Source organism: Schistocerca nitens, chromosome 1 (assembly GCF_023898315.1).
Source record: "Schistocerca nitens isolate TAMUIC-IGC-003100 chromosome 1, iqSchNite1.1, whole genome shotgun sequence".
In the NCBI taxonomy this organism is placed as follows: Eukaryota; Metazoa; Arthropoda; class Insecta; order Orthoptera; family Acrididae; genus Schistocerca; species Schistocerca nitens.
This window is the reverse complement of record NC_064614.1, coordinates 267,156,241-267,300,419: the sequence shown is the minus strand read 5'-3', so window position 1 is coordinate 267,300,419 and position 144,179 is coordinate 267,156,241. Positions and strand designations below refer to the sequence as shown.

Below are 144,179 nucleotides of genomic sequence, written 5' to 3'. Positions count from 1 at the left end.
TAACAATGGTTCTCCTTCGTCCTCATAACGTGACAGAAAGTCTAATGCAGAGGCCATTCTTTGAGTTTTGTGGTGGTCGGTAAGAATTTTGGGCACCCATCGTGCACAGAACTTACGGTAACCCAATCTTGCTGTCACTATCTCGTACAAGAGAGTCTTAGAAATCTGTGGAAAACCAGTAGACAACTCCGACATTGAGAAACGTCGATTTTCACGAACTTTTGCATCAACTGTCTGAACGAGTTCGTCAGTCACCAATGATGGTCTACCACTCCTCTCTTCATCATGAACGTTTTCTCGTCCACTTTTAAATAAACGTACCCATTCACGGACAACTCCTTCACACATAACTCTCGGTCCGTACTCGGCACAAAGCTCACGATGAATAGCTGCTGCAGAATATCCTTTGGCTGTAAAAAACCTTATGACAGCACGCACTTCACATTTGGCGGGGTTTTCTATTGCAGCACACATTTCAAACTGCCACAAAAACTAAACTAGCGCAGGTACCACGTTCACTCGACCACGGCTTGATGCCGACTGACCTGTTGAGTGCGTGAACGCACAGATGGCGTCGCTACTCCCCATACAACCCGCACTGTGACCAATCGGAGGTTACTTTCTGAACCGCCCTCGTACAACTATTACAACTAATATCAGGGAATCCAACGCTAATAACTGGCGATAGGGGGAAATTGCGCTGTGGGCTGCAGCTGCTAAGGACTTGAAGGAACAAGAAAAAGGCGGGACAAGGTATGCAAGAATACAAAAGACGGTTTAAGAAACACTGGCATGAATTCCTTCGAATAAGAAGGACAATGAAATATGTGAGCCTGGGTAAGGGCGCTGTTGATGAAAGAAAAAATACTACATCCAGTTGTGGGCTATTGGAAAAGTTGTTTTGCTGCAACTCTGATGAGGTTACTGTGATGGCAGCAGAAAGTACTTCAGCCGGACGCAGTCAAGAAATTCGTAATCGACTCACAAATTCGTCTTGACATTCCATGCCCTGGAACGTAAGATAAGAACATTACCTGGCTGCATTCCAGTAAGTTATTTCTATGTTGTTGTGGTTTTCAGTCCGAGAATTGGTTATGTGCAGCAGCTCTCCACGCAATTCTATCCTGTGCATGTCTCATCTCCGAATAACTGCTGCAACCTACATCCTTCTGAACCTGCTTGCTGTATTCATCTCTTTTTCTCCCTCTACGATTTGTACCCCCTCAAAATTCCCTCCAGTACTAAACTGGTAATCCTTCGATGGCTCAAAATGTGCCCTACCAAGCGACACGTTCTTTTAGTCAGGTTGTCTCACAAATTTCTTGTCTCCCCAGTTCTATTCAGTACCTCCTCATTAGTTATGTGATCTACTTATATAATCTCAAAAGCTTCTACTCTCTTCTTTTCTAAACAGTTTCTCGTGTTTGTTTCACTTCCATACATGGCTACACTCCAGACGTATACCTTCAGAAAACGCTTAACACCTCCATCTATATTCGATGTTAACAAGTTTCTCTTCTTCAGAAACGCTTCTCTTGCCGTTGCCAATGACATTGCCAGCGTACATTTTATATCGTCTCTACTTCGGCCATCACCAATTATTTTTCTGCCTAAATATCAAAATTCATCTCCAACTCTAAGTTTCTCGTTTCTTACCATAATTACTTTCGCATCAACTTTTTAAATTCGACTACATTCTGTTATCCTTGTTTTGCTTCCGTTGTTGTTCGTCTTATCTCTCAAGATACTGCCCATTCCGTTCACGTCCTCTTCCAAGTCCTACGCTGTCTCTCACAGAATTAGAATGTCATCGGTAAACTGCTTGCTCAACGCACAGACTGAAGAACATCGGGGATAAGCTACACCCCTGTCTCATTCCCTCTGAAACACTACTTCCATTTCAATTCTTATAACTGCCCTCTGGTTTTTGGACAAATTGTAAATAGGCTTTCGGTCCCAATATTTTATCCTTGCTGCCTTCATAATTTCAAAGAGAGTACTCCAGTCAACATTAGGAAAAGCTTTCTATAGGTCGACAAACGCTGTAAACGTAGCTTTGCCTTTCCATAACCTATCTTCTAAGATACTTCGAAGGGTCAGTATTGCCTCGCGTGTTCCTACATTTCTTCGAAATCCAAACTAATCTTCCCCAATCTTCTACCAGTTCTTCCATTCTCCTGTAAAGAATTCGTGTTAATATTTTGCAACGATGACTTACTAAATTGATATTTCGGTAAATTTCACACCTGTCGACAACCTTTTTCCTTGGAATTGGAATTATTACATTTCTGTTGAAGTCTGAGGGTTTTTCGCCTGTTTCTACATCTTTCACACCAGATGAAAAAGTTTTGTCGTGGCTGTTTCTTTCAAGGTTCAAATGGTTCAAATGGCTCTGAGCACAATGGGACTTAACTTCTGAGGTCATCAGTCCCATAGAACTTAGAACTACTTAAACCAAACTAACCTAAGGACATCAGAAACACCCATGACCGAGGCAGGATTCGAACCTGCGACCGTACCGGTCTCGCGGCTCCAGACTGTAGCGCCTAGAACCGCTCGGCCACCCCGGCCGGCTCTTTCAAGGCTATCGATAGTTCTAACGTCATTTCATCTACTCCAGGAGCCTTGTTTCTACTTAAAGCTTTCAGTGTTCTGTCAAATTATTCTCGCAGTATCGCATCTCCTCCCTTCAAGTTAACCTCACTTGTACAGAAAGTACTCCTTCCACCTTTCCCTTCCTTGCTTGGAACTGGTTTTCCACTTGAGTTCTTGATGTTCATAGACCTGCTTCGTTTTTCTCACAAGACTCTTTTAATTCTGCCGAAATTTTGGTGACGTTACTATGACGACAGCACAAAGTGCTTCAACCATAGTCAGTTAGGAAATCCTTAATAGTCACAAATTTCGTTCGAGATGGTGATCAGTTATCATTTGACTGTCGTGTTGCAGGTGAGGGCGGCAGCGCGCCGCGGCCGGACCCGCGCTGGTTGTGCGAGAGACTGCGCTGCCCGCCGGTCGTCTCCCCCGTCTGCGGCGTCGACGACACCGGCGAGCTCCGCACCTTCCGGACCGCCTGCCACATGGAGCTCGCGCTCTGCCACGAGAAAAAGTGTAAGTACTCGCAGCCCGCGCCTCCGCACAGCAGCTCTCGACCGCCCCGGTCGGCATCGAAGTGTGCCACTAGCTCCCCACGCCCCTGTTGAGTCACTCAGTACTTGCTAGTTCGCTACATTTTAACGGTAATCTCAAACGGTACCCCTCTACAGCGTGTATCAAACAGAATCATCCGATTTGGCATGTCTATATTTCTGAAACCAATAAACACACGACGGGCGTTTGAAAAGTCCGTGCAAAAATAAAAACAACTTACGTGTTTGGGGTAAACCTTTTTTATTTTTCTACATAGTCTCGTTTTACATCTACATCTACGTGGATACTCTGCAAATCACATTTAAGTGCCTCGCATAGGGTTCATCGAACCACCTTCACAATTCTCTATTATTCCAAACTCGTATAGCTCGCGGAAAGAATGAAAACCTATATCTTTCCGTACGAGCTCTGACTTCCCTTATTTTATCTTGGTGATGGTTCCTCCCTATGTAGGTCGCTGCCAACAACATATTTTCGCATTCGGAGTAGAAAGTTGGTGATTGGAATTTCGTGAGAAGATTCCGTCGCAACGAAAAACGCCTTTCTTTTAATAATGTCCAGCCCAAATCCTGTATCTTTTCTGTGACACACTCTCCCGTATTTCGCGATGATACAAAACAGGTATTGAATAGGATTGGGGAGAAGAGAAGTTTGTGGCACAACTTGACTAGAAGAAGGGATCGGTTAGTAGGACATGTTTTAAGACATCAAGGGATCACAAATTTAGCATTGGAGGGCAGCGTGGAGGGTAAAAATCGTAGAGGGAGACCAAGAGATCAATACACTAAGCAGATTCAGAAGGATGTAGGTTGCAGTTGGTACTGGGAGATGAAGAAGCTTGCACAGGATAGAGTAGCATGGAGAGCTGCATCAAACCAGTCTCAGAACTGAACACCACAACAACTACAACAACAAAACGTGCTGCCCTTCTTTGAACTTTTTCGATGTACTCGGTCAGTCTTATCTGGTAAGGATCCCACACGGTGCAGCAGTTTTCTAAAAGAGAACGGACAAGCATAGTGTAGGCAGTCTCCTAACAAGGGAACCTCCCCATCGCACCCCCCTCAGATTTAGTTATAAGTTGGCACAGTGGATAGGCCTTGAAAAACTGAACACAGATCAATCGAGGAAACAGGAAAAAGTTGTGTGGAACTATGAAAAAAATGAGCAAAATATACAAACTGAGTAGTCCATGTGCAAGATATGCAACATGAAGGAAAACGTGAGCTCAGGAGCGCCGTGGTCCCGTGGTTAGCGTGAGGAGCTGCGGATCGACAGGTCCTTGGTTCAAGTCTTCCCTCGTGTGAAAAATTTACGTTCTTTATTTTCGCAAAGTTATGATCTGTCCGATCCTTCATTGACGTCTCTGATCACTGTAATAAGTTTAGTGTCTGTGTTTTGCGATCGCACCGCAAAACCGTGCGATTAGTAGACGAAAGGACGCGCCTCTCCAATGGGAACCGAAAACATTTGATCCCAAGGTCATAGGTCAACCGATTTCTCCACAGGAAAACACGTCTGATATATTCTATACGACACTGGTGACGGCATGTGCGTCACATGACAGAAATATGTTGTCGACCCACCTAACTTGTACACTTGGCGAATGGGTAAAAAAATTCTTGTACATTGCCCGGTTTAGGTTTTCTTGTGGATGTGATAATCACTCCCAAAAAAGTGATGAAGACATAAGAGTTTGTCACATAAGCTGCAACAAATGAATGCAACAGTTTCACAGTCGCACAGTTTTCCTTGTGCTCTGTCAAAACATATGTTTTTAACGTTTTCATACAACGTCCCCATACTACGGCGCAGTTATCTCGCATCGGACGGACAGATAACAATTGTCTGAAAATAAAAAATTAAAGCTTACACTCGTGGGAAGACTTGAACCAAGGACCTCTCGATCTGCAGCTCCTCACGCTAACCACGGGCCCACGACGCTCCTGCGTTCATATTGTCCTTTATGTTGCATATCTTGCTCATGGACTACTCAGTTTGTATATTTTGCTTATTTTTTTGATAGTTCCACGCAACTTCTTCCTGTTTTTTCGATTGATCTATGTTCAGTTTTTCAAGGCCTATCCACTGTGCCAACTTATAACTAAATCTGAGGGGATAATCAAAATATCCACGGGTGTACTGCCGGTCTACAGTGTCCAACGGGCACAATATTTCGGCGATCATACATGTCGCCATCATCAGGTGAACTGACGGACTGAGCTCCTGTGAACGTGCCGGCACGAAGATCCGTACACTATGGCTGCTCAGGTGGAACTGGGTTCGGTCGCGGCGGCGGCGGATTTAAATACCCTCCGCCCCCGGCGCGCTCACTCCGCCGTCCGCGCCCCGCGCCACGGTCGCGCGGTGGAACAGATTGCGACGGCGTCTGAGATGACGTCGGTGTGATGGCTCCGTCCGCCGTGGTCGTCACAACTATACATTTGCTCGATTTACTCTTGATTAACCCAATCGCTGGTTCCCAAGCCTTGCTAAGATTATAGCCACAGTCACGATTTATCTGAGGGGGGTGCGATGGGGAGGTTCCCTTGTTAGTAGGTCTGTTACATTTTCTAAATGTCCTGCCAATAAAACGCAGTCTTTGGTTAGCCCTCCCCACAACATTTTCTATGTGTTCCTTCCAATTTAAGTTGTTCTTAATTGCAATACCTAGGTATTTAGTTCAATTTACAGCTTTTAGATTAGACTGATTTATCGTGTAACCGAAGTTTAACGAGTTCCTTTAGCACTCATGTGAATGACCTCACACTTTTCGTTATTTAGGGTCAGCTGCCACTTTTCGCACCATTCCGATATTCCTTCTAAATCGTTTTGCAGTTTGTTTTGGTCTTCTGATGACTTTATTAGTCGATAAACGACAGCGTCATCTGCAAACAACCGAAGACGGCTGCTCAGATTGTCTCTAAAATCGTTAATATAGATAAGGAACAGCAAAGGGCCTATAACACTACCTTGGGGAACGCCAGAATCTCTTCTCTTTTACTCGATGACTTTCCGTCAGTTACCACGAACTGTGACCTCTCTGACAGGAAATCACAAATCCAGTCACATAACTGAGACGATATTCCATAAGCACGCAGTTTCACTACGAGCCGCTTGTGTGGTACAGTGTCAAAAGCCTTCCGGAAATCCAGAAATACGGAATCGATCTGAAATCCCTTGTCAATAGCACTCAACACTTCATGTGAATAAAGAGCTAGTTGTGTTTCACAGGAACGATGTTTTCTAAACCCATGTTGACTGTGTGTCAACAGACCGTTTTCTTTGACGTAATTCAATGTGTTCGAACACATACTTATACACTTCGTCCAACGCTGTTCAAATTTGTTGATCCCTTCCGAATAACTGGAATTGTCGGAGACTGCAAAATAGCTATTAGTTGCTGCAGTTACCTCCTCGTTTGAATAAAATCTTTGTCTCACCAGACATATCTTCAAATTGGGGAACAAATAGTAGTCCAAGGGAGCCAAGACTGGGGGATAGGGGGGATGTGAAACGAGCTGGAATCCTATTTACATTAATTTCGCGACCACAACTGCTGAGTTGTGTGCTGGTGCACTGTCGTAATGGAAAAGGACTTTTTTGCGGCCCAATCGCCAGCGTTTTTCTTGCAGCTCGGTTTTTAATAATATGCTCTTTGAATAATATGCACCTGTAATAGTTTTACCTTTTTCCAGATAGTCGATGAGGATTATCCCTTGCGAATCCAAAGAGACAGTCGCCATAACCTTTCCGACCAAAGGAATGACCTTCGCCTTTATTGGTGCAGATTCTCCCTTGGTAACCCATTGTTTAGACTGTTGTATGGTCTCAGGAGTATAGTAATGTATCCATGTTTCATCTACAGTGACGAAAAAGTCCTGCGGATTCTTCCTGAACAGCTACAAACCATCTTTGCAACACTTCACACGATTCCGTTTTTGGTCAAGCGTCAGCAATCGCGGAACCCATCTTGCGGATTGGTTTCTCATGTCCAAATGTTTATGCAAAATATTATGTACCCGTTCATTCGAGATGCATGCAGCACTAACAATCTCATGCCCCTTAACTCTTCTGTCATCCATCACCATATCATGGATTTTATCAATGATTTCTGGAGCCGAAACCTTCACAGGGCATCCAGAACGTTCAGCATCACTTGTGCCCATATAGCAACTCCGAAAATTTTTATACCACTTATAAACTATTCTAATCGAAGGTGCAGAGTCACTGTAATGTATATCAAGCTTCTCTTTAGTCTCCTGAGGCGTTCTGCCTTTCATAAAGTAATGTTAAATCACCACAAAAAATTCTTTTTCGTCCATTTTTTTGACAGTCATTCGACTTCCTTGATTCACAAGAATGCCAAACACAAAGAAATTGACCAATATGGCTGAAACTTGGTGTGCGTTCTTTCCAAAGATGCTACTAACTAAACATGACCGCGATCCACACAGGTGGCGTCATCTCTCGGACTTTGCACGGTCTTTTCAAACGCCCCTCGTATACATTGAATTTTGATTTTAATGATCGGGAAACTCAAAAAGTTTTTTTATACCTTTTCATATGTGTTCAATATGCCCCCTGGAGATGCACGGCCTATGTCAATGTGGTATTCAAATTGTCTTGAGTTACAGCTTCCACAGCTGCTGTTATGCTGTGTCTCAGTTCATTCATAGTTGTTGGTAACGGAGGCACATAAAGAGAATCTTTTATAAGCCCCCACAAGAAGTAAGCACATACAGTGAGGTCTGGTGACCCTGGAGACCTGTAATGTATAGCTGAATCATCTTGTCCAGTGCGACCGATCCATCGCTCAGTAATCCTTTGATTTAAAAATTCCCTCACTTCCAGATGCCAGTGTGGCGGTGCCCCATTCTGTTGGTAAATGAAGTCGTTGGAATTAGTATCCAATTGTAGGAAAAGAAAGTTCTCAAGCAGATCCAGATATGTGCTTCCTGTAAGAGTGTTCTCGGCAAAGGAAAATGGACCATACACCTTTTCCCGTGAAACTGCCCAAAACACATTAAACTTTGGAGAGTCCCTCTCATGTAGTACAACTCCATGTGGTTGTTCGTACCCCATATTCTCACATTATGATGGCTCATCTTTCCATTTAAATGGAATGTTGCATCGTCACTGAACACGAAGCGTGGAAGAAAACTTCCATCCTCCACCTTGCCAAGAACGAAATTACAGAACTCCACACGTTGTTGTTTGTCACCTTCACAAAGAGCTTGCAGTAGCTTAATTTTGTATGATTTCACGTGTAAACGTCGACGCAACACACGCCAGACTGACATCGGAGGCATGTTAAGCTGTCGAGCTGCACGGCGAATTGATTTTTGCGGACTCTGTGTCAGACACTTGGGGGTTTGCCTTTACACAAATAGCCTGTTTCTCGGAACTGTTAATGCCGTCATCTAATACTCTGTGCTGTAGTAGAATCCACACTATACCTAGTACGAAAGTTACGCTGAACAGTTATTATCACCCGCATTGCGCAAAACGTAGAACACAAAACGCTTTCTGTCTTCCCGACACCATTTTTACAAGAACTACTGCTACCGAGCGGGAACCATATAAAACTCGAAAGTTTTCTCTTGCCAACAGTACGTTATTCAAGCATATATAGCGAATAAAATAATAGTTATAATTTTTTTAATCGGATCAATGTACTCCTTCGACATGTTTGTCCCATTATCTTCCATCTAATATGCAACAAATAGAATTTGTTCTTTTTGCAGATGATACTACTATTGTAATCAATCGAAGCAAATGTACAGAGAGAGAAGAAATGGTAAACAAAGTTCTGAAAAGCATCATTGACTGCTGTTCTGCGATGGTCTCACCCTCAATTTTAAAAAGACCCAAATTATTGAGTTCTGTACATCTACATGTATTACACCAATAATAAGTGTAACACATGGAGAGGAAATAACACACTACTGACCATTAAAATTGCTACACCACGAATATGACGTGCTACAGACGCGAAATTTAACCGACAGGAAGAAGATGCTGTGATATGCAAATGATTTGCTTTTCAGAGCATTCACACAAGGTTGACGCCGGTGGCGACACCTCCAACCGGTTTCTCATACACAAACAGCAGTTGACCGGCGTTGCCTGGTGAAACGTTGTTGTGATGCCTCGTGTAAGGAGGAGAAATGCGTACCATCACGTTTTCGACTTTGATGTCGGATTGTAGCCTATCGCGATTGCGGTTTATCGTATCGCGACATTGCCGCTCGAGTTGGTCTAGATCCAATGACTGATAGCAGAATATGGAATCTGTGGGTTCAGGAGGGTAACACGGAACGCCGTGCTGGATCCCAACGGCCTCGTATCACTAGCAGTCGAGATGACAGGCATTTTATCCTCCTGGCTGTAACGGATCGTGCAGCCACGTCTCGATCCCTGAGTCAACAGATGGGGACGTTTGCAAGACAACAACCATCTGCACGAACAGTTCGACAACGTTTGCAGCAGCATGGACTATCAGCTCGGAGACCATGACTGCGGTTACCCTTGACGCTGCATCACAGACAGGAGCGCATGCCATTGTGTACTCAACGACGAACCTGGGTGCACGAATGGCAAAACCTCATTTTTTTCGGAGGGATCCAGGTTCTGTTTACAGCATCATGATGGTCGCATCCGTGTTTGTCGACATCGCGGTGAACGCACATTGGAAGCGTGTATTCGTCATCGCCATACTGGCGTATCACCCACGGTCATGGTATGGGGTGCCATTGGTTACACGTCTCGGTCACCTCTTGTTCGCATTGATGGCACTTTTAACAGTGGACGTTACACTTCAGATCTGTTACGACCCGTGGCTCTACCCTTCATTCGATCCTTGCGAAACCCTACATTTCAGCAGGATAATGAACGACTGCATGTTGCAGGTCTTGTACGGGCCTTTCTGGATACAGAAATTTTTGGACTGCTGCCCTGGTCAGCACGTTCTCCAGATCTCTCACCAATTTAAAACGTCTTTTCAATGGTGGCCGAGCAACTGGCTCGCCACAATATGCCAGTCACTACTCTTGATGAACTGTGGTATCGTGTTGAAGCTGCATGGGCAGCTGTACATGTTCACGCCATCCACGCTCTGTTTGACTCAATGCCCAGGCGTATCAAGGCCGTTATTACGGCCAGAGGTAGTTGTTCTGTGTATTGATTTCTCAGGATCTATGCATCCAAACTGCGTGAAAATGCAATCACATGTCAGTTCTAGTATAATATATTTGTCCAATGAATACCCGTTTATCATCTGCATTTCTTCTTGGTGTAGCAATTTTAATGGTCAGTAGTGTATATTCGATAGAAACTTCAATATTCTTAGGCGTCCACATTGATGAGAATTTAAATTGGAAATATCCCATTTTGGAACTCCTGAAACAACTTATTTCAACCACAGTTGCAGTAAAAAACATTGCAAATCTTGGGGGGGGGGGGGAGGGACTCATCAGTAAGCTGACATATTTTGCATATTTTCATTCAATAATGTTATATGGAATAATGTTCTGGGTATATCTCATCTTTAAGAAAGAAAATCTTCATTGGGCACATATGTGCTGTAAAAATAATATGTGGCACTCACCCACAATCATCCTGTAGACACCTGTTTAAGGAGTTGGGCATTCCAACTACTACTTCACAGTATATTTATTCCCTCATGAAGTTTGTTGTAAAAAATCCAGTACAATATCAGAAAGGAAAATAATATTCATTACTCCCCATTAAAGTTGTGTTTAGCACAAAAGGGGTGCAACGAATATTTTTGATCACTTACCCAGTTATATAAAATGTCTGACAGACAGCAAAGTAAAATTTGATAATAAACTGAGAAAGTTTCTCCTTCACAACTATTTCCACTCTGTAGAAGAATTTCTATTACTATAGTGTGTAAATGGTGGTGGGTAGGAATTGCTAACTCACGTCTGTATTTTCTTTTCCCTTTTTGTAAGAAAAGGCTCACAAATGTTCAGAATCTATCTGTGAGTACAAATTAATTGCGATGTGAATGTAAAATGACTCGTTCCACATCATTACGATCCATCGTGCAAAATGATCCATAGAACATGTAACTAACTAATTAACTATGATGAGGAGGGAATGATAGGCTATTACGACATTTCCCAGGGCTGTAACGAATGTCGGAGGCAAATCGACCACAGAATTCTATGGACGTAAAACTGGCCTACTTCGATATGCAAATCATTAGAATTTCACAGCAACTACACAAAATAGGTAGGACTAAAGTTAGCTACATTCTTTTTTTGTACAAAAGGTTATGCAGTAAGTTTCTCATAAAGAAATAGCATTTGAATGTTAGCTGTCTGTGAGAAGACAGTGACAGGATCGTGGTCCGTTGAAACTGCAGTTTACCGTTTGGCGATACTGCTCCTTGCGTTGGTCGGGATCCCACGACTTTCGTGAGAATATGAAATCGATTGGTTGACGAGTCATACTTTCCAATATGTAGACTCTCATTATACATTCACCCATTTACCTAGAGTCAGGAAATGGGCTTGGTCTCAGAAAGACAATTATTGACATATACAGCGTGACGACGCCTGGAGCACCACGGATTGCCAGTGCGAGGACCATAGTTACATCTTTTCTTGACGGGATAGCAGAAAGTAGCGTTGCCAGTGGTGCACCCAACGACAATACTGAACGTAAGAATGGCACTATGCTGTCTTCTCGAAACCGTCAGTGTTCTGTGTACATTATATACTTATCAGTGCGTGGACATTTCTACGACAAGTTGCAAGACATTATACAACAAGAAGACCTCTGGTTTACTTAGTCAGTAATTCGGACAGCTTGGGTCAGGCCTCCGTAGCGTTTTTAACAAGATAACAAAAGACAGCAGGCCGCTATGCTCTACTGAGAAACATCGACAAGGAGTCCTGTTACTAGGGCTAGCACGTTCTCCGGATCTCTCACTCACTGAAATTATCTGATCAGGAGTCGTGAAAAGGCTGACGCGCCATCCTTCTGTTGTATGAATTCGGGGTGTCTGTAATTCGTACGTGTCCGAAATAACAGATGCCATGCATTCATATAACTGATTCGCCCGAAATCAACATCGCAGAAAGGTACAAGCGTTTCATCAATAGAAACAGTACAGTCCGAAGAATAACGCTAAAGAATGTTCGCAATAAATCTGTTAAAAATGTCTTATACTGCGACAGTCGCACTTACTCTTCTTCTCGCTGTGCTGTTACCCGGGTTCTCAAGTAGAAGAACAAAAACGTCTTTTTGTAAAACTATGAAAAATAATACGTCCAGTTCCATCCACTGAGATTCGCTCCCAGATTTGGAGGGTCCTGTGCATACCAGCAAGTCTATAAAAGCTTCCAATTCAAGAACGTCAGTATCATGGACAAAATATATGTTCTTCTGAGACTACTTTTACTTAATCAATTTTGTTGTTTTATCGCTGTAGAATCTCATCTAAAATGTGAAGAGTAAAAAGGAAACCCCATACTTGGTCGAAGAACAAGACAGCAGGCATTAGTCCTAAGTCACAGATCAGGAACGTGCTACACTATGTTACGTTGTGTTGTTACGACATTAGTTGGTGGTTGTGTTTCTCTCCATGTGAAGCGCTGTTTCCCCTGCCATAAAAGCATGAATCACAGCGGTATGACTGTTTTTTACTCAGATCGTTTCACCTGTTTGTACGTCCTCCGTTCCACCATCATTCACTTCCTGTTTTGAATTCGTGTCTCGTAATCTGGATCAATGTCACTGTCGTCCAAAACTTCCTTGATAATTTCTTCGGAATTCTTTTCGAAGTTTAGTTCATTTACTCGTAAAACTGGTTTAGAATAACCACTCCGTTCAGAAAGTTTTGAATTGTGAGATCTTCCTGGTAGAGGTTCGATATTCTGCAAATTAATTACTAGATACTGTCAGTAATAACCATTCTATACTATACCAGAGTTATCGCAATAAACACGGAATGATTATAAACAAGCTTGCCGAATGATAATAACGTAATTAGTATCATACATCTGCTAGACGTAAAGGAGACTTGACTGTGTATTTACCGATGGTCAAATAGTGCGATCGCCATCTCACCCTCACAACTAGAAGCCTGCACTACAACAGAGAGGTACACCGAGGGAAAAGGCGAAACGACTCCGGAAAAGGAGGGGTAGTTCTACAGCCGACTCAGAGACACACGATACCAGTTAAGGGTTGGCGCAACCGTCTAGTGAGCAGTAGATACCAGCTTCCGATTCCGGTCCGGCATACATTTTCACTCGTCGCCGCTGATTCCGCATAAGTCTCGATGCACCTGACATCAATAGTTCCTTCCCTTTCCTTCCCTTCCCTTTCCTTTCTCCTCCTTCCACCTTCAGTTTACATAATACGTATCGTTTTGTGTCATCCAAACTAACTTCCACTCTATACGCAGCCAGGTGACAACACTGGATCACATATGGCAGCTATATACAGTAAATCACCTAGTTAATCAAGTATTTTTCGTATTATACTCTATATGCAAGTTACGTAATTCTCCGTTCTGTTGCAATTTCAATGGTCGGTATTGTACAGTGATCTGCTATCAAACAAAGCCTTACGAATAAGCACAAGATTTTGCTTGACGAGACACGGATTCTAGCCGACAATTCAATTTCCGGCTGCTGAATCATCAGAGACGCTGTGGAACATGGAATGTGTGTGTCAGATTTTAATAGAGATACGAACTTCAGTAATGCGTGGAAGAGGGCACTTGATACCCAGAGACTGCATAGAACTATATCCTATATTACACAATAAGATGAGAACACAATCACTGTGAAGGACGTGTCGTCGGTGGCCCAATTTATCTGTTGTCGCACTGTAAGCTACTGCTTCATTTACTTCTGTGTGATTCCATTACTTCTTTTATTGTCAGTTGCTCTCTTTACGAAGATGAAGGTGAACATTGTCGAAGGATCGGATTTTTATAGAACATTAAGTCAATAAGTGCCGAAAATATTTAATACGAGTAAGATTTAGGTTTAATGTCCCACCAACGACGATGTCATTATAAACGCGGCATAGGCTTGAATTGGCAATGGGTAGAAGAACATCGACCGCGTCCGTTTCAAAGGGACGATCCTGTCGTTTATCTTGATCGGTTTAGAGAAACCATGAAAAACCTAAATCTTGGATAGCAAGTCGTTGATTTGAAGCGCCGCACTAAGGAAGGGACAAGTCATCGTGCTGACACACAGGATGTTTTCGTGATGACGATACAAATTTTCAGGGTAAAGTAGAAGGACAGTTTTATTGATTTGACATAAAGAAACCAGTGATCGGAAATTACGAAGTCAAACGTATTGTGGGACAACTCTGCAGTGGAATAGGAGAATCTATGAATCGTTGTTAGCATGATGTAAGAAACTGATTTATTACGTACGTAGTTGCTAACACTGTGATAGAGTAACCCGACCAACATGTAGGTTTATGTCTTGTGGAATGGAGCAGGAAAGTTCACTAATGCACTTAAGATAGCTTGGTCTTCGTGCACGTGTGTAGTGCTAACAGTGTGAAGGAGTAGACAGAGAGGCGGCCCTAACCAAGCTAGGGTTCCCCTCACCCATGTGTCTGGTCTGGGAGGGCTTGGAGGCTGAGCGCACGATCTGTCACCAAACTAAGTAATAATTTCTGCTCAGAGTTACTATATTTTATTTTACTTAAGAACATGGGCAACATATCCGTTTTATATGAGTGACACGCATTTAACATCCCCATAAATGTTTGAACACTAGGGCTAGATTATCTAGCCAATCTAACTTTAACATCAGATGAGTTTATGACAGTTATGCCGAGTTACATCTGTGCGAAGGTGGAATGTGTTGACAATTTTGCGGACCCCAAGACACAGTCAGGCAGTGGATATCTAAGCAGGCTGTTCCAGAAGTAGAATACGCCACCCTGTCTGTCGCTACCTGCGACGTACTACTAGTGGAACTGCAGTGGAAGGCGCCATCGCCCTAACATGTTTCTAAAGGATGATACCGAAGGAAAGATACATTAATGTAAAAAATTCATCTAAATTTTTACTCATTCGAGAAAAAATCTTCGAGAAGACGCAGAGTATGACGGCCACCACTTTGACCGATGAGAGAAGAAGAAAGAAGTCAGCCATTAAGACTGAGACTGTTGCAAAGACTTTAAAAATACTGCAAATTGATAATGACTTAAAGTCATTTCTATTTGTGTGGCTTCGCGCAGAAATTACAGGAAAGAAAAAGTTTCGCAACCATTGGAAATTATGTAAGAAGTTTAATGCACATCATACTCATTGGGAATCTTGTAAATATTGGAAGTAAGTTTAACGGGAGACAAAAAGAGACTACTTCCTCGTAGTCATGTGCTACTGATAACATGACTCGTGCATATGATGTTATTTGTATATATTTGACGATGCTGGTGCTGATTTTGCATGTAACATTTGACGATGCCACTATGGCTGCAGTACATTAGGACTTTGTTTTTATAAAAATGATGATGGTCATTATAGACCGAAACCGGTAATCTGTTAACAAAAAGTTTGTGACCATAGACGTAAATTAAAGGAAACGTATAATAAGCTATGTCTCTTCTTAAAACTTGACAGTTTCGTAAAACAATGGAGAAAATGTCGTTAATAAAATCATACCACTAGCTAAACTCATATTGTGTTGGAAATTTACCGCAATAGTTCTTATCCAGTATCAGTAGGCCTATGTATGGGTATATAAACACTTATTCTGATTTTTAAGTAAAGGTAACCGACAAAAGGCGAATATGTTGTCCCCAAAAAATACTACTTGAGTGAACCCAGTATAATATTTAATTAGTTTACGAGAGGCGCTAATGGTTTACCAAGTAGGTTGCAAAGGAGCAATTCAATCCCTGTTCACAGAATAACAGATAAAAGCATTACCAGATTTTAATCGGTTTGAAAACACGACGGTAACATTCAGTTGAAACAGTCAAAACAAGTAATATAAATTAAATGCCGAGAAAACAAAATATATTGTAATATTTAGCACGAGAAAAAATTAGAGTAGCGGGACCCATCTTGGAGACATTACCGGTAGACGTCACTAGATCCTAGGATGAGCAAAAGCTTGAGAATTATATAGGATCATAATTGCAACCTTTTATTTATTTATTTGATGCCATTGTTACACACGACCTGCTCCCTAGGGGATTTTTCAGTTCGTGTTTCCTTGTTGTTTCTATAATTAAAACCCATAGTGCATTAAAAATACTGTGACGTGTTGTGATAGTACCAACAAAAGTCACTAGATCGCAGGCCGATCAAATGATCGAGCAGAACCAGAGTGTTCCCGAACTGTACGTAAACTGTTCGAACTGCTCGAGTCGTGTTCAAACACAGAGCTAATTGTAATAACTAAATTTGTACTCTGTTTGCAGCATTCGGTAGTTTTTTCTTTTCTTGACCAGCGATATGATTCTCGGTACTTCTTACCATAGACTACCTATAACATAGACCGCACATGTCCCTATCTCTGCCGTGTTAACGCTTGAATTCAACATCTAAGTCACATGACTCGGGTTCCTATCATTCATTACGGGCTATATGAAGTGGAAATGACAGTTACAGTTTCTCTCATTTGTAGCTGAAATGAAGTATTGATTTTGACAATTCAACAAACTGTAGTACTACTCTTACACATGTAGTAGATTCTTCGAAATTCCTGATAATAAAGCAGTGGTTATCGTTTTTACCTGTGGTCAAGTTGAAACGTATTGACAGTTCTTCTAACGAGCGATAGAATGACTGTTCTTTAGTGAAGACATTCCATTTTTTTTTTTTTTTTTTTTTGCACTGTGCATTCTTGTAGTTCGGCGCGTCCACAGAAGTGGAAGACAAAATAACAATTTCGAACGTGGTTAGTTTTCTAACGATTCCACAAGAATATGTGTGAAATGCTTTAGTAAGCTTTGGTAACAAAGGAAATCCGTTTATGTGCATAATGTCAGGTATTTACACAAAATAAGCACGTATGTTTTCTGTCGTTTGCTTAATCCATTGCATATACCGAAATGACATCAATATGGAATTACAAAACGTTGATTATACTGGGGTAGTGAGCTAGGTATTAACGATATGTCGTCTCAAAATCTGATTCATTCAAGAAGCTTTACACCCAAGGACTAACATCCATACTAACTTTCAAATTATGAAAATACCTCTGCAAGTATTGTAAAGTAATTCACTTACACAGCTGAGATTTTCGTCACTTTACCCAATCTGTAGGATACAATACAACTTTCTGTGCATACGGGAAGGTCTTCACTTCTGAATCTAGTAAAAAGCACAGGATTTGGTCTGTAACAAAAATTTCGTAAATTGTGCACAATAAATGCGTACTGACATGCTCGGCTTCATGCCCCGAGTCACGTGACTTAGATGTTGGTTTCAGTAAAATGACGTCATTCGCTGTCTATGTTATGTGTGGCTTATGCTACCTACCTAAAAGACGTCACCAGCTGCTGCTGCAGGATGTTGCGTGATCTATGTTCCTCTCTTGTCTTTGTCGATCGTCGTTATCTGCTACAAATGCCGCTCTTTGCGCTAATTTCGTTGAAAATTGTTACATCCAAAATCTTGTTCCTGAACGTCATCAGATTAGAACGAGAGTTTTAACTAACCTAAGGGATAAACCTCGCTAGAATTTCATGAGATATTGCACGAAAAACTCAATATTGTCGTAACAAAGACTGCAAACCAACTTGGATTTGTTTGTTTGAAGTTGTGCACAGTTACTTAGAAATTCACTTCACCCAAAGTCCGTGCTATGACCTTACTATTGTCAATGGTTCTAATTAAGTTGTCAGTCCGAATGTTCACGTAATATTATATTCAACTACATACAGTTTGCTCAATAGTCACAGTCTGTTGACACGTCAGTCCTTTTTCTAGGAAGTTTATTAATGGTTAACTGCAATCGTTTCTTCGTACTCCTTCCACCCGTAGTGTTCATCAACTATTAAACTGCTCGAACTTAATGCAGATGCTATTCGCCATTAATGTTTCCAAATTTCTTCAGCTTTACTCTTCACGCTCGTAAAACCTCACCCAGTAAATACTTCTGTCCTCGCTTCATTTTCCAGTTTTACACACGCGATGGGTCTACGTAAAGTTCACCGAGCTGTATTATTATTGCACGACGCTACCACATAGTCCATAGTATTTCTCGTGTCCACACCGATGAATATTTAAAACTAACTAGCTTTATGTCCTAGTTAAGCTACTTCCTTTGGCACTCAACTCTTCCAGTCACAGTTCGAACATTACTCAGAAATATTTTTTTTAACGAAATACATTGGCCGTCTGTACACTAGCGTACTTCCGTTACTCATTGTCGACTTTCAACTGTCTTCGTCTTCCTCCCCCTCGCTTAGAATCTCAGATAGCATTATTCCTGACCGGGCACAGCACATGTATAAATTTATAATAAATTTTTACATAGTACAAATTTTACATTTTAGAAAATACAGCCATAAACAATTCATACTAGCATGAAAATAAATAAGTCAACAAATGCACACAAATAATTTACATTAAAACAAAAGAAATAGAGGACAGAAAATAATATTCACACAGAAAATATAGGTACATAGCAAAAAATACCCGTTTTAATCTCGGCATCTGCTTTGAACAGTTGCAGGGTAACCACCGGTGGGATGGGATTTGCAATTCTCTCTTTCCAAATCGGAATCAAGCGTATTAAACACTGCGCCGTTTCACCTGGTAACAATCATAAAGGGCACATTGCAAAAGACAGTTCCGAGGAACGTGGATAACTACATGGTTGATAAATAAATTCAAGAGGGAAAGCCCAGAACATGCATTGGTGTAGCAACTGAATATGTCAAATCTATTATGTTTAAAAGTATCTCTTATCAACAGACTACACAACCTACATAGTTAGCCTTGTTACTCAGTTACGAATGTTCACACATAGTTTCCTCTCATCACTGTTATCGACGCGCCAGTCGCCGAAGTGGCGTCAAATAGGATGAGTTGCACTAGGACGCCGAACTACTCTAAATGGAGCCTCCCGGCCAATAACGCCATATGTTCATACCATTTAAGCAGCAGACATTTTTAACGTTTCTTTTTTACAAATAGCAGGTGTTTCTAAATGATCCTTACGAAGTTAAATAACGTTTCAAAGCTGTTGGATATTTGAAAACTCTATTGGATACGGACAGCCAAGGAAAATGAGGCTGGTTTTCCAAGAAACCATTGCGGAATCTTTATAAGAGGATAGTGGATGATAGTAATTTCAATAAAAAATAATTCGGAAGAGGCGTCGCAATTATAAAATCTCGCACTCATAACAGTTTTTATTCACTACGTTTGTCCTCAGTATTGAGATAAGCAACAGTATTTATTACTGGATATCAATCTCATTCCGATCCAAGGTCCAAATTCTACTTATAAATTTATAAGACGTTTAGAAAGCATTGCTACAATAGAAGTCTGTGTGTTGAGAAGAACTTTTTCCGTGTCACAGAAACAAATATGTAAAGCAATGTATGGCAATACCTCCTTGTGCTCGCCAAAAGGGAAATGATAACCAGCTGTGAGATTTGTAGCTGCTACATTTAACACCACCAACTAATGTGGTTCCAGTTCCCAGGCCCAAGGTTGACACTAAACGTACAGTATTCGTATGTCATTTGATACACTTGCTGTAACTCGCTCCAAGGATGGTCCGCTTCCCGTGCCACTAGAACAGAAGCAGCGTTGTTACTATGTTGATTAGCTGGTTGCAAATTCTGTAACAATTAAAGAGGTGGTGAATTATTATTGCTCTTCCATCCCGAAAATGCAGAAGAATGGCATACAACTATTTTGATGTAATTAAATCTTTGAATATGATTTGCCAGTTAAGTTAACCCTCGCAACACCAAGGGGGAGGTGGCACTTTATGCCCACCTTTTCAAAATATAGTACTCAAGTCAGGTATTTTATATTTCAAGGTTCTGAAAAACAATCTATCAGATTACATAAATGTTTTAAATTTTTCGGTTGTTTGTTGTTGTTGTGGTCTCCAGTCCAGAGACAGGTTTGATGCAACTCTCCATGCTACTCTATCCTGTGCAAGCTTCTTCATCTCCAAGTACCTACTGCAACCTACATCCTTCTGAATCTGTTTATGTATTCATCTCTTGGTCTCCCTCTACGATTTTTACCCTCCACGCTGCCCTTCAATACTAAATTGGTGATCCCTTGATGCCTCAGAATATGTACTACCAAGCGATCCCTCCTTCTAGTGAAGTTGTGCCACAAATTTCTCTTCTCCCCAATTCTATTCAGTACCTCCTCATTAGTTATGTGATCTACCCATCTAATCTTCAGCATTCTTCTGTAGCACCACATTTCAAAAGTTTCTATTCTCTTCTTGTCTAAACCATTTATTGTCCACGTTTCACTTCCGTACACGGCTACACTCCATACAAATATATTCAGAAACGACTTCCTGACACTTAAATCTGTACTCGATGTTAACAAATTTCTCTTCTTCAGAAACGCTTTCCTTGCCATTGCCGGTCTACATTTTATATCCATCTACTTTGACCATCATCAGTTATCTTACTCCCCAAATATTAAAATTCATTTACCACTTTAAGCGGCTCATTTTCTAATCTAATTCCCTCAGCATTAATTCGACTACATTCCATTATCCTCGTTTTGCTTTTGTTAACTAATCCAAAAATTTAATTCTTAGTAGGAGATGTGACTTATCACAATGCATGTCGTACATGTCATACTGAACACTTTCACTTTTATGACCCTGCTTACACATCAGTATTTGTTTAAAATGTATGTTATGAGTAAAAATCAACAATAATTAACGAAGTTTGTATGTTTAAAATTTTATTGATAGTTCACGTTATTGGCAGGTTGCTAAAACATATTTTTTGGACCACACTAACACATCAGTAGCTCTTGAAATCGTATGTTGTCAGATTAACAACAATTAACAAATTCTGCTTTTTTAAAGATGGTGGGCATAAAGTAACCCCCTTCTCACCCCCATCCCCCAATTGGTAATACATGTTATGAGAAATGTAATGGTACTGCTAGATTAATATCTGTCTTTCAAGTATCCTCGGAATATATTTCGTCGAAACAACCTCGAAACCTTTCTTCCTAACAGGCAATAACTGATACTTCACATATATACCAAGTGAAAATAACCTGAAATTTCAACATGATGAAATTGTTAGAAAATGTTCGAGTAAACATTTATTAAAGTAATAAATAAGCTCACCTTACAACAGTGTACGATCAATTGCAGAAAGAATCTTAAATTATTCTCTTGTTACTTAGTTTTACGACATCAAAAGCCGAATTTCTACCTTGTATAGGATCCGCAGTCATCTGTTGAAAGATACAAAAGAACTTGTGCTGGAGAGCGGTGAAGACGGCTCTGATGCCAACGTACAGAGGCTGTTTGCGTCAGTGTTGGTCTCTTATCGCTGGCGTGGCCTACGTCACTCGTAACCAGTGGACCTCATCGAAAGCTGATAGCATTTTTTTACGATTACAAGATGCAACTGCACGAGACTCAGTGGACTTTCATTCTTCTGTTGCAGACTTCGTGATGCTGAAGCCCGGCGAATGCTGACGCAGATGAAGACACGGACCATCATCGTTATTTATTACTCTAATTGCCAGCATGACAATAAGATATATTTATCCCATATTTCATGCAAATACTATCATTATATTTTCTATTATTAACATTTGTATTTAATAAATAAGTATTTTTTATCTTTCCTGGATTATTCACCCTTTCTTATCGGTTTGTTAGTAGCATTTACGTACAAAAAGTACCATTTGTGTTTCACCCTAAATAGCTTGGTACAAACTAATCCACATGACTAACATATTCATCACTGGGTCAAGTACACTGCCCATTGAATTTACGAAAACATGATGTACAGAATGTATATATAAATAATAACATGACATCAAAGTAAACTGTGATTTTCTTCTGAACGCAGATGTCAAACATACTGTAGTGTAATAAGTCGCAGCTGCTCCGTACATACTTAACAGTGTCTGCTATATTGTAGTACTTCCTGCGTTTAGTATGGTTGGATGCCTACATTTGTGACATTCTCTCCTCTTCATATGAAAGACAGGCGATCAAAACGATGGTGAAATGAGAACTAGAGACAAAAATTTGATATGTGTAAACAAGCTTCCAGTATTGAAGTTTTATAGCTCAGATTGCAGTTTATACATATCGTGATTACTAGTTTCAGCGAAGTTAAACTGCCATATTCATGTCATCGGATACGTGAATTTATCATATAAAATTTATGATATAAAACTAATATATTTTGGAAGCTTTTTTTACATTGATATAGAGATCGCTCTTCTTCTGACAATATCAAAATTTAATCTTCCGCAGCTATACATACTACACTTCTCTTACACTACATCGTGTTAATCGATTTTTAGCTTAACTGTTCCGCTGTACCAATCCATTTTGATGATCTGATTTCCTTCTCGTAAGAAGGTTTTTGCGTTACTTCAGGTTTTACAATTGAGTTCTGCTCCATTGTCACTTTCTGACAATGAAAGTAATAATCCAGACAATAGTATAATCTACAGCTACTGCTCAGAATCATCGTAGTGTGCTGTAAATCAGTACTGAGTTTCAACAGCACAATCCAAAGGCGAACAACAGCAACGACACAAAATTTGAAAACATTTACCTCTAAATTCAAGCAAGTTAACGTTTTCTTGCCTCAATACTTTGTTTAGAGAAGTTAAAACATCATCGACGGTTACTGTTAATGTATCTATGCTCAAATCGAATATAAAAAAAAACTTTTGCTGCAATTAATTACAGTGAGCAGGAACAAAAACTGTCATAACGAGAATGGAACTCGTCATATATGAGAGCCAAATTCTTCCAAGCATTTGCTAATTTCTCACTAAATTTCCTACTACAAACATTTTTTTGGAACTCTGACACTTTTCACTCTCATATAAGAACATCATCAACCGATCTTAAATACTTTTCGACAGGCATTGATAGAATATTTCGAAAAACCAGAAAAATTATTTTAAACTATACGCTATTATCAGAGGAAGAAGAACAGCAAGAAATTAAAATTCACTCAGCAGTTATACAGTTCATCTTCGAAATCAAAGAACTAGAAAAAGCGCCTCATTAATGAGTGTAAGCGGGGGAGGAAAATAAGATACAACTCCTGCCGACAACTAGGTCATTAGAGACGAAACACAAGCTCGCTTTGGTAGAGGAACCGTGACGGCATCAATCGATTTCAGGAAACCAAGGAAAAATATCTGAGGATACAGACAGAAATTTGAACCGCTGTCCTTTCAAATGTGAGACTAGTGTCTTAGCCAATGCGCCATTTCTCCCTGTAATCGAGTAAAAGAAGCAGAGACCTCAGATGAAGTGACTTTAATCCTCAGCAGTATTAGTCTCTCGTAACACAAGACATGTCGGAAAAATACCAACTACGCTTACTTCGTTCTCCGAGAACTGGGCATTTTACAAGAGGAAGCCCTTGTCCAGGAATTGTTTCGGTGGTGAAGGATATCGAACATTGAGAACGGTGATGACAAAAATTCTTCGAACTGTGTTTAGTACCTACTAGCTATCAGAGCACATTAGGCATAAGGACTGCACTTCCGGAAAGCTTAGTGTGCGGAGCAAGGTGGCAAAGTGATCATTTTTCAAAACGGAACCCGTAACAGAAAATTCATGATTTGTTCGCTCTGGTCCCAAGGGAGGTCATAGTTCGTGATGAGTTAATGTTTCACATTTCGTTAAGAAACAGACACGAGAATCTCATCATGCTTTAAATTACCAAAGTCAATCAAAATGTTGCTCCCCCCTCTCCCCCAACTACACTCATGCTCATAAATTAAGGATAATGCTGATACATGGTGAAACAAGACTCTGGTGGGCGGTTTGCTGGTTAAAATCATCTCGGAGTATGATCATGCGGTGCATCTGACGTGCGATCGTCGCACGGTGGCGCTGGCAGCAGTCCGCATATGCAGAGGTGTGTTGGTTTATGTCAGAGTACGGTGCAGCGAGTAAGTGTGCAGACGTTTTCAGACGTGCTAATGGTGACTGTGCGTTGAAAATAGCTCAAAGAACACACGTTGATGACGTTATGAGGGGTAGAATACTAGGGCGGCTGGACGCTGGTCAAACACAGCAGATCGTAGTAAGGGCCCTCCGTGTGCCTCAAAGTGTGATCCAAAGATTATGGCAACGATTCCAGCAGACAGGAAATGTGTCCAGGCGCTACAGTACTGGATGTCCACCGTGTACAACACCACAAGAAGACCGATATCTCACCATCAGTGCCCGCATACTGCCATGGAGTACTGCATGTAGCCTTGCTCGGGACCTTACCGCAGCCACTGGAACAGTTGTCTCCAGACACACAGTCTACAGACTACTGAACAGACGTGGTTTATTCGCATGGAGACATACAAGGCGCATTCCACTGACCCTTGGTCACAGGACAGCTCGTAAAGCCTGGTGTCAAGAACACAGTACATGGTCACTGGAACATTGGTCCCAGGTTTTGTTCACGGACGAGTCCACGTATAGTCTGGACAGTGATTCTCGCCGCGTTTTCATCTGGCGTGAACCAGGAAACAGATACCAACCCTTTAATGTGCTTGAAAGGGACCTGTATGGAGGTCGTGGTTTGATGGTGTGGGGTGGGATTATGATTGGTGCACGTACACCCCTGCGTTTCTTTGACAAAGGAAATGTAACAGGTCGCATGTATCGGGACGTCGTTTTGCACCAGTATGTCCGCCTTTTCAAGGGTGCAGTGGGTCCCCACTGAGCTTCCATTGTGGAGGAGTACCTTGAAACAGAAGACACCAGGTGAATGGAGTGGCCTGATTGTTCTCCAGACCTAAACCCCATCGAGCACGTCTGGGATGCTCTCGGTCGTCGTATCGCTGCACGTCTTCAAACCCCTACAACACTTCAGGAGCTCCGACAGGCACTGGTGCAAGAATGGAAGGCTGTACCCCAGCAGCTGCTCGACCAACTGATCCAGAGTATGCCAACCTGTTGTGCGGCCTGTGTACGTGTACATGGTGATCACATCTCACATGTGTACGTGAGCATGGTGATAAAATCTCACATTGATGTCGGGGTGCATGCGCAGGAAACAGTGGCGTTTTGTAGAACATGTGTTTCGAGACGGTTTTCTCAACTTATCACCAATACCGTAGACCTACAGATCCGTGTCGTGTGTGTTCCCTATGTGCCTGTTCTATTAGCGCCAGTTTTGTGTAGTGCCACGTTGTGTGGCACCACATTCTGCAATTATCCTTAATTTATGAGCATGAGTGTAGATTGTAGGGCCAACGTCGTGCTGTAGATACTGACGTATACTGTCAAATGAGTACAGATCTGCGTTCAGAGTTTCAGTGGAAGAGTAGATTAGTAGTAGATCCTACTCTGATGTAGCAGGAGTAACACATACCACAGTCTTCATATTACCCCATAGAAAATATTCCAGATTAGTATCGGTTGGCCGTTGTAGTAACTGAGAATGTCCCACTTTCCAGTTCAAAGAAAAAAATGTCTGAGAAAACTGTTATCGATCGGTGCTATTAGTATGGTTGGCCCCAATGGTCTGATGACAGGTTATCCTAGCCGTCGGTCAGTGTCGTGAACGTTTTATGAAATAAATTGTGTCGTGGGGTACTTACATACTGCAGACTTTTACTGCATTTTCTGGACAGGCATTTGGACAGAAATATAAAGTAATGAATAAAGACAATTCCCACGTTTATTTAGTATATGTTGACGTTAGAACAACTTAACAAAATAAAAAAAGAATGGACTGTTTAAAAATTAATATCTCGTTATGGCACCAGCTTCAAATTCCAGTGTATCTGTTAACTACTGAAAAATACTTTAAATCATAACTCTGATAATTAAGAGCAGTGCAGTTACGTGCAGTAGCGTCCTAAAAGTAAAACAAAACAAAGATTAATCAGGTAAGCTTCAATTCTAGGTAAATTTACGAACTCTAAACTTGAGCATATTTTCATTCTCCACACACTCGAAGCAGACTGAGTTACATCGGTTGCGCGCGTTGAAAGTGTTCTGTGGTGTTCCTTCACTACCTCGTTCACACTCATCACTATGTGGTACGTGTCCAGTTCAGATTCAGTATCGTGTTCACTGTTGCGTTCAGGATCACTTTTGTTGACGGTTTCGGCATCACTGACTTCTAAATAAGCCACCTCATGGAACCAATGAGTGACAATAGCCTCAGAATCTGGATCTGAAACATCCGCTCTGTGTTTGTTAGCCATGCTGAGTGATATTTCTGTAAGTAACGCGAAGTATAAATTACTAAGTTCGTAACGTAAACTGTGTGATAGGGTCGCTTATACCCCCAGCAACTTATTCTACTTACAGGATCAAATTAATAGCAACTCGCAATAACGACAATTCATGAACTGAACGAAAGCTGCTAAGAAATAGAAGTGCGCAATAGGGAAAGTTCTTGTGTGATACACCTTGAAAAGTTGGAGGTGATATTCTCATACCGCGCAACACCGGTTGAGGGCTGGTCCTTACGTTGACCCTGAACCTGTGATAGTAGCTATGTAACTTACTGCGTACGTGGACTTTCGTCTACCCAAATATAATTGTTGCAAAGATTAGAATGCCGTATCGAGTGAACGTGTATTTATAGCGCCAGAGTATGGAATTATGGTGGTAATGTATATTACCGTAAATACAATAGCACAGAAGCTGGGTAGTCCCACCGTACTACTGCCTGGAGTTTCTGCGGCTAGTATGGATGTACGAGGTGCGGCTAGAAAAAAACCGGACTGATGCTGGAAAAAACATTTATTTACAATTATTTACAATTTCATGTTATCTCCTTCAATGTACTCTCCTCCTCGGTCTCTACACCGCTCCATACGAATTTTCCACTGTTCATAGCAATGCTGCAGATCATTTTCGGTAAGTCCATACATTACTTCCGTCGCTTTTTCTTTTACTGCTTCAACAGTCTCAAATCTAGTTCCTTTCAAAGCTGACTTGACTTTAGGGAAAAGAAAAAAGTCACAGGGGGCCAAATCAGGTGAGTAGGGTGGATGATCTAAGATGGGAATGTTGTGTTTTGCAAAAAACGTCTTCACTGACAACGCACTGTGAGCTGGGGCATTGTCTTGGTGAAGGATCCATGACTTTTTTCTCCACAAATCGTTCCGTTTTCTCCGTACTCGCTCACGTAGGGTAGCCAGGACGCTAATGTAGTAATGCTGATTCACTGTTTGTCCCTCTGGTACCCAATCAATGTGCACAATCCCTTTGATGTCAAAAAAATCATCATTGCCTTGAATTTCGATTTTGACATTTGTGCTTTTTTTTGTCGTGGAGAACCAGGAGTTTTCCAATGCATCGATTGGCGTTTAGTTTCGGGATCGTAAGTAAAAAACCACGATTCATCGCAAGTAAAAACATTTTGTAAGAAGGTGGGATCACTTTCAATGTTTTCCAGGATGTCAGAACAAATCATTCTTCGGCGTTCCTTCTGTTCAATTGTGAGACACTTTGGAACCATTTTTGAACACACTTTGTTCATGTTGAAACTTTCATGAAGAATCTGCCTAACACTTTCCTTGTCAACTCCTGTTAACTCAGACACTGCTCTGATTGTTAAACGGCGATCTTGTCGAACAAGTTTACCGATTTTTTCAATGTTTGCATCAGTTTTTGCTGACAATGGTCTGCCAGTGCGAGTGTCATCACTGGTGTCTTCGCGGCCATCTTTAAATCGTTTAAACCACTCAAACACTTGTGTTCGCGATAAACAATCATCGCCGTACACTTGTTGTAACATTACAAACGTTTCACTTGCAGATTTTCCTAGTTTGAAACAAAATTTGAGGTTAACACGCTGTTCTTTCTGTACACTCAACATTTTCCGACGCACAGACAAAACGTCAACTACTTAAAACAGACGCCACGGGCAGACTGAGTGCAGGAGGCAGATGAAACTCGAGCAGTAGGCGGAACGAGAGTCACGTGACAGGCCACGCGACTTTCAGCCTTATTGCATTCGTTTTATTGTTTCACCAGTACTAGTCCGGTTTTTTTCTAGCCACACCTCGTATCTCTTGGCCACAGACAACTCACCACACATTAGCATAAGGAGCACGTCGTCTATTCCGTCCTCACACGAGATGTGTTTCTGAACGTGGAATACGCGAAACATGGTTTCCACTGTGGTTAGCGCAGGCTCAGGAAAAAAAAAAATTGCACGGAACATGCTCCACAGTGTCATTTGCGGCCACAATGCTCTCTTGCGGCAGTTACCGGCACGGAAATAACATGTTACAAAAGTGGAGGCGCGTAATATAGCTGCTTAGATCTGTTAGCGATCGTTGAAGGCGAGCGAGATATAGCGTATAGAATATTCTGGACACGTCAGTGGATTGGACAGAGAACGGCTGGTAGAGGAATGCCGTGAATATTACTTTCAACATATACAACCAGTGCTTTTCTTTCACTGCGCCTTTTGAAACGCCGCTCTGCTCCATTGTCCATATGACTTCTGTGTTGTTCTGTCACTGTATTGAATTGCGGTTGGATCAGCCAGTGGCGTAGACAAGAATCTTACTATTCACTGTCCAAACTCCCTGGCACATACACAAAATCAAACAAACTAACTCATGAACGACGACCCCCCTTGCATATACATAACAGCGAATACCCCAGAGTATGCTTCTATTAGATTAAAGCACACAATCTTTTGGACAACGTGACGGCGAATAAAACAATTTTTTCACTTCGCAGACCGCTTTTCTATCTATTACACTACAGGTGACACATATTATGCCCTAAAGGCTTGGACCGCAGGTATGGTATGACCTGACATTTAATGATGACAGATCGTAACAAAAACGACAAATATTGAATGCGGTGGTGCCTTGAAACAGCATACTTATATAACACAGAAGTTATGATACGAAGAGCATCAAACACGAAAAACCTTTAACCGCTGGTAGGTCGTTTCCTCTCATCTTATTATAAGAAATCGAACCAAAAGTAATGTGACTTCGGGACATCGTCAATGTACCAGTGCTTTGAAACAGCATATAAAATGAAATGAGAAATTTCTTGGTTTTCAGTCGCAGTGCAGCTGTAATATTGTGCAGACTAGTTTTCATAGTGTCTTCACGTCCCGCGTTAGATAGACAGAGAAAGCACACCGTACTGTCTACCTTTCACAACGCTTGTTATACCTGTGGTGCCACCCTTTGCAACAAAGAATTTTGCCGGAAATACCTTGCATGCAGGACTACGATTTATATGACACGATGTGCTACTGTAAAAATTGCTAAACTGCGCATTCTTCCATAAACTGCACCACATTCCTGCACAGTTATCAGAGCGGACTAACGTGCACTTGAACACTACCTGGCAGAGACTGTGTCACAACTTTGTGCGCACTTCACACAGCGCCTTGAGAAAATACGTGCAGGCGCGGAAAGGTAAAACAAAGCACTGTGGTTCCCCTGCGTCTGTGGTTGAAGACCACACTCCTGACTTTATTATGAAGGGAGAAGAACAGACTTTGACAATTGTCCACCAGCATTACATTTACATATTCTATAATGTGTTGTTGGTAATAACAAATCAATATCGATTACGTGGATACACCAGTTCTGTGAAACCATTGATGTTAGGCTGCTGTTAGGTAACTTGTACATTACAGGTTATGGTACTATTTTCGTTACTACAAACTGCAAATGTTTCCTCGGAGTCTATCGCGATGTCATGTATGAATAAAACATTCTCGGTTTAATCCACTTTACTTAGAACAAAACACTCAAGCTATCGATGGCTGCCTCCGCCAAAGAATCAGGAATAAAAACCAGTGACTGCTGCGATTGGCGCGGTGTTCTGCTTATGGAGGGTGAAAATTATTTAAAACGACGAACTCTGGGCGGGTTGCGCGGGAAACCAAAACAATTTTCTCTAATGTCGTAATTACCTACGAGCATTTTTTAATCCGGTGGAGGGTGACTCGCTCTCAGCACTCGTACAATTTCTCATAACATGGGGACGAATCAGGCGAATCTAAGAAAAGACGATCATGAGGCAATGCTAACCCATTTCACTTACAGAGTATGCACAACCTGGAACCAGATGATTACCCACTCAGAGCACGGTTTTCACACTGATACCTGGCAGATTTCAAATGCATCCTACCCTCTATGCTATGCATAGATGATGCAACATTGAAGTGTGATGGAGTCTTCAACACCCAGAGTTCGCGTGTTTTGAATGAGCTTAATCTCTACACCACATTTACTCGAGCTCATCAAGTGCGATTCTACAAGAATGTTTAGGGCAGATTGATGACTGTTTAATTAGGCCATATCTCCTGCCTAGGCCACGAAATCATAGGAATTATTACAGTTTCCTCGCGAGAGCATTACCAGAGTTGCTGGATAACGTGCTGCTAGCTACTAGGCAGCGTATGTTGTTCCAGCATGACGAGGTGGCGGCACATTTCAGTCATCTTATGCGTCGATTCTTCTAGCGACTGTTTCCAGAAAAGTGGACTGCCAGTGGTGGTCCTGTATCATGACCTACTCGATTTCCTGTTTTGAACCATCTGGACGTCTACGTGTGACAAGAGATGCGTTTAGAAAACCCTTATTGAATCAGAAGAGGATCTGTTGTTGTTTTTCTGACATGTTCCACATCCTGGGGGACCTCCTCACTACGGATCAATTGGAATGAAAGTAAATCTAATCTAATGTAATCTGGTTGCCCGGATAGTAGCGGCAGCAGCAATGGGAATTAAGAACACTCCTGCAGTCTTACCCCATATTTACCAGAACCAGACCCAACAGCGTAACCTCCGTTTACAATTCAGTGGGGGGGGGGGGGGGGGGGGATGTATTTTTGAACCTCTACTTCAATGATTGAAGAAACTGTATTGTGTTAATGTTGTTATCTCCGAATAAGAAAGAATTGAAACTTGTCTGTGTTACTTGTTTTCCACACGTGAAAACACATTATACAAAATGTGTTTTCATTGTCCCATGCAGCTTCCAAGGATTTGTTAGTTTAATTAATTTACATCCAGAGAAAATTCCCTTCACTGCTTTAAAAAATCCTCGCTGAGAAATATAACATTAGAGGAAAACATTTGTTTCGGTGTCATGCAACATCCTAGATTTGTCGGTTTAGATAATTTTCATCTGTATAGGTGCGATAGCAGTATCTGGAACCTTCCAGAGAGGAACTAAATGATGCACACTTGGAGAGGCTAGATGGACTGATCATAATAGCCCACAGGTGCAACGTGACACCAGACCCAACTACTCTTTACACGTGTATGTCACCACGGACCACTCTGGAAGGCTGAAGACGGTGCTGTCGCGTCTGTATAAGCAGAACATCCTGCTAGCCCCGGAAATCGGTTGTTTCGGCACATAATGACGATGGTGGAGACAGCCGTCGTAAGCTCAGCTGTCTTATTCGAAGTGACGCATATTGTAAACAGAGAATGTTACATTCAGGCTTTCCATTGTGACAAACTATGAAGTCACATTTACAATTTGTAGTAATGAAAATGGTATTACAATCTGTGAGGAACAAATTTCCGATAAGCGTCAACGTGATGAATGAGAAATACCGACGTCAACCGCATGAGGATATTGAAATAAAAGGCGACAAATGAAAATTTGTGCCGGACTGGGACTTGAACCCAGACTTCTTGCTTTACATGAGCGGACACCTTAGCCACTTTGGCTTTCTGTGCAAGCTTCCCGTCTATCAAAATTCCCAACGTGTCACACACTATTTCCATATCGCCCCCTATCGATCATCCTCATTGCTCGCAGCATGTCCGAATGAACAGACACCACACATATACGCCTTGACGGCATTTCTTATCTCCAGTGTGGATGCATCCTAGATCCGACCTCTTTTGGCAAGCATGCTAAATGCTACTAGCAATAGGGATGGTGGACAGGGGGGTGCGCTACATAAGTTGTGTGCGACAAATTGGGAATCTGTGTCAGACGGGAAGCACATTCGGACAGCCAAAGAAGCGACCGCTCCCAAAAAGCGGGAAATCCGGGTTTGAGTTCCAGTCCATCATAAATTTTCAGCATAAATTTTCACTTGTGGCCAATGAATTATTTCAATGCCCTCATGCGGCTGACGTCGCTATTTCCCTTTCGTCATCATAATATTAGTACGTGAACACGAAAATGTTAATAAGCGGACACAAAAATTGGAGTACCGATTTTTAATATTGATTACACTATGAAACATATACACTCCTGGAAATTGAAATAAGAACACCGTGAATTCATTGTCCCAGGAAGGGGAAACTTTATTGACACATTCCTGGGGTCAGATACATCACATGATCACACTGACAGAACCACAGGCACATAGACACAGGCAACAGAGCATGCACAATGTCGGCACTAGTACAGTGTATATCCACCTTTCGCAGCAATGCAGGCTACTATTCTCCCATGGAGACGATCGTAGAGATGCTGGATGTAGTCCTGTGGAACGGCTTGCCATGCCATTTCCACCTGGCGCCTCAGTTGGACCAGCGTTCGTGCTGGACGTGCAGACCGCGTGAGACGACGCTTCATCCAGTCCCAAACATGCTCAATGGGGGACAGATCCGGAGATCTTGCTGGCCAGGGTAGTTGACTTACACGTTCTAGAGCACGTTGGGTGGCACGGGATACATGCGGACGTGCATTGTCCTGTTGGAACAGCAAGTTCCCTTGCCGGTCTAGTAATGGTAGAACGATGGGTTCGATGACGGTTTGGATGTACCGTGCACTATTCAGTGTCCCCTCGACGATCACCAGTGGTGTACGGCCAGTGTAGGAGATCGCTCCCCACACCATGATGCCGGGTGTTGGCCCTGTGTGCCTCGGTCGTATGCAGTCCTGATTGTGGCGCTCACCTGCACGGCGCCAAACACGCATACGACCATCATTGGCACCAAGGCAGAAGCGACTCTCATCGCTGAAGACGACACGTCTCCATTCGTCCCTCCATTCACGCCTGTCGCGACACCACTGGAGGCGGGCTGCACGATGTTGGGGCGTGAGCGGAAGACGGCCTAACGGTGTGCGGGACCGTAGCCCAGCTTCATGGAGACGGTTGCGAATGGTCCTCGCCGATACCCCAGGAGCAACAGTGTCCCTAATTTGCTGGGAAGTGGCGGTGCGGTCCCCTACGGCACTGCGTAGGATCCTACGGTCTTGGCGTGCATCCGTGCGTCGCTGCGGTCCGGTCCCAGGTCGACGGGCACGTGCACCTTCCGCCGACCACTGGCGACAACATCGATGTACTGTGGAGACCTCACGCCCCACGTGTTGAGCAATTCGGCGGTACGTCCACCCGGCCTCCCGCATTCCCACTATACGCCCTCGCTCAAAGTCCGTCAACTGCACATACGGTTCACGTCCACGCTGTCGCGGCATGCTACCAGTGTTAAAGACTGCGATGGAGCTCCGTATGCCACGGCAAACTGGCTGACACTGACGGCGGCGGTGCACAAATGCTGCGCAGCTAGCGCCATTCGACGGCCAACACCGCGGTTCCTGGTGTGTCCGCTGTGCCGTGCGTGTGATCATTGCTTGTACAGCCCTCTCGCAGTGTCCGGAGCAAGTATGGTGGGTCTGACACACCGGTGTCAATGTGTTCTTTTTTCCATTTCCAGGAGTGTAGTTAGAAAGGTTCTTTACCATAGATAAGCACAAAGGAAAATCGTGTGTGTACATAGCCGTTAAGAGTGGTAAAAGGAAGTAGATGTCTTCATATTCATAACCTCGATGATACTTTCTCTACAACGCATTAAAATCTCCAATTCATGATTATAGAAAATTGAAGTGACTCCAACCTCTGCCCTGCGCACCGATCAGGGGCTATAGTAGAAATGACACACCAAACTAGCTACGCTTTGTGAAACTACATTCTAGAGACTTTCGTGTTTACTTGGTTCATTCGCAGTAACATACGCATACCAGGCAGCTACAATGTGGCAACTGCTAGGTTGATGATTTTGTCGCTAGAGGAAATCAAAATATCGTAGTAACGAAGTCTATAAACAATGTTGTGTATTGGAGTCTTATTTCGCTTACTTTTCTGTAAGAGTAACTATGTGCCCATTTGTCGCTGTTACCACAAAATTTGAAGTAAGTTTCTAATTTTAAATTTCTTAATTTTCGATAATTACGACTTCTGTCTTTTCTTATCATAGAGAAACTATATTTGTTTCAGAGTATGTCTGCAAAGAGGATCATAACTGATCGGAGTGAAAGACACAGAGCTCGAGAGACACACATTTTCCGTAGAGAAAGTGATAGGAATGTGGGCATTCATAATGATAATGCGACTGTTTTATTGAACGAAACATTTAAGTGTATGCTGACGGTAATTCCACATAATTTTGACAGTTACAGTTGCGGTTTGATGAATATACAGTCCGGAGTTTGTAATGCAAAACGTTTTGCATCAGAGGTTACTCAGCGTTGTACGAGTACAACGGCATTTACATTGAGTTGTTATAAGGGAAAAATTAATTTGCCAGCGTTAACACAAAATTTATTTTTCAATGCACCTTATCAAAATATCCACTTCAAATGAGCTGAGAATTCAAGGGAAATCAAAGAATTATTTCAGTAATTTTCTTAGCTACAATGCAACATTTGCTATGGCCAGTTCTGAGGCCAAAATTTCAGACGCAGTATTATGTGGAGTGTATCGCTTTAAGATATATGACTTTTTTATCATAGGTTAGGTCCAATGACGTTTATTCCGATGTTATACTCAGTTGCATGGTTACGATATCGACACTGCCGTTTGCTGTATACTGCATGAATAACTAAATCAGTCACCTAATACTGATAACAATCTACTGCAGGTCATTGCTATTGAATTCAAATGCCCTAATCCTTTTGTGCGTTCTTTCACTGGTATGAAACATTATGGTACAAGAGTGACAAATGAAAAAGAGAAATTTGTGTGGTTATTACAGCGTTACAGCAATGCAATTCAAACTGAAGTGGCTGCTGTTTGTACCGCAGTTGATGGTGAACCACCATTTGAAAGAAATATGGTGTGGTTATTTTTAAATAACACCGGTACATTCAAAAACTTCTTAGTTGTAGATTCCTCACCGGATCCATTAGCATATCAATTATTATTTCCCAATGAACACACTGGGTGGCATGCCTATTTGTTCCATAGTACATCAAATACGAGTACTTCCACTGTAAGAAAGCACAGAAATAAAGTTACTACGTTAGAAAATGCTAGCTACCATTTTTTATTGGAGATGATTTCAGCCTTTTATCCAATCCACAAAAATTATTTTTACAGTGGATTGTTGATATGTATGTATGTTTTTGAAGCTGCAAGGCTCCATTTCATAAGGCAAAATCAGTCTGCTCTGATATCAGAAATTTATAATAACTTACATGATTATTTACAACTAGATCCAAATGATACTTTAAATATTGGAGGAACGCTTATTTTTCCTTCTTCATTTAATCGTTTGGCAAGTAAGATGTACCAAAATTACTTGAATGAAATGTTCTTTTTTCTACGTTTTGCGAAACCTTCACTATTTGTTACAATGCCTTTTAATCCTAATTGGCCAGAAATAATTAACAACATTTATCCACATGAATCTGCTAATTTCCATCCAGAAACTGTTGTGTGAGTATTCAAGACTAAATAAAAAATTAACTATTGCAGTAGTAATGAAACATATTTTTGGTAAAGTTCAGATGATAGTTTACACAACTGAATTTAAAAAAAAATGATGATTGGCACAGTCAATATTTTAATCAGTTTATGTGAAATCAATAAAATAGTAGACATTTGTGATATTGGTAAAGTCATTTATGTAAAAATTGCACATATTCTAACATACCATAAACTATAAAAATATGTTACGAAACATACAATGAATGTACCATGTCATGCACTCAATCAAAATTATTTATGCATGAGAGATGGAAAATGCACAAAAACATTTCCTAAACATTTTTGTGAATGGTTAATGGATATCCATTGTACAGATGGCATGATAATGGTATTAGCATTAATTTTTTAGGACAGTCACTTGGCAATCGTTACAGTATACCACTCAGTCCACATTAACTTACTGATTTTGACTGCCATGTGAATACTGAAGTTTGAACTACAATTGAAAGTATTAAATACGTTTTCAAATATATAAGGATATGACAGTGCAGCTATAGAAGGAGGCACTGAAATGACAAATGGGAATGAAGAAGTTTAAAATGATGTATTTGCAATTTTGCGATTGGCTGTTATTTGGATCAACTAACGTGGTATGACATATTTGTGATTTCCAATCCATTTTCAATTATGCATTAGGCTTGATATCCGTTTACCATATAGACAAAAAGTTTAATTCAGAGTAGGATAAGAATGGGATGTAGTTGAAAATGTGAAAATAATTATTGTAATTCTTTGAATTCTCTAAAACTCATCCATGTTCACTGTTGGACTGACATGTCTTTGCACTATGTAGACACTGAAAATAATGGAAAAAGAGAGTATGTATTATGATAAAATTATTACATGCATGTATGTAGTGTCTCCAAGGACACTTTTTCATTTAAGTCTGCTATTATTCCACGTTTACTAAATCATTTGACGATGTTAGAACTTACAACGGAATTGCTTACAATACATTTACTGTAGCACGTCGCTCTCGTACTACCAATTCAAATGACAATGAATGGCTTGAATATTTAAATTCGCTGTTGGAAATGCATCACTTATTTCGAGTAATTTGTGCATTGAACGTACCAGCAGATGCTTTAGTATTGTGGCTTGAATTTAGATTACTTCATAGCGAATTTTTCTTAAGAGAATACAATAAAGAAGTTTCTTACAACAGTACTATTAGAAATTGATGATATTTTGAATGGTCGTAATCCGACACGTTGATTAATTGGATTACCTGTTCCAACGTTAATGCCAGAATTTCATGAAGTACATGTTTTAGATCTAATTCATGAAGAGTTACAGTTTAATGAATTTTACGAAAGAGTTAACTTTGAACAGAGTTCTTATTGACTGTGTTATTTCCGGCCGGAGTGGACGAGCGGTTCAAGGCGCTACAGTCTGGAACCGCTCGACCGCTACGGTTGCAGGTTCGAATCCTGCCTCGGGCATGGATGAGTGTGATGTCCTTCGGTTAGTTAGGTTTAAGTAGTTCTAAGTTCTAGGGGACTGATGACCTCAGAAGTTAAGTCCCATAGTGCTCGCCGGCCGCTGGTGGCCGAGCGGTTCCGGCGCGTCAGTCTGGAACCGCGCGACCGCTACGGTCGCAGGTTCGAATCCTGCCTCGGGCATGGATGTGTGTGTTGTCCTTAGGTTAGTTATGTTTAAGTAGTTCTAAGTTCTAGGGGACTTATGACCTCAGCAGTTGAGTCCCATAGTGCTCAGAGCCATTTGAACCATTTGAACCAACCCATAGTGCTCAGAGCCATTTGAACCATTTTTTTTACTGTTATTCCTGAAGTTCAGCACCGTGACACTGGCTCAGAAGCGTTTTTATTAACTGCTCATGCAGTTTGTGCTAAAACATTTACAAAAACTGCGATTACTCACAAATTAAATTCGCTAACTCTTCATTGCATTGCAACAGCCTTTAATGGCATAGCTTCAACTCCTCTAATTGAAGGCAGAACCTTGCACAATGTGGTTAAATTGTCTATTCCAGTTTTGGACAGTACATTATTTTCATTGATCTTACTGACGAAGTTGCTATATGTCCACTTCAAATACTGAAACTTATAGACAGACCATTTAGATGAATGTAATGAATATAAAACTTTTGAGGTAGGACTGCTGTTTTGTGCAGTGAGTTTCGACAAATTTTACCAGTTGTTCCACATGTACATGCGCTATTTTACTTAATAATTTTATTATAAATTGGAATGAGTTCCATAAATTTCATCTTGTTACTTTAACTCAAAAAAATATGAGTGCATTGCCACCGAAGCAGAGCTGGTGGATTTTTTGAAACAAATTGGTAACATTCAAGTAAGAAACATTTCACTGTTTAGCAACAATATTATTGAAATACCATTGGCGGTGATCAAACTAACATCATTAATTATATTTATGGCAATATTGCAGAAAAAATTTTATCGCAATCAAAGTTCAATTCAGTTATTCTCACACAAAAAATGAAGTCTGTGTCATAATAAATAACGATATATTCAATGCTATACCAGGTAAGCAAACATTTATCACAGCTATAATAAAATAATTTCTGAGAAGGAATACGAAATTAATAATTTCTATCCAGTAAAGTTTTTGAATTCTCTGTTTAAGTATATAGCGCCACATAAATAACAATAAGAATCAAATGTATTTTTCTTCTTATTAGAAATATAATTACAAAAGAAGGATTAGGTAATCGAAAGAGAACGTGTGTCGAATGTTTACTTAATAATGCTAGTGATTGCCAAGTTTTAAAAGGAATCACACGAAACAAGCCAATTTTGATTCCATGTGTACATGTTATTTAATTGAGTTCTACTTTACATTTTCAGTTTCAAAGAACACAATTTCCAGTCATTCCTACATTTGCAATTACCGTTAATAGGTTGCAAGGACAACATTATTGAGACAAACAGTTTTTACAGATGCTCAGTTATATTTTGCAGCAAGTAGAGCTCGATCTTTGAATGGTGTGAAATTTTATATTCGTGAATATAGCGAGCAAGGATATTTAACGAGCGACGAAAAATTATTTACTAAAAACATTATTTTTGCTGGGGATTTGTATCCTTAAATTGTAGAATAAAGCAGTTATTTTCCTGATTTGTGTCTTTCATTCTCTCACACTTCCTCTTCATCCTTTCTTACTCCTTTCCTCGTAGCACTCAGGTAAGACTCAAAAACATGCATAGTGATTAGGTAATGACTAAGAAACTGCACGCAAATGAATTCCAATCACTTACATAAAAAAATGAGATTCGTTACTTTATAAACACAACTGGTCGAATTTTGACAACAAGTGATACTAGCATATGTAAAAGGCCATGGGATCATGAATGTGTGGTGTACGTCCTTCTGGACATGTCCGAAAGAACAGACACCACATATATAATAATGTCAGTGGTTTCACAGAAATGATGTATTTACATAATGGATATTGACTTGCTGCTACCAACAACTCATTATAGAAAAGACAAATGTAATACTGTTCCACTACAAGTGCTGAAGGTCTTTTCCTCTTTAAGTTTTCGAAAACTTCTTCTTCCTCTTAGAAATGTACGGAAACTTCCTCTTCAGAGACAGCTGTTCAAATCAAGCGTACGTGGCCGACACCTAATTCTGGGCAAAAAAGAAGAAATAACTGATACAGTATTCCTGAGGCCTACACAACACAATATAAATTTTTTAACTCAACACGATACTACAGAGCGCACTACAATGTAAAAAAAAATAAAAATCAACTTTTTTGTGCACACTCTAAGACAAAAAAGATTCACTGTCCAAATTATTTGAATGGGATGGAAATCGGTAGATGTGATGTGAAACCGGGTAATTAAGGAAGGCAGGACTGGGTTACGATTGTAGACGGGGCCCGAATCAATTATTATTGATTTGCTTTGCAATTTCACTCATTTATTTTAATAAATAATTTTTGAACACAAGCCAATAAGGCCACAATCAGACTTTTAAGGCACATAACCACAACCACGGCTGAAGGCCTATAACGCCTGAATGACAATTATAAAAAAATTAAACAAATATACATAAAATACAGACAGCAAATAATTTTGGAAAACAAGCCAATGTGGTCGCAACCAGAATTTTAAAGAAAGTAACCACAATCACGGCTGAAGGCCTTTAACGCCCAAAATGGCAATTATTAAAAAGAAAGAGCGATTATACATAAAATACAGACAGCAAATAATTTTTGAAAACAAGCCAATAAGGCCGCAATCAGATTTTTAAGGCACATAACCACAATCACGTCTGAAGGCCTTTAATGCCCAAAATGGCAATTATAAAAAAAATTAGCAAACATACATAAAATACAGACAGCAAATAATTTTTGAAAACAAGCCAATGTGGTCGCAATCAGACTTTTAAGGCACGTAACCACAATCTCGGCTGAAGGCCTATAACGGCAGAATGGCAATTATAAAAAAGTTAAACAAACATACATAAAGTACAGACAGCAAATAATTTTGGAAAACAAGCCAATGTGGTCGCAACCAGAATTTTAAAGCAAATAACCACAATCACAGCTGAAGGCCTTTAACGCCAAAATGGCAATTATAAAAAAAATCTAACAAATATACTGTCAAACGGCTAATGGAATAGCAGAAGTTAACTTAAACAAAAACAATAGATCACGAAACAGGTGAGACAAATGATGGTAACTTAATAATACAATAACAAAATAAAACACAAGGCCAGTGACAGACGGTGCTCCAGGAATCGACCTCTGGGTAGGTCACACCAAAAACACTTTCGTGAGCGAAGAGAAAGGCAGCCAAGAGTTGCATTCAGATCACAAGATGGTAACTCGGACTAGTGGCAGTCTAACGAGGGACTAATGATAATCTTGGTGAGGCTACCTGACATCCAACAAAACAAATGCAAGATGTAAAATTACGCCAAAGCCGGAGCTGTCAGTCTGGGCTCTGCCCGCAGAGTACTGTGCTCAGAGTGCCCGGAACAAGAAGGAATGACTATCACTAAGGTAGAAGAACGCCACCCAACCTACAATCAAGAAGCTGTCAAACTTATACGTCTCACGGGACAGCGGCGGCAAGGCGAGGAAATGTACACTGCCGTTGCATACACTAACTCCCAGCGCAGGTAACTGGGGCTTTAGCGGCCACAAGACAGAAAAATACCACTGCTGGAACTTAACAATGTAAGAAGCTGAAAATAGTAAATAGTAATTTGAAGCTCAGGAAGGCTAATCAGATCCGCCTTCCCTAGGAACTCCACTCGCTGCTTTCCGCCTCGGCGCCACTATGAGCAGCAACACGAACGCAAGTTACCGGAGAATCGCGAGATTTCGCAATGGTGCAGGATTCCCGACACGAATTGCAGTGCACTCAAACATGCATGATCTGGTTTCGACGAGCACCCTCGTGACCACTGCCCTTCGATCCGGCAGTCCATACACGCCACCAGCGGTCCCGGCGTGTTGTCGCTCTGCGCCGACCTCGCTGGTCCTGCGTCCCCAACCGAATTCCTCACTCACACCCCACGGAAGAAGCACGAGGTCGCCCAAATGATAGGGCATCAGAACTACATATCGATAAGCGCTGCTGTTGCGGACAGGTAACGCTTACGAAACCGAGTGGGACCAGTGAACACGAGAAGAAGACAAACAACGCAACCATGCCAACTAAACGATACGGTCTGGTAGAAACTTACACACGGCACCAATGCGAGCCGCAGCACGGCTCATGGTGTACATGTGCAGACATAAAACGTTACAGTTTCAGAAATTGGGCAAGTTAATAACGCTTTTGTTCTTCTCTGACCCTTATGCAATCAGTTATTCGGCTTGGCATTGATTGGCAGAATTGTTGAATGTCCTCCTGAGGGATATCATGCCAAATTCAATTCAATTGGCGCATTAGATCGTTAAAACCCCTGCAAATAATGATCCAAATGTCTTAGTTGGGAAGAGATCTGGCGATCTTTCTGGACAAGGTAAGGTCTGGCACACAGGAAGACAAGGAGTTTTAACTCTCGCCGCCTGAGGCGGGCATTATATTGCCATGCAGGGCACAATAATGGGACAGGATATCGTCGACTTACCACTGTGCTGCAAGTGTGCCACAAATGACAACCAAAGGAGTCTTGTTATGAAAATAAATGGCACCCCAGACCATCACTCCTAGTTGTCGGACAATAGGGCGGGCGACAGTCAGATTCGTTTCCCATCGCGGTCCGGGGCGTCTCCAGAGACGTCTGGAATATCATTGACTGGAGTAGAATTGCCTTCAGTGATGATCCCTCTTCGAACTGGGCCTCAATGACCGGCAAAGACGTGTCTGGAGAGGCCATGGAAAGCGACGGGATATCAACCTGATTGTCACCCATCATACGATCCGACAGTGACCAACGATAATCTGGGGTGCCATTTCTTTTCATAGCAGGACCGCTTTGGTTGTCATCTGCGGCACCCTTATAGCACAGAGGTACGACGACAACATTCTACGTCCCGTTTTGAGGCCATTCACGGCAAGCGATCCTGGGCTTATATTTCAGCAAGATAATGTCTGCCCGCACAAGGCGAGAGTTTCTACTGCCTATCTAGGTGCTTGCCAAATGCTGTCTTGGCCAGTAAGCTCGGCTCATCTCCCCAACAAAGAACGTTTGGAGCATTATGGGCAGGGTCCTCGAACCGTCTTGGGAATTTGATGCTCTTACGTGCAAGTTGGACAGTATGTGGCATTTTTTCTGTGCGAGCCCTGAGTTATCTTATTTTATCGAGATGATCATTTCTCCCTATGTGGGTGGGTGCCAACAGAACGTTTTTGCAATCGAAGGAGGAAACTGGTGGCTGAAATTTTATGAGACGATCCCGTCGCAACTAAAACCGCCTTTGTTTTAATGACTGCCACTCCAATTCACGGACCATGTCTGTGGCACTATCTCCCCTATTTCGCGATAGTACAAAACGAGCTGCCCTTCTTTCAACTTTTTCGATGACATCCGTCAGTCCCACCTGATGCGGATCCCAGACCACACAGCAGTACTCCAGAATAGAGCGGACAAGCGTGGTGTAAGCACTCTCTTTAGTAGACCTGATGCACCTTTTAAGTGTTCTGCCAATGGATCACAGTCTTTGGTTTGCTCTAAACACAACACTATCTATGTGATCGTTCCAATTTAGGTTATTTGTAATTTTAATCACTTACAATTGAAAGAAACCAGCCCTCGGTCACTATTTCTAACGAATTAACCGGGTTTCGACACTGTTAGGAGTGTCTTCCTCAGAATTTAAATCAAAGAATGGTCTATAACATGGTCACAGAATTATGACTAAACACGTATGATATAGAGTATAAGTACGGAATCATCGTGAAAGACTGGCTGTACTTATATGTCATTTATAAAATAATAAATATGCCAAAATGGCATTAGTCACAAAGACATTTAAGATAAATAAAACTGTGATGGCGAGCCACTAACGGCTGCTCGTAACTTGCGTGGTGCAGGTTGCAAAACGGACAAAAGAGTCCGTTCACACTTTTCTTTATTCAGGGTCAATAGCTATTTTTCGCACCACACAGATATCTTATCTAAATCATTTTGCAATTTGTTTTGCTCATCTGATGACTTTACATGACGATAAATGACAGCATCATCCGCAAAAAATCGAAGAAGGCTACTCAGATTGTCTCCCATGTCGTTAATATAGATGAGGAACAATAGAGGGCCTATAACATTTCCTTTGGGTACGCCGGATATTACTTCTGTTTTACTCGATGACTTTCCGTCTATTACTACGAACTGTGGCCTCAGGAAATCACGAATCCAGTCGCACAACTGAGGCGATACTCCGTGGGCTTGCAGTTTGGTTAGAAGACGCTTGTGAGGAACAATGTCGAAAGCCTTCTGGAAATCTAAAAATAGCGAATCAATTTGACAGCCCCTGCCAATGGCAACCATTGCTTCATGAGCATAAAGAACTAGTTGTGTTTCACAAGAACGACATTTTTTGAATGAGTGCTGACTATGTGTAAATAAATCTTTTTCTTCGAGGTAATTCATAATGTTCGTACGCGGTATAGGCTATGTCCCAAAACCCTACTGCAAATCGACGTTAGTGATATGGGCCTGTAATTCAACGGATTACTCCTATTTTCCTTTTTGGGTATAGGTGTGACTTGAGCAATTTTCCATCTTTAGGTGCGAATCTTTCTGTGAGCGAATGGTTGAACATAATTGCTAAATATGGAGCTATTGTATCAGCATACTCTGAAAGGAACGTGACTGGCATACAATCTGGACCGGAGGCCTTCTTCTATGTTTCTCATCTTGGCAGTTTTTCTTGATTGCAATTCAGATATATTTACTTCGTCTTCTTTGGTGAAGGAGTTTCGGAAAACCGTTTTTAATAACTCTGCTTTAATGGCACTGTTATCAGTGACTTCGCCGTTCTTATTGCGCATTGAAGGTATAGATTGCGTCTTGCCACTGGTGTGTTTTATGTATGACCAGAATCTCTTTGGGTTTACTGCCTAATTCCGAGACAGAGTTTCTTTGTGGAAATTATTATAAGCATTTCGCATTGAAGTACGCGCTATCTCTCAAACTTGCGCAAAATTTTGCCAATCTTGGGGATTTTGCGTTGTTTTAAATTTGGCATGCTTTTTTCGTTGCTTCTGCAACAGCGATCCAACCCGTTTTGTGTACCATGGGGGATCAGTAGCACCGCTTATTAATTTATGTTATATATATCTCTCAATTGCCGTCGATACTATCTTTTTGAAATCATTCAACATTTTTTCTACGCTTACAGGATCAGAACGGAAGTAGTACAGACTGTCTCTCAAAAAGGCCTTAAGAGAATTTTTATCAGCTTTTTTAAATAGATGTACTTTGCCTTTCCTTTTGACGGTTGAGGGTGTTACCCTATTCAGCCTAGTGTCAACTGCCTTGTGGTCGCTAATCCACCTTTAAATTATATGCTTGCGCTTATTAAGTCCGCCAGGAAAAAATGTCCTTTGGGGTTTGAAAAGAGTAATAATGACCACAACCACAAAGCCACAAGAAAAATATTTTTCATCACTCATCCATAAAGATGTTAGTAGCAGCGATAAAAATATTTGATCATTTTTTTAATAACATGAAATGTGTGACCGGTAGTAAAGCAAATTTTAAATATAATCCGAAAACATTTCGTTCCAATAACTCCTTCTGTTCTACACAAGAATTTTTCATTAAAAGCTGGTAACACATGCAGGATTGCGCGCTGAAAAGTAATGCCTCCGAATTTGTTATTCTGTTCTCAATATCTGTTGAGGTATTACTTGTCATCGATATTACTCGGCCGACATTCCTGCTTCGCTGAAGCAAGTTGCAACGTTCAGCCACTAGAGGGCTACAAATTGTATCGTGTGACATGGCGGTGTAACTATGTTGGTGCGTGAGAAATAGCGTGCTGTAATCGAGTTTCTAATTGTCCACACATGGAGCACCCTCTCCTCCATCATGACAGTGCCAAAACACACACGAGCGCTGCGACATTTGCAACAATCCTCCCCCTTGGGTTCACTGTCATCGATCATCGTCCATACAGTCCCGACTTGACACCATCTGGTTTTCATCTATTTCCAAAACATAAAGAACACGTTCGAGGATGTAACTTTGGTGATGAAGCGGGGCAAGCAGAGACGATGTTAAAGCTCCGTCAACAAAGTCAAACATTCTACAGTGACGGTTTCCACAAAATGGTCTCTCGTTGAGAAAAATGTGTTCGTTTCTAGGGTGACTATGCTGAGAAATAAACGTTTAGAAAAGAAGAATCAGTAGGTAGAATATTAATGAAGTTTGTTTTATTTAAGAAGCTCTAAGAGTTTTCACATAAAATATTCAGTCATTACTTTTCAGCACGGCCTCATAGTATAGTGGGTAAATATGTTTACTTTGTTGTTAAATTTGTGTTTGACTTGTATCACGATTAGTGACATAACTAACACGTTCATTTTTAATTTAAGCGATAGTCCTATTTAGTAATCTGAAAACGCCCATCATACAATCATAAAAAAAAAAATGGTTCAAATGGCTCTGAGCACTATGGGACTTAACATATGAGGTCATCAGTTCCCTAGAACTTAGAACTACTTAAACCTAACTGACCCAAGGACATCATACACATCCATGCCCGAGGCAGGATTCGAACCTGCGACCGTAGCGGTCGCGCGGTTCCAGACTGAAGCGCCTAGAACCGCTCGGCCGCACCGGCCGGCATACATTCATACAAACAAACAAATCGTATAGACAAAACTTGTAAAATGAGATGTTCCACATCATTTCGATAGAAATATGTGAAAAGGTAAACAAATTATTAACAAACGACGTCATCAGAATAGCGCAATAGGCGAAGTTTCGCAAATCGGAATGTGGATGTGGAATATTAGAAGATTGATTGTTATGGAGAACTGAAAACGTTGAAGCAAAAGGAAGAAAGATTAGTATTGAAAGTCCCGCGGACGACGAGGTCATCAGAGACAAGACGCTCTGAAGAGAGAGACGCCTTGGTAAGTTAGAAAACATTACCCAAGAAAAATGGAAAGAGAAGAAAGACATCTGGTCACGGGATAATTCTGCAATACTGAGCTGATCCTACACGTGTTCCATGGGGGACAGATCTGAGGATCTTGCTGGCCATGAGAGTAGATCAATACCATGCAGACAGTCCAATAGACACGTGTCATGTGTAGTTGACCGTCTTGCTCTTCAAAAGGCTTTTTTAAGGGACTGGGGGGATAGAGATCAGGACAAAAAAAATGGCTCTGAGCACTATGGGACTTAACTGCTGTGGTCATCTGTCCCCTAGAACTTAGAACTACTTAAACCTAACTAACCGAAGGACATCACACACATCCATGCCCGAGGCAGGATTCGAACCTGCGACCGTAGCAGTCGCGCGGTTCCGGACTGGGCGCCTAGAACCGCGAGACCACCGCGGCCGGCGAGATCAGGACAACAGGACCTTTTTTAAGGGACCGAAGGGACAGAGATCAGGACTATAGGGTGGCTAATCTGCTTTACGACATGTGCGACATAGGGACGTTTGCTATCACGAACTTGGCCCATTGCACATCTGTGGTTTTAGATAGTCTTGCTGTCATTCTCTTATGGATGTCTACCGATGTTAGTTCATTGGCATCCAAGAAAAGAATAACAGCACGTTGGTCCTGTTTGGACGCATTTGGTAATAACGTGGGCATAGTTCAGGTTTCTTCATTTATCGCGCACAGGGGACTACGACGTGCTTGGTGCGAAATACGACGGGCTTCCCTTGTGGTGGTGAGACGTGTTCGACCGAACCTTCAAGACGAGTATGCCAGTCCACAAGTTCCCATGCAGTCCAACATGGGGCCACAGTCACTGCTGAATGCCCCACAGATCTACATATTGCACAATTCTAACGCCGACCAAATGGAGAATCAAAATGAAATCTATTTCAAACTCTTTAAGGTACTGCTAAATCTGTCTCACACCTGTACGCAATACCTCCGTGTCGTTAACAATGATCATTCAATATTTGACCCTCTCCGCGCCCCTTATGCAGTATATCCTACGAGGACTGGCAGCGCAACACCAATGCTCTCCGATGGGCGTTCTACCAGTCGCAGAAAACAGCAAATCTAACCATTTACATATCTGCCGATGGTACGTACGTGCACGAAGTTGTATCACATCCGACCATGTCTTCTGGGTACTTAGCTTTTTTTATAGGGCAGTGTAAATTAAAATAGTGCCAATCCTCCGTTTTCAGGTGGTTTCTGGATGTTCCTTTAGGTTATACCGCGAATGCTGTAATTGAAATTTCCGTCGTAAGTATTTCCATTATTTCCTTTGTCGACGTGTCAACATGCGTTTTGCACTGATATATTAGGTTGGTGCATAAGTTCGTAGCGTTTTTGTTTTGCATGTTCGTATTTCGGTTGCTATGAGCTTATTCATCGATAGTCACGTTTTATTTACAGTTCGCTGTTGCTATTTGAGTTTACATGTTTTCTTGTCATTTGGAGACAATGAGTGGAGCTGTGGACCATAGAAAGTGTGCGAAGTGGAGAAATCGTAATATTTTTCTGAGTTCAATAAACAGTTGAGAGCACCAGAGGCAGCCAGAAACATTTGCGCTGTGTATGGGGATAATGCCATTGGACAGAGCATAGCAAGAAAATGGTTCATTTTAAGGAAGATCGTTTTGACCTTAGCGACTCTTCACGTTCAGGAAGACCTTCAGGGTACGAAGAGGAGCGTTTAAAAGCGCAAATCCTCAATGATACACACCACCGTACTCGAGAACTGGCAGTTGTAATCAACTGTGTTTATTCCACCACCGGGTTACATTTGCATGCAGTGGGGAAGGTTCAAAAATTGGTGTATGCCAACCGCACGCTCTAACCGAAAATCACAAAAATCTGCGGATGGCCATATGTGCATCACTGCTTACTCGTCATCAATTGCCTCGTTATCAACACCGACCATTCCTATCCTGTGTCTTTACTAATAACGAGAAACGGTGTCTTTATGCTAACATAAGGAAAAGAAGGGACTGGTTAAGTCCAAAAAAGCAGTAACTCTCCGTATAAAGACCAGCGAGGATTCACAGAAAATAACGTTATGCATCTGTTGGAACGGCGTCAGTGTGGTGTAGTACGAATTGCTTCTCCGAGGTGTAACCATCACTGCTGACGTTTATTGCCAACAACTGAGACTTCTTGCAGACGCAGTCCAAGAACGACGATCAAGAAGACTGCGTGAAGTGATGCTACTCCACGATTACGTTTGCCCATATTCTCTTAGACTGACAAGGGTACTATACAGGGACTGGGAACTCATTCCGCACCCGCTTATTCACCTGATCTTGCGCCTTAGATTTTCACCTTTTCGGCTCTATATCGACCTTCCAGCAACTTCCTTTCCGTATGGAAATGCGCTCCGAACGTTTCTCGACGAGTTCTTTGCCTCAAAACCACGTGATTTCTACAGTCGCGGAGAAGTTGACCCAGCGTTGTCAGATTTGTAAATAGTGAAGAAGAAAATATTATTGATGAATAAAGTCTGAGTTTATTAAACCTGTGGAAAAAACTCTTCGTTCTTATGCAGCAACCTAATACACTACTGGCCATTAAAATTGCTACACCAAGAAGAAATGCAGATGATAAGCGGGTATTCATTGGACAAATATATTATACTAGAACTGACATGTGATTAAATTTTCAAGCAATTTGGGTGCATAGATCCTGAGAAATCAGTACTCAGAATAACCACCTCTGGCCATAATAACGGCCTTGATACGCCTGGAGATTGAGTCAAACAGAGCTTGGATGGCGTGTACAGGTACAGCTGCCCATGCAACTTAAACACGATACCACAGTTCATCAAGAGTAGTGACTGGCGTATTGTGACGAGTCAGTTGATCGGCCACTATTGACCAGACATTTTCAATTGGTGAGAGATCTGGAGAATGTGCTGGCCAGGGCAGCAGTCGAACATTTTCTGCATCCAGAAAGGCCCGTACAGGACCTGCAACATGCGGTCGTGCATTATCCTGCTGAAATGTAGGGTTTCGCAGGGGTCGAATGAAGGGTAGAGCCATGGGTAGTAACGCATTTGAAATGTAACGTCTACTGTTCAAAGTGCCGTTAGTGCGAACAAGAGGTGACCGAGATGTGTAACCTATGGCACCCCATACCATCACGCCGGGTGATACGCCAATATGGCGATGAGGAATATACGCTTCCAATGTGCGTTCACCGGGATGTCGCCAAACACGGATGCGTCCATCATGATGCTGTAAACAGAACCTGGATTCACTCGAAAAAGTGACGTTTTGCCATTCGTGCACCCAGGTTCGTCGCTGAGTACACCATCGCAGGCGCTCCTGTCTGTGATGCAGTGTCAAGGGTGACCGCAGCCATGGTCTCCGAACTGATAGCCCATGCTGCTGCAAACCTCGTCGAACTATTCGTGCAGATGGTTGTTGTCTTGCAAACGTCCCCATCTGTTGACTCAGGGATCGGGACATGGCTGCACGATCCGTAACAGCCATGAGGATAAAATGCCTGTCATATCGACTGCTAGTGATACGAGGCCGTTGGGATCCAGCACGGCGTTCCGTATTACCCTTATGAACCCACCGATTCCATATTCTGCTAACAGTCATTGAATCTCGACCAACGCGAGCAGCAATGTCGAGATACGATAAACCGCAATCGCGATAGGCTACAATCCGAACTTTATCAAAGTCGGAAACGTGATGGTACGCATTTCTCCTCCTTACACGAGGCATCACAACAACGTTTCACCAGGCATCGCCGGTCAACTGCTGTTTGTGCATGAGAAATCGGTTTGAAACTTTCTTCATGTCAGCACGTCAACTGCTATTTGTGTATGAGAAATCGGCTGGAACCTTTCCTCATGTCAGCACGTTGTATGTGTCACCGCCGGCGCCAACCTTGTGTGAATGCTCTGAAAAGCTAATCATTTGCATATCACAGCATCTTCTTCCTGTGGGTTAAATTTCGCTTCTGTAACACGTCATCTTCGTTGTGTAGCAATTTTAATGGCCAGTAGTGTATGTTAACCACGATCGGTACAGTGTCGTTAGGAGAGGCCGGGCAGTTTGTGGTTCCTGGCATGCGGGATCCACATTCGGGCATAAAATGGGGCCGGCGTGGGAGGAGAATTGGCAGTCGTTGACTGGAGGTGACGCCGTTGGCGGCAGCTGCCGACGCATGGCCTGCGTATGTAATTAGCAGGCGTTCTGGAATTTCCCATTAGCGCCGCCGGCACGCGGTCCGCGCTCGTCGCGCCGACCTGCTCGCGAGGAATCGCGTCTGACAAAGCACGCCCACCGCCGCCCGCACGGTGACTCACGCCCCGCCCTCGGCTGCGCAGAAACTGAACACCGCCAAGCAAACGGAGCCCCCGTCCTGATTAGCAGTCTCTGAGGTCTTGCTTGCTTAAATAGTGGGCCTCGACTCGAGCGTGTAGCCTCAGAAGTTTGGTCTCGTTAATTCTAGCGATAGAAGTACACTGTCCGATCAAACATATCCGGACACCTATTAGTGGACGTTAATATGGAATGTGTCAACCTTTCGCCTTTGTGACGGCTCCAACTCTGTTGGGGACGCGTTTTGTAGAAAGAGCAGCAGCCCAATCTTTCTGAAGAGCCGAAACTAGAGAATTTTTATTTATCAAGATAGATCACCAAACAGCCGTATGTATCTGATAAGCTATTTTATTTTATTTTTACTGCCAGTTTCGGCATTTCACTCTTTCATCTTCAGGGATATGCACTTCATACATAGGTACTGAGATGTATCGACATTGGCGTACTGGAGCCATCAGCGCCTGGATTCAGTAAATTCGTTATTCGAGAGTTCCTTCGAATACTTGACAACAAATCTTAGAAGGGAGCACACTAATAACGAATTCACGATATCCAGACACTGATGGCTCCAGTATTCCAATATCGATACCTGCATATGAAGTGCATATGGGGCGTGAAGATGGCCTACTGAAATGTCGAAATTGGTAGTAAAAATAAAATAAAATAACATCTCAAATACATACGGCTGTTTGGCAGTCTTCCTTGATTAATATCTGTTTCGGATTCACAATGAATCAACAGAGATTTACACCAGAGAATTTAGTGATATTGGACAATGGCGTCTGGAGCGAAGACAACGTTCTAACTTATCCCCAAGGTATTCCATTGGGTTCACTTTGGGACTCTAGCCAGGCCAGTCCATTTCAGGAAGATTATTTTTCACAAACCACTGCGTCGAAAATGTTGCTTTGTTTCTCTGCTGTACGGGGTATACAACGTTGCAAAATGAGTTCACATCATTCCGCATTTAGCGTTTTGCTGAGCACAGTAAGAACACCAGCAGACCATAACCACGGGAGACACTCCCGAACCGTAACATTACATCCTGTTTGCACTACACATAATGGAAAGTTATGTACTTCAGGCACTTGCCGAATTCAGATCTTTCAATCAGACTGCCACAGAATATAGTGTGAGTCATCACTCCAAATCAAAAGTTCCCAATCATCCACTGATCAGGGGTTCCGCTCTTTACACCACCTTAAGCGTTGTTTAGCACTGACTAGAGAATTGAGTGGCTTATGATCAACTGCTGGACCACTGTACTCAATACTTTTTTAAATCTCTACTCACAATGTGCTAGCTGTACTGCTGGTAACACTTTGGAAGTCCCCAGTGGTTCCTTCCGCTGATGTCGCAATTTTTTTTTACAACCACACGACGCAATGGTCGACAATTCCTCTCGGTCAGGCTATGACGTTGACGTTTGGCTGGTGTTGTCTTAACTGTGATTGTTCCTTTGCCTATCTACTTCTGAATCACATCACCAACAGTCAACTTGGTCAGCTTGAGAAGGTCTAAAATGGCTGTGGTGGATTTTTTACTTAAGTGACAACTAATGATCACTGAGTTCTCCTGGTGGACACATTCTGCTGTTAATGCTTCTCCTCTGACAACACAATACTCACAACCGGTTATAGATCCGCATTACACAGGAGTACTCTTGATCAGATAGTGTAGCATCAACCAAAGAATAGTGGGCACTGGTATCACGTTGACATAGTACTAGTAATGCAGGGACTGTGTCCACTGGGCTTGATAATTCGCCATCAAGCTGCAAGTGATTTGTTGAAGTAAGATGAATACGGCAAAATTAGGAAGTTAATAGTATCACGTTAGATATCTGACAGAGACAGTTGGAGATTCTCACAGAGGCCGCAGAACTTTTAGAACTTCTCTCGTATGTGTCATTTTACACCTCCCGCCGCAAAAATACGTTTAGATTCGAGATTTGTAGTGAAATACATATTTTTTCTTCTTGATGCGTTTTGCTTCCGATTAGGAGCTCGCTATAGCTTTTATACATCTGCTGACATTTCAGTTTCATTTGTCACCAAATGAGGAAGAAATAAACATATGGCGGCAACGTAAAAAACTGAACCATTCTCTCTCTCTCTTTGTCTCTCCCTGTCGTTACACGTGAGACTGGCAAGAAGTTCGAAGAGGTTTGTAAGAATATCCGTTACATTTAAACGTACAATTGAGAAACAGCAAGTGAAAACTTGAGTGAAATAAACCTTTGGATTACGCTCAGATCAGGTCACGGCAACGTATGTCTACCTAAAGAAACTAAAGCAACCACAAGAAAAGGTCAAAGTCATTTGCTTTATAAAGTGAAACGCTCACTCAAAGATAGGAACAAATATACACCCGATGTGGTTTATTTACTCTCCGACTGTGCGGAAACTTGTCACATTCATCCAGGATACAAGGTTCACACGTGATGTGCTACTACAGCTTAACGCGCAGAGCACTAGCTTGCAGGGCAGGAATCCATGTGGCGGGTCAACGGGCATGAAATACATCATCTGTATAAGGGAATGACGACAGTGAAAATATGTGCCGGACCGGGACTCGAACCTGGATTATCTGCTTTGCTGGAACCGTCGCCTCAACCGCATTTTTTGTTATTTTACCTTTTTTTCAGTCACTTTCCCGTATCAAGAACACATATTTGTCACTGAATTACGCTTTTTTTTCTGGTGTTGGTAGGTTAGAGAGAGTCCTGACTCGAATAACATATGGTTTAAATGGCACTGAAATTGAGATTGACATTTGAATTATTATATTTTGTTCAGTATCGGAAAGGGTTTCTATAAACATCAGCTAACATTTTATTTAGTAGTTGTGGGCATATCTCGCATAATCCTAACACGATGAACTGTCTTCAAGCTGTACCAAACGAAATATTACTTTTAAATTTTTGTTTTTCACTATAAGTAAATTCCCTGATCGAAGAACGTTAATTCCGTTATATTTATATTTGTGTTACACGTCTAGTTCCGTAGGACCAAATTAAAGAGCAAATCTCCAAGGTCATAGAATGTGTCACTACATAGAATTACAACATAAAAGTAACAACAGATGAAATAAAATGTTTATGGATCCAAAAAAGAAAAGCCATAAGTTTATGTAAACGCAGTCAACAATACAACACAGTAATCAGTTTAATTTTTCAAGGAACAAATGGTTCAAATGGCTCTGAGTACTATGGGTTCAAATGGCTCTGAGCACTATGGTACTTAACATCTGAAGCCAACAGTCCCCTAGAACGTAGAACTACTTAAACCTAACTAAGGACATCACACACATCCATGCCCGCGGCAGGATTCGAACCTGCGGCCGTAGTGGTCGTGTGGTTCCAGTCTGAAGCGTCTAGAACCGCTCGGTCACACAGGCCGGCTTTCAAGGAACTTCTCGACAGAATAGAAAGAGTGACCCATGAGGAAACTCTTCAGTTTCGATTTGAAAGCGCGTGGATTACTATTAAGGTTTTTGAATTCTTATGGTAGCTTATTGAAAATGGATGTCGCAATATACTGCACACCTTTCTGCACAAGAGTCAAGGAAGTGTGATCCAAATGCAAACTGGATTTCTACCAGACTGGATTTCTGCCAATTATTAACTGAGTGAAAGCTGCTAATTCTTGGGAATAAGCTGATATTGTTAACAACAGCAAAGAATATATACATTGAGAGGCCAACGTCAGAATACCCAGGCCAATGAACAGTGGTCGACAACAGGTTTGTAAACTTACACCACTTATTGCCCGAACCGCTCGTTTCAAAGCCAAACATATCCTTTGAGAATGGAAAGAGTCACGCCAAAATATATCATACGTCATAAGCGAATGAAAATAAGCAAAGTAGACTACTTTTCGTGTCGCACTATCAGATACCGTTGAAATAATAAAAATGGCAGCATTAAATCTTTGAAATAGATCCTGAACGTCGGCTTTCCACGAGAGTTTACTATCTATCTGAACACCTAGAAATTTGTTCAGTCTCATAAATCATACACTCATTCTGTGATATTAAAACGTCGTATTTTGTTGATCTGTGTGCTAGAAACTGTAAAACCTGAGTCTTACTGTGATTTAGCGTTACACGCCATGAACTTACGTCATGAACTGCACTATTTGAAACAGTGCCTGCACACAACATCCTTTACTACCAATCTAGTGTCCTCAGCAAACAGATTTTAGAATCACCTGAAATACTAGAGGGCATATCATTTATATAAATGAGGAACAGAAGTGGCCCCCAGCACTTCTAACACCGAAAATGCAGATAAAATACCTTTTGCACTATCCAAAATTTTTCGCCAAATAATATCTTTTGATACCTTGTACCGTACTTCTGATTGTGAATCTGTAAGCTTCATTACAGAAACTATATTTAATACGTAATCGCTGTAATAGTATATTTATTTCTGTGTATAAATGATTGTAATTATAATGAAAATATTGTAAATTGCTGGGTTATAGCCAAGGGAATTCTATTTAAATGTACCTATAGCAACGACAAAATGGCAGTAGCTGTGCCGTTGTTTATTTTTGCGTATGGAGAGAGTGTCGTTTTGCGAGCAGGGAGGAAGCAGAGCAGCCTGAGTCAGGAAAAAGTGCGGTAGTGTTTGTTGGCCGCTCCCACAGACGCAGGGTGCAGCTAAGATCGGACCAGTGTAGACGCGTCTAATTCGTTAACCCGCGAGTATTGAAAGCACGCTAGGCGTGTATAGGCAGAAGAAGCTGCAATTCCAGTTATAGCCTGTTATAGTTTCTGGAGAAGACTCGGGGTTCTAATCCAGCAGTAACAGCGGCAGCTCAACACTCTTGTCGGCTACATTCTTCGTCGTTCGCACATCTTCAACATCGTAAGACTATTAACGGAAAAATTATAAACTTATCTAGGCATTACCCAGAGACATTTCTCTCACAAAGTTTGACTAACTTGAATAAAACCTTCAGTAGGTACAACTTGTAGGGCACCTGTGTTGTCGTTGTCCGCAGACATTATTACCAGGCTGGGTACCTTCCTTTCGATGCAGTCACCGAGTATCGTAAGAACATGAAAATTGACTAACTATTTACTGCCACTTTTGTGTGTTTGCTAACGACCAGTGTCAGTCTAAATTCTCAGCCTCAGTAACTGTTCATTATTGTATAGCATAACAGAAACTAACTTGCAATTCTGAATATAAACTTCATTCACTTAAAGTAAGGTAAAATTTCACAGCCAAAACTAATAACTAAAGACACAGCATAAATTAAGCGTGCACATTTCATTTACTCTGTATTTAGCTTAGCGAGTGACTTCTGCTGGCTTGGTGTACAACTTATAGTTGTTATATTAAAAGTAAAATCAGTTTCTCATTTACTTAAAGTAAATTTAATTCAGTCTTTCAATAATCAAAAGTAAACTGCTTACCTTTTTCTAAATTTTGGATTACGATTCACTGAGGTTACTGAAAGTCATTTTTACGTAACAAAGTTTAAGTTCAGCCAGTCATTTATGTAACCAGTAATTCCATTTAACTTTACTTTCAGAATTTAGTATTTCAGAATAAGTAACTGCAAACTCAATGCTTTCTAGTTCGTTTATTTCCTCATGAACTATTATGTCGTGAAAAAGCGTGACAACGTTCTGTTGCCACGCCAATATTACTTCCTTACATTTCTTTGCAATTTCCTTTCTTAAGATGCCGGAGTTTCATTGCTCTAGCGGGCTGGCAACCGTTTAATTATCCCCTTTTTAGCTAATCGTGTTCTCTTTGTATTATCAGTAATATTTGTAGTAAATATTACGTCATATGCTTTTCCCCCTGTGTGGTTCGTGAGCGACTGCACTGTATTCCAACCATTTCAGAATTACCATCAGTATTTAGCTTAAGTTTAGAATAGATTCTTCCTTCAGAAGAGTTTGTTGTACACTGTCCTCCAACTAACCGGTGTTATTTTCCTTCGGTAACGATAGCCTTACTCACTGAAAAATTTCATTAGGCATATGCGATCGCGGTCAGTTATATCGCATCCATCATATCCATGAGAGTGCTTAGTCTTCAGTGATTTAATTATTTACTCAACCTCCCCCTTATTAGTATCACGGAGGAGTATTTCAGACATCACTCTCGGGAAGGTTCCACTCTAGATAGCCGCGTGGTTTAGGGCGCCTTGGCACGGTTCGCGCGGCGCCCCCCGGCGGAGGTTCGAGTCCTCTCTCGGGCATGGCTGTCTGTGTGTTGTCCTTGGCGTAAATTAGTATAAGTTATATTAAGTAGTGTGTAAGCCTATGGACCGATGGCCTCAGCAGTTTGGTCCCAAGCAACTTACCACAAATTTCCACCATTTCGGAAAGGCATTTTCCTAGAGAGTTATGTGATTCCCCGTAGAAACTAAGTTTTTATTTATTTAATTCACCAGAAATTTTGAGAAAGCGATTGTTAAATACTGTACGTAATTCTCACTTATCAGTAACACAAATATTTTTGCTACTAATTGACTCTATATCGTCGACCTTGTGCTGTTGACCAGACATTTCCTTCACAACCGATCATGTGGTTTTAATTTTATCCTGTAAATTGGCTATTCTATTTGCGTACCACATACTCAGTGCCTTCCTGAAAATATCTATAAGCGCCTAACAATACCGTTTTTAATGGGCTACTGCAGCTTGATTGTGATTGCTTGTAACATTTTGATACGAGAGTTGTCCAGAAAATAAGTTCCGATCGGTCACTAAATGGAAACCACGGTGAAAACAGAAACATTTTATTTACAAGAGTTAGCTACACTTTCCAGACTCTTCTCTACATAGTCGCCTCTCCGACTTAGACATTTGTCGGAGCATTATACCAAATTTCCAACACCAGCGTCATAGAAGGTAGCCGCTTGTGCTTTACCGTAATTCTCTGCGCAGGTCTATAGCGTGCAACCTACGCCCAAGTATTGTGTTCGTATCCAGAGTTCCATGTGAAGAGAGATGATACCCAGGACGAGCCAACTAGGGCTGTGTTGTGGGCGATAGAACACTTATCATTGAAAAGGTTGCAGGAACGTCTTCACTGCCCCTGCAGAGTGCGGCTGAGAATTGCCACGAAGAAGGAAGTGCGTGGCAGTTGTGTTAGGTGGGCTGCATTCATTTAGGCGAAGCCTCTTAGCGGGCCCTCCTACTTGGCGGGAGATATAGTTGTTCTAGGCACCTTTACTCGCTCGCAGTGGGCTCACAACTGAAAAGAGCGTCTTGATGCGATCGACGGTCATGCTAGAGACACTACCCAACACATCTGTGCAAAGCTTCATCGGGTTTTCACTGTGGTGTCCATTTCGAGGCCGATCGGAACTTACTTTCTGGACAACCCTCGTATAGATCCCATTTTGTTCTACTTGATATCCTTATCCCACTAGTGAACCACCCAGGCTGTATGATTATTCATTTACGAAACGGTTAAAAGTAAAGCTCAAGCTCACCTGAACTCGAACGTTAGGTTGAATTATCAGTACTTTAGGAGGCATTGCCATATTGGGAGCGATATGCGCTTACCTTCTTCCGCCTTCGAACGGAGTTGTGCAACGAGTAACGTGGACTCCGAACCATGGTCGAGTTTAACATTTTTCGAGTTTACGAAAAAGTAGTCCAAGGTCCAAAAATCAACCGTTGTAGAGATACAATACATTTTGTTGCGGTTCATCAGTGTCTAGGAACACATGGCATCCCTAAACGTTAAATTTGGTGTTCTAAATGTTGTCCATGCGTCTGAATGCAACTCTGAAATGATTTGAGAATACTCTCAGGCAGTCCTGGGGAATTCTATAAATGCTGGAAGACTGCTTCAATCCGCAAGCGTAATTCCTTAAGAGAGTTAACATCGGTAGCGTAGACTAGGCTTTTAATATGACTCCACACACAGAAATCCATGAGATTTAAATCCGGTGACTTTGGAAGCCATGACACAGATCTTCCTCCACCTATCAAATATTGACCATACGTCATAGTTAGAAGCCGGTGAATTCGTAAATGAAAAATGTGCTGGAGCACCGTCATGAATCACACGTTCAGGCGTTGGTCCAGTGGGACATCATCATGTACATCTGAAAGTACAGTCCACAGAAACCGCATGTACTGCTGTCCGGTTAGTCTCTGTGGTAGGAAGTGTGGTCCAGCTATGCGGCCTCGGAGCAGCCATGCTCAGACATTCAAGGAATTACGCTGCTGGTGTCGTGATACATATGTTGCATTAGGATTGACATCGGCCCAAATATGACAGTTATGGTAGTTAAAAATACCTTTACGAGTAAATCCAGCCTCATCCCTGAACAGAATATTGGTTATAAACAGGGGATTCACGGTACACTGTTGTTGCACCCAGTAGCAGAAATTCTGTCTAGGAGAGAAGCCTGCATTGTTGAGGGCTTGCACTCACTGGAGATGATGTGGATAGAGTACTTGTCTATATAAAATCAGTCTCACACTGCTATGATTCAGGACACGCCCTTGGGAAGCAATACTGGTTACTGAAGTACAATGCGTTCGCCCTTTCCTCAACATCGAGTGTTATGGATCTGGGTCGACCTTCTCGTCCATGGTATGCTAAACTGCCGGTTTCTCTAAGTTTACGCCTGTCGGGCTGTCTGGGGGAAGGAGAAGCTTCTTCATACAATCGTACAGCCTCAAAGGCAATGCCCTTCGCTTTGCCGTACATGAAGTGCATGTCAGCGTACTTTTCATTGGTATAACCTCTGCCCATGGTGCCTTCGCGTTTGCAACTGAATGTGAGGCCGGTACGGCACTGTGCATGGACGGAGGAGAGGTAAGTAGTTGCGCATGCGTAAACAAACAAATAGTCAATCCCAAACCATGAGACACCAACGTAAATATCGCGTTATCCAGGGGCGTTTACAGTTGGTTCCCAACTCGAATTAATGCTACACCTCGGCAACGGCTGATCTGTGGACTCATGTTTATTGGGGCTTTAAGTTACTTTTGGCCTTTACTCTCCATGTGTGAATTATTGACCATCACTTCTGAAGCCCTTTTATACACTCCTGGAAATGGAAAAAAGAACACATTGACACCGGTGTGTCAGACCCACCATACTTGCTCCGGACACTGCGAGAGGGCTGTACAAGCAATGATCACACGCACGGCACAGCGGACACACCAGCAACCGCGATGTTGGCCGTCGAATGGCGCTAGCTGCGCAGCATTTGTGCACCGCCGCCGTCGGTGTCAGCCAGTTTGCCGTGGCATACGGAGCTCCATCGCAGTCTTTAACACTGGGAGCATGCCGCGACAGCGTGGACGTGAACCGTATGTGCAGTTGACGGACTTTGAGCGAGGGCGTATAGTGGGCATGCGGTTGGCCGGGTGGATGTACCGCCGAATTGCTCAACACGTGGGGCGTGAGGTCTCCACAGTACATCGATGTTGTCGCCAGTGGTCGGCGGAAGGTGCACGTGCCCGTCGACCTGGGACCGGACCGCAGCGACGCACGGATGCACGCCAAGACCGTAGGATCCTACGCAGTGCCGTAGGGGACCGCACCGCCACTTCCCAGCAAATTAGGGACACTGTTGCTCCTGGGGTATCGGCGAGGACCATTCGCAACCGTCTCCATGAAGCTGGGCTACGGTCCCGCACACCGTTAGGCCGTCTTCCGCTCACGCCCCAACATCATGCAGCCCGCCTCCAGTGGTGTCGCGACAGGCGTGAATGGAGGGACGAATGGAGACGTGTCGTCTTCAGCGATGAGAGTCGCTTCTGCCTTGGTGCCAATGATGGTCGTATGCGTGTATGGCGCCGTGCAGGTGAGCGCCACAATCAGGCCTGCATACGACCGAGGCACACAGGGCCAACACCCGGCATCATGGTGTGGGGAGCGATCTCCTACACTGGCCGTACACCACTGGTGATCGTCGAGGGGACACTGAATAGTGCACGGTACATCCAAACCGTCATCGAACCCATCGTTCTACCATTCCTAGACCGGCAAGGGAACTTGCTGTTCCAACAGGACAATGCACGTCCGCATGTATCCCGTGACACCCAACGTGCTCTAGAAGGTGTAAGTCAACTACCCTGGCCAGCAAGATCTCCGGATCTGTCCCCCATTGAGCATGTTTGGGACTGGATGAAGCGTCGTCTCACGCGGTCTGCACGTCCAGCACGAACGCTGGTCCAACTGACGCGCCAGGTGGAAATGGCATGGCAAGCCGTTCCACAGGACTACATCCAGCATCTCTACGATCGTCTCCATGGGAGAATAGCAGCCTGCATTGCTGCGAAAGGTGGATATACACTGTACTAGTGCCGACATTGTGCATGCTCTGTTGCCTGTGTCTATGTGCCTGTGGTTCTGTCAGTGTGATCATGTGATGTATCTGACCCCAGGAATGTGTCAATAAAGTTTCCCCTTCCTGGGACAATGAATTCACGGTGTTCTTATTTCAATTTCCAGGAGTGTACATTCAAACGCAAAACAAAAACTAAAGATTAAATTTCAGCCCGGGACCCAGCCCCCTGGTTTTTTTGTTTTTTGTTCTTTTTTACACGAACATAATAATCAAGTTTTTGAATGAAATAGAACTTTCTCTAAAATTATCTTTTATTCATTGACTAGAAATTACAAAATACAGGTAAGTAAGGAAACATTTGTGTGTGGGTCATCTTTTCTTTTGTTTCAGTTATACAGTGTGAAAAGAATAACAGAAACTCCTTAATTTAACACAGGAAATAGGAAAAACCGCTCGTTTTACAGACCTAGTGAGAGGAAATTCTTCATGGACGTAATTGTATTCGAGAAGAGAAAGTTTGATGTGTGACAGGGCTGGCGTGATGTGGACCGGGATGGTCGGCGGTTGACATGAAATAGGTGTGAGATCGTCGTCCAAAAGTCCAGTGATACTGCTGAGGCTGTGATTCCACAACTCCAAGATTTTATGAACATAAAGAGCTGTAGCGCGCCCCCACTTTGCTTATGGTGTGTGGGGATATCACATTTGAGCTTGAATATGTGAGCAGTATCTACAAATAACCGAAGGCCGCTTGGATGCTACGCGACATGACTGTAGAGATGGGTAAAATTTGTGCTACGTGTTTTATGCGGGATGCCATATAAACGTTAATAAGATGCACCTTCTGTAACATGTGCATTGCTCACAATAACTGACTCTGAACGCCCGTCCTGATATTTTGAAAGAAGACACGGGAAGTTCCTCACGGCACAAGTGACAACTGTGAACTTCGAAGGTTGTTGCAAAGTCCGCCTGTGATATCAGCCGTCGGCCGTCTGGTAAATCTAAAGAACGGATCAGCGCTTGTCGACGGCGATTCAGATCTGCGACCAGGTGATGCACTGAAACCGTTTCCACATTGATGGTGTCTTGGCTCCGCGTTCGGGCAACTACGCCATCCGCCTTGCGCAGAGTAAGGGGCAAAATTTCAGTCTTGACTTGTTGAACCTCGACTTGACGTTCTGGGTGTGGTGGACGCTCCATAAGGCCTCGTAGGATCATGTAATGATATTCTAACGTGTGTCCGTGACATTGCAATCATTCCTCGCCTTATTGGACCAGTACGCGGCGTAGGTGTGCTTTATGCACGGTACCCAACACAAAAATATGGACGAGTATTGTGTGATGCGACTTTCACAGGATTCACATGTGGTCGTGATTAATCCTCGACATTCCTGTTCCTGTAAATAGGCAACGTTAAGTTTCCACTGACAGCAACTGCGGCATATTGTTTGACATTGGAGGCTAATCGTGCACACATATACACTGTGATCTGAGAGGTGACTGAGTCGTGCTCACTCACAACTATGCGTTTTCGTGAACTTCGCTGTCTATCTGTGTTTGGTTTCCCTGCCTTGTTGCGGTTACGTCGTGGTTCTTCTTCCTTCTACGTGTGGCAGCAGTGATGTGTATCGATATTTACGCCCTGTACCATCTTTGGTTTGGAGCATATAGTTTCCAGCTAGGGGGTCTGCAGGTAGTTGGTAGGTTGTTGTGGACGAGGGAAGTTATCTCCGCTCGGTGCAGTCGGCTGGGTCCGCTGGCAGTCCCTGCGCAGTGTCGGAGCGTGTGTGGAGCTGTCCGATCGCTTCGAGCTTCTTGGTTCACCGACCCAGGTCGTCAAAGTTGAGTAGTGGTTTCAACTACCCAAGCCACTTCGATTCTGTTGTGGTGGTTCGTTTCGGTGGTTTGCTGTTGAGGAGGTTTTCCTTGAGCAACACCGAGTGTTTCTACTGCTGAAATTTAACCGCTATGCGGTGCAATTAAATATTTTGGTTGACTACAATTCGAGTCTACCAGTGGAATTTTCTGCCTTGTAGCCGTTGGTGTTCTGGTTACCTGCCCTGGGCACTGACGTAAATTCAGGCGGTGCTCTTTTGGGTGAAGTTAACTATATTACCGTATTTCAAATTCAAGTGTACCAGCGGAATTTTCTGCCCTGTGGCCGTTAGTGTTCCAGTTACCTGTCCTGGCCACTAACGTAATTTCAGGCAGCGTCCTTTCCTCACCTGTTGTCGCTGTCCTACGTAGTATGTAATTTTTACAGTTAATACATACTCCATTGTGGATTATCACGTTTGTAACTTTTTGTGTTTGAGTTCTCATGTATTGATTGATGGGAAGCATGTCGCTGTGTCGGTCGGTCCGTGGCTGTCCCCTGGATCCGACAGATCAAGTGTAGTTGGGCTCACCACGTGTCTCGCCTAAGTGAACGTGGGCAGACCGCCCTCCCTGGAGGCTTCTGAGTGCCGGCGTCTTTATTGTCTTTCCCACCGGTGTTTAATTATCTGTTTTCAGCTACTTAAAATTTAAGGCTTATGTTTATTTTTTTCTTTTCTTTCTTAAAAATTTTGAAAAAAAAATTGTGGGCTTTCAGTCTTGCAACCTTATTCTTAAAACTATCTTTCAAGCTTAAACATTGCAGCCTTCTGCCTTTAAAAGATTATAGTAATATATTTTAAAATTTTTAAACGTAATTGTGGCCTTCAGCCATTGGTATTGCACCTTGCATATGTTTGCTCTATCTACTTTGCCTTGAGGCTCTCCACCTAATGTTTTTTTGATTTTTTTATTGCTGCTTTAAATGGATTTTTATCTTGTTGATTTTTTAAGTTTTCTTGTTTGGAGGAGACCTTCAGCCGTGAAAGAGTTGTATTTGGTAATGGTTCGGCTATGTGCCGCTTTGGTTGTAAACGTGTTATTAAATTACAATAAATCACAATTAGAAGGTGAAACTGACCCCAACCTTATTTGGCCCTTTCCACAATCCTAATTACCTGTTCTGCCCAGCGGGTTTAGCGGGCGTTTCAGTGTCTAAGAGACTGAGTCGACGTACTAAGCAACAGAGTTCGAGACAGGTGGTAAAATTTGAATATTGGTTCTTCCTCGCGAGAACACAGTTGAAATCTCCGCCGATAATTATGTGCTCATATCGTCCCAGAAAAAGCGACGTCATTGTTTTAGAATAAAATTGTGAGTACTGTCGTCATTGGTCTGTGCCGAATGGCGCATAGACATTCACTAGTCTAATCCCGGGTACTGTTAGTGCTAGGCCTCATGTTGGCAGCGAGTGAGTGATGCCTACTACTACAATGCTATCGCACACGGTAATCGCGGCTCACTATCTTCGTTGGCGGCGGGTGTGACGTATGCAGTACAAACATAAAATTCGGGCCAGTTCTCCAAATGGTTCAAATGGCTCTGAGCACTATGGGCCTTAACTTCTGAGGTCATCCGTTCCATAGAACGTAGAACTACTTACACTTAACTAACCTAAGGACATCACACACATCCATGCCCGAGGCAGGATTAGAACCTGCGACCGTAGCGGTCGCGCGGTTCCAGACTGAAGCGCCTAGAACCGCTCGGCCACACCAGCCGGCACCAGTTCTCCATCCGTAGCTCTTGGAATAGGGCAATGTCATTATCCACTGCGTAACGTTTCACGTAACAATTGAAGTTTAGCAAAGGAACCGATCGTATTTAAATTGATGGTAGCAGTTCTGTATGCCTGCATCGGCAGCACATTTCCGTGCGCGCACGTATCGTCAAGAACGAATGTCGTAGGTTCCTAAGCATTTCTGTCTCCTGATCACGCCCGGTTCACCGGGTCGGCCTGCCGCATGTCTTCGTCTGGTGGGCGTTCAGGAACAACGTCGGCTACGAAACTTTGCAGTCAGTTCCGGTCAGCGATGATGCAGGAAGAGCCGTTGTCATCAGGACGTCCATGATGGCTGCGTGAGAAAAGTCACCGTTGGCGTCTTCAGAGCGTTACTTTGTTCCAGAGACACTCGGTAGATTGTACTCCCCATGATTTGGAGGGTACCGGCAATTGTGCATGAGGCTTCCTCCTGGGAACCATCTGGAGGGCGTGTGACAAATTCACTCTGCAAGTACGACTCCGACTCTACCGTAGATGTAATCCTTATCTTCTTGCGTCGTTCTGATGAACTCTGTTTGCGGGGACGTGGTTACAAGTCAGACGACGGGATGGAGTCGCGAATTTCTGAAACCAAGGCGGCTGCAGGCACAACCAGGGCATTGAGATCCGTATCACCTTCACGCCAGTCAACATTTTCATCCGGTACTGGGGTCTGCTGTTGACGGTCTGCCTCGTCTCGTCCAGTCGCTGCGTGCTGTGAAGGATCTTGTGGAAGTTGCTGTGCAGGCGTCTGGAGGGCATCGGGTTTCAGTGCCGCCGCGTAGGTATGTAGAAGGGATGACATTGCCGGAAGGGGGGAAGCGTTATTGTTCCGCAGCTGCGTAATTCTGACGTTTCGCACGTGTCCTTCTTCCCCACGTCCAGAGTAGGTCTTTGGCTGCCCTACGTATATGACTGTCGCCCGGCAAACAGCCAACTTCTCTGCTACATGACTGAGTACTGTTCCATAAGGGCACAAGGCCGCCATCGCGTGTTCTGCCGGAATTTCGAACGGAAGTTCGAAGATACAGATGGCGTATAATCCCAGACTAGCATATTCAACGATTACTGGGCTGATGTGGCCTACCGAATGCTGGAATTTGTTACCATCGGCCGGCCGGAGTGGCCGAGCGGTTCTAGGCGCTACAGTCTGGAACCGCGCGACCGCTACGGTCGCAGGTTCGAATCCTGCCTCGGGCATGGATGTGTGTGATGTCCTTAGGTTAGTTAGGTTTAACTAGTTCTAAATTCTAGGGGACTGATGACCACAGCAGTTAAGTCCCATAGTGCTCAGAGCCATGTGACCATCTTTCGTGCTTGTTAAGATATTGTCGGAAGCTGCGTCGTTTGTCAGTTTGACGTAAGGCACGCTTCTTACGAAGGGCAGATATATTCCATTCATTTTTCCAAGTTTCTGACAAGAATAATATACAGAAGAATGGAAAATAAAATTGAGAATGTGTCAGATGAAAGTCAGTTTGGCTTTAGGAAAGGTAAAGGCACCAGAGAGGCAAGTCTGATGCGGTTGATCATGGAAGCACGACTAAAGAAAACTCAAGACGCCTTCATAGAATTTGTCGACGTGGAAAAAGCGGTCGACAGTGTGAAATGCTGCAAGATGTAAGTAATTCTGAGAAAAACAGGGGTAAGGTATAGAGAGAGACGGGCAATATACAATATATACAAGAGCCAAGAGGGAATCGTAAGAGTGGACGACCAATAACGAAGTGACCAGATTAAAAAGGGTATAAGACAGGGATGTAATCTTTCGCCCCTACTGTTCAATGTATACATCGAAGAAGCAATGATCGGTATAAAGGAAAGGTGCAGGAGTGGAATTAAAATTCGAGGTGAAAGGATGATATCAATGTCAAGATTCACTGTTGACATTGCTATCCTGAGTGAAAGTGAAAAAGAATTACATGATCTGCTGAACGGAATGAACTGTGTAATGAGTACAGAATATGAACTGTGAGTAAATCGTAGAAAGACAAAAGTAATGAGAAGTAGCAGAAATGTGAACAGCGAGAAACTTGACATAAGGACTGATGGTCACGAAGTAGATTCAGTTACGAAATGCTACTACCTAGGCAGCAAAATAACCAATGACGGACGGAGCGAGCAGGGTATCAAAAGCAGACTAGGACTGGCGAAAAGGGCATCGCTGGCCAAGAGAGGTCTACTAGTATCAAACATAGGCCATAATTTGAGGAAGGGGTTTCTGAAAATGTAAGTATGGAGCACAGAATTGTATGGTAGCGAAACATGGACTGTGGGAAAACCGGAACAGAAGAGAATTGAAGCATTTGAGATGTGAAATATCGAATTAAAAACTGTAAAAATATCTGGAAGAATGTAAACAGCAATATCGTCACGTCAGACGTAAACTATTTGTGGTATGTTATTGTTAATGTGAAATTTCCAACGGCAGAAAAGCTGTGCAAGATTCAACGGAAACCTGACACATATTGCGGTCACTGCCAGCCGTTAAACACACTAGCAATGCATTTGAGTCCGGAGACTCTCTTTGTCAAATTTCGATATAGACAAGAAAATACTAGCAGTTATCAACAGAACGTCGAGAACCACGATACATATACAGGGTGGAAAGGAAGATAGTGTTTAGCGCCCCACCGAGAACGAGGTAGAGATGAGACCCTTGCTGTGTTGGGACTAAGGCAGGTCTGTTCGCCGATCTCCAAGTGTTAACTGGCTCGCACTCACGCCTCAACAGTATGCAACCGGCCGGCTCACGACGGGGTAGAGGAGGGAAAGGCGGAGGCATCGTTACAAGGCTCTTTGGCACGAAAAACTATTGTCAACGGGTCTATTCTGAGGAAATAATGATAGTTGTAGTGACATGTATCGTTTCGCGGTGACTAATTAACACCCCTCGTGGCAAATTTGTTTCGAAAGGCTGTTGCACCGATGAGAACTGACAATAAAAAGGAAAATTACATTTCTTTCTTGTTGATGAGGAGAAGAAGATGGTGTAACTAATTACGAAACATAATATTGCTTAGGACTGATACAGTCTTTTATGAATGTTATTTTCGGGCGAATTTTGAATTGTCATAAACTTCTCTTTCGAGACTGTTTTATTCATACGTTACTCATAAAAATACTAAATGTCAATGAAAACTACTTGTTTTGCTTTTCACTAAAGCATCAATGTGTGGTACCACTTCCAAAGCACTCCTATATCGAAGATAAGCTTTCGAAGATAAGATAGTCTGTGAGTGAGCTTAAGTGGATCGATTTCATTCTCTTCCCTGTCGAAGAACGTTGCTCGCACAAGTACTTAGGTCCAAACGTAAACATAATCGTAGCTGCAAACCTGGGAAGTCGTTGAAATGTACCTTGAGGAAAATTTAATTCGATTCTGCAAGACTTATTTTATAATGAAGTACTTGGTACGGAGTACTAGGCATTACCCAGGTATGTATTAGTTCCAGTCTTGTATTAGTCCATCTCCTCCTTCTACCTCTCTCTGTCCATCTCTTGCTTAACTTCCTCTTTCTGTCCATCTCCTCTAGCTCCCTCTCTCCGTCAGTCTTCTCCTCCCCACCCTCTGTCCACCCTCTCCTTTCTCCTCTGTTCATCTCCTCCTTGCCCTCTAATTTCATCTCCTTGTCCGCCTCTCTTTGTCAGTCTCCTGCTTCCCCCTCTCTCCGTCCATTTCCTCCTTCCCTTCTCTCTTTTCATCACCACTCTCCCTGTTCTTCTCCTCCTCTTTCCTTTCTGTGTCCACCACTTCCTCTCCCCTCTCTCTATCCATCTCCTCCACCTTCTCTCTTTTCACCTCCTCTTCCTCCATCTCTCTGCCTGTCTCTTTCTACCCCTGTCTCTCTCCATCTCTTTCTCTTCCCCCCCCCCTATGTCCATTTCCCTGTCCCCTGCTTCAGTCCATCTCCTCCTCCTCCTCCTATCTATGTTTATCTCCTCCTTCCCCTTCGCTGTCTGTCGATCTCCTCGCCCTCCTTTCTCTCTCCACATCGTCACGCTCACCCCAGTAGGAGGATGGTGGTTCTTACTCCTAAAGTATTTCTTTCCAGATTGTAACAAATACGTGTACCAAATCTGACTGAAATCATACCATTGGTTTAGGATTAGCTTTTACACGTGGGTTTGCCCACATGCGCAGAAGGCAAATATATTTTAGACATATTTAACGTATTTCATGCATATAGTTACACATATTTCGCCTGTATGTATAGCGAATGTCGCCCTGCAGTTTCATTTCCACGCACCTCAATGTTTACGACGTCGTGTCTCTTAAACTATGTGCTGTGCAATGATATAATTCTGCAGGTACATCCAGTGGCATACGGGCCTTCTGTCTGTGCAACGTGTTGCCAATAGAATTAGTAGTAAAGAAGCAATAAATTAAAACGTAATGCATGATGCGGCAGTTTCTCATGCAACTCAGTGTTTATGACATCATATCTCTTGAACTAAGTGTGGCACAATGACGTAATTTTTCTGATAGATTCAATGGTACATGTGAATACTGTCTGCCAAATGTGTCACGAATACAGTTAATAAAACAAAGTAATACATTAAAATGTCAATATTCATGTGGGAGTTTTACTGCGTGAACAGTGAAAATGTCGTAAGTGGTAAACTTTTTTCATTTCTTGGTTTTGTGGGAGAAGTTCCATTAAGATTTGAAATTATGTGCAAAGTTTGGTGCAAGTCTCCAAATTCTCTCATTCTCAAATAATACTGGATGGATAAAGTATGGGTATTCCCACGTCGCGGGCAACACTGCTTTTTCACCCCCACCCACACCCTTTTGATACGTGTGTTTCTTTCTAGACGTTAAATGATATGTGTACGAAGTTTGGTTGAAATCGGCCCATTGGATTAGGAGGAGATGTAGAACATACATACATATACAAATATATATGTACAGCCATTTTTGAAATTTTTGTGTATTTATCCCACAGTTACCTGCTACACTGTAGTTCTCTAAGTATTAACTGTTGTTATCCTGATCTGATATCTTGTAAACTGATGTTTGTGTTATTTTTGAAAATCGCCCTGATGGTACATCTTCGGTACGGCGTCCATCATCTCCATACAAACCAACAACGTCGAAATTATTTTCCAGCATGCCCCTAGAGGGCAACCTACACCCAACGAATGAGATGTTTAACCGTTTACTTTTTAAAGTTCTTAGTATATTTATTTGACAATAACTGCGTTAACAAGCTGCTTCATCTTTATTATAAAATTATTTACGTAATGTTGACGTTTCATTTACTAATGAGCACATCATTTTGTACATAATAGTGTCGACCTATGCCTGATTAGCTAACGCTGACATCATGCTGTCAGTTGCAGGCCGAGTCTCTATCATTTAAGAAATAGCTATACTTCTCTCTCAATTAGCTGACAATGGTCATTAAGTAGTTCCTGCGCCTTGCACAGCGATTGTCCATCAGTATGGCTACATCAACGTTTTGTAATTTTATAGCTAATTTTAAGTTCTTTTAATGTATCCTTCTACTTTATTTTCTGTATTTTATTACAGTTGTATGTCTGAAGATGATAATATGTTGATCGAAAGCGGTCACCTTTTAATAACCGTGCCTTGCGATATAAACTGTTATAATTACTTTGAATGATGTTGGCGTGTCTGACCTTCACTTTGCAGTTTTTAACACGGCCATAATACTGCATTTAGTCGGTTTAAAACTGGCCTGGCCGAGATTTGTGCTACCGGAGAGAGTTCGCTCTCCACGAGTGCAGTCGACTCTACTCAGTTCTCCGGTTTCTGAGCAGGTGTTTGAGTGAAAAGGCTATATGCTAAAGGCTGCTCACGTGGGATGGGCTTGTTTGCAACGGATTGCAGATATTTCCAAGTGGCGATAATTGCAGCGTACTTTCATAAACAGAATTCTATCATGGGTGTTTATTTTTTACTTGTCACTTTTTGCCAAAGCAATAACTTTTAATACTTCAGTCTGAAAAATTATGAATGACTGTGCTGGTAAACTTCGACGTTATTTGATTTTCAACCAGCTGAGCAAAACTGAACGTACTCAGACGTTTCTCTCTTTACTTATTCTGATCATCACTAAACTGACACATAATATTTTTAGCTCAACGCAATCTGACTTTCAATAATTCCTACAAAAGAATGGCCCTGACTAACAATAACCTATACCTTTCATGAATCACTTATTTCACAAAAATCTTCGTTACTCGAACTACTGTAATACAGCGAGCGCCAATACTGCCAGCTAAATGAAAAATTCTAACTACTGTAGGCACTAACTACTGATAGGCATCGTTAGCAAATTATATATATATATATATATATATATATATATATATATATATATATATATATAATTTTGTGACACCCAATTAAAAAAAATCCTTTTTCTGACGGACACACGTCCAGATCCTCCGCTCAAAACTCTGGCATCTCTCACCTTATATCCACCACTGCTGGCGGCTCACCTCCAACTGCACAACGCTACGCGCTGTTCACATCCAACTGCGCAACACTACACAAGCGAATATTCTAACAATGAGTCTAACCAGCCACAGACTGCACACAGCACAGTCAGTGATGTTAATACAATGCGCTACGTGGCGTTATCAACATAAAAACCTAAACAGCCTACTTACACAGTAAACAAGTAATTTAGATAGTCCTAATAGACTGATCAGAACCACAAATAACTGTAGATACAGGCATTCAACATTAAGTTGTGATGTTTCTACATTTATACATATTTCAGGTTTAGAATATGTAACATACCTGATCCTGTGGTAGGTGATACAAACACATCAATTTATGCAGTTTAAAATCTGTTAAGCTCCAACGTTGGTGGGACTTCATCAATTTTACGACAGAAGAAAATGTGATCTTGCAGCATCGAAAAACATGCTGCAAGATCACAAGTAGTCTGCACTGGAACGTAATGGTGCGGATTTTTCATTGTAAGTAACCGAAACATTTTCCCTTTAGTAATTTGTTTACTTCACTTAAAATCATTGTGAGGCTCAATTACAGTTAAAAAGACATTGTCTCACTTCTTATTTTGGATGTAGGGCATCAGTTTGGAAAACAAAAAGCGAAAGCTGATGTATAACTTATCTTAACGTGCACTAGCCGTCTGAAGATGAACTTGAAGGTTCGCAACCGGTAACGTCGTTATTTCAATAAACCAGTAGCATTGTAAAAAGTGGCTGGTTGCTGTTAGCTTCTATGAAAGAGTCAACTTATATTTTGTACACAGCCACGGGCTCAGAATGTCAGTTTTCGACAAAATAGTATCTATTCTCTTCTTGTCTAAGCTGTTTATCGACCGTGTTTCACTTCAATATGTGGCTACACTCCAGACAGTTATCTTCAGACTATTTACCGTGTGGTTACATAACTTTATAGGAATGTTGTTCAGACTGTGCGCTACAGGATTTACGTTGTTATTAGTGTTAGTGTCATGTCTTGCTGTTAGGCGCCGGGATGTAGGTATGAAACTCAAGTGTCAATATGCATTACACTTGCAAACAGTCAACATGGGCCTGAACAAGATGAGCAGGGCTTTACTCGTAAAGCCGTTTTATCAAAACAACTCACTGGTGCTGCTGCTCATTGCGAGTATCAACGCAATTCTCCTGAGGACTCTCGGTTTCTCCATAACGCGTTTGAATAAAACCGAATCACTGGCAGATCATTCCAAACTACTTGTCCATAAAGACCACCACTTTTGAAGCCGTGTGATTTCTGGCTGTAGGGTTACCTAAAGGACGGAGTTTATCAACACATGTTGGTGGTTAAAGTTGAGCATAGCGAGGCAGGTAGATAGCATCCCACCTGAGAAGTCTGGGGCAGCAGTAGAACAGTCTCTAATGCTGTTCCAGGCTGTCGTAAATGCAGATGGTCTTCAAATTGAGCAACGTTTGTAATCTGGAACGCAAACATCGTACGTAATTAACAAACGATACCCTCACATGTGAAAATTAACATTTCTTTATTTCAATGGTTTATTCGTTATTTCTTTCAATGGTTTATTCGTTATTACTCTTCGGCATGTTCTCACAAATTTTTCCACAAAATTTCATTGTCCTATGATCACTCGTTTCTCATAGGCACCGCTCAAGTAGCGAAAGTTTAATTATAACATACACTGCACATTGTGTAGCGTTTTGACAGTCCATGACGTTTGGCGTTTATTGGCCATTATACAGGTCGACCCATTTTCCCTGATTCAGTCTGACGGCGCCAAGTGGCAAAGAAAAAAATGAATGTAACGTGTAATTTCATTTTATACGGTTAAGGGATTTTTCCGATTTTGCTTTATAGGAAACCGTATCTTTAATACGACAACAAACTGTAATCCATCAATAACACTATGTACTTTTATGAAGCGATTTCAAGAAACAAATTATGATGTTGCGACTTTAAGGAAATCAATTTCATCTCGGTAATTTGGGAAGAACTGCAGAAAACGATGCTTGAGAGGATAAGGAGCGATAAATGTCATATGGACATAAGGCCGGAAATACAGGGTGGCGCACAAAATATGTCACCATTTGTTTCATACGTATTTTGAGTCCCACTAGATACCCCGTTGAGCATCTCAACAGCAGTATCAGTAGAGCTTGGACAAACGAATGATTAATGAAATGACGCGCTATTCACGATGCCGTCGCTAGGAAACTAGTGTTTGGAACATTGTCGACAATGCGTAGTGATCGTTTTACTTCTTCATGAGACGTAAAAACCTTTTGCAACTGCAGAACCATTCGCAGGAATTTGACGGGAAGGATCAATATTGGAATCGAAGAGACCTCGGGCGAAGCCTGTTCGTTCGCCAGAGATTATTTAAATGGTGCGGGAAACCTTGGCAAATCGTACAGAAAGGCGGCAATGCAAAAGGGCATATCCAGAAACGCCTTTTAGCGGCTTCTTAAAAGTGATATAGCCGTACAAGATGACCTATGCTCAGATGCTCACCGCAGACCACAAGCAGCAGAAACTACTGTTTGCCCGCTGGGTGGAAGATAGGTAACCAACTGTCAACAACGTTTGGTTTTCAGACGAGGTGCATTTTCATTTGGACGGTGTGGCTAAGAAACAAAATGTAGGCTTTTAGGCAACTGAAAATCCGCAAATGCTTCATGCCTCATGCTCCAGGGATTATCGTGTGGGTTGCAGTTTCCAGCCACGGACTTACTGGACCTGTGGTTCATGCAAGTTAGAGTAAGGTCTCGAACTGCATACACTGCGTTGGATTTCTGACATGAGCGTTTCCACATGTTATTTCACTCAGATTTCCAGGTAGTTTCAGTGACGGACAGTTTTGACCTTATAAAAAGGAAATAACTTTCCGAAACGTCCGCATAATTTAATTGAGGTCAGACGCTTTATTCTTCATGCTTGCATTGAAATAACGGAATAAGGGTTATCGCTAACATCAGTGTTCGTTTGAAGGATGTTAGGAATTAAAATGGTGGACCTATTGAGAATGCGCTGAGTTAGAACAATTCTCCACCTAGTGTTTTCCGTAGTAGTGTACGTCCCTTTGAGTTAGTCTCGACAGTAAAGATTTTATTCAGAAACTAAATGGTAACCTCTAAGTTCCGAGAGAGACATACCCCCCTGTAGATGGAGATAAAAGATCTTTGACAGTATAGGTTTCAGTGATCGAAAGCACGCATGAGAAAACATCAGGAAAGTGGAAATGATCTGCCTGTATTAGTGTTTTAGTGGCATGGTGGCAGCCTATCATCAGCGTTGGTTGAACCTCAATGTAGATGCCGGGTTTATTGGAGAACGTCTCATGGGACAGGTCATCCTTTAGCAACGCTTCACAGGCTGCACTTCCTGTGGAAGTCCTTGCCTCCCCTGTTGGAAGATATGCCTTGGTGGTATCATGGAAAATGTAGCTGATACATGAATGTGCTCCAGTTCACTTCCTCTTTTGTGTGCGGAGGCATCTCGACATTACCCCGACCACAATTGAGGGTTGAGGCTGAACCGCTGCTAATGGTTCGCTGTCACTATACGACTAAAACGCTATTACAGACAGAGCGTTCCCATTTGCCTGTTGTCTTCTCATATGTGCTTCCAATCATTGAAATCTACACTGTCAAAAGGTCTTCCAGTGTGTGCGACCTCAAATGGATTGCATTTCCGGCCGTACTTCCTACGACGTATTTTGCTCCTTAGTCTCTCAGCGATTGTTTCCTGCTATTTGGTAAAATCTCCTTTCATATTACTAATGATGGCAATTGAGCCGTGCAGGCTGCTATCGATTTCGTTTCCCTGCAGGAGTCATATCTTTGACCGAGAGCCACGCCAGGGGAAATAGAAAATGTGCGCGGAAAGTGGGACTGGGGATAAGGAAGCACCTTCTGACCGTTCAGGGATAGCCGTGAAGTGATGGTTTGGCCAGGCACCAAGTGTGGCTCTGCGAGAGAATTTTAGGTGGTTGGCTGCCCGAGATGGTATATCGAATCACCTGCGTGGTTACTGGAATGTACCGTGCGGCCCTCGGGATTTCATGTACAGGGTGTACATAAAGCCCGGGAACACTTTCAATTATTTATTGCACAAGATTCTCTTTGCCGTGCACAAGCAACCCGTCGTAACGAATTTGTTGTGCCAGTGGTAAATGACATTCCTTGTTGGTCGCTTCTTACCGTACTTTGTTCTAAACATCCGTTGAACAGCTGTAGTAAATTTGGTTTGGTCGAAATCCAACACACAGAAAACTCGCTCCGCACCTGAAATCACCATGTTTGCGACTATCACTGACTATCGGCAAATTACCAAACTACGCTGTGGCGGTATACATAAAAAAAAACTTTCAGGGTTTCTCTTCAAAATGACACATGTATGATATCTCTACAATGTTTGGTTCTTGTGCAATAAATAATTGAAAGTGTTCCCGGACTTTATGTACACCCTGTACTTTGATATCAACTGCCTATACTGTGATTGTGCGTTTGTTAATCCACTTGGCTGTTTGTCAAGACTGGTGAGCAATTGTGTTATTTGTGTAAAGTTGCGCTGCAGTTTTTATGTGGGTTGTCGCCTGTGACTCAGCTTTAACTGACTGCAAAACCTGCAGTAACATCTTGTTCGATTGCATTGTAGCAAGCACTACAAATCTTAATGGTGACCGATTCGATCTATGTTTGCATTCTTGTGGAAATTGTCAGGGTGAATGCAATGCTAGGCATGTCCATGGTAGCTTACGTGTGTTTGGTATTTTATAACTAACGTTTAAACGTGAACTGAGACCAGGCTGTTGGGTGAACGATTTTTAGTGTATGTGTTTGATTTCATTGTGATTAATAAGATCAGTTAAAATGTATTCTTTTATCTCACTTTGAAGAGCAGAGATGCTTCAATCTTTGGTTACCGCATATCTTAAGAATTATGTTGGATTCCCCCTATTGGTCAAATTTATTAGCCTAGATAAGTTTATGTATTCCTCAAGTTTTAAAGCCGTGTGCAGTCAGAATCATATTTTGAGTCATTATGGAGCATTTTGCTAATGATTTAATATTTGTTCCATTAAGTAGTTTAATTCACAAACGGTACTTCGCTGCTGAAGGGCTGTTGTAAACCATTGTCATTTAATTGTGATTAACCAAGTCAGTATAAATAATATTGCACAGTTTGAAACACCAGTATCGATTGTTAGTAGTTTATACTGTGTAATTCTACGTATGTGACCATGAAGTGGTTGTTCTTTACTGATTAAGTTCATTGAGTTGTGAAAGGAAAACTGATATGTGTAATATATGTGATATAAAAACTTAAAAGATGTTTAAAAATAATGAAATTTTGTAAATTATGCCTGTTTATAAAAGATAATTTGTAATTTGAATGCTGGTTCATACTTAGGGAAATTGTAATGATGTAACTTAAAGACGTAGGGAACCCCCTCCGCTATGGAAGGGACTTGGCACGTGGGTAAAGGTGGATCTGGCGGTCAATCTGGGCAACAAGAGAGAGAGCACATTACGCAGTCAGTGGCTCGACACAGTACTGTCAACTACGCGGGTGCCAAGTAAGTCATTTGGAAGCAAATTCATGTTGAAATTGCTTCGAATGTGGTTTTGGCTGTCGTATGGTCCTCTTGTTATCATGGAATGGCTCTGAAATGAAGGAAATACGTCACCAAGAAGAATTTATAAAGAGCATTCAGCTTCAAGAGCATGGGACCATTTAGCCGCCACGTGCTTGCCACCACTATTGCGCCACTGCTCCACCATCTGCAGGAGTTCAGATAAGTATCACAGTATGGACCAGTATATGGATGTGAGTGTTTTTCAATAATAATTCCGGTGACATAAAACTGTGTTTGCACCTTAAAAACTGTCCTAATCACAAACCACTGCATGGTCCTGTCCTTAACATACAGATAACCGAGTATCCTGTTTCTCAAAATATAATGGTTTGTTGTTGCACTAAAGGTGCTAAAGTTCAATGCTAAAATGTTTAAATGTTGTTATCAAAGTTACCTGATTCACAGATAGTGAGAAAGGCATGTATATTGGACTATTATGAAATTTAAAGTGTGTTGAGTAGTACCATGAACTATTTTCTGAAACTAATTGAGCTTAATATTTGAATAACTTGTTTTAAAGCATTAAAACATAAACAAATTTAAGTGGAGTTAGAAATCCACAATAGTGTAAGGTAATTTGTCTCTGAAACAGTTACAGAATTTGCCAGTAGAGTAATTGACAATTTATGGGCCCCTACTATATTCTTTTCTATTATGAGAAAGTTAAACTAAAGATTGTTTTGCTAAAGAAATGTGGAGTATTTCCATAAACGAAAGAGGGTAAAAAAAGTGTTTGTACGGTGTTATTTATCTGCATTTTCAGTGTGTGTGTTAGTTAAACCAGGGCTCTTATCACACTTCATTTAGCCTCGTGAGGTCTTTGATAACTGTTTGGTGCTGAATTGGTTAATGGTTGAAGTGATGATTATTATCAATAGGAGTAAAGTGCTAATTATCTTTCTGTGATTGCCAATGTATGCAAATGACAACTACCGCTTACCATTGGTCAATTCGTCTGGTATTTGTGTGTGTTCATTGCACTTTACCAAGAGAGAAAGAATGAAACTCCCTTTTGCTAAATTATATTTAACTTCTTTGAGATTAATGTTCCAAATTATTATGCCTAATTGGGCTGACGACTGTTTCTTATTTCATTTGTATGCGTTTACTACGTTCTCTATCTTCAAAGTCTTTCAGTTTTCTATTGATTGCCGTAGTAACGAAACTTATGTTCGACACCCTCTGTCCATTAGATAACACACGGTCAAACAAATGCAAAATTCCTCCCTGAGGGTAACACTTATGGTGAGTTAGTGTCACATTTAGGCGTTGACGTACAGTATGGGTGTTATAAGTTGGCCGTTGTCATCCTGAATTTTGTTATAACCCTTAAGGAGTAAGTTTTTTATTTGTAATACATTCATTATGATAATGCCGTTTAAACTAGAGGCCTAATGGAAACATACTGGAGTTTTCTTAAAGAGGTTGAATTTTTTTTTTTTAATTTAAGGTATAAATTATTTTTGTCTCTTTATATCTAGCAAAGCTCAGTATCCAATTTTTTTCATCTTTACCGGAATATTACGACTGTGCCATGGCTTAGGATTTTGAAGCAGTTTAGCCTTCTGGTATGAAAAAGGGGGGAAATTCGTTGTTTGTTTGAAACGTAATCTTAATTTTCAGTCTCCTGTACTGATTTGATTGTAACTACCCGTCTACCCGTTCCTGTGGGTCCTGTTGCGTGACCCTGTTACGGCGGCTGGGGTGACACCTGTTTAAATATTATTGTTGCGAATTTCATTTTGTATTATTTTGGAAGAGGTTTTCAATCAAGATAAAGATAATTTCATTATAAGTAATGTGTAAAGCAACCTTTTAAAATAAATGTTTATTGAACTTTGTTATTTAATTGTGAGTAGTGACTGAAATATTGCTTCCTTTTACTTCTCGTAGCCTGACCCCCACACCCAACAGCTAACTACTCAGGCGCCAAGATGGCGTACCATTCCAGCAATGATGAGGAAGTACGACGTTATTTGGAGTGTGAGATCGTATCCTGTGACAGAACTAAAGTCGCCTACAACGTACCTGGTTGTACAACCGCACGCCCCGCAGAAAAGCGGTCTCGCAGCGTTGGTGGGACACGATAACACTATCGCCGTTTGCAGGAGCGGCGAGGGTTCCCACGAAGAAGGCCCTTTACAAGCGCAGTGCTGTTGAAGCCGTCACGCCACAATGGCAAACGTCTTCTACTTGCTGAGCCTTCTGGGTAAGATTCCAGTTGCACGTTAAATAAATTATCGTCATACACCTAGTAGTTACATGTAAATCTTAAAGGATTCGTGTTAGATAAGTAGAATAAAACGCATTATGTGCGTAACCCGTACAGGAACGCACTGGCTCGAGACTTATCAAGCCACACATTAACCCGAGAGCTACTCATATAACAGGATACAACTATACGTAGGGATAACATTTGCGGGAAATGAACGGATGGCTAAAGTGCGATTTTTTTTTTCCATTCGGTGCAGACCAAAGTCGTAGACATGTCGAGGTAGCCGCAAACCGTGGGCAGCGAGAGAAATCCACAAGATAAGCAACTTAACGCGTTCTCATTTGTTTTTCGTTTAATTATATATTTTCATTTCATATTCTTTCTAATTACAATGAATGAAAGTAGAATGAACAGTAAAACAACTATAACTGAGAAGTTTCCATGGTGATCCCATGTAATACATATTATCAAAATGCTATAAGAATCTTTCAAAAATTAAATAAAGTTAATTTTCCCTAGACTTTTTAAGAAAAAATTTCTATTTTAGACTTTTGTGAAGTATTTAAGCAAGCAGAAAAACTCAAAATTTAAAACGTACTTACAACAGTGTCACATCAGCGCACCAATATGCCCCCAGTATTCTAGTCATAAATCAAATCCCTGAAGAGGCGCTTTAATCAAAATAAATAAAACAGGACATCGAAGGGAATAGTGTGGTGGTGCACTACGAGAAAAAACCACATATAAGCACAATGAATGAAACGAAAATTCTGATTGGGCAACAAGCCGATAAGCGCGTCTCTGTGGAATCTGTGTAATGAAATACAGTAAATTAAATTTGCAACTTACTGACAAAGTTATTGTCACGTTAATTTTTTTTTGGCAGGCTCACTATATCAAGTGAATGACGTCTAACAATGGCAGACATTTAAGATAGTAAGATATCAGTTTTAATGATTCTTGCAGTATTTTAATCCTGTGTATTACATGGTATCGTTTGGTTCTTGAGTAGTTCATCTGAGAATGCTGTTTTAATGTACCAAAACCGATTGTGAGGATAAAGAAATCACCAGTTGCATCTGTTATGCGATCTTTTTACTTCTATTCAATATGAAGTTCAACGGCTGTGGCTGCCCGCATTACAGAGTTGTGTGTCCTTCTAATTCATTATTATCCTTAAACATACACACATTGTTAAGTGATGCTGTACAAATAAATATCCCCATTATTGTCGTTATTAGATATAACAATAAGGAAACTGTTATACATAGAATTCACGATGAACTGAATGATTTGTACTACAATTAGGAGCATAGGTTTTCAAAAAGCAAAAAATAATCTCAGTAATCCAGACATTCTAGGTTATATTCATGGCAGGCGATGGTAATTTTGTAGCAAGTAAGGTGGATATCAAATCTGCCAATGCGGCCATGACGTGGAAAATATCGTGGCACAAAGTTACTCGGATTCCACATGACGCTCGAAGCGCTTCCCCTCCTCCCCCCCTCCCCACACCTCCCTCCCTTCTACTCCAGCCACCTGGTTTAATTTTTCAAGTCATGCGGACAGCGACATTCAAACCATCATTTGCGTTCTTAGTAAATTTATCCCGGCCAAGCCGGCCGGAGTAGCGGAGCGGTTCTAGGCGCTTCAATCTGGAACCGCGCGACCGCTACGGTCGCAGGTTCGAATCCTGCCGCGGGCATGGATGTGTGTGATGTCCTTAGTTTAGTTAGGTTTAGCTAGTTCTAATTTCTAGGGGACTGAAGACCTGTGATGTTAAGTCCTAAGAGACCAAACTGCTTAGGTCATCGGTCCCTAGACTTACACACTACTTAAACTGACTTAAACTAACTTATGCTAAGAACAATACACACACCCATGCCCGCGGGATGGCGGGATGGGCCGCGCAGTCCGTGACATGATGCCTTGTAAGGTGTCAGGCAAATCCAACACCTTCCATGAAAACCCTGACATGATAAGCAAATCCAGTAGTATGTCACATAGCTCCGAATAAATCGTGACATTAAATTAACTAAAGTAATACGAGTAACGAGTGAGCAAATGGAATACCACAGACTAACACAAGAATGCCTAAATGCATGTCATACGTTCCCACCGTGAGACAGACGCAGTTCCGAGGGGAGACACGAGAACAGAAGCCGAGAGCAGAACCGTGTTAAGCTGGAAGGCCCTACGATAAGGGACGGACACCCACGTCGCCAGCTAACCGCTAGGACCACCCCCCAGCCCATGTTAAAAGCTAGAGCCCTCCAGAAGAACAGTATAGATCTTACGATAACACAAAAAGGGCCACCCCCAGCCGCAAGTTTTTGCGTGAGACTTTATCGCGTCTCTGTTACGTTGCAAACTTTAAAAACATTGCCCCACCACGAAAAGTATAACGTTTCTCATTGGATAGACAGAATTTTCGTAGGCGGAGCTTAAGGTTAACATTGAGACCCTGATTGGTCAGATGAAAACACAGACAGATAGTTTTTTTAAACCAACTTCGGTAAATTGTAGTAAGGAGAAGTTAGGAGAGAGTTGCTTCCGAGACGGCGAGGTGAGCGGAGCTGTGCTGCTCGCCGCCCCCTGACAAACACCGACAAGGAATGAACGCACGCGATGCCACATAACAGAGCATAAAGCTTCACTCAGAACTGCAGAAGTCTCATCTGTTACACCCCCTTTTTGCGTAATACTAGTGTCGATCGTCAATTAAAGCTCATGGTGTTCACATTTGCCACTTGAAGTAAAAATTTGAAACGCGATGATTATTCTGTTATATAGTTATTGAGAAGCCACATCAGCCACTGTAATTTACAAGTTAGATAAGTAATTAAAGATAATTGAGTGTCACTGTAGACCATTTTGATAGTTTTCTCTTTTGCGAAACTTATTTTAAATCTAGATTATAGATGTGATATGGCATAGGTCATCTTTCGATCCATTGTAGAATTTGGAAACCCATTCAGGGAATATTCGTTCACATTTTTGTTGAACGCAGTCGGTTTTTACCATCCTGTATTAAAACATTTCCTTTTATCAATAGTGCAATTTATAAACAATGTTTTGTGAGTAGAATAAAATTTCCAGTGGTAAACTTAACTGCTTTTTCGACGTTATTTTACCAGCTAACTAAATATAGGGAAGCCTTGAACCTCTTCCACTAAATTTAGTTAGTGTTAAGATTCTTTTACAGGGAGTGCAGTGGAGCTGACGCTGAAATCATTAAGTATTTGGTTATATCATCGCTAGTCTCACTGAACTCTTCTGAACTCTACATGTCATATGTGGTCTGACGTCTCCTTATCAGCAACAGGTTCCAGGTTCAAACCAGTCAATTCCCTAAAAAACACGCTCAGAGTGTCGTTGCGCGAAAGTGGTAGGGAGACGCGATATAGAACAACAGACACCACGCAGAATGTTAGAGCCTCAAAACGCGCGGCCACTCCGCGTGGCTTGACCACTTTCTCACGCCAAACTAATAGACAGTGCGTATCAAAAGGAATCATCCGATTTTTAAAAAAATCGTAGCTACTACATTATTTGAGATATGTACGTGAACAATGTACTGTTGGAAAGAGCAAACTCTCGAGTTTTACAAGGTTCCCGCTAGGTAGCAGCAGTGTGCGCCCACTTCAGTTCTAGTAAAAATGGTGTCGCGACAACAGAAAGCGTTTTGTGTTCTACGTATTGCGCGGATCGTCGGACCGTCCCCGTATGTCTGACACAGACGTGGATTCTTTTTGCTACACCCCTCTGGGATTTTCCCCACATCCGGAACTTAGTTGACGCACGTGGCTCACGTGGAGCGGCCGTGGCGTCCCTACCGTCCTCGTCGTTACTACCAGCCCCAAGGCCGCACAGCTTCGTAAAAAAATTCACCTTACCTTACAATAATTCTAGGCGACCGAACAGCTTGCCTACATACGCTTAAAGTTACAGCGAAAAACTGGAAATACTTGATAAAGTACGACGTTTAGTAGCTCTTTCTTAACAAAGAGTGAATCCAAAGCAGCCATCCATTTTCAACAAAAGGTGGTTTTATTCAACATTTCACCACGGTTTCGACGGATGTAAACTCTTCTTCTTGAGAAATACGTGGAATATCAATGTAGCTAACCGCTGTGGCCGAGCGGTTCTAGGCGCTTCAGTCCGGAACCGCGCTGCTGCTACGGTCGCAGGTTCGAATCCTGCCTTGGGCAAGGATGTGTATGATGTCTTTAGGTTAGTTAGGTTTAAGTAGTTCTAAGTCTAGGGGACTGATGACCTCAGATGTTAAGTCTCATAGTGCTTGAACCCATTTGATTTTGAATAGCAATGTAATAGCAACAGCTCCATACACCGAAACTTCACAGCCGGACACCTGGCCGAAAGTGACTTACAAGTTCGTGGCGCCCTCCATACTGGAATTCAGTATGGTGTTGCCCCACCATAAGCCTTGATGACAGCTTCCACTCTGGCAGGCATACGTTCAATCAGGTTCTGAAGGTTTCTTATGGAATGGCAGACCATGTTTCATGGAGTGCTGCACTGAGGAGAGGTATCGATGTCGGTCGGTGAGTCCTTGCATAAAGTCAGCGTTCCAACACAAGTCGGCGTTCCAAAACATCCCAAAGGTGTTCTATAGGATTCAGGTCAGGACTCTGTGCAGGCTAGTCCATTATAGGGATGTTATTGTCGTATAACAACTCCGCTACAGTGGAAAGCAAGAAGGTGCTCAAAACATCAATGTAGGGATGTGCTGTGATAGTGCCACGCAAAACAACAAGGGGTGCACGCCCTCCTCGATGAAAAACAGGGCCACAACGTAACACCACCGCCTCCGAATTTTACTGTTGGCACTACACACGCTGGCAGGTGACATTCACCGGGAATTCGCCATACCCACACCCTGCCACCCGACCGCCACATTGTGTACCTTGATTCATCACTCCAGACAACTTTTACCCACTGTTCAATCGTCCAATGTTCACACTTTTTACACCAAGCAGGCGTCATTTGGCATTCACCGGCGTGATGTGTGGCTTACGAGCAGTCGTTCGACCATGAAATCCAAGTTCTCTCACTTCTCGCCTAACTGTCATAGAAATTGCAGTGCATCCTCATGCAGTTTGGAAATCCTGTGGGATGGTCTGGATAGATGTTTGCCTATTCAACATTACGACCCTCTTCAACTATAGGCGATCTCTGTCAGTCGATAGACGAGGTCGGCCTGTACGCTTTTGTGCTGTTCGTGTCCCTTCACGTTTACACTTGACTATCACAACGGAAATTTTGGAGCTATGGATCTTTAGGAGTGTGGAAATGGCTCTGAGCACTATGGGACTTAACTTCTGAGGTCATCAGTCCTCTAGAACTTAGAACTACTTAAACCTAACTAACCTAAGGATATCACACACATCCATGCCCGAGGCAGGATTCGAACCTGCGACCGTTGCGGTCGCGCGGTTCCAGACTGCAGCGCCTAGAACCGCACGGCCACCGCGGCCGGCAGTGTGGAAATCTCGCGTACAGACACAAGTGACACCCAATCACCTGACTACTTTCGAAGTCCGCGGAGCGCCCCATTCTGCTCTCTCACTATGACTACTGAGGTCGGTGATGTGGAGTACCTGGCAGTAGGTGGAAGCACAATGCACCTAATGTGAAAACGTATGTTTTTGGGAGTGTCCGCATACTTTTGATCACATAATGTACGTGTCAAAACTACGCGTCATACAGAGACAAGATCCCCACAAGGGCGATATCACATATATCATAAAACATAATGAAAACAACAAAACTAGTACCTAGTAAAATTTCACATTAGAAAAACAACAAGTAATGAAGCGATCTGATACATGTGAAATGGAAAGGTCCTGTCAGCACACAAGATTTTATACCCTATTAAATAAGCTGGCCCCTATGATCGGGGCTTGTCAAGTAAGAATAGTTGAAATCCCGAATTAAAACCCGTCAAATAAAATGTCAGGTTATGTTACGAGCTGCACGCTGACAGACTGAGGGCGTGAAGACCAGGAAAACAAGGCAGATGGCGCATGCGCCGAGATTGAAGTACATTTGCAGCATAAACGGCGAATAAGACGAAATTCATCTGGGGGGGGGGGGGGGGGGGGTTCGAGGAGGGAATTGAGAGAACAGTGAGAAATAAAGAATGCTAAAGGTATTGTAAAGTAAAATATGCCAACTGAAATTAAAATCCTTATTAGATCACAAATACATTATCGTACGAGCAGCAATAAAGTTAAGACGTAAACACTCTGTGATAAACGTACGCAACTATAAAAGAGATTAGTGCACGTGTCATCTTCCAGCGAAAAATATATAGTAACGAGAGTGGGTAAAATCAATATGTTCAGAAAACATAAAACGAGGAGAAACGGTCACGTATGCACAAATAATGTACACTGATGACCCAAAACGTTATGATCACCTGCTTAATAGTTAGTTTGTGCTTCTTCATACCGATATACGTCACTGATTCTGCGTATCACGGATGCAACAGTTTTTTGGTAGGTTTGTGCAGGTTTGTGGCATTAGATGTCTACGCATAGGTTATATAATTCGCATAAATAACAGCCCGGTGACATCGCTGTCGGACAAGACATCAAGCATGAATGGATGTAGGTGGATCACAGCTGTCAGCGTTTCTTCGATTACTACCACACGTCCCATGCAGGTGCAGGAGAAAATCTCCCACAGCATAATTCTGCTCCCACCATCCTGCGTCAGTGACACGTGATGGCGGCTTCTGTTGGGTCTGTTATGTATGAGGCGGAACTAGAGGCCTCATGGAAAAAGGGTGACCCGGCTGAGTCACGAAATTTGACTCTTACTCTGATCACGAGGTGTGGCCATTAATTGCACCAGTTGATCACGTAGGCTGACGTGAGGATCAATGAACTATACTTGACGGGGTGTATCTGGAACGTCTTAGGTGATTAGAAAGTTAGTAGACAGGAATACAATTAAATACTTAGCTTTAATTCAGCATCAGCGGTGAACGTCAATCTTGACTTTGTATAATAATATTTACAGGTGCAGTTATAGACTGAACTGCGAATACTTCTTTACAATTCTGATTGTTTCACACATATAGATCAATTGTCACTGCATAAACTGTATGTGGCGCCTGGCTAGGTCATAGCTACTGACTTAGCTGAAGGCTATGCTAACTAGCGTCTCTGCAAATGACATCTCTGAAGCTATAACAAGTGAACCATTCCTAATCAAGTCGGCTGTAGAACTGGGCAGTGCGCTAGCTCGTCTCGTAAGACCAGCCGAGTGGCGGCGCTCGGTCTGCTAGCGTCGACAGTGGCGACTCGCGGGTTCGATGTGTACTGACGGACTGCGGCCGATTTCACGCCTACAACCTAGCCAATGTGGTGCCTTGCGGTGACACCACAGGGACGACCACTGACCTAGTGTAGCCAAAGTGTGATTCACCCGAAGAGCCGACACGTTTCCACTGATCGACGGCCGAATCCCGATGGTCCCGTGCCCACTGCAATCGTAACTCACGATGTCGTTGTTTCAACATGCGGACACGGAGAGGTGATCTGCTGCGGAGCGTCATGTTCCACAAAGTAAGATGAACGGTGTGCTCCGAAACACTTGTGCGTGCTCCGGCATTGCGCTGTTTCAGCAGAGACGCCACAGATGGCCATCTGCCTTACTTTACAGAGCAGACAAGCCTCCGAACCCACGTTCTTCGAGAGCGGCGGACGTCCTACCATTTCATGCCTAAAGTTAGTTTCACTGTCCTTCTACCAGTTTGCGTAGATGCTCATGACAGAAGCACGTGGACATTCGATCAGCTTCGCCATTTTCGAGATATTCTTTCATAGGCTCTGCCTAATAATAATCAGCAATTTGTCAGAATCGCTTATCTCAGCGGGTTGCTCCATTTGCAGACCATCTCTTGGCGGCATGATCCCTCGTCCGTGTCTGCTCCACTTACCTCATCACGTGTCTGCAACGCCACCAGGTGGCGTCCAGCGTCGCGTTGGGCAGTGTTCGTAATATTTTGGCTGTTCGGTGTATATTAGAACTTTGAGGAACTAACGACTGGCAAAGGCTACCAACAACCGTATGAAGATTTTAAACACGGTATACGTTTGAAGCCTTGAAAATATTACCTACAAGCAAGATGCAGCTCGTTATTCAGTACATTTCCGTCCCTGAGCTGTAGATGTTTAAAGATCTCTACTTCTTCCCGGAGATAGAACTTGCGCCCTTTGACTTCTCTGTACAAAATAACTGTTTTCCAAATATTTCTGGGTATGGTTAGCAATTAGTAAGTGTTCGGAAAACGCAGAATTTTGTACATTCATGCCTTTCTTTCCTAACAGATGTTCTTTATATCCTGTCCATACAGCTTAGCGTGCTTGACCGATGTAATGTCATGGGAAGTCATTACAGATCAGTTTAGGGACACCTGAATTTGAAAATCAATCACCAGTATTTTCTGCTGTATCCAGTTTTTCTTTAAACTGTTGTCTGTAGAAAAGGAAACATTACAGTTGTAATTTTTCAATAGAAGATGGTAAATCATGTAAGAAGACACAGCCATTTTGTCCAGAGAAGTCAAAGAGCGCAAGTTGGATGTTCGGGAAGAGCTGGACCTATGTACATCTACAGTTGAGGGACCGAAATTTACTGAATAACCAGCTTCATCTTGCTTGCAGACAATTTTCTGAAGGCTTCAAACCTATACTGTACATATAATCTTCATACAGTTGCCGGTAGCCTTTGCGATTGTTCATTCCTCAGAATTCTAATATACGTTATTTGTCATACGTGTTCGTTTCCCCCTTTTACATTTTGTGAAGACTTTTATTTTACCCACTCTCGTTACTGTATGTTTTTCACTATGCGATGACCCCTACACTAACCTCTTCCGTCGTCAAGTACGTTTCTCACAGCGTTTTCACGCATCAACTTCATTACTGTTCGTACGATAATGTACTTGTGATCTTATAAGGTTTTTAATGTGGAGTCTGTGTCTGACCATGATGTAATCCAATTGGAATCTTTCAGTATTCCCGGGTCTTCTCCAAGTGTACGTCCTCATCTTGTGATTCCTGAAAAGAGTATTCACTACTACTAACTGAAATTTATTGCAGAACACAATTAGCCTTTCTCTTCTCTCACTCCTACTATCAAGCCCATATTTCCCAGTAAACCTTTCTTCTGTCCCTTCCCTTACTCCCGCGTTCCGATCCTCTACGACTATTAAATTTTCATCTTCCTTTTACATCACGAATTACAATATCTTAGTATACTGCCTCCATCTCCTCATCTTATGTTTCCAACGTCGGTATGTGTATCTGAATTATAGCTGTCGGCTTTGGTTTTCTGTCGAATCCGATGAGAACAACCGTATGGCTGAACTTTTCACAGTAACTCACTTTCTGCGCTACTTCCCTATTTATAACGAATCCTGTTCCCATTACAGTGTTTTCTACTACTGTTAATATTACACCGTATTCTTATAATCAGAAACCGGTATCATCTTGCCAGTTCACTTTACTGTCCCCCACTATACCTTGATTCAGCCTTAGCATTTCCCTTTTCAGATTTTCTAGCTTCCCTACCACTCTCAAACTTCTGACATCCCACGTTCCGAAATAGAATGTTACCGTTTCGTTCTTTATTCAATGTTTCAGAGCAGCTCTAGCGATAAGGACATTCCTGGCTAATTGAAGTCTACTACTGTCAAACATAGCCCTTATGAGGGGGAAGAAATTTCTGAGAATGTGCGTTTAGAGTACAGCATCGTATGGTAGTGAGATATGAACTGTGGGAAAAACGGAGTAGAAGAAAATCGAAGCATTTGAAATGTGGTGCTACAAAAGAATGTTGAACATTAAGTCTGCTAATAAGGTAAGGATCGAGATGGTTCTACGCAGAATCGACGAGGAAACAAATATACATGGAAAACACTGACAAGAAAATGGACAGGATGATAGGACATCTGTTAATACATCAGGGAATAACTTCCATGGTGCTAAAGGCAGCTGTAGATGGTAAAAACTGTAGAGGGGTAAAGAGACTGGAATGACTAGAATACATGCAGCAAATAATTGAGCACTTAAGTGGCACGTGTTGCTCTGAGATGGAAGGTCGGCACTGTAGAGGAATTCTTGTCGGGCCGCACCAAAGTGAGAAGACTGCTCTATCCATAGACGTTGTGTGTTCTTAATGCAATGGTTTCCATTGCCTTCCGCAGCCTAATTCCGTTGATCATTGCTTGTTCTTCCGCCTTTTAGGAGCAGTTTCCCAACACAAGGGCAAGAATTGCCGCAAACCTCTGTCCGCTCCTCCTCCCTCTTTGTCAAGGCCGTTGGCAGAGCGGTGAAGAGTTTGTATGGCGGAAGTCTTCGGCCGCCAGTGCTGATGATTTGTATTCAGATTCAATCAGTAGCTGGACTCAAACTCAGGACTCATTTTGTTCTGAATACTAGTCAATGACCCTACCACTAGACTACAGGTTCTGCTAATTTTTTAAAAAAATATCATACCAATGCAACTATTTATGTGCGGAAAAGCTAAGCCTTGACACTTCATTTACATAGCTAGCAGCAGCTGTTCGTCAAATATTTCAGTTTTTCTTCAAATGAAAAATTATTTTTTCTTACTTACTCTCATTACTTTCAAGCAATTAAATCTTTTTTTGCAAAACTATGTCTCATGTTGATAAATTCGATGCTCCATTTGTCGATGTACAGCTCTTTGTTTGGCTATGAAAATTCGGGCAAACATTTTTCAATGAATCGCTAATTACGTCTTATTACCCTGACTGCTTTCAGCCAACTAAAACTGTCTTTGCAAATCTAGATCTCACGCTGATCAATTTGATACCCCTTTGCACATTGTGCACTCTTCGTTTAGCTACAAAAATTCGGACAGAACTCTGCTGTATAATTTCTAGGGAATGTTGTTTTCGCTCCTCTCAAACATTTGACAAAATATGGGGAGCGCATATACATGAGCTTTATAATGACTTTGTTGCCAATTTCCGAGCAGTAAATAAAAAAACGCAGCTCGTGGTCTTGCTGTAGCGTTCTCGCTTCCCGCGCATAGGGTTCCGGATACGATTCCCGGCGGGGTCAGGGATTTTCGCTGCCTCGAGATGACTGGGTGGTGTTGTTGTGTCGTATTCATCATCATCATTCATCCTCATTACGGTCGGAGGAAGGCAATGGCAAACCACCTCCTCCACTAGGACCTTGCCTAGTACGGCGGTGCGGAATTTATGGTTCTGCCAACGACTGGGTAATTGTAGGTGGAGAACAGGCTCGGGAGTGGGGAATTATGGGGAAATATCAGATGTGTGCTCTTCACCTTTGCCTTCTTTGCACTGATCGATTTAGGAAAAACATGAGATACGTAAATCTCGATGATCGCCCTTACTAACGAAACTCTAATAACTGCTGCGCTATTTATCTCGATGAGATAAGGATATTTTAAATTAATGATCCAATAGTTGCACTGTAGAACATTATAATCATTAGGATTACACTTCCAGAACAACTTTATACTTAAGAACATTTTTTTATGGAGAGATTTTTCTTGACGTGCCTTCTCCACGCACCGGTAAGGTGGCGTCCGTAGCGTATCTGAAGAACTACGGTTCTATATTAACACGGGGTGAATAAAAATATCGTAACACCAAGAAGACAATACATTAGCATGCCTAAAACAGGGTAGCAAAAGAAAACCGTTGACATTAAAAACTACTGCCCGTCATCTCGGAATGAATAAATACGGATCCTGTTTGATGTTTAAGGTAGTCTTATACCATTCTTCCTGCAAAATAGCGATCACCCACCGTTCTCTCCAAATTAGACCACAAAGGCTCAATAATATCGAGATCTGGAGACTGCGATGGCCAGAAGAGATTGGACAATTCATCCTCGTGTTCATGAAACCGGTTCTCTACGATGCGAGCTGTGTGAACAAGGAAGAACAAACAATGTGCCACTGGACGACCTGACCCACAGAAGTGTTTACATAATCCTTGGCAGTAATGCAGTTTTGCAGGGGGCCCATGTAATACCGTGATAAGGCTGGCCAAATCACCACTGAATCCCCGCCATGTTTCACTCTTCGCAGAAAGCAGTAAACTCCGCCAGAGGTTGGAAACACTATAAAACAAGGCTCATCTGACCAAATGCCTTTCTACTACTGCTCCATAGTCCACATTTTATGACTTCAACATCACGTTTCACTTTTACGGCCATTTGGATCGCTGATTAGTATAGTCGCGCTCTACCAAAAGTACTGTTCGGTAGTTTTGGTACAGTACGTAAACGCCGTGGTAAATGGTAGGATTTCCGGTAGTATTGGTAGCAGTGGTTGGAAAATAAACATAAATAAATTTGTGTTAGAGAAACTGGAAGCCGTCGACTTCTCTTTGTTTTTTATTTGTTTGTTTGTTTTGCACACAATTAGAACCCCATATTGTTCAGTGTTAGACCACTGTGTATTTTATATCCTTACAAAATATAAACTGCATTTTATAAGTAACAAAAATTAGTTGCTAGCGTTACTTCTGGTATTTTATGTAACCAAAGCAATTATTTTTGATGCACGTATAGTTAATATGCACAAAGAAAAAATTCTGTATAATTTTTGTTGTTGTTTTTTTTTTTTTTTTTTTTTGTACTCAATACAATATTCTTCATCATGACCAAAGGGAATAGTTTCCTGTTATTATTGGAAAGTGCGGAAGTTGTTTATGAACAACAGAACATGTTTTATATAATCTCAGTCAAGTACTGAATTGATGTTTGATATGTTTTTGTTTTGTGTCTTTTTTATTTTACCTTTTTTTTAGTGAATTGCATGTTCTATCGCTATATGATAAATCTGTATTTTTTTTATTACTACAACGCCACTCTCTTTCAAGTTACAAATCAACAGCTTTAGAATAAAACCAGAACTAGACAATTTCAATTTTGTTATAAATACTGTTTATTTTTAAGTAACAAATAGGAGGATAACTATGTAGAACAGAAATGTTTCGTAGGTTACACGCCCAGCCCTTTATATACATGCTATTTCAGTTTCTAGACGGTTGGCAGCTTGCGGTTTCTGGGGAAACCTTGTAAAAGACTGATGGCATACGCAAACAAAGCAATCGAAAAGGGGCAACGCCTATTAGGTATGCAACACCCCTAACGCACAGATATGGCAGTTACGATCTTAACTCACCAGAGCTACTAGAAAAGCTCCCTAATCTACACTTACTTATGACCGTCTACAGTAGCCTACGGTGGTTCCACAGCTCTACTGAAGCATGCATGGTTTTGGAATTCTAGCTCGCTCCAGCTGCTTACGGAGCTCCTTTCGTGTTTTTCTGGTGCTGACACTGCTCGAGAGTGCGACATGGAGATCTGTAGCAATTTTTGCAGCTGTTTTCCTCTTATTTTTCGTCACGATTATCTTCAGTGACCGTCTGTCACGATCACTCAACACACGCCTTCGTCCATACTGTGACTCAGCGGATGATGTTTTCTGTCATCCCTGGATGCAGTATAAAGCGTCGATCGGTGCGTCTTGAAACTCCAGTCGGGTACCTTGTATACTAAGCACCAACCATATGACCACCAAGATCGAATTCACTTAGATCCAACGTAATGCACTGAAAACTACACTTGAAATGTACTGAGGTAGTTGCACAGGTGTCGTTCGTAGTCAAGTACAACGGCACAACCTGCAGGCATGGCTATCACCTGCATTTGTGTTGAAGCATGCATAACTCGCGGCGTTTCCATATTTTTGTCCAGCCCCTGTATAACTAGATGTAAATACACGCCGCATGCAACCATAGTGTGTGGTGGAGGATACTTCCGGTAGCACTACCATTTCCCCACTAAGATGTTCCATTCGCGAATGGTGGGTAGCTAGAGCTACTGTCGATTAACTTCCGTGTGAGCTCTAATTTGTATGATTCTCTCGTCGTGATCGTTTCGCAGGACGTATGTAGGAGAATGTATTATTTTGTTTCTAAAGTACACTTGTAACACCAGAGCTCTAAAGCTCTATTAATTTACTTTGCCTTTTTGTGTTTTATTTAATATTCTGTAGCTACACTGTTGTAAATATTGCTTGATTACATCAATAACACAAGAGTCTTCGCTTTTTCCTTTGTAAAAACTTTGATGTCATGGTTTGGTTCTATCCGATGTAGTGTATCTACCATTTAAATTCTTTGTCTCATTTGGAGGTAGACAAAACTTACTGTATATATTTGGAATTTGGGTGAATAACTTTTTGTACAAATGTCTATATGTGCGAAGTTCTGTTTTATTTAATATGTTTGGTTGCTGTTATGTAATTTCTGATCCTCACTTGAGGTTCTTAGTTATTTTGTATGTAAAAAGTGGTGTGGTTCCCCTCGGGAACGGAACTGTGTAGCGCGCGCAAAAAGTGGTTGGCATGGATAGAAAGGTAGAACAAAGAGTCAGTCGGGGATGAGCTACTGAACCACCAATGGCTCACGAAAAGGTTGTGAATTATGCTGGTGCCGAGAGGTTTTTTTTTTGTGCCGTTTTCAAATGTGCCAAAGCCTCGGATGGTTGCAGTAACTAGCTGGAATTATGTTGGAATTGATATTTATCATCGCCACCAAGAAATGACAGACTCCAGCAATTCTACCTGCAAATCCACCTACCAACATGCATTCGCCACCACATTGCACAATCACTGTAATGGAACAGAAGAACTATAGTAATGTGCAGTGAATGTCAGCTCATTGGATGTTATAGTGTGCTCAAATATAAGGTAAATTACACCTGTACTCTTGAACCTACTGTTATTTTTTATCCTCAGTCACTTATCCAATCAGGGTGCTTCCCATGTTAAAGTGCTTACCGAGAGTCCTTATTGAAAGAATATTAAAGCCCAGTGTTTTACTAATTAATGCCTCTTGAACATAGTAAAAAGAAAGATAAAGTTAATGTGGCAAAAGAGTGTGCTAAAGTAAATAATGTTTGCTGAAAGTAATTTTACAATTAAAAGTGCTTATTAAAAGTTTGTGGGTTTGCTAAAAAACTAAAGTGAAAAACAGAATTTAAAGTAATAAAGTACAGTAGTTCAAATAGGTATTAAAAATAATTTGCGGTTACTTTCAAAAATTAAAAGTTCTTAAAACTGAGGCTTATAAAGTTTTGTTTAGTTAATGATCATAGTGCGGCCTGCTGTAAATTGTAAAAGGTGAGTCAGTATTATGTGTCTCACTGCAGTAAAAGTTAAGGACTGTAATTGTGGGAAGTTATATACTCATGCTTGCTAAATGCTTGTTTCCCTTGTGTATTGAAAGTGCATATGGATAGTGTAACAGGATCCACAGTCTGTCCATTGTGCTCATGACAGACAACAATTAACAGAAAGACCACTTTCTATTATTCAGAGGACAGTGAAAAATAGTTTGCTAGTGATTTTTTCTCAATGTCAGTTAGAAAAGTAATTGGTAAAAGAAAGACAAAACCTATGCCCATGTATAATTTTGCAGTGAACTTTATTTACATCTTATGTCAGATTGGAAAGTGTTTGAAAAGTGATACTAAATCTATGTCCTACTTATGATTCTAAAGTGCACTATAACAGTAATATTATTGAAACCACTCAGTTTGACCAAGTACTGAAGACAAAAAGTGGATATCATTATCTGTTGTACTTGTGCAATTAGCCTTGTTCTTCTATAACTGTTAGCACTTTCATTAACGGTAACATCGGCTAGTGACAGAGTTCATTGCACTTTTTGTGATAAAGTATAGGCTGTGTCTGTCCATTGAAGTTACTCATATCTATTTTCTTGAAAAAGGGTGTTAATCATTCTCATGTCTAATTAGGCTGGGGACCGTTTTCTTTATTCTTTGAACAGTGTGGATAGGTAAAATATTGTTTGTTACTGTTTAAATATTTACGTAATTCTGACTTTCGCTTCCTATAAGCCACCTCCGTTAGGTACATAACGGTCAAAATAACAAAATTCCTTTTAGAGGGTAACACTGCACTGTTGCTTTATACAGTAACTGCTTTAATAAGATAGTTTCATTATACGATCGGTTTCCAACAGTAGCAGACGGTAGTGTTATACCCCCTCGGAGTTTAAACAGTAGTATCTCTAGGATAAGCAACGCCTCTCTTGCAACGAATGGAGTTTGTTGTGCGTTTCAGTAATGCTCTCGCGTTTACTAAACGATCCCTTGACGAAACGTGCCACTCTTCGTTGTGTCGTCTTTGTGTTTGTCACTAATTCCTCTCGGTAAGGGTCCTGGACTGATGAATATGCCACTGCTTTTGTGAATTAACTGGATTTTCTTAAAATTCTCCCAGTGGAACTCAGCCTGCCTTCTGCTTTTTCCGCAATTAATTTAATGTGGTCGTTCCGCTTTAGATTGCTCCAGGAGGTAACTCCGAGAAATTTTACGGTTGTTACTGTTGGCAGTGATTTTTCACCAATAGCGTAATCAAACGTTAATGGATCTCTTAGAGTATTTGCGCGCGAAATTTTACATTCATTGATCTACAAAGTCGTAGTTATGCCTTGGCCAAACCTGTAAAGGTCGCTTTTTTCACAGTATAATATTCGGCGTATCTACTGTCTCGAGAAAACCAATAGTACACATTCAAACCGCATTAATTTCTACGTGTACACAGCTGCAGGCATTCCAATGCAGCTGTCGTCGTCAACGTTGCCCTCCTCGTTGCCTGACAATGCCGGCTATCAGCACGCAGTGCTGCTTGCTTAGTAGGCCTTCAGTTGTCTTTGCCATTGTGACAACCCTTTTTATCAGGCGCTATCCTCCACGTCTACTCAGAACGCCAGAAATGCGCCTGTTTTACTGCGCACCTCCACTTCCCCTTTAGCGTGTTTCCAAGGCGCCTGTTTGCGAACCTGTCCGTGCTGTCCCTTATCGACGTAATTATTCTTCCGCTTTCGTAAGTGTTCTGTACGTCTAGAAATTTCGAGCTTATCATGTGGGACGACGTTGGCTGTTCGCTGCAGTACAAATATTTCAAAAAAGTATTTCTGTCTTTAAGCTGTGACTTTAAAATAAATTCACTTTTTTATTTATGCACTGTTACTTATTGCATTCCACTTCTTCATAATGTTAATTCAATCAATAAATTTAATGTGTACTAACACAATATAAGAATAAACTTTCTTACCATCATTCAATTACTGCTCCTTGCACAGTAGTGTACGATGCGTTGTGAAGGGTACGCAGTATTCAAACACTACAAATAGCTCTCCCCAACCCCCATCCCCTCGGTTTTTGTCTTTTCAGCTGTTATACATGAAGATCGAGTGGCTGTAGGGACGTGTCTATGGAAGCCCGAACTGTTTGATTCATTTTATTTTTTGTTGTGGTCATTACATGAAGTGCATGTAGAAGGAAGAAAATTGTTTCTTCACTCGTCTAGGATCGTATAATAGTACATAAGCGACAAAGCTTTACATGAGGAAACGTTAGCTATTCCCACTGTAGTCTGTAGTCATTTATCTGACACACTGACAGACGTTAACCATAACCTTACTTCTTTGTGAGTATGTAACTGAACAAAACTCTGACGAATGATGCAACGTTTCTGTGAATTTTCTTTGTTTCTCGCGTTAATGAAACACAATAAGGCTCTCAGACTTACAAAAAATATTCAAGTATTAGTCGAAGATATATTGCTACCGAAATGCATATATGTACCATTAACACCTAAACATAAATAGTACAGAAAATAATCAGACACTGAGAAGATAATATACGTAATTGAAAGCTAATTTTAATAATTATGGTTTCACTTTTGTTAGTTTTGATTACACAGAATATTTGTTATCACCTGATTCATAGAACACACCAAGTATGGCATCGACTGACGCTCTTTCTGTCTTCTTTGCTTTGCTGTCTGTTTTCGCTGGATACTTTTTATCTTTTTATTTGCGATTATGCGGTAAGTGACCATCGAGCGGAACTCTGCACTTCTTTCGCCGTCCCGTCTGTTAGGATTAAGCTTTACTACACACAAACTTCGCCTCGGCTGACAAAGGTAATTGATAAGAGACAATTAACGACTTAGTGTCTATTTTCCTTTTGCAGCTGCCCATGCATTTACAGGTGTTCATGACTGCGTCATTGGTCTCTGTTTACTTTGAAATTACAACTCTTAATGCCAGTGGATAATGGTCGAAGTACTTCGTGCCTTGGCTTACGGGATGCACCTCATACCTTTAATTTCCTGCATCGACCGTTCATCAAAATAAACGTATTACTGGTGTCTCTATCCGTGATTGTCCGAATAATAAACACAACTTAATTCGTTCCGCTGCAGCTTCATGTACTGACTTGCCTGGCCGTTGGCTGATAGGCTGGTGAGTCGGAGATGTTAGCATTTGTAGTACTGCCCCAGATTACTTTCGTAAGATCGTACTTCCTACCTTGATATACTCTGGTATTTCTGGTGATACAAATATAATCGGTTCCCATCTCACGTGCAACGTATTTCATTACGTTCCTCACAACCAAAACACCTTCAGCCTTTGATTCTCCTTTTAATTAATTAACATCGACTGCCATTGTATCCAGGCAGGTGGTCACACGTTTACAATTTTTAAGAGTATTTTGATATTCAGACTGTACGTATTATTGCCCCCCCCATGAACCATGGACCTTGCCGTTGGTGGGGAGGCTTGCGTGCCTCAGCGATACAGATAGCCGTACCGTAGGTACAACCACAACGGAGGGGTATCTGTTGAGAGGCCAGACAAACGTGTGGTTCCTGAAGAGGGGCAGCAGCCTTTTCAGTAGTTGCAAGGGCAACAGTCTGGATGATTGACTGATCTGGCCTTGTAACAATAACCAAAACGGCCTTGCTGTGCTGGTACTGCGAACGGCTGAAAGCAAGGGGAAACTACGGCCGTAATTTTTCCCGAGGGCATGCAGCTTTACTGTATGATTAAATGATGATGGCATCCTCTTGGGTAAAATATTCCGGAGGTAAAATAGTCCCCCATTCGGATCTCCGGGCGGGGACTACTCAAGAGGATGTCGTTATCAGGAGAAAGAAAACTGGCGTTCTACGGATCGGAGCGTGGAATGTCAGGTCCCTTAATCGGGCAGGTAGGTTAGAAAATTTGAAAAGGGAAATGGATAGGTTAAAGTTAGATATAGTGGGAATTAGTGAAGTTCGGTGGCAGGAGGAACAAGACTTCTGGTCAGGTGATTACAGGGTTATAAACACAAAGTCAAATAGGGGTAATGCAGGAGTAGGTTTAATAATGAATAGGAAAATAGGAACGCGGGTAAGCTACTACAAACAGCTTAGTGAACGCATTATTGTGGCCAAGATAGATACGAAGCCCACACCTACTACAGTAGTACAAGTTTATATGCCAACTAGCTCTGCAGATGACGAAGAAATTGAAGAAATGTATGATGAAATAAAAGAAATTATTCAGATAGTGAAGGGAGACGAAAATTTAATAGTCATGGGTGACTGGAATTCGAGTGTAGGGAAAGGGAGAGAAGGAAACGTAGTAGGTGAATATGGATTGGGGCTAAGAAATGAAAGAGGAAGCCGCCTGGTAGAATTTTGCACAGAGCACAACTTAATCATAGCTAATACTTGGTTTAAGAATCATGATAGAAGGTTGTATACATGGAAGAACCCTGGAGATACTAAAAGGTATCAGATAGATTATATAATGGTAAGACAGAGATTTAGGAACCAGGTTTTAAATTGTAAGACATTTCCAGGGGCAGATGTGGACTCTGACCACAATCTATTGGTTATGACCTGTAGATTAAAACTGAAGAAACTGCAAAAAGGTGGGAATTTAAGGAGATGGGACCTGGATAAACTGAAAGAACCAGAGGTTGTACAGAGTTTCAGGGAGAGCATAAGGGAACAATTGACGGGAATGGGGGAAAGAAATACAGTAGAAGAAGAATGGGTAGCTTTGAGGGATGAAGTAGTGAAGGCAGCAGAGGATCAAGTAGGTAAAAAGACGAGGGCTAGTAGAAATCCTTGGGTAACAGAAGAAATATTGAATTTAATTGATGAAAGGAGAAAATATAAAAATGCAGTAAATGAAGCAGGCAAAAAGGAATACAAACGTCTCAAAAATGAGATCGACAGGAAGTGCAAAATGGCTAAGCAGGGATGGCTAGAGGACAAATGTAAGGATGTAGAGGCTTATCTCACTAGGGGTAAGATAGATACTGCCTACAGGAAAATTAAAGAGACCTTTGGAGATAAGAGAACCACTTGTATGAACATCAAGAGCTCAGATGGAAACCCAGTTCTAAGCAAAGAAGGGAAAGCAGAAAGGTGGAAGGAGTATATAGAGGGTCTATACAAGGGCCATGTACTTGAGGACAATATTATGGAAATGGAAGAGGATGTAGATGAAGATGAAATGGGAGATACGATACTGCGTGAAGAATTTGACAGAGCACTGAAAGACCTGAGTCGAAACAAGGCCCCCGGAGTAGACAACATTCCATTGGAACTACTGACGGCTTTGGGAGAGCCAGCCCTGACGAAACTCTACCATCTGGTAAGCAAGATGTATGAAACAGGCGAAATACCCTCAGACTTCAAGAAGAATATAATAATTCCAATTCCAAAGAAAGCAGGTGTTGACAGATGTGAGAATTACCGGACAATCAGTTTAATAAGCCACAGCTGCAAGATACTAACACGAATTCTTTACAGACGAATGGAAGGACTGGTAGAAGCCGACCTCGGGGAAGATCAGTTTGGATTCCGTAGAAATACTGGAACACGTGAGGCAATACTGACCTTACGACTTATCTTAGAAGAAAGATTGAGGAAAGGCAAACCTACGTTTCTAGCATTTGTAGACTTAGAGAAAGCTTTTGACAATGTTGACTGGAATACTCTGTTTCAAATTCTAAAGGTGGCAGGGGTAAAATACAGGGAGCGAAAGGCTATTTACAATTTGTACAGAAACCAGATGGCGGTTATAAGAGTCGAGGGGCATGAAAGGGAAGCAGTGGTTGGGAAGGGAGTAAGACAGGGTTGTAGCCTCTCCCCGATGTTATTCAATCTGTATATTGAGCAAGCAGTAAAGGAAACAAAAGAAAAATTCGGAGTAGGTATTAAAATCCATGGAGAAGAAATAAAAACTTTGAGGTTCGCCGATGACATTGTAATTCTGTCAGAGACAGCAAAGGACTTGGAAGAGCAGTTGAACGGAATGGACAGTGTCTTGAAAGGAGGGTATAAGATGAACATCAACAAAAGCAAAACGAGGATAATGGAATGTAGTCGAATTAAGTCGGGTGATGTTGAAGGTATTAGATTAGGAAATGAGACACTTAAAGTAGTAAAGGAGTTTTGCTATTTGGGGAGCAAAATAACTGATGATGGACGAAGTAGAGAGGATATAAAATGTAGACTGGCAATGGCAAGGAAAGCGTTTCTGAAGAAGAGAAATTTGTTAACATCGAGTATAGATTTAAGTGTCAGGAAGTCTTTTCTGAAAGTATTTGTATGGAGTGTAGCCATGTATGGAAGTGAAACATGGACGATAAATAGTTTGGACAAGAAGAGAATAGAAGCTTTCGAAATGTGGTGCTACAGAAGAATGCTGAAGATTAGATGGGTAGATCACATAACTAATGAGGAGGTACTGAATAGGATTGGGGAGAAGAGGAGTTTGTGGCACAACTTGACCAGAAGAAGGGATCGGTTGGTAGGACATGTTCTGAGGCATCAAGGGATCACCAATTTAGTATTGGAGGGCAGCGTGGAGGGTAAAAATCGTAGGGGGAGACCAAGAGATGCATACACTAAGCAGATTCAGAAGGATGTAGGTTGCAGTAGGTACTGGGAGATGAAGAAGCTTGCACAGGATAGAGTAGCATGGAGAGCTGCATCAAACCAGTCTCAGGACTGAAGACCACAACAACAACAAACACGTATTATTGATCAAAAATTTTATTAGTTACGCTGTCTGGAGAGCTGTAGTTGTTTCAGTCAGTTGTGTAATATTATGCAGCCTTTTACACATTTCAGCGTCCCAGTTATAACCTCAAGGCCTTGCTGGATTGAGATTTTCAAATTTGCCTCCCACTTGTTTTATAATGATGAACAATTTTCACTTGCTACAATATCTTGGGCTATTATGCCTTGGTCAGATGAATTTCTTGTTGAAACCGAACGTTTACTTCCCATCTGCAGAAGACGGCTTGAGGACCGAGCTGTAGTTTTTTTTTTTTTTTTCGAATGTCATTTGAATATCCTGGCTCGCTACTAACTGCAGCAAAATTCTGTTTCCGCTTGCTCAAGCGCAGAGGCGTGACGTCACATGTTTTGAAAACTGCAGCGCATTTACCATTATCTGTTGCGCTCCTCCGCTATTGCTGCTAGTCCACGGTGAAAGACTGGTGTACATCTTCTAGAGCATCAGAACTGAGATATCGTTCAGTTTCACATCCTCCTCTCTCCGATTAAAACTACTGGAGAGTTTAGTATTGTCTATGGCCACTCTGTATAGTCTTTCATAGTGTCCGCTTGTGGCTTCCGGAATATGACTCTTATCAAATCGAATCCGGTGATCTGCTGGCTCCAAATTACGTTCCACAAAAGGTGGTCTGTCTTTCTCCTCTGTGTTCTTCTCGTCATTTTTCTACCATTCTTTTAGTAGTACCCACGTAAACGTCTGCGCAACTACGACGAATCCGATATAAAGTCGTAATTTTTCCAACGACTTGCGAGCATGCTTATCCTAATGTAATTGTTCTTCTGTCTTTGGCTTTGTAGATTGTAGTGACATTCCGTTTCATCAAAATATTTCCTAGATGACCAGTAATGTCATTAATGAAAGATAGAAGAATATTGGATTTCGCAGACGCCTGTATGAGCAATGGTCTTTTTGTGGCTGCCTTTACGCTTTGTTTGTCTCAGCGAACTAACATCCATACTTGAGAAATGCACTAATGCCATATCCCAATTCCGAGTCAAGCAGATTCGGGTCACAGATGTTCCTTGCCCTATCGTTTTTATATCACATCGCTTTTGTCGTGGATAGCGATCTGAATCTCGATGTAGGTAACAGACTATGTGTGTGTGTCCCCAGCTACCATTTTCTTTCATGGAGGCTGGCATAGGAAGGAAATGTAATCTTCCGTCTACTTTGTCCTCCATAGTGAACTGAGTCTCGGATCAACCTCACTCAGATGTTAATGAGATCTGTAGGGCATTCACAAAAGCACAAGAATTACACTCATTGGCTGATAAAACTAACCACAGTTGGTAACTATTGTAACATAGCATATGGAGTGGCAGGCGTCAAAAGCAATGCGGTCTTCTTTACAAGTGAACAACTCATTCCTGAAATTCTCCCAATAAACTGAAGTCGATCATTCGCCTTCCCTACCACACTTCTCCCATGCTCGTTCCACCTCATATCGTTCCGCAACGCTATTTCCAAGTATTTAAATGATTTGATTGTGTCAAGGAGAACACTAGAAATACACTCCTGGAAATGGAAAAAAGAACACATTGACACCGGTGTGTCAGACCCACCATACTTGCTCCGGACACTGCGAGAGGGCTGTACAAGCAATGATCACACGCACGGCACAGCGGACACACCAGGAACCGCGGTGTTGGCCGTCGAATGGCGCTAGCTGCGCAGCATTTGTGCACCGCCGCCGTCAGTGTCAGCCAGTTTGCCGTGGCATACGGAGCTCCATCGCAGTCTTTAACACTGGTAGCATGCCGCGACAGCGTGGACGTGAACCGTATATGCAGTTGACAGACTTTGAGCGAGGGCGTATAGTGGGCATGCGGGAGGCCGGGTGGACGTACCGCCGAATTGCTCAACACGTGGGGCGTGAGGTCTCCACAGTACATCGATGTTGTCGCCAGTGGTCGGCGGAAGGTGCACGTGCCCGTCGACCTGGGACCGGACCGCAGCGACGCACGGATGCACGCCAAGACCGTAGGATCCTACGCAGTGCCGTAGGGGACCGCACCGCCACTTCCCAGCAAATTAGGGACACTGTTGCTCCTGGGGTACCGGCGAGGACCATTCGCAACCGTCTCCATGAAGCTGGGCTACGGTCCCGCACACCGTTAGGCCGTCTTCCGCTCACGCCCCAACATCGTGCAGCCCGCCTCCAGTGGTGTCGCGACAGGCGTGAATGGAGGGACGAATGGAGACGTGTCGTCTTCAGCGATGAGAGTCGCTTCTGCCTTGGTGCCAATGATGGTCGTATGCGTGTTTGGCGCCGTGCAGGTGAGCGCCACAATCAGGACTGCATACGACCGAGGCACACAGGGCCAACACCCGGCATCATGGTGTGGGGAGCGATATCCTACACTGGCCGTACACCACTGGTGATCGTCGAGGGGACACTGAATAGTGCACGGTACATCCAAACCGTCATCGAATCCATCGTTCTACCATTCCTAGACCGGCAAGGGAACTTGCTGTTCGAACAGGACAGTGCACGTCCGCATGTATCCCGTGCCACCCAACGTGCTCTAGAAGGTGTAAGTCAACTACCCTGGCCAGCAAGATCTCCGGATCTGTCCCCCATTGAGCATGTTTGGGACTGGATGAAGCGTCGTCTCACGCGGTCTGCACGTCCAGCACGAACGCTGGTCCAACTGAGGCGCCAGGTGGAAATGGCATGGCAAGCCGTTCCACAGGACTACATCCAGCATCTCTACGATCGTCTCCATGGGAGAATAGCAGCCTGCATTGCTGCGAAAGGTGGATATACACTGTACTAGTGCCGACATTGTGCATGCTCTGTTGCCTGTGTCTATGTGCCTGTGGTTCTGTCAGTGTGATCATGTGATGTATCTGACCCCAGGAATGTGTCAATAAAGTTTCCCCTTCCCGGGACAATGAATTCACGGTGTTCTTATTTCAATTTCCAGGAGTGTACTATATCCGAACATTACTGGTTTGATCTTCCTACTGATCCACACTAACTTACATTTTTCCACATTTAGGGCTAGCTGCCATTCATCACACCAACTGGAAATTTTGTCTAAGTCGTCTTGTATCTTCCTACATTCACTCAATTACCATGCCTTACCGTCCACCACGGCATCATCAGCAAACAGCCGCAGACTGCTGCCCACCCTGTCAGCTAAACATTTATGTATATGGAGAACAACAGCGGTCGTATCACATTTCCCTGAGGCCATCCTGACGATACCCATGTGTCTGGTGAACACTCGCCGTTGAGGATAACATTCTGGGTTCTTCAAGTCACTCACATATCTGTGAAGTTATACCATATGCTCGTACCTTCGTTAACAGACTGCAATGGGGCACCGTGTCAAATACCATACGGAAATCCAGAAATATGGACTCTGCTTGTTGCCCTTCATCTATAGTTCTCAGTATATCACGTGCGAAAAGGGCAAGGTGAGTTTTGTTCGAGCGATGTTTTCTAAAACCATGCTTATTCGTGCACATGACCATCTGAGTCTGAAGAAAGTTTATTATAATCTAAGAGAGAATATGTTCAACGATTCTGCAGGAAATAGAAGTTAGGGATATTGTTCTGCAATTTTGCGCGCCAGTTGTTGTACCTTTTGTATACGTATACTGGAGTTACCTGTGCTTTTTCCAGTCCACATTTGCGTAACAATCGTGAGATTGCAACCAGCAGGTGCAGCAGTACAGCGGAACGATCTTTATAGGCCATGAACCAGCCGCTGTCGACTTCCGACATGTGCTGGGAGACGTTTCTTCTGCTTGCACGAAGAATGACAATCTCCTCGCAAACAACATTCAAATGCGATTTCTAAACTAAAAATCCCTTGCATAACCTTTCTTTATATGTGGAATGCAGAACGCATATTACTCCCCCCCCCCCCCCCCCACACACACACATACATCTCGCGTATTGACTGCGAGAAGAAAATTCGAGAAATTAGAGCCAATACAGAGGTTTACCGACAATCATTCTTCCCACGCACTATTCGCGAGTGGAGAAGGGTTGGAGGGATCAGCTAGTGGTACCGAAAGTACCCTCCGCCACACACCATTAGACGGTTTGCGGAGTAGATCGTGGTATGCTACCTACCTCGTGTGGTTGAGGTGAAATGTTAATCATTTGCATACTCAAGCTTATAGTACACTTCATAGTAATTTTTCGTTTTTTGGCATGCCTTCCAGATTTGCGTTTTTCATGGGCAGGGTTAATCTAATCACTATCAGTACATTTGCCGGTGGTACCTTTACTTGTAGACACGTTGCACAGTTCGCATTGTAACAGCAACAAATCGGACGTATCTATTCTGCACAGTGTGGTCATGGACATTCTATAAGGTATCCTTGCACACCGGTCCTGCTGCGCTGATTCAGTATAACCGACTGGCACATTCACCCCTCTTCGCTGTCGTCGGAGGAAGGGGGAAAGGGGAAGGGGGAAAGGGATGGGGGCTCTCATAACCGCCATTTGACTGAAATATTGCAGACGTTTCATTGTTATGGTGAAACATACAGAGACACATCCGTTTTCACATTTATACAGGGTGTCCCAAAATACTGCATACACTCTTTCAAACTATCTCCCACTTTAATTAAAGGACATAGAAATATTTTTTGAGTGTAGTAACTCAGGAGGAACTGCAAAAGTTAGAAATGCTTCCACCTGTTACAAGTTTGGAAATAAACATGGCGTTATCCTTTAAGGAACGGAAATGAGTTCTGATGTGTTAAGGGAAGACGGAGAATGGAATTGAGGTTCGATGACGTTGCAAAGTTGAACATGGTTGACAATTACAAGACTTCGAGACAAGTTTGACGTCCATAGAACTATGGATGATATGAAGATGGGACATAGCCTCAGACCGGCCGTGGTGGCCGAGCGATTCAAGGCGCTACAGTCTGGAACCGCGCGACCGCTACGGTCGCAGGTTAGAATCCTACCTCGGGCATGGATGTGTGTGATGTCCTTCGGTTAGTTAGGTTTAAGTAGTTCCCAAGTTCTAAGGGAATGATGGGCTTATAAGTTAAGTCCCATAGTGCTCAGAGCCATTTGAACCATTTGGACATAGCCAAAGAAGGAGACGTTCAACACACAGCCAAAGTGTTGAGGCAGTGATTCAGGTGTACACACTGTTTCCAAAAATATGCCAGAGCAGCTCTTTTCAGACAATATCAGCAAAATCAGTATTCACGGAATTTTGCGGAGTCCAAGGTAAAGCTTTACATTCCGACACTTCTCTACGCTCTGAACGATGATGATTCCGAGAGGCTACTTGCGTCCGCAGCTCGTGGTCGTGCGTTAGCGTTCTCGCTTCTCACGCCCGGGTTCCCGGGTTCGATTCCCGGCGGGGTCAGGGATTTTCTCTGCCTCGTGCTGACTGGGTGTTGTGTGATGTCCTTAGGTTAGTTAGGTTTAAGTAGTTCTAAGTTCTAGGGGACTGATGACCGTAGATGTTAAGTCCCATAGTGCTCAGAGCTATTTGAATCATTTTTTAGAGGCTAATTGAATTTTGTGAGTGAATCCTCAACATATGTGAAGAAGAGTAACATTTCCGAGATCTAATTCTTTGTTCAGATGAAGCAAACTCTAAACGGCACAAGTGTGCACCACAAAGGCGTGTATTGGGCTTGCGAAAATGTATACGGAACCGAAGAAAGCCGTGCTGGTGTGGTAGGAGTATGGTAATCGGGCTGTACTTCTCTGAAGGAACTGTGGCAGATGCTTCTTAGCTAGAATGTTCCACATGATAACGCCAGGTCTTAACGATATTTTTGACAATGAAGATTATTACTTTCAACAGGATGGAGTGCCACTTCACTTTCATCTTCATATAAGGGTTTTTCTCAATCGTCCATTTCTAACACGCCCTTAAACTGTTCGCGCTTTGTCTGTGCGCCCTGTCCACGCCACATACCTTATACTCCCGCTGCTGCACACTACTTCTGGCTTACCTGAAATTAGGTATACAGGGTGAGTCACCTAAAGTTACCGCTGGATATATTTCTTAAACCACATCAAATACTGACGAACCGATTCCACAGACCGAACGTGAGGAGAGGGGTCAGTGTAATTGTTTAATACAAACCATACGCCGGCCGCCGTGGTCTCGCGGTTCTAGGCGCGCAGTCCGGAACCGTGTGACTGCTACGGTCGCAGGTTCGAATCCTGCCTCGGGCATGGATGTGTGTGATGTCCTTAGGTTAGTTAGGTTTAAGTAGTTCTAAGTTCTAGGGGACTAATGACCACAGCAGTTGAGTCCCATAGTGCTCAGAGCCATTTGAACCAAACCATACAAAAATACACGGAAGTATGTTTTTTAATACAAACCTACGTTTTTTTAAATTGAACCGCGTTAGTTTTGTTAGCACATCTGAACATATAAACAAATACGTAATCAGTGCCGTTTGTTGCATTGTAAAATGTAAATTACATCCGGAGATATTGTAACCTAAAGTTGACGTTTGAAACCTCCGACGTTCAGTTGCGTGTTGTAACAAACACTTCATTGCAGGGGCCCAAACAGCTGCAACATATATCGCGTTTCTACAGAATGATCTGCCAACGTTGCTCGAAAATGTCCCACTGGTAACGCGTCGACGTATGTGGTATCAGCATGATGGTGCACCTGCACATTCCGCAATTAACACTAGGCTGACCCTTGACAGGATGTTCGACGGGCGTTTCATACAACGTGGAGGACGCATAAATTGGCCAGCCCGTTCTCCTGATCTTACACCTCTGGACTTCTTTCTGTGGGGTACGTTAAAGGAGAATGTGTACCGTGATGTGCCTACAACTCCAGAGGATATGAAACAACGTATTGTGGCAGCCAGCGGCGACATTACACCAGATGTACTGCGGCGTGTACGACATTCATTTCGCCAGAGATTGCAATTGTGTGCAGCAAATGATGGCCACCACATTGAACATGTATCGGCCTGACATGTCGGGACACACTCTATTCCACTACGTAATTGAAAACGGAAACCACGTGTGTACGTGTACCTCACCTCTCATGGTAATGTACATGTGCGTCAGTGAAAAAGACCACTAAAAAGGTGTTAGCATGTGGATGTAATGTGCTGTTCCCGTCTCTTCTGTACCTAAGGTCCATCACCATTCCCTTTGGATCCCTACGTAATTTGGTGCTCTCCGATACACACGATCGAACAGCGGAGGACTGGTACCCAAGCGTCAACTTAAGGTTACAATATCTCCGGATGTAATTAACATTTTACAATGCAACAAAACGGCACTGATTACGTATTTGTTTATATGTTCAGATGTGCTAACAAAACTAACGTGGTTCCATTTAAAAAAACGTAGGTTGGTATTAAAAAACATACTTCCGTGCGTTTTTGTATGGTTTGTATTAACCAATTACACTAGCCCCTCTCCTCACGTTCGGTCTGTGGAATCGGTTCGTCAGTATTTGATGTGGTTTACGAAATATATCCAGCGGTAACGTTAGGCGACTCACCCTGTATAAATATGCACGTGCGTCTAGGGGAGCTACTCAACACTAAACACAACACTGTTCTACGTCTGGTACGAAAAATTGTATTCTGAGACGATAAGAAAATCAGAGGTTACACTCTAAGTCGTAAGTGTTGATGCCAATTAATATTCTTGATGATTATCTGTCCACAAATATCACTTGGACGAGCATACGCCTAACCGACACGACGTGGGTAATTGTTGATGATGCGGAAGCCGAATGGTCGAACGAAGGTTGTCACGCTCGAAACGTACACACAGATATCTGGTACCAGTCCTTCTTGACACTTGTAATAATATGACACTGTTCATAAAAGTTGAATTAAAGGTCACAGTTCTCACTTGTACGAGCGTACGCATAACCGTCGCGATGCGGTTGATTGCTGATGATGCGGAAACAAGATGACTGAACGCATGTTCTCACGCTCGCTACGGGACACTGACACTTGATTGCTCTCCTTTGTGGTAAAATAATTTACTGATTCAAGTTCGTTCATTCTAGGAGTCCGAACACGGCGTGGATGATTGATGTTGTACCGTACGACACGCAAACGGGCGGATTCTCAAATACGTTTCTCTTAATCGAATTCCATACCTCATTAATTCACTGTAACAGCACTTGTAGCAACACTTGAACTTCCATAATAATGTCTTTCCCATGTAGAGCTAGCCACAACACAACATAGCAACTCCGTGTCCCGCGCTCGACTCTCCAAAAGCACCCTCTCGCAAAGATACTCCGCAACCAAGCCAGCGATATGACAGTACGCTTACACATTCCCTTCGTGATCGATTGGGCGAAGTCCGCTCACTGCATTTAACCCCTGCACACTTCTGACTTCGGAGTACAGTCGAGAATACAATCTACGCCACAAAACCACAAACATGGATTATCTTCCATGGCAAACTGGGCAAGTCTGCATTGCTATTCTATTACAAGCAATACACTTGGTACGTCGTTCTGTTTTTAGTCATTGTCGACGATGGACTACGGTGGAATGTGGTCTTTTTGAGCGTATACTACGTTACGTTACATCTTAATGCATGTGACACCCAAAACTTTTCATTTCTATAAGCTTTAGTTAACCATAGAACGCTGAAGGGAAGAAGATGTTACATTCTTACTAAACCATCGTAAAGTTTACTACTCCATATTTTATTCAAAGGAAGTCATAATTTATAAGTTAAGCAGTGGTTAATTACCATTATTAGATTTCCAATGGTAATTTACATACCAAATTAAGTACAAACTGTCCTGTTTTATGCCCTACTACAATCGTAAACTTTACACTCCAAAGTGAAAGAAATATTCATTTTCAAAGAGTGTATACACGATTTTAGGGCAATTGTAGCGGTTGTTGGCTGTTGTAAACGATGGTGTGGATACTACTGAAGGTGAAGTTGCAGAGATATGGTAAAATAGGTACTTGTGGAACGATTTCTTTGTTTCCCTGCAAGTGATGAGGTTTGTCATTCACCTACCTGTCGGCTGCTGTCCTGACTGTGGCTGTCATCGAGCTAACTCTCTTATAGCAGCGATTCAGTTGATGGGTAATTAACATAATCGGTAGGACAATAGAAGGAGGCCACGAAAAAAGAAAAATGCGCCTGTTCTGGTACAATCTACTTTATTGTTCCTCCAATAAACATAAATTGGTGCGATAGCCTGATAGTATAACTGTACATTTATGAAACCAGATCCTATTGCTTCCCGGTGCAGGACAAGAATATAAAATGCAAACTTTCAGTCGAGTCAAAAGTATTAAATTAAAACGATCCAGACCTTGACTAAGATGGAGTGTGAGGAGAGTAAGCATGGAGAAAATTGTTCATTAGTATGAACAGTAAAATAAGCTCGGACGGGGCAATTCAACCACTTGAAACTACTACCCCGAAATCATCTTAAATAGCGCCCAGTCTACTGTGTACTGAATGATTAGCAGCACAAATAAGAACGCTACTGAATGTGAACTCTGAGATGAATGTAACTATCTGTAAGCTCAAGAGCGGAGCGGCCCGTGGCGGTAGATGTGCACAAAACATGCTCACTGACACTAAGATGGCGGCTGGTCCCGAACACACAACCTTCGCAACTGACCATCTCCGTTCAAGGCGGTCAGTTAGTCGCAACTGGGCGATCATGGCGTCCTTCGCCACTTCTGTGGACGAGGAACCCTCGACGCAGCTAGGTTCCGCCGACAAGCAGAGCGTCATATAGCCAACCTAACCAACGCTGTAGTTACGTTAGGTCCCTTACGCAGATGTCAGAGCCCGCGGCGCTGGTGTTGGGAACGCTGAAATGGCGGCAAATTCCGCGGAAACGGTGGACCCCTCTCGTGCTTCCGAGGGAAGTAGCTGTGGCCTAAAATTGAAGCTGTCGGCTGGCTATCCCCTGCCAATACTCGCCATCTTGCGACACTGTAGAATTAATCAGATTACAACCCCTAAAATTTGTCCACCCTCACGAGCCCATAGTCCGCTGGTTAGGCAAGCCGACGGTGATCCCATATCATCGGGTGAAAATTAGTCTAATAGCGAATAAATGAAGAATAATTATGACGACAATTTAATCAACTCGAGATGCATATCAAACGAAAGGTAATTTTCTGAATCCCCCGAATCTGATGTTAAAAGTACTGATTTAATTTACTTAGTGTACTGAGCTGGGCAATGCATCAGTAGAGACTGCTGGCAGCCTTTTTGTCCAGCCCATGAAAACTCTGAACGCCCCAGACGAGTTGTGAGTGTGTGTGTGTGTGTGTGGGGGGGGGGGGGGGGGGGAAGCAGCACAAGTGCTGTTGTTTACCGCGAGGCTTCGTAATGTTTGTTGTAGCGTCGCTGAGTGTTTGGCAGTCTGCTGCGGATGACCAGTGCGACTCGGTGGAGTGCCTGCCCGTCCCTGGAGCGCTGTGTGCGCTGAACGAGGAGACCGGCAACATGGCGCTCTTCGCCGACGAGTGCGTTCTGCGGTGTATCAACTGCAGGATGACTACAGGTGAGAGCAACTACCTCACGCTGTCCAGCAGCATGTGAATGAATTACCCGGTGGCCTGTAGAGTCAGATTTTTAACACAGCCCACTAGTTTCCCTACGGTTTGATACTTATTTGCACGTGTTTCTTAATTTTCAGTGTGGCTAAAATTGAGGAACGTTATCCTCTTTTTAGTGATAATTATGGTACATGCTGATGCTTAAAGGTTGTGCCCTACCTCCTATGATTGAGATAAATTCTTGCTAGGTGTTCTTGCCACCTGCTGCTACGGTCGTAGGTTCGAATCCTGCCTCGGGCATGGATGTGTGTGATGTCCTTAGGTTAGTTAGGTTTAAGTAGTTCTATGTTCTAGGGGAATGATGACCTCAGATGTTAAGTCCCTTAGTGCTTAGAGGCATTTGAACCATTTTTGTTCTTGCCACGTCCGCAGCTCGTGGTCGTGCGGAAGCGTTCTCGCTTCCCACGCCCGGGTTCCCGGGTTCGATTTCCGGCGGGGTCAGGGATTATCTCTGCCTCGTGATGACTGGGTGTTGTGTGATGTCCTTAGGTTAGTTAGGATTAAGTAGTTCTAAGTTCTAGGGGACTGATGACCATAGATGTTAAGTCCCATAGTGCTCAGAGCCATTTTTTGTTTGTTCTTGCCACGCTGCTGTAATATTACATGATTTTTTGAGGTGTTATAAGTAACCGTGGCTCGTATTATTGTAGAAGGTGTATCAAAACGACTCATCCTTTAAAAAAATCATAGCTATTATGTTGTTTGAGATATGTGTGTGAACAACGTACTGTTTGAAAGGCCAGACTCTCGAGTTTCACATGGTTGCCACAAGGTAGCAGCAGTGAGCGCCCACTACACTTCTAGTAAAAATGGTGTCGGGACAACAGAAAGCGTTATGCGCTCTAAGTTTTCTTTGCCGAGAACACAGTTATAGGAAACACTTGTCTCGATACGCTTGAGAACTTTCTTTTCTCACTGTTGGAGACTGATTCGAACGACTTCATGTACTAACAGGCTGGGACCACCACACTGGCATCTGGAAGTGCGGGAATTTTTAAATCAAAGGATTACTATACGATGGATTGGTTCCACCCACTCTCCCTTCTTTCTCCCGCCCTCCTGCCTCTCCCTTCCACCGGGAGGCAGCCCCCCCCCCACTTCGTCAGTGTGTTTGTGAGTACTTCGCCGATGATCGTCACCAGTGTTTCCGTGCATCAGTGTTTCTCCGCTTTGTGCTACAGTGTTTTCCTCGGTGTCCTCCGACGTTCGTGTCTCCAACTGGATGTCTTCGTCTGTTCTACTGGTGACCACCTTTGTGTACCGTGCCTTCCGTCGAACAAATGGTTCAAATGGCTCTGAGCACTATGGGACTCAACTGTTGTGGTCATCAGTCCCCTAGAACTTAGAACTACTTAAACCTAACTAACCTAAGGACATCACACACACCCATGCCCGAGGCAGGATTCGAACCTGCGACCGCAGCAGCAGCGCGGCTCCGGACTGTAGCGCTTAGAACCGCACGGCCACAGCGGCCGGCCTTCCGTCGAACAGCTTCTAATCTATCATGTAATGTTCATCATGTATTATCATGTTTTTTATGTTCTCTGTCTTCTATGTCTATCTGTTGTATCTACTGGCCGAAGAGCGGCGTATGTAGTCCGTTGCCGGCCTGTCTCTTAGAGGCAGAATGAACTGAGACATTGCGTAACAGCAGTTGAACAAGCTGTAACTCAAGGTATGCTCGCTGCAGTGTGGGAACAATTTGAATACCGCTGTGACATACGCCGTGCATCTCAAGGGTGGCATGTTGAACACCTATGAAAAGGTATGAAAAAAACTTTTTGAGTTTTCTTTTCATCAAGAAACAAAATTCATTGTATGTGTTTATTGGATTAAGTAATAGAGACGTGCCAAATCGGATGATTGTTTTTGATACACCCTGTATTTTCATATACTTTTATTAATTAGGGTTCTGTGCCTCACTTGGTAAAAACTGAACCGATATAGTATAACTTTATCAAAATATCCACGGGTGTGTTGCCGGTCTATAGTGTCCAACGGGCACAATATTTCGGCGATCATACATGTCGCCATCATCAGGTGAACTGACGGACTGAGCTCCTGTGAACGCGCCGGCACGGAGATCCGTACGCTATGGCTGCTCAGAGGGAACTGGGTTCGGTCGCAAAGGATGGGGCCCCTCCACGCCCACACCAACGTGGTGACCAAACCAAAAGTTCTACTGTCACCTCCGTAAACATGTTAGTTTTTGAATCAGGCGTCACAGGATGCGGGCTGTGATGTTATCCATGCGTCTGGGTAAGATTACTCATTAACATGGTCCATCAGGAGATAGAAGTGGTCAAAACGATTGAAGGGTAGCGGTTGTAAGAGCAGAGGAAAAAAAAGTGCCAAGGCCAGCGCCAAGGGAAAAAAACCTCAGCGACAGTAGGACGGGTAGTAAGGGCAGTAGCGGCTTGCTAGCTGCGACAGAGCATGCAAGGTGAGGTAGGGTTAGGGTGAGGTATCGTGCATCGTTACCTATGTGCTGCGTGTTCGTTAGCTGGGTCAGTCCGGGATCTGCGGCTGGGCTCGCTTGAAGTCTCCTGGGCCGGCCGCAGTGGCTTTCTCCCTGTAACATAAGAGTTCGGCGCGGCAACGCATGCGTTGCTGTTACGCCCTCTGCTGCGCCTTGTCGTCAGTGACTTGGTGCAGCTTCATCAGGCTGGTGCAGAACGGCGGCGGTCGGCTACCGTTCAGCGTCCTCCTCTACTGGACGCCGCAGCCCTTCCGTAATGCAGCTTCCATGAGCTCCGCTTGTTCGGAGAGCTGCGCCAATTCAGCGTCGGAGGAAAAGGTATTACCGTTCGCTCGCACTTGTGCGATGAAGGCCGCCCTTTTGGCTTCTCGATCCCTTGCGGGGCCCGGTCCCGCAGCAGTCGGCGTTGCCACCGGTTCCGCTGGGGCGGCGGTTGTCTTCTTTGCGCCTCTCACCTGCGGTGCTGCTGGGGCAACCGCTGAAATAGGCGCGCGAACGTTCTTCTGCGAGGTCGCAGGAGTGTTCGCAGGTACGACTGCGCTGAGGCCTTGGGCGAAGACTGCGCGCAGTTGCCTCAAGGCCTCTTCCTTCTCTGCAGCCACGGCGGCTGCGAAGGCAGCCCTCTCCGCCGCCATGACGGCTTTGAGGGCTGCTGTGGCCTCCTTCACGGCGGTGCCGAGTTCGAGGTCACATCTCTTCACGGGAGAGGGAGCTGCGCCCTGGCTGCCCGTTTCCGAGCGGCCGTCCCTGCCCCTGGCAGGTGGATCTGCTGCTGCGCCGCCCCCGGCACGGTTGCGGCTTGAGAAAGCCGCACAACCGAGACCACCGAGCCAACTGGCGACGTGCGGGCCGCCACACCGGACACAAGTCGGCAGAGCGTTGCTGCCGCGGTCGCAGGCGCGGCTGTCGTGCTCGTGCTCCCCTGAGCACTTGATGCACCGCGCCGCGTTGCGGCAATACTTCGCAACATGGCCCTCGCCCTGGCACCTGAAGCACTGGGGCTGAGGGTCCATGGCGGTCGGGAGAGCCTCCGTCGTAACCGGGAAGCCCAGCAACTTCCGCAAGTCGAAGATGTCGCTCCCGCCGTCGACCGTTTGCACGGTCACGGCATAGAGCGGCGGCGGCCGATTTAAATACCCTCCGCCCACGGCGCGCTCCCTCCGCCGTCCGCGCCCCGCGCCACGGTCGCGCGGTATAACAGATTGCGACGGCGTCTGAGATGACGTCGGTGTGATGGCTCTGTCCGCCGTGGTCGTCACAACTATTCGTTTGCTCGATTTACTCTTGATTAACCCAATCGCTGGTTCCCAAGCCTTGCTAAGATTATAGCCACAGTCACGGTTTATGAGGTTGTCATTGGTGCGAACTATGGAGTATGACCGCACGAGGATTCTGGTACAGACGTCGAGATACTGGGACAGCGTTGTTAGAGAGGCCATCGAAATTCGCACCAATGACGACCTCATAAACCGTGACTGTGGTTATAATCTTAGCAAGGCTTGGGAACCAGCGATTGGGTTAATCAAGAGTAAATCGAGCAAACGAATAGTTGTGACGACCACGGCGGACAGAGCCATCACACCGACGTCATCTCAGACGCCGTCGCAATCTGTTCCACCGCGCGACCGTGGCGCGGGGCGCGGACGGCGGAGGGAGCGCGCCGTGGGCGGAGGGTATTTAAATTGGCCGCCGCCGCGACCGATCCCAGTTCCCTCTGAGCAGCCATAGCGTACGGATCTCCGCGCCGGCACGTTCACAGGAGCTCAGTCCATCAGTTCACCTGATGATGGCGACATGTATGATCGCCGAAATATTGTGCCCGTTGGATACTATAGACCGGCAGCACACCCGTGGATATTTTGATTATCAAATACGCCGGGAGAAACTCAAGAATCACATAGTATAACTTTGTTCCCCCTCTGTCTATCTGTATGCCTGTTTGTCGGTCTATTAAGATTCTTTTTTCTCAGGAACGTGTAGAGGTATCAGTTTCAAATTCATATCACATACTACGAGCTGTGGCTCCTTGGCGGTGTCAAAAACTTAAACTCCTAAGTCAGTGCAAGCAAAAGAAAGGGTCATTTATGTCACATTTATACTCACAAACTCACTCATCAAAACCTATAGGGTACATCCCGTTGACTTAGAAGGATAAAATTTGACAAGAAACAAGTTTACACAGCACAAGTAAAGGAAAAAATGTCCGAAAGATGTTAATTTTATATTATATCACATAATCCATTTTGCCGTTTGATCACCGTCTGTCTGCCTGTACGTTTATTAAGAACCCTTCTTCTCAGGATCGGGTAGAGGAGTCAAGTTGAAATTTATCTCAAATGCTAAGAGCTACCGTCTCTTGCCTGAGTAAACAATTTAGTCTTCTAAGTCAATGCACTCAAAAGATACGGCCATATATGTCAAGTATTTCGATACTCGCAAACTCACTAAGCAAAACCTGTAGATTAAGTGTTTATACACATGTAGCATCTGCTCGTTTAGGGGTTAAGCGCGTGCTTGGAATCCAAGAGGACGCGGTATCCAATCTTGTTCGAATCACGGGCTTGTCAGTCTTCGTTTTAACCCTGCCTTCACCTCTCAACAATGTGAGGAGTCGCCACATTAAACTGTCGGTCTCATTTTCCCAGTTGTATAACTGGGGTAGGTTAGGGACTCGCAAATCGCCAAAGTAGTGTCCAGTTCAAAGATTTGCACCAGGCCACCGAGCCATACGAAATTATTATTATTATCTGTATTCGTAATTCAGTTTATACGGAATCGTCAGTTCTTGAGTCCTGCTCGCACCTGCCCGGCTTTTATTTATCTATTTTTTTTCTACTTCATCCTCATCACATTACAACTTTCTTTCTTACCACTAGATAGGTTTATAACGTCCAAAAATGTTAAATTAAGTATTTATTAATAATGAAACATGGCGTTTATTTCCCGTTTAATAGAAAGACAGACTACTGTCGAGACAGTAGGAACGCTCGCTCACCAACCATGCAGTTGCACCGAGTGAGGTGGCGCAGTGGTCAGGACGCTGGATTCGCATTCGGGAGGACGGCGCTTCAAACCTACGTCCGGCCATCCTGATTTAGGTTTATCGTGATTTCTCTAAATAGCTTCAGAATATGTCAGGATGGTTCCTTTGAAAGGGCACGGCCTTTGCCATCCTTTTCTAATCCGATGGGACCGATGACCTCGCTGTTTGGTCCTCTCCCCAAAATCAACCAACCAACATACAGCTGCCACACGCTCCAACCTATTCCACGCCATATACAGACACGTGAAGCTGTTACTAGCATTGAGACGAGAGGGGAATACCTTTTTGCTATGATCTTACTTCAAATGTCTACAATACATGACATGGTCAAGTCTGTGAAACAGGGATCTCTATTTTGAATATTAAAGTTTTTATTGATCTAGATCGTAAGTTTATACAATGACATAAATTTGCGACCTAGACGAATCAAGATTCTTTTCTCAAAGCCGTGAACGACCTCTTCTCCAACCGCCCCTTTCCCAGAAGTGGTCATTATTCATGTACTGATAAACTTAAAATATGAGGGTGCGTTTGTGCTAAGCAAGATCAAGGGTGCATAATACATGGGGTAATTTTAGTGGAGTTGGTGACATATCGAATACCCATACGACTAGCAGTTATCACTTATCTAATCCTATGAAAGGCAGTTGCCTTACAGGTACAGTTTTTATTTTTTTTATGTATATCTCATGACCCGTCTCCGTGGTCGAGATCGCTGTCGACGCTTGTGGCGCTCGACTGCAGGTAAGAATATTTAAATACCGGTGATGGATTTTTGGTTGCTAGTATTTGGGCGGCAAGAGGAGGAGACGTGGTGGCGTGGAGTCTCTGATCACCAGTCTTTGCACCAATGTCCTAGGTTCAGTTCCGGACCTCTCCGCAGTGTCTATATCTACATCACATCTACATTTATACTCCGCAAGCCACCCAAAAGTGTGTGGCGGAGGGCACTTTACGTGCCACTGTCATTACCTCCCTTTCCTGTTCCAGTCGCCTATGGTTCGCGGGAAGAACGACTGTCTGAAAGCCTCCGTGCGCGCTCGAATCTCTCTAATTTTACGTTCGTGATCTCCTCGGGAGGTATAAGTAGGGGCAAGCAATATATTCGATACCTCGTCCAGAAACGCACCCTCTCGAAACCTGGACAGCAAGCTCACCGCGATGCAGAGCGCCTCTCTTACAGAGTCTGCCACTTGAGTTTGCTAAACATCTCGATAACGCTATCACGCTTACCAAATAAGCCTGTGTCGAAACGCTCCGCTCTTCTTTGGATCTTCTCTGTCAATCCGACCTGGTACGGATCCCACACTGATGAGCAATACTCAAGTATAGGTCGAACGAGTGTTTTGTAAGCCACCTCCTTTGTTGATGGACTACATTTTCTAAGGACTCTCCCAATGAATCTCAACCTGGCACCCGCCTTACCAACAATTAATTTGGTATGATCATTCCACTTCAAATCGCTCCGCACGCATACTCCCAGATATTTTACAGAAGTAACTGCTATCAGTGTTTGTTCCGCTATCATATAATCATACAATAAAGGTTCCTTCTTTCTATGTATTCGCAATACATTACATTTGCCTATGTTAAGGGTCAGTTGCCACTCCTTGCACCAGGTGCCTATTCGCTGCAGATCTTCCTGCATTTCGCTGCAGATTTCTAATGCTGCAACTTCTCTGTATACTACAGCATCGTCCGCGAAAAGCCGCATGGAACTTCCGACACTATTTACTAAGTCATTTATATATTGTGAAAATAAATGGTCCTATGACACTCCCCTGTGGCACGCCAGAGGTTACTTTAACGTCTGTAGACGTCTCTCCATTGAGAACAACATGCTGTGTTCTGTTTGCTAAAAACTCTTCAATCCAGCCACACAGCTGGTCTGATATTCCGTAGGCTCTTACTTTGTTTATCAGGTGACAGTGCGGAACTGTATCGAACGCCTTCCGGAAGTCAAGGAAAATGGCATCTACCTGGGAACCTGTATCTAATATTTTCTGGGTCTCATGAACAAATAAAGCGAGTTGGGTCTCACACGATCGCTGTTTCCGGAATCCATGTTGATTCCTACAGAGTAGATTCTGGGTCTCCTGAAATGACATGATACGCGAGCAAAAAACATGTTCTAAAATTCTACAACAGATCGATGTCAGAGATATAGGCCTATAGTTTTGCGCATCTGCTCGACGACCCTTCTTGATAACTGGAACTACCTGTGCTCTTTTCCAATCATTTGGAACCTTCCTTTCCTCTAGAGACTTGCGGTTCACGGCTGTTAGAAGGGGGGCAAGTTCTTTCGTGTACTCTGTGTCTCATGAAGTGAGGGCGTGCGACATTGTTGATGATGATACGTCTATCGCATTTGGACCATTATCTCGGCTGCCCCCTACTTATTACTCGAGCTGGCCATGTACCGGCTCTGAACTTCGTTCTCTGCCTTCTTTCATCATCTTCATCATCATACAACACAAACAAGAAGCCACGCTATACAAATATCCATTACAGTCACTTACACTCCTGCTGAACTGGTGCTACCAAACCTAAGAGTCCCAATAAACAAGTTTACTGTCATTATGTGCTGTTTCAAATTACAAAATATTTTGAACTCTCACTATTAATAAAAAACTAGAGCTGTGTTAAAATACGGTGCAGCTTTTGTTAGTGTGGGAATTAAGTAATTATTATTCGTTTCTATTTGTTTTCGCAGATTTCAAGAAGGTGAACAGTTCTCTATGCGGCACTGGTACAACGTACATAACTGTTTGTCCAGACTTTGCCCGAAACCATGGTGAGTGCACGACAGAGGTATAATAACATGAATTCTGTCTTACTGAATGATGCTTTTGTTTTCAACTGTACATGTATACTCCCCGCTAGGCAATGAAGATACAAAGCCAGAGGATCCCGATGATGGAATCGCCGTGATACGGATAGACCTCGGACAAGGAGACGGTGATGTTTACAACGAGGTCCCGCCTGTCTTCGGGGAGCCTCTTCCGGTCCCACTGCCGCTGCTGTCCATGGGCAGCGACCTGCTGCGTCGCCTCGTGATGTCCGGACCGCCGGAGCCGCCCCCTCCACCGCCGGAGGGGCTCACGCTCGTCACAGCGGACGTCAAGGTAGCGCACTACTTGCTCAGCTGTCAGAGGCTCTTCGTGCATCTTTAGTAAGAAAATTAAGCAATTATTTTAAAAAATTTGAAAAAAGTAGCTCGAGCAGCACTTATGCAGGGAAATACACTCATGCTCATAAATTAAGGATAACTGCAGAATGTGGTGCCACACAACGTGGCACTACACAAAACTGGCGCTAATAGCATAGGCGCATAGGTAACACACACGATACAGATCTGTAAGTCACGGTATTGGTGATAAGTTGAGAAAACCGTCGCGAAACACATGTGCTACAAATCGCCACTGTTTCCTGCTCATGTACCGCGACATCGATATGGGATATGGTCACCATGCACACGTACACAGGCCACAAAACGGGTTGGCATACTCTGTATCAGATGGTCGAGCAGCTGCTGGGGTATAGCCTCCCATTCTTGCACCAGTGCCTGTCGGAGCTCCTGAAGTGTCCTAGGGGTTTGAAGACGTGCAGCGATACGTCGACCGAGAGCATCCCAGACGTGCTCGATGGGGTTTAGGTCTGGAGAACAGGCAGGCAACTCCATTCGCCTGATCTGTTTCAAGGTACTCCTCCACGATGGCAGATAGGGGGGGGGGGGGGGGGCGTGCGTTATCACCCATCAGGAGGAAGGTGGGACCCACTGCACCCCTGAAAAGCCGGACATACTGGTGAGCTCCCGATACTCCTGACCTGTTACAGTTCCTCTGTCAAAGACATGCAGGGGTGTACGTGCACCAATCATTATCCCACCGCACACCGTCAAATCAAATACAGGCCCCTTTCAAGGACATTAAGGGGTTGGTATCTGGTTCATGCCAGATGAAAACCTGGTGAGAATCACTGTTCAGACTATACCTGGACTCGTCGGTGAACATAACCTGGGACCACTGTTCCAATTACCATGTACTGTGTTCTCGACACCAGGCTTTACGGGCTCTCCTGTGACCAGGGGATCAGTGGAATGAACCTTGAAGGTCTCCGGGTGAATAAACCATGTCTGTTCAGTCGTCTGTAGACTGTCTGTCTTCAGACAACTGTTCCAGTGGCTGCGGTAAGGTCCCAAGCAAGGCTACCTGCAGTCCTCCGTGGCCGTCTGCGAGCACTGATGATGAGATATCGGTCTTCTTGTTGTGCTGTACACTGTGGACGTCCCGTACTGTAGCGCCTGAATACGTTTCCTGTCTGCTGGAATCGTTGCCATAATCTTGAGACCACACTTTGTGGCACACGGAAGGCCCGTGCTACGACCTGCTCTGTTTGACCAGCCTCCAGTCGCCTTAGTATTGTACCCCTCGCAACGTCATCAATATATGTTCTTTGAGCCATTTTCAACACACAGTCACCATTAGCACGTCTGAAAATGTCTGACACTTAGTCGCTGCACCGTACCCTGACATGCAACAACACACCTCTGCGTATGTGGACTGCTGCCAGCGCCGCCCTGCGACGACTGCAGGTCAAATGCACCGCATGGTCGTACCCTGAGGTGATTTAAACCCGCAACCGCCTACCAGAATGTTGTTTCACCATGTATCATCATTATCCTTGATTTATGAGCATGGGTGTATAAGCAGATTCACATGAAATTCGAATGTATTGTAACATAGTAAGTTATGTGAGTTATTAAACTGTTTTAAGTTAGTTATGTAAGTTATTAAACTGACTGTTACTGACGTATTACTCCCATTTCATATATGTTCATTGGTACACTATTAGTTAATTCGAGGTTCCATACGTATTTGATCAAAGGTATCCGGACAGCCCTACAACGTGGAATTGACCACTAGATATCAGAAGAGGCGGGCCCGCCATTATAAAACCAGATGAGGAGTACCGTATTGTCAGTGTAGTAGTAGTGACAGCAGAATGAGTCAGTCACAAGAGCTCACTCGGTAACTTCAGATATGATTATTGGATGTCACCTGACTCACATATCCGTCAGGAACATTTCAGCCCTTCTAAATCTCCCCATCTTGACTGTTCTTGATGTGACTGAAGTGTGAATGCGAAGTAACCACCACAGTTAACCCGGTACCAGGCAGACCACTCGTACTGACGGGCAGGAACAGTCGAAGGTGAGTGTACGAGGGTTGCCTAGAAAGCAATGCACCGCATTTTTTTTCCAACAATTATTTATTGAACATAATGAGAATTACATACACGAAAGAATGGTGTTATATCTACACACCCTATTTTTCCCCGTATACTGCATCCCGTTATATGGCCTTACTCCAGGGCGAAACAAGGGCGTGTATGCCCTGTCGGTTGCAATCCTTGTCCTGGTGGTGGAGCCAGTGTTTCACTGTGTGAATCACCTCCTCGTCGTCCTCAAAATGTCTTCCACGAATGGCATCCTTTAATTGCCCAAACAAGTACTCGCTGCAACATGTCAGGTGTGTCAGCCGTGGATGACCCCCCGACCGCTGCAAATCGTGGAGCTCCGCCTTCTGATGACCTCTCCATCAGTTCCCAGCAATTAACTGTTCTTCTGTCAACAGTAGATGATCCATAGACCTTGCACAAGCGTTTCTGAATATTCCCCACAGTTTCTTTCTCTGCAGTGAGAAATTCAACGACGGCACGTTGCTTGTAACGTACATCACCTACAGGCGCCATTTTGAAACGGTTCTGCAGCAACGCTATCTGTCGTAAGTAACGGAAACTTGGCGCGCTCACTCAGGAGACTACAAATAATACATACGTACTGTTTCGCATTCGTAGCATTGTTTTCAGCTGAGAAAGAAATGAGGTGTATTACCTTCGGGGCAAAAAAATGGCATGGAATCAGCGAAAGGAATCACTCGTCTGTTCCAAAGTTCTATCAGGTAGTCACCCAACGCAAGAACTGTGGGTGCAGAGTTGAAGACAATGGGGTACAATGGTCCAGCAGCTCCTCATAAGCTACACATTTCTGTAGTCATATCTTGAGTTGGTGCAAAGAGCGCCGCCACTGAACACTGGGTGACTGGAAACACGTCAATGGAGCGAGGAATTGCGATACACCCCATTGTAATCCAATGGAACGATTTGGGTTTTTCGAATTCCTGGAGAAGGTGGTGTTACGGTATGGTGGTTAGGATATGATCTACTTATTGAGTTTAGGTGAACACTTAATGAGGAAGATAAACAGGTTAGTTAGTTAGTTTCCTGTTTCATCAGTCATTTCGCACGATAAATCTTAATTATGTGGAAGGAATCATTTTGCATTCACATCCCTTCTATTTTCAGTTACTTAAATAGGAATTTTTGGACTGATGTGAAATTATAAGTGACTGATACTACCTCTACACCACTTTTCCTGCCAGATTCATTTGGGAAATTCAACTAAAATTAACAGGAATTAATACACCCCTGTTCCTGTCTCACTGCACGATAAAACATGAGAATATTTCTTGAAACTATATCAGTTATCCAGTGAGGTAACCTGTACCAAGTAAAAATAACAATACATTGTCCATTATTAACTCAGATACAAATGATTCGGTATCTTGCTGTATACAGAATTGTCCCGTTTCTGTATTTTTAAATTTCTCCTTTATCCAGTCTGGACGTATGTGAGTATGTAGTTAATTGATAAGCAATTACTTTAAGATACTCTGTTCTCACGCTAATATGGTGCTCAAACAACAACAGTTTCATTCAAACTACTGACACATTCCAAGAAAACGAAGAATTTACTTACTTTACTTTTAAATCCGCCCCCCCCCCCCCCCCAAATATTCTGTGATGTAATTTGATTTTCTGTTTCCCTGATCTTTTATCCGACGGCTTGGTTGTCTCCGTGAATTTAATTTCCTCTAACCCAGGGGCGGGCAAACGTTGCACGCGGCTCATGAGCGCACAGCGCTGCACTTGTGCTGCTCGCGTGCAATCGTCGACTGGGGCAGTTGGCGACAGCCGGCAGGTTGCGGCAGTGTAGTGCCAGGCTAAGCTGCGGACGTTGATGCGAAGCGAGCACTATGTAGTGAACGTTGTATTTCAAGAAACGGAGAAGTGGAGATTTGCTATCTTTTAAAAAGTAATGGGAGAATCATTTTTTCTTTGTGCAAATACTAGAAAATTCGAAATGTTTAATATGTGACAGCATTCTCGCTGGTCAACGGAAGTTTAGTATTGAAGGCCATTATAATAAATTTCACAAGGACGAGTACAATTTATTGTCGGATTCTGAGCGGATGGGGAATTGACTGAGCTTAAGAAGAACGATCTGACGATACCAGATGAATCTGTCGTAGTTGGCTGGCCGCAGTGGCCGAGCGGTTCTAGGCACTACAGTCTGGAACCGCGCGACCGCTATGGTCGCAGGTTCGAATCCTGCCTCGGGCATGGATGTGTGTGATGTCCTTAGGTTAGTTAGGTTTAAGTAGTTCTAGGTTCTAGGGGACTGATGACCACAGCAATTAAGTCCCATAGTGCTCAGAGCCATTTGAATTTGTCGTAGTTGCTGTTGTCACGAGAGATCTGCGACTTTCTCTCGTCATGTCTCTCATCTAACTGATTGAAAATTTTATGGAGCACTGTTTTCAAGTTTTCAGGACGACAACAATAATAACCCAGCGGTATGTGCAAGTTATAAGACTGCGCTTAATATAGCGAGAGCTGGAAAACCATTTGCTGAATTAATAAGTCTCGGTTAAGAGCAAACATCAGTGATGAAAATTTACGTAACTGTTTGTGTTTGTCTGTATATAGAAATTTTGTTCCAGATATAAACGTATTGTAAACTCCACCTGTGATAATTAAATAAAACGTATCGTAAGTAATAGGTACTCTTTCAAACCATGATTTCCTTCAAGCACTGCTACTAACCTTATTCATTCACTCAATGAAGCAAGCTAGGAAAGAAAACGCATTGCAGAGAAAGGAGTGGACAGAAGGTATGGTGGGGATGGGAGATAAGCGGGTGGGCAGCTTGCCCCTGTGTGCACGCGGAACACCTGTTAACTGCACGCGTGCAAGTGCACCGCACATGTGCAGCATTCCTGCCCGCCCCTGCTCTAACCTCTCTGTGTGAATTCTTAATTTAGCCTAATACAGTTTCTTATTCCATGTCAGGGGAGCAGCGGATTCCGTCCCTCTTCTAAGAAGAACTGGTCATTCTTTGCTACACGTAACCAGATACTATCATGCAGAATATGGCGTGTGGAACTTGCAGGGCAATATCTTGTGCTGTGAAACCTCCGTCATGTAGCAGCTGGTGTCTAGATTGTTCTCGCTATGTAGGAGTTCAGACAGCAGATTCTGTGGAAGGGGCGGAAAACCATCATCATTATGTCGTTCAACAATTCAAGCTGCCAAACTGCGATGTACGCTGTTAGGTGCAACTCTCATTGCTGTCATTTCAGTAGAACGGGCTGAAGCGCGCCTATGACGGAAGCGCTACGTTTTGCCACTTTGTACAACAGCGATGGCGTTCACATGCCACAGCATTTTGAGGCGTTTGCGATGTGTGTATGCATGCTGCAAGTTTAACCTACTATAATTGATGCTGAAACGTCGACAAAGACGTCTAGAAACAACAACGCAGTACCCCACTTTCTGGGCAATCATTGCTATGTACGTCGCTATGACCATTCGAACCAGGTTGTGTTCAGTTAGTACGGCGATCACCCTACGTGATTCTTCTATCGATTTATTAATTTCCAGCATCCTGGAGTTGCTTGGGTCAGCAACTTCTGTTAATCAGTAGAACGAAAAACCAGTCCAAGTTGCAAATTTTTAATTTTTATTCATTCAATGACTATTTTCGGTGTGGGCCCCCTTTTCAAATCGTCATAACATACTCGAAAATGGCATTTCCGAAGGTTTCAAAAATGGGCAGTGAACATTTACAGTGCATACAATGCAGGGGCTCGCTTCAAATGAAAGAAATATTGCAAAATGGTTTCTCGCAGACTGAGCATTCTGCCCGGTTAGAACTCAAATTTTGGTATTGCGACCCCTGATGAGGATGAGGCACACTGGTACATCTGTTGCAAGATATTCGTTCGATAGTTTACAGGCATACGCAAAAACCATATTCCTTAAATTTTAATAACTTATTGCTGATATACTGTTCTCCGTTCATTTGTTGCAACTTTTTGTAAATAGTTCATGTGTTTCTCTGGGCACCGAAGATACAAAGTCACTCTAAAGAAGACTGTGTCTGCGTCAGTCTACGGAGATAGTGTCTTTTTCTCTTGTGCAATAGGACGCGATTTGTCCCATAAGATGTCAACGTTCGCTTGCTCATGGCGTCGTTAGTCGCCGTCGATGGTATCGCTTGCGATCGGTACCGACTTAGGCACACTTCAAATGTCGATTCGGTTATCGAGCTTACGCTGTGTACACATACACAGAAACACTTACTCATACACTAGTATTTAACATTTTTTGTCTGATAATTAGATTAAAAATTGTTCCCACCTCTCGTTGTGGCCTAAGTTTTCAGTTGCAAGGCAACTGCCAGACTTGGAAATCAGCTGCTAAAAATTCTGTCCTCTCTACCAGCTTGTCTGGTGAGCACACCGCGCATACGACTCCAGCTTGAATTTACACTCGATTTTCATCTCTTTTTCGAAACCTATCTTTTTGAAACGTTTTCACCGCTGTGAATCATGGCGTTTAAGGCATTCAACAGCTGATTCACAGTTCACCGTGTAAACACAATGCGGCCATCTGATGACGAAAAAAAACGTTCGAAACCCGCAAAGGCAAGAAAAATAAATGTGTCAAAGAAAAACGTCATCAAATTAGTAACAGAAAGCTATAATAAACAACAAACTCACCCAATGACAAAAGAGCTTTAAAAAATTACACCTTTCCCGGAGACATTGCCTCTAACCTTGATAATGGCCTCGCGTCAGGGAAGAATATGCTCCATAAATTTCTACAGATAGGGCCACCAAATTGTGATGATTCTAATAACTACGTTTCACTCCTGTTCCAGATAATCCCAGTCGGTTTAGCTGGCCGGTCGACGTACCATAGGGTGTCTAATTGTCTGAAATCAGGGACTTGTGCGTGTGGCCCTGTGAACACGGCCCTTGTCTCTTGGATGACTGCAGTGTCCACAGCACACTCGTCATGAATATCTAGAAGGAAGAGCAACACTTTATAACACTCCTATCTTATTGCAGCAATTACGGTATAACGCAACGGAGCAGGGTTACCCTCTGAGAGGAATTTTGTTACGTTGACCGTGTTATACCTAACGGAGGTGGCGTATCGGAAGCGAAAGTCAGAAATACGTAATTATTCAAACAGTAATTAATAATGTTTTACCTAGCTACACTGTTTAAAGAATAAGGAAGACGGTCGCCAGCCTAATTAGGCAAGAGAAAGATTAACGTACTTGTTGAAGAAAGTAGGTATGAGTAATTTTATCGGATAACACAACCTATATTTTACCACACGCGAGTGCAATGAACTCTGACACCTGCATATGTTAACGTTATAGTTGGAACTAACAGAGCAGCATAAACTATTTGCATAAATATAACAAATAACGAAACCCACTATTACTTTCAGTGCTTATTCAAACTGAATGATCTTTATAACGTTACTATTACTATTCACTGCAGAATCATTAACTGGACATAGGTTAAGTCTCTCTCAGCTAAATATTTTACTATTTAAAATGAAAGTTAATTGGAATCCACTAACCAATTGCTTCTCACTATCTTTTGAATAAAGAAATTATGGTTTTCGTAAATACGAGGTGCATTCAAGTTCTAGGGCCTCCGATTTTTTTTCTAATTAACTACTCACCCGAAATCGATGAAACTCGCGTTACTTCTCGACGTAATCGCCCTGCAGACGATCACATTTTTCACAACGCTAACGCCATGATTCCATGGCAGCGGCGAAGGCGTCTTTAGGAGTCTGTTTTGACCACTGGAAAATCGCTGAGGCAATAGCAGCACGGCTGGTGAATGTGCGGCCACGGAGAGTGTCTTTCATTGTTGGAAAAAGCCAAAAGTCACTAGGAGCCAGGTCAGGTGAGTAGGGAGCATGAGGAATCACTTCAAAGTTGTTATCACGAAGAAACTGTTGCGTAACGTTAGCTCGATGTGCGGGTGCGTTGTCTTGGTGAAACAGCACACACGCAGCCCTTCCCGGACGTTTTTGTTGCAGTGCTGGAAGGAATTTGTTCTGCAAAACGTTTTCGTAGGATGCACCTGTTACCGTAGTGCCGTTTGGAACGCAATGGGTAAGGATTACGCCCTCGCTGTCCCAGAACATGGACACCATCATTTCTTCAGCACTGGCGGTTACCCGAAATTTTTTTGATGGCGGTGAATCTGTGTGCTTCCATTGAGCTGACTGGCGCTTTGTTTCTGGATTGAAAAATGGCATCCACGTCTCATCCATTGTCACAACCGACGAAAAGAAAATCCCATTCATGCTGTCGTTGCGCGTCAACATTGCTTAACAACATGTCACATGGGCAGCCATGTGGTCGTCTGTCAGCATTCGTGGCACCCACCTGGAGGACACTTTTCGCATTTTCAGGTCGTCATGCAGGATTGTGTGCACAGAACAGAAATGCCAACTTTGGAGGCGATCTGTTCAACAGTCATTCGGCGATCCCCCAAAACAATTCTCTCCACTTTCTCGATCATGTCGTCAGACCGGCTTGTGCGAGCCCCAGGTTGTTTCGCTTTGTTGTCACACGATGTTCTGCCTTCATTAAACTGTCGCATCCACGAACGCACTTTCGACACATCCATAACTCCATCACCACATGTCTCCTTCAAGTGTCGATGAATTTCAATTGGTTTCACACCACGCAAATTCAGAAAACGAATGACTGCACACTGTTCAAGTAAGGAAAACGTCGTCATTTTAAGTATTTAAAACAGTTCTCATTCTTGCCGTTGGCGGTAAAATTCCATCTGCCGTACGGTGCTGCCATCTCTGGGACGTATTGACAATGAACGCGGCCTCATTTTAAAACAATGCGCATGTTTCTATCTCTTTCCAGTCCGGAGAAAAAAAATCGGAAGCCTTAGAACTTGAATGCACCTCGTAGTGGTCTTCCCATTACTTGTTACCTAGCATTAGCACAATAGGCAAACTGTGGTTTCTGTTATACTATTAATATGCCCTTCCAATACACAAGAGAGACAAACACTTAGCAATCATGAACATATAATTTTCTACTATTGCAGTTTTCCACTTTTACTACAGTGAAACACAATGTTGACGAATTTGCAAGAAACTGACTCACCTTTTAAAATTTACTACCAGTAGCACTATGATCATTAATCAAGCAAAACTTCATAAGCCTCAATTTTAAGAACTTTAATTTATAAAAGAAACAGAAAATTGTCTTTATTACCACAGCCTTCTACTTTCAAGTAAATGATTAAATAGGTGACTTTGAAACTTCACAAAACTACATTTACTGCCTCCCACAATTTCACTAAATCCACAGTAAATCTGAATATTCCCTTCTCATCAAAGATCAAACAACATTATGTAATTAACTGTCTAACTTTGGGGCTTTCATTTTTTCCACAAAATAGGACACTCGGTAATCATAGTTCAAATGGAGAGGAACCTGAGAGGTGTTGTGATAGGGAAAATATCAAGGTAGGTACATGAATTCAGTTACAATTTACCTTATATTTGTGCACACTAAATCACCCAATAAGCTGATCCTTCACTGTACATTATTATAGTACTCCTTTACAGTGATTGCGCAATGTGGTGGCAACTGCATGTTGGTAGGCGGATTTGCAGACAAAACTACTGGACTCTGGCCCTTCTTGGTGGCGATGATGGATACCAATTCCAGAATCGTTCCAGCTATTTATCCATCCATCCGAGGCATTGGAAAGTGGCAGAAAAAGCCTCTCTCGGAACTAGCACAATATACAACTTTAACATGGCAGTGCACAGTTTGGTAGCTCGTCCCCGACTGACTCTTCGTTCCAACTTTTCTACCTAGGCCAACCACAATTTGCGCGCGCTACACAGTTCCGTTCCCGAGGGGAACCACAACACCTTTTATATACTAAAGAACTAAGAACCCTAAGTGAGGATCAGCAATTTACATAACAGCAAACAAACATTTTAAATAACACAGAACCTTTGCAGATATTGACATTTCTATAAAAAATTATTTAAACAAATTCCGAATATATACAGTAAGTTTTGTCTCCGTCCAAATGGGACAAAGCATTTAAATGACAGATACACTACATTGCATAGAATCAATTCATGACATCAAAGCTTTAAACAAAGAAAGGAGTACACAATTTTGTGTTATCAATTCAAACGCATTTACAGATACTCAATGATGTAACATTAAATGAAACAAAATGCAAAATAAATCAGTAGAGTATTAGAGCTATGGTGTTACAACTTGGTCACAAGGAAATAAACATCGTGGTTCACTTTCACGGTAATCTGAATGAGTCAACCCAGGTCATGGTTCGAGTAAAAATTGGGAATGAGATGACTGTGAACGGTACAATTGGAAGAGCAGTGACACAAGGCTACTGTCTCTCCTCAATAATGTTTAATATATATTTGCAATATATTCTTCAGAAGCGTTTGAAAATAGAGAAATGCTGGTTGGTGGTAGGAGGATAGAATGTATTCGATTTGCGGATGATAAGGCATTGTTGGCAGAGATCGAAAGAACTACCACTAGAATGTTAAAAGAATTAAATAAGACTAGTGAAGAATTCGGAATGAGAATTAATAAGAAAAGAACAAAATGTACGGTGATAAATGTTATAAAATTAAGAACAAGTATAAACTTAGGATAGGAAGACAGAGAACAAGGTAGTGCTTTCAAATGTCTGGGAAGCATATTTAGCACGACATGAGATGTAATAAGAAGATGAAAACACGTATAGCAAATTTCAAGGAGGAATTTAATAAGAAGAGGTTTCTACGTGGATGCATGGAGAGGGACCTGAGGAAGAGTCTGGCCAAGTGCTTCATTTGGAGTGTGGAATTATACGGAGCTGAGACATGGACTGCTTCCCTTTCATGCCCCTCGACTCTTATAACTGTCATCTGGTTTCTGTACAAATTGTAAATAGCCTTTCGCTCCTTGTATTTTACCCATGCCACCTTCAGAAGTTGAAAGAGAGTATTCCAGTTAACGTTGTCAAAAGCTTTCTCCAAGTCTACAAATGCTAGAAACGTAGGTTTGTCTTTTCTTAATCTTTCTTCTAAGATAAGTCGTAAGGTCAGTATTCCCTCACGTGTTCCAACATTTCTACGGAATCCAAATTGATCCTGCTCGAGGTTGGCTTCTATCAGTTTTTCCATTCGTCTGTAAAGAATTCGCGTTAGTATATTGCAGCTGTGACTTATTAAACTGATAGTTCGGTAATTTTCACATCTGTCAACACCTGCTTTCTTTGGGATTGGAATTATTATATTCTTCTTGAAGTCTGAGGGTATTTCGCCTGTCTCATACATTTTGCTCACCAGATGGTAGAGTTTGTCAGGACTGGCTCTCCCAAAGCTGTCAGTAGTTCTAATGGAATGTTGTCTACTCCGGGGGCCTTGTTTCGACTCAGGTCTTTCAGTGCTCTGTCAAACTCTTCACGCAGTATCATATCTCCCATTTCATCTTCATCTACATCCTCTTCCATTTCCATAATATTGTCCTCAAGTACATTGCCCTTGTATAGACCCTCTATATACTCCTTCCACCTTTCAGCTTTCCCTTCTTTGCTTAGAACTGGGTTTCCATCTGAGCTCTTGATATTCATACAAGTGGTTCTCTTTTCTCCAAAGGTCTCTTTAATTTTCCTGTAGGCAGTATCTATCTTACCCCTAGTGAGACAAGTCTCTACATCCTTACATTTGTCCTCTAGCCATCCCTGCTTAGCCATTTTGCACTTACTGTCGATCTCATTTTTGAGACGTTTGTATTCCTTTTTGTCTGCTTCATTTTCTGCATTTTTAAATTTTCTCCTTTCATCAATTAAATTCAACATTTTTTTTTGTTACCCAAGGGTTTCTACCAGCCCTCATCTTTTTACCTATTTGATCCTCCGCTGCCTTCACTATTTCATCCCTCAAAGCTACCCATTCTTCTTCTACTGTATTTCTTTCTCCCATTCCTGTCAATTGTTCCCTTATGCTCTCTCTGAAACTCTGTACAACCTCTGGTTCTGTCAGTTTATCCAGGTCCCATTTCCTTAAATTCCTACCTTTTCGTAGTTTCTTCAGTTTTAATCTACAGTTCATAACCAATAGATTGTGGTCAGAGTCCACATCTGCCCCTGGAAATGTCTTACAATTTAAAACCTGGTTCCTAAATCTCTGTCTTACCATTATATAATCTATCTGATACCTTTTAGTATCTCCAGGGTTCTTCCATGTATACAACCTTCTTTCATGATTCTTGAACCAAGTGTTAGCTATGATTAAGTTAATGCTCTGCACAAAATTCTTCCAGGCGGCTTCCTCTTTCATTTCTCTCCCCCAATCCATATTCACCTACTATGTTTCCTTCTCTCCCTTTTCCTACTCTCGAATTCCAGTCACCCATGACTATTAAATTTTCGTCTCCCTTAGCTACCTGAATAATTTGTTTTATCTCATCATACATTTCATCAATTTCTTCATCATCTGCAGAGCTAGTTGGCATATAAACTTGTACTACTGTAGTAGGCGTGGGCTTCGTGTCTATCTTGGCCACAATAATGCGTTCACTATGCAGTTTGTAGTAGCTTACCCGCATTCCTATATTTTTATTCATTATTAAACCTACTCCTGCATTACCCCTTGGCATTATTCGCTCGGAAACTGGTTGAAGTGGAGCAGTACTGACTGACAGCAATCATTTCCGTCCGGTTTGAGACCAATTGTTCTCGAGTCGTGACACTCGTCTGTGGCTCGTGTCGGTTAGGATATTATTACCATCACTTTGGTACATGGCTGCGAGTAATATAACATTCCTCGTAGATATGATGGACGGTTCACGTTGATAGAGCAGGAAAACGGGTAACTTCGTTCACTGTGTGGACATGGGCACGTTCAAACACGATAGCTCATTTCTGCCGTTCTATCATGCCTCCACGTCAAGCCCCCTTACTGCGTTGCTTCCATACAACCGACTGCCACGTATTCAACACTTCAGTTCCATTACTTGCACCAGCGATGGTGGGTCACATGAACTCATGGCACCACATCAGTTGTAAACAGTTATAAACAGAGTGTGCTCCAAAGGGTACCCCGTGATCTTTTAAGGGAAGGAAGCGGAGCTAGGGGGTGGGGGGGGGGGCACTCTGTCTTTAGGGATCGACAGTTAAAGGCGAAAAAGGGCTTAAACAGTAAAGGACTATCTTCACGTGGATACAATACTAAATATGATGTGGTGACCTGGGCACTGCACTGAGCATAATTGGGACGCTCTCTAGAGACGTGCTGCTTTTTAGAGGACCTCCAATTCAGACCCAGACGTCGTATGGAGCTCTTAGACAACAGTATAACACCATCATGCGACGTTGAATTCAAAAGTTCTGCACACTGTGAGAGAGAATTGAAGAAAATAATGTATTTTACAAAATACCATTACAGGCCTTCAGTATGATCTCCGTTATTGTTTACGACCGCTTCCCGACGTTTCGGCAGCTTTTGCATTCCACAAAGTCACCTTCATTCCTGAGCTACCTGATTACTTGTGTCATCTCACTGGAAGCTTCATCAATTGTATGAAACCCTTCTCCACTGAGTTATTCCTTCAATTTGGAAAGGAGATCAAGGTCTGGTGGGCTCATTTTAGGACTGTATGGTGGGTTGGGAAGTATTTCCCATCCACACTTGTCGAGCGTTTCTCTCACTGGTAGGGCAATATGCGGTCTTGCACAATGAGGACACCAGCTTCAAGTATGTCAGACCTTCGTTGACGAATTTTTCGGCTGCATAACATTGTGCAGAAATAGCTCGTAGTACGCCCCTGTTATAGAACTCCTCTTGGGTACTCATTTATAGCTATGACTCCATTCGTGTCGTAGGCAAAGATCATAATCATTTTCACCTTTGATTGATGGGAATTTATTCGGACGTGGAAAGTCGGAACTTCTCCATTTTGACGACTGGGACTTCAGTTCTGGCTCAAAATCTCGTATCCAGATTTTATGAACACTCCTCTTCAGAAACAGTCCTCCTTCTGTTAGATAACGTTGAAGCAATTCTTCAGCGATTCTTTTGCGACCTGTTTTCTGATCTTCACTCAGATCATGGGGTAACCATCTGACAGAAACCTGTTTCGTCTTTAACTTATGAGTCTGTAAACATTCTGGTCTCATAAGTAATTTCCTCAGATATTTTTCTTCGATCCTCTCTCGAAACGTCTTTAACAATAACCTGAGAGGTGTAGTCTGTTGCTATTGATGGTCCTCCTTTTCTTGGGTTATCGTCAATGCTTACCGGTCCTTCACGGAATCGAGTAGATCATCGTGATACTGTGCTACAGTCCACTACACTAATTCCCGGAATCGAGTAGATCATCGTGATACTGTGCTGCAGTCCACTACACTATGCCTACACACCTCTCTCAAAGCATTGTAAATTTCCTTTGGGTTGTTTCCACGCAGAGATCCGATTTTGATATGGGAATGCCGGTCACTACATGTGATTCGACCTGACTCGATTTCTGTTTCTTTTTCAAAACTGAATTACTCACGACGCGGCAACACCAACCAGCAAACACATGTACACCGTCATACCTGAAGTTTCGTTCACAACTGACATGAACTGCAACTTGACAACGCCACCGTAACGGCCGCACATGCGCTGTGTGCAGGACTTTTGAAATAACCCTCGTAAATATATGTAACATATATTATTTTTAGTAGCCATCACATTCCATATAATCGTTAATTATGCTATGTCAAACGAATAATTCATGTTCGGAAAAATTTATTTATCTGTGTTCGCATTTGCTTATTTTACTTATGCTGTACGCTGCTACGCTTTATCACACATGATTTGTCGAAATACCCTCATTTTTGTGAGTTTTCTCTTTATTTACAAAAAAGTAGTGAGGATCTTGATGAAAAGATGCTAATTGAAACAATTTGTTATCACCTTAACACGGATGATACGCTTTGAAAGGCGTGGTGATAAACGTTGATTGAGTGATTACTGCTTCATTTGGAATGAGTAGAGTTCAAAGCCCCGCCAACCCAACCAGGATTCAATTTTCCGTGGTTTTTACAAATCATTCCAGGCAACTGCCGTAATTATTCTTTCATTAATAGTTTATTCAATCATGAATTGTATTAGAAATGCCATTTGTAATTTGTTTACCAATTATAGAAACACAAGGAATTAATTTTTAAGCGCTACACAGAAAGTGCTGATAACTAGCATCAATAACACATTAATGTTACAGGTAAAAGTAGAATATCTAATTTTTTTAGATGTATGCCACACCAAATAAACACTAAGGTGATTTTCTGTAAAATGGAAACATTATTCCTGAAGTGAATTACCACACCATAAACATAATTTTCTACTCAAAATTACTATTTTCTTCTATGTTCTTCCTTTCTACCTTCTTCTGTCTCTGGCTTTGAAATGTGTGGTGATAAACGTCGATTGAATGATTACTGCTTCATCATCAGCTTCAATGAAGCGAAGTGGCGTAGATTTTGAGTGATAGAAGTAGAATTTGTAATGAGTAAAGTTCAAAGCCCCGCCAACCAATGAAGGAAAAAAATGAAAAACAGCAGAAGCATTCTCACACAGAAACGAAAAGTAGGAAGGGTAACTGCTTACTTTGATTTATGTATTTTATAATTTCATTCTGTCTAGCTTATGCATAGTATCTAAAACCGTATGGGCTCAATGATCCTGAATGACATTTTAATTTATTTCCGAATGGTTATATCCTCTGCATGCTTTTCAAGTTGTTTTTGAGCTTTTTGTGGCAAAAGTGACCATCATTTGCAGGAATTTTGTCAGTTAGATGTCTGTTTGAATAATGTGTGTATTTAGAAAGACTATTGCTGATTTCCTAATCTATCCATTTTCAATCTACTTTTATGATTGTTTCCTTGTATATTTCGTCGTCAACGGGACATTCCCTTAACTTTCATTTTTTACTTAGTTGAAACCCTTGTTTCATAGCCCAGTGTCGAAGTAGCTGCTCATGGTTACACTAACTTAAACTGTTACATAAGTATTGGGATACCTCGAATATCATACAGACCTCCTTTTGGTCGCCGTTGTACAGCAGCTCGACGTAACACGGACTGCACAGGTCCGCTGCAGAAATACTGAGCCATGTTGCCTCTATAGCCGTCCATAATTGCGAAAGCGTTGCCGGTGAAGGATCTTGTGCAAAAACTGACCTCTCGATTATATCCCATAAATGTTCGATGGGATTCGTGACGGACTATTTGGGAGACCAAATTATTTGCTCAAATTGTCCAGAATATTCTGACATGCACAATCTCATACATAAAAATTCCACCGGCCGCGGTGGCCGAGCGGTTCTAGGCTCTTCAGTCCGGAACCGCGCGACTGCTGCGGTCGCACGTTCGAATCCTGCCTCTGGCATGGATGTGTGTGATGTCCTTAGGTTAGTTAGGTTTAATTAGTTCTAAGTTCTAGGGGACTGATGACCTCTGATGTTAAGTCCCATAGTGCTCAGAGGCATCTGAACAATAAAAATACCATCGTTGTTTGTTTGGCAACATGAAGGCCATGAACGACTGCAAATGGACTCCAAGCAGCCGAAAATAACCATTTCCAATCAATGGTCGGTTCAGATGAGCCAGAGGACCCCGTCCATTCCATATGAACACAGCCCACATCATTACGGGGCCACTATGAGCTTGCGCAGTGCTTTGTTGACAACTTGGAGCTGTGGCTTCGTGAAGTCTGCACCACACTCGAACCCTACCATTAGTTCTTCCCAACTGAAATCGGTACTCATGTGACCAGGTCCCAGTATTCCAGTGGTGCAGGGTCCAACCGACGTGGTCACGAGCCTAGGAGAGGCGCTGCACGCTATTTCGTGCTATTAGCAAAGGTCCTCGCGTCAGACGTCTACTGCCAAAGCCCATTAACGCCATGTTTCGCCGCACTTCCCTAACAGATACGTTCGTCGTACTGATTTCTGCGGTTATTACATGCAATGTTGTTTGTCTGCTAGCACTATCAACTCCAAGCAGAAGCCGCTGCTTTCAGTCGTTAAGTGAAGGCCATCGGCGATTGCGTTGCCCGTTTTGAGAGGTAATGCTTGAAATTTAGTACTCTCAGCACACTCTTGATATGTGGATTACCGAATATTGAATTTCCTAACGGTTTCTGAAATGGAATGTCCCATGCGTCTAGCTCCAACTACCATTCCTCGTTTAAAGTCTGTTATTTCCCGTCGTGCGACCATATCACATGAATCACCTGAGTACGAATGAAGCTCCTCCAATCCATTGCCATTTTATACCTTGTGTACGTGATACTACCGCCATCTGCATATGTGGATATCGCTATCCCATGAGTCTATGTCGTTTCTGGAAACCCTGAATCTACTCTGTTGGAATCAGCATGGGTCCGGAAACAGTGATCGTGTGTGACCCAACTCGCTTTATTTGTTCATGAGACCCAGAAAATATTAGATACAGGCTCCCAGGTAGATGCTATTTTCCTTGACTTCCGGAAGGCATTCGATACAGTTCCTCACTGTCGCCTGATAAACAAAGTAAGAGCCTACGGAATATCAGACCAGCTGTGTGGCTGGATTGAAGAGTTTTTAGCAAACAGAACACAGCATGTTGTTCTCAATGGAGAGACGTCTACAGACGTTAAAGTAACCTCTGGCGTGCCACAGTGTAGTGTTATGGGACCATTGCTTTTCACAATATATATAAATGACCTAGTAGATAGTGTCGGAAGTTCCATGCGGCTTTTCGCGGATGATGCTGTAGTATACAGAGAAGTTGCAGCATTAGAAAATTGTAGCGAAATGCAGGAAGATCTGCAGCGGATAGGCACTTGGTGCAGGGAATGCCAACTGACCCTTAACATAGACAAATGTAATGTATTGCGAATACATAGAAAGAAGGATCCTTTATTGTATGATTATATGATAGCGGAACAAACACTGGTAGCAGTTACTGCTATAAAATATCTGGGAGTATGCGTGCGGAACGATTTGAAATGGAATGATCATACAAAATTAATTGATGGTAAGGCGGGCACTAGGTTGAGATTCATTGGGGGAGTCCTTAGAAAATGTAGTCCATCAACAAAGGAGGCGGCTTACAAAACACTCGTTCGACCTATACTTGAGTATTGCTCATCAGTGTGGGATCCGTACCAGATCGGGTTGACGGAGGAGATAGAGAAGATCCAAAGAAGAGCGGCGCGTTTCGTCACAGGGTTATTTGGTAAGCGTGATAGTGTTACGGCGATGCTTAGCAAACTCAAGTGGCAGACTCTGTAAGAGAGGCGCTCTGCATCGCGGTGTAGCTTGCTGTCCAGGTTTCGAGAGGGTGCGTTTCTGGATGAGGTATCGAATATATTGCTTCCCCCTACTTATACCTCCTGAGGAGATCACGAATGTAAAATTAGAGAGATTCGAGCGCGCACGGAGGCTTTCCGGCAGTCGTTCTTCCCGCGAACCATACGTGACTGGAACAGAAAAGGGAGGTAATGACAGTGGCACGTAAAGTGCCCTCCGCCACACACTTTTGGGTGGCATGCGGAGTATAAATGTAGATGTAGATGTAGATCTCAAGTGTATTTTACTTGTGCCGCAGGTGGACGTGACCATCAACATGCACGGCCCGCCTCCGCCGCCACCGCCGCCGCCCCCGGCAACACGCCTCGTTCTCCCGCCCCCACTGGCGCTGCCCCGCATGCCGCTGATGGCGCCGCCACCCCTGCCTCCGCCGCAGCGGCATTTTCTTGACCAGCGCTACCAGCCCCAGGAGTCGGACGTCAGCTCCGCGGCGCCGCAGACAGCTCGGCCCTCTACTATAGCCACTGCCGTCGCCGCTCTCGCCGCTATGGTTGTGGCCGCGCGCCACGTCTAGGCACGAGCTGCTCTGTGAGGAACGACCCGAACCGTCCACAATTTGGGATACAAGTCGGATGCTCCTTAGGTGTAGGATTCTCCCAATTTCTAACATCACTGTTGTATATGCAAGTCCTGACTGACTCAGAACTATTACTTACCTTAACCAAACGTGTTTCAGCAAAGTCTTGACATCGTCAGTTACTTTAATTTCCGATAATATGAAAAAAATACAGGAGATTAGAAAACGTAACTAGAATAGACAGCTACTTTTATTACTGCTGGATGATTTACAGCTTCTAGGTATTACTAAAAATAATGTCTTGATACAATAGTTGTATGTCACTATACTAAAACTGTTAGTTTCGTCAAATGACAAACCATCCTGAAGCATTAAAGACTTTAATTACAGTACATGTCTCCTATCATGATCATTTGTATCTAGATCAATGAACTGCATCTGCTTTATGGAATACAGGAAAGTACCCAATTTATTCAAAAGGTTATATGTTAACAGGACATAGCACAGAATTAGTATGTGCTTTGTCCTGTAAACGTATTGCCTTATGTATAAATTGGGTACCTTCCTACATTTTTTTGATCTAGATATAGATGATCATGATGTAGTTCCTGTTATTAACGTACATATTTGTACCCGAGGGTAGCCTGTTATTTGAGCTAGAATGGTAGATTTAATAAACCGATATATAGCTATTGTGCCCAATCTTAATTTTCTGACTCTTTGACCCCATAAATTTAATTTTTCCAATATTTTTCGGAGTATAAATCCATCGAGAACACCAAAATTCAGTCGTAACATATTTCGGTAACTCAAAACTTGCTTTGTATTCAGCGAATCGACATATCCCAACAGACACGGACAAATCACATTAATAACTCAGATTGCGTAACAAAGTTTTTGTGCTATTTGTCACCCATACATTTCCATTCATCAGCTTTTAAATATATTTCGTTCAAATTTCAGCTAGAGGAAAATAGGCAAGTGTAGCTGCAAGTGAACATTCTCAGTGCTGTGTCATTATTCTCCAACGATTATAAAGATTACTAATTGCCAGTAAAATTAGGAATAAATAAATCAAAAATGATAATGTACCTCAACGTGCTTATTTCTCTCCATGCCTTTTTCCTCTATGTCGTTTCCTGCTTCACTACCACTTAGAATGAACGTCGTGCTAAACACACACTGTGAAAAGATGAAATTGCGTTCGTAGCTGCGAGACTTGGAAGTAAGAACCGCCGGCCGCGGTGGTCTAGCGGTTCTGGCGCTGCAGTCCGGAACCGCGGGACTACTACGGTCGCAGGTTCGAATCCTGCCTCGGGCATGGGTGTGTGTGATGTCCTTAGGTTAGTTAGGTTTAAGTAGTTCTAAGTTCTAGGGGACTGATGACCTAAGATGTTGAGTCCCATAGTGCTCAGAGCCATTTGAACCATTTGAACCAAGTAAGCACCCACTACCAACTCCTTACCCCGCCCGTGCCTAAAGTATTCTATTCGTCTCCTGCTACAGGCGTGATTCGACGTTGTCTGCATGATCACAGGACGGAAAGGGGTAGCAGAAATCTGCTTAAATAAGATTGCAGACTCAGTTAGATATGTTCATTTTCATAAAGACCAGAAAAAAAAATCACACAGATTGATCAAGGTAAACAGGCTTTCAAATAGGTGAGAGAAGGGCCAGGATACCAGAAAGTTATTCCTGGAATGCTAGACAGCACTCAGTTAAAAGTTGCGCCCCAGTGATGGGTCAGGGTGAGGAGCGTTAATTCAACCTTTGATCATACGAGACGAGCGAGTGCAGCACTCTTTCCTTTCACTGACTTCTTAATATAACCATTCGTTGAGTTTGGCCACTGTTCACTACGATAACGGTGCCACAGTGAGAACAACAAACTTAGGTGCTCATCAGGTTATACTTATTATGATTGGGTCGCCTAACAATGGAAAAGTTGTAGGACAATGCAAAGGATCGTGGAATCTAGGTCAAGGCTCCGATTAACAAATATTCATTTGCTCTAAAGACTGTCAAAAATCACAGTAGAATTTAACAGTGAACGAAGTTATCCAAAACTCAAATACAATTACAAAATGACGCCTGACTCCGATGGAGGTACCAAAAGGTGTGGACGACTGTTAAGATAAAGCACAACGAGATCTGCTCTTCAGGGCATCCCCCGAAATCAAAGTTCACGATACAACGAGAGGCCACAAATACTAACCAATCGTCTTGAGGTTGAAGCTCTTCTGTCTGTGTTGGGTTACAAATAATTTTTTTTTGGAAGAGGTCCGCCTTGAGCAAAACACATTTTTCTTTCTTCTATAACCCATACATGTTCCTCTGAAGTTTCATCATCATCAGTGGGTTTTTTCTTATTTCTATTAAACAACAGGAAAATGATCTTTAGTACCTCTACACATAATCAATTTGGGTTTTTTTAATAAAATATTTACAAATTTGAAAAACAAAGATTTGTACTTATACCTTGTTACCACGTGCGGTGATTTTCCTGTGTTTTATGTTTTGCATTAAAGTTACTTTCCTTTTACGGTCTGTCATCTGCAGTCATGTAGAACTTACTGTAGAACAGTAACTTACCTCGAAATTTTACGACTGGGAATATTTTGGTTAGGCCCAACATTAATTAATTGTATGTGAAAGGGGTGCAGTAGTGAAGGCAGCAGAGGATCAAGTAGGTAAAAAGATGAGGGCTAATAGAAATTCTTGGGTAACAGAAGAAATATTGAATTTAATTGATGAAAGGAGAAAATATAAAAATGCAGTAAATGAAGCAGTCAAAAAGGAATACAAACGTCTCAAAAATGAGATCGACAGGAAGTGCAAAATGGCTAAGCAGGGATGGCTAGAGGACAAATGTAAGGATGTAGAGGCTTATCTCACTAGGGGTAAGATAGATACTGCCTACACGAAAATTAAAGAGACCTTTGGAGAGAAGAGAACCACTTGTATGAATATCAAGAGCTCAGATGGCAACCCAGTTCTAAGCAAAGAAGGGAAGGCAGAAAGGTGGAAGGAGTATATAGAGGGTTTATACAAGGGCGATGTACTTGAGGACAATATTATGGAAATGGAAGAGGATGTAGATGAAGACGAAATGGGAGATAAGATACTGCGTGAAGAGTTTGACAGAGCACTGAAAGACCTGAGTCGAAACAAGGCCCCGGGAGTAGACAACATTCCATTAGAGCTACTGATGGCCTTGGGAGAGCCAGTCATGACAAAAATCTACCATCTGGTGAGCAAGATGTATGAGACAGGCGAAATACCCTCAGACTTCAAGAAGAATATAATAATTCCAATCCCAAAGAAAGCAGGTGTTGACAGATGTGAAAATTACCGAACTATCAGTTTAATAAGTCACAGCTGCAAAATACTAACGCGAATTCTTTACAGACGAATGGAAAAACTGGTAGAAGCGGACCTCGGGGAAGATCAGTTTGGATTCCGTAGAAATGTTGGAACACGTGAGGCGATACTAACCTTACGACTTATCTTAGAAGAAAGATTAAGAAAAGACAAACCTACGTTTCTAGCATTTGTAGACTTAGAGAAAGCTTTTGACAACGTTAACTGGAATACTCTCTTTCAAGTTCTGAAGGTGGCAGGGGTAAAATACAGGGAGCGAAAGGCTATTTACAATTTCTACAGAAACCAGATGGCAGTTATAAGAGTCGAGGGGCATGAAAGGGAAGCAGTGGTTGGGAAAGGAGTGAGACAGGGTTGTAGCCTCTCCCCGATGTTATTTAATCTGTATATTGAGCAAGCAGTAAAGGAAACAAAAGAAAAATTCGGAGTAGGTATTAAAATTCATGGAGAAGAAGTAAAAACTTTGAGGTTCGCCGATGACATTGTAATTCTGTCAGAGACAGCAAAGGACTTGGAAGAGCAGTTGAACGGAACGGACAGTGTCTTGAAAGGAGGATATAAGATGAACATCAACAAAAGCAAAACGAGGATAATGGAATGTAGTCAAATTAAATCGGGTGATGCTGAGGGGATTAGATTAGGAAATCAGACACTTAAAGTAGTAAAGGAGTTTTGCTATTTAGGGAGCAAAATAACTGATGATGGTCGAAGTAGAGAGGATATAAAATGTAGACTGGCAATGGCAAGGAAATCTTTTCTGAAGAAGAGAAATTTGTTAACATCGAGTATAGATTTAAGTGTCAGGAAGTCGTTTCTGAAAGTATTTGTATGGAGTGTAGCCATGTATGGAAGTGAAACATGGACAATAACCAGTTTGGACAAGAAGAGAATAGAAGCTTTTGAAATGTGGTGCTACAGAAGAATGCTGAAGATAAGGTGGGTAGATCACGTAACTAATGAGGAGGTATTGAATAGGATTGGGTAGAAGAGAAGTTTGTGGCACAACTTGACTAGAAGAAGGGATCGGTTGGTAGGACATGTTTTGAGGCATCAAGGGATCACAAATTTAGCATTGGAGGGCAGCGTGGAGGGTAAAAATCGTAGAGGGAGATCAAGAGATCAATACACTACGCAGATTCAGAAGGATGTAGGTTGCAGAAGGTACTGGGAGATGAAGAAGCTTGCACAGGATAGAGTAGCATGGAGAGCTTCATCAAACCAGTCTCAGGACTGAAGACCACAACAACAACAACATGTGAAAAAGAGAGAGAGAGAGAAAGAGAGAGAGAGAGAGAGAGAGAGAGAGTAAGAAAGACAAAGAAAGAAAGAACGTGCTTGTGTGTGTTTATGTGTGGTTCATTGTTGTGTGATAGTTCCTTGAGGACAGAGAACAGAGTTCCATTGAAGAGA

General features: G+C 42.7%; 1 protein-coding gene across 1 annotated transcript; it reads left to right on the top strand.

The window, feature by feature from the left end:
- Nucleotides 1-78,968: 78,968 nt before the first annotated feature.
- On the top strand, nt 78,969-140,616 carry LOC126247904 (protein diaphanous homolog 1-like). Its single transcript, XM_049948518.1, has 5 exons — nt 78,969-79,164; nt 111,505-111,666; nt 119,957-120,037; nt 120,127-120,368; nt 139,110-140,616. Exons 1-5 carry the CDS (start codon nt 79,131-79,133, stop codon nt 139,383-139,385), a joined length of 795 nt encoding a protein of 264 aa, XP_049804475.1. The 5' UTR covers nt 78,969-79,130; the 3' UTR covers nt 139,386-140,616.
- Nucleotides 140,617-144,179: the final 3,563 nt, after the last annotated feature.

Coding starts and splice junctions, on each gene's coding strand:
- LOC126247904 (XM_049948518.1), top strand. CDS start 79,131: ATGGCAAACGTCTTCTACTTGCTGAGCCTTCTGG. Junction 79,165..111,504: donor CTACTTGCTGAGCCTTCTGG/GTAAGATTCCAG, acceptor TGTTTGTTGTAG/CGTCGCTGAGTGTTTGGCAG. Junction 120,369..139,109: donor TCGTCACAGCGGACGTCAAG/GTAGCGCACTAC, acceptor CTTGTGCCGCAG/GTGGACGTGACCATCAACAT.